The 144,179-nt window shown below is 42.9% G+C and overlaps 1 pseudogene; it reads right to left on the reverse strand.

Annotated features, from left to right (window-relative positions):
- Positions 1-116,338: 116,338 nt before the first annotated feature.
- On the reverse strand, positions 116,339-116,458 carry LOC145396126 (5S ribosomal RNA; annotated as a pseudogene).
- Between the last annotated feature and the right edge of the window lie 27,721 nt (positions 116,459-144,179).

Consider the following 144,179-nt stretch of genomic DNA (forward strand, 5'->3'; position numbering starts at 1 on the left):
TTTGTTTTTCCTTGGAGAGAATAATTTGCGGGCTCCTGGCCTGTAGTTTCCTCTTTCTTGCATAAAAAAAAAAAAAAAATCATAACCATTGGCAGAGGTAGGTGCTCGCTGAGTGCTTTATTGTTCATACTGATACCTGTCGCCGTTGCAATGCCTATCATGTGAAGTGCTATATTTTCTGAAATACTTTTTTTTACTTGTCTGAAGGAGCATAAATACTGATAAGACTCACATGCATCGTTTCCCATATTAGTCTGTACTTTTGTGAAAGGCAGTTAAAGAACAAAATCGGGCAAGGTTTGCCCAGTATATTTTCAATGCTTACTTTTTAGCTTTCTGCGTGAGTTACCTACAATTATACGGTTCACGTCAGTTGGTTTTGTCAAGATACTTGTGCCTTAATGACAGGACAGTAGCCAATCAACCCCCCCCCCCAATAAAAAAACATACAAGATTTGCCCAACATATTCCGACGTACTATTTTGTGTTATCTGTGTATCGTTGACTGTTATGCCAAGATTTCGCATCTAAAGCTTTCTATGTCTGGCCGAAGCTGTTGTATTTTCGCTCCATAATAACATTTCCATGCGTGAGTATATTTCCTTCAGTCTATCGAGATATTTTGCCCTTCTGTGACGACTTCATTATCGCAGTCAGTAAAAGAACAAAAATCGAATAAAGCAGAAGACAAAGGCGAGGCACCCGGAGAGAGCGGAAAGAGACTCGGGGGAGAGTCGAAGTGAATTAGATCAATTAGAGTGAGGGGAGAGCAGAGTAAAACGGGAAACACGGGATGATGGCCACTATAAAGAAACTGTTGAGGAGAAATTTTTGGAGTACCGTGTTGGAAGAAGAGAGTTTGGGAGAAAGGAAATGTTTTCTTTTTTCACAAGCGTATTTTTAAAATGCTGACTCTGTGCTTAAAGTATCGAAAAGATGATAGACTATTTACCTGTATCAGTTAAAGTACTGTACAGTACTGAAAAGAGATATTAACCCACGGACTTTGATGAATTACTTATTTTTGCTCCTACCATGCTATTGTATATTCAGGTCAGGAAAGACTTTTTCAAGTGGATAGTACGATTCACCATACACTTCTAAGGTGTTATGCTAAGGTTAGTGAAATCGCCTTGTAGAGGCAAGACTAAGAAAAATGAAGGTCATGGGCTGAAGAAGTTAATATTATTATCAGATAGTTTATTTAAACCTCTTAAAAGGTTAAGCAGATTAATAAACAGGAAACCTGTTAGAGAATTACAAGTGGAAATGTTGGAGACCTGTGTAGGTCTACTGTATTACTGTCCTCTTGAACAACAGTAGTGGTAGTGAGGGCATAACTTCTGCCTGAGTGTAGCAGAGAGGGGAGCCGGGCTGGCCTGCCCCGCCCCGCTCGTAACACAGACTCACAGGCCACGTCACAACCCTAAATTTTCCGTCTGATGGCGCTTCGTGCCGGACGGACTTTACGGGGAGTGCCAGGTCGGTAAAAAGTGGTAATGGTGTTAGGTCTGGTTGACTGTCCACGCGTTGCCTCCACTGGGGTGAGCGACAGGCCACCTAAACGAGTTCACGCTCTCTGGCTAACTGAATGTGGGGAACAGACTGTCTCCTGACTGTCTGACTGGATGTGCCTGACTGAATGTGCTGGTCAGATAGTCTGATTTAATGTGTTGGTCTGACTCCAAGTGCCTGACTGTTTAACTGTCTGACGATTTGAGTTGGATTAACAGTGTGTCTGTGTGTATTTTCTGCCATCTTTGACTGTCTGAATATACGTGCATGCTCTGCCTTCACTGCCTGACTATCTGATTGGATGTTCACTCTTTGACTACCTGTGTTGCCCTCCCTGCCTGACTGACTGGATGTTTTGGCTCCATTGCCTGACTGTATGACTGTCTGGCTGAATGTGCCGGACTAGATGTTTCGTCTTCACATGTTGACTGTCTTAATGAATGGATGCATTGACTGACCGTAGGGATATGCCTCACTACCTGACAATCGGATTTAATGTTTTGGCCCCACTTGTTGACTGTCCGACATGATGAGTTGGCCTGACTGTCTGATGGAAAGCGCATCAGTTTTCACTTGACCGTCTGACTATATGTCCTGGACTGACTGCCTGACTGGACTGCCTGCCTGACAGTGAGTTGACTGTGTGACTGAATGTGGTAGACTGAGTGTCTGACTGGATATGCTACCTAATTGTATTAAGATGATCTGACTGTTGGTGTTGTTGGTTGAAGGCTTTACGCACCTGTTGTATTAGATTAGTTAGGATTGCAATCATTATCGTAGACGTAAAATGAGCTAAACGTATCAAGGTCATGATATTGTTTTCTCTGTGAAGTTGGGCAAATTACGAAGACTCAATTTGCCGTAATCTTTTCTATTTCATAACAAGATGCACTTAATACTCTCCTCGAAACTTATGTAGAATCTTTTTTTCAGTACTGGTAATGCTGACGATTGTCGAACAAGTATCAAGCCGAGCGCAACCTAACAACCTAATCATGACTGCAACAACCACACAACCGTAAATTTAATAATTCCTTCTTCCCATAGGTAATTTAGTAACGAAACGCCTTAGGTAGCGTAATAAGACAGAGGGAAAAATCGCCGATCAGTCTTCAAGTACATAAACAAAAACACGGTGAGGAGCCCTCAATTATGACATGTAAAACGTTATATTTCTAGTCAAATTTACTTCTGTTGGCATGACACTAGGTGTCTTCACTGCTGGCGTTACTTACCCCAGTTCAGATATATATATATATATATATATATATATACAAAGAGAGAGAGAGAGAGAGAGAGAGAGAGAGAGAGAGAGAGAGAGAGAGAGAGAGGAATAGAAGCAGACACAGATAGGTAAGCAGGTAGACAAAGACAGACAGACAGCAGACAGACAGACAAAGAAACACACAGATAGGCTGACAGGCAGAAAGCTAATTACGTACTCCCATGAAGATTTTTTTTTTTTAACGTTTTCCCCGATCGGTGTCTCAATTTTGCCTTGCTGGAACAGAGTATCCTCATTGCTCCGTATGAAATCCACCGCAGAGTTATGTTAGGAGAGGTGATACCCTATATTTATTCTTCCTCATTCTGACCAGGCAAAAAGGATCGCTTGCTGTAAAAAGAGTAGTGCATGTGAAGGTCGAGGTGTTGTAATAATATGTATTTGTATTTGTCATCAACCAACAAGGCATGACCAGATTCATTTTTATGAGGTGTGCTACCTACACCCTCTTTAAATGTCCGCCCCAAACTCATCGAGATGCAAATATGGTAACCAACAAACAAGCTGCTGTGGCTAGTGGCAGAACATTGCGTGATAAGTACCAAAGATTCTGAGGTTGGTGTGGAAGCTGGTAGGATACAAGGACTGTCCCTCTTGATGGAAGTAAATGTCTATAGAAATGTCAGGAGGACCTTCCGTCAAGATCCCCCCCTCCCTTAAATTATGCTGATACAAACAATAAGCATATAGGATACGAGAACCCACACTGGCAGACGAAAAGATGTATTAATAGACAGTTTCGGCGACAGCTGTCGCCAAAACTGTTTAGAAATACATCTATTTCGTCTGCCAGTGTGGGTTTTCGTATCCTATTTCATGGTCACGATAGTGTGACTATTCAGCCGTAATAGACATATAGATAAATTACACGTGCCTAATGTATATTACCCTCGGTATACCAGCAAGGTTACAGAGCGAGTCCAGCCGGCATAGAGAGTGGACGTATTGCTCGTCGCTCCGTGATTTAAATCTTAACTGTCATTCTGCTGCCAACCCTGGACTCCCTCTCCATATTTCTATGTCCCAGCACAGTGTATTGATCTGCTATTTCATCCATACAGTGTGCTCTCCCTACCCCTCCTTCCCTATCCTATCCATTTCGCCCAGAGTCCCTGCTGGAGGTAGCGAGGCGAACCCTGCGGGTAGAACCACAAGGGGGGTACTTAAGCAGTGCTGCCAAGCCGAACCAGTAAGGATGGCAACCAATCGACAGGGCCTTGGTAGACCTTCATGAACTACCATTCACTAGGGTTAGGCATTAGGCACCTCACAGCCTGACTTGAGGATCATAGGCGCCGTTCCGACTGGTCTAGCACGGCTGCGAGTATAGGTAGGGAATAGTAAACAAGCCCAGACTGTTGTATCATAGCTGCACTTCCTGCCACCCACATCAACACTTCCACTTACATAAGGAAAATTCAACCAGATGATGGAAATACACGAGATTGGATCATAAGTGACAACGGGAAAAGAAAAAGAAATTGTAAACGACAGTCTCTCGACACTCAATATGATGAAATTCAAACCGACTCCCGCCGCACTCACAAACCCCGCTATAGTGAATCCTCCCAGAGTGTTTGTTCACAGAATGCTGATAGCCAAAACATTAATTACTTTGCATCACAACTTCACCACTTCGAGGAACTGGAAAATGTGGAACTTCAGGGAAGTATCAAACAAAGAAGTACCACATCGTAATACGACAACCATTACACTCACCAACGATGGAGCAAGCACCTCCAGTGCCAAGCCCTGTCTCCTCCCTCCCCCAGCTTCGCCACCTGTCAGCTCCAGCCAGTTACTACCAAAATTCATCGCTGCCTATACAGCTAGTTTCAACTCTACTTTTGAGCTGATAGAGGCCTTGAAAAAGGAACACCCAAGGTGGGACTTCACCTCTGCTCCAGCGCATGAGGCTGGGCATTATGTTATCAAGCCCTCGGACGAGGCTACAGCACAGCAGCTACCATACATCAAAATAAAGGGAATAAATGTGCATCTAGTAAAGGTCGATCCATACAACAAAAATCACAACCTGGTAGTGCAAAACTTCCCCAAGAGCCTTGACACAGCAGTTCTATACAATGCCAGGGAAGTATGTGAGGCCAAACGACTTCTCCGAGGATTTGGAAAGCATTAAACTCCATCCAAGTCTGTGCTCATCAAATGGAATGGAACACACCCACCAGACAAAATTACGATACCAGAACACGAGACTTGGATGCTGAGAACATACATACCAACCAACCCCAGATGCCGAAGGTGCCAGCAGTGGGGTCATAACAAGACTCAGTGCACCAACAATGCCAAGTGTACGGTATGCAGCGGTGTACATGAAACAGAGGTTTGTATTGCAAAGTTCAAGAAAACTTTAATGGTCACTGCTCCTCTGAACTGTCTGCTTGCATTCCTCCACCTCTACGACGGGTGCGTAGCACCCGTCTGGCAGCAAACTCTCATCCCTTTTCTGTCCAACTCTCTAATGCAAGAGTTAACCGTTACTCCCAGTCTTTCATTCATGCAACAGGTCAGCTCTGGAACTGTCTCCCTCTGTCTGTATTTCCTCCCGCCTATGATCTCCAGTCTTTCAAACGCAGTGTGTCCAGGCATCTCAAAATGATCGGATCTTGAATTTGGCTCTCTATTGTATTTTGTTTTTCTCTTGGAGGGAACTGTTACTGCGGGCTCATGGCCTTTGGTTCCTTCTTCCTCGCATAAAAAAAAAAAAAAAAAAAGTGCCTGAACTGTTCAGCAAATCATCATGCATGGAACCCAACTTGCCCCATAGCTTGACTGTTTAGAAAACGTGCACAAGACAAGGCCAGTAAACAGCCATTTTTCATATCAGCACCACACCGTCCCAAAGTTTGGTCTAAACCCCCAAACCTCGTTGCCCAAAAGAAGCCTTGAAGACAAACCATTCCAGCTTTACCAACTAATACAAGTTCAAGCAAAGGTACTCCTAGACACCAGGTAGGACTGACCCCCAACACTCTCATCGATATTATTGGAACAACAATTGTTGAGGTGGTTAAGAGATGGGGCCTTGCAAGGAACTCACTTGAGAAAGAGGTCAAGTTTGTAACTGATGTTGTGCACTCAGCATTGGAAAAGAAGAAGTCCCAGGAACACCCAACAGTTTCCCATGAAGAAAAGTCTGTGCAAACTTATACAAAAATGGTAGATGCCACAACACAAACTCAGACATCCTCAGCCAAGACAATATACATCACAACACAAACCCAGACATGTGCAACCATGACAGACACAACAACACAAACCCAGACATATGTAACCGAGACAGACACAATAGCACAAACCCAAAAACCACTTAGAAAATCCACAACTCATAAAACAAAACCCACAACACACAAAGCAAAATGCACAACAGCTAAGACCAATTGTACAGCACTCAAAACAAAATCCAAAACACCCAATGCCAAGTACACAACACTCAGAACAAAAGCCCATGCAACATCCATTGCACCCACAACAACCAATCTCCAAACATCTACATCACCCACAACAACATCCACAGCACTAACACCCAAAAGAACACCCACATCACCAAAAACAGCACCCTCATCACCAGAAATAACAATATCACATACAGAGAAACAATAAGCCATCAAGGCAAGCTCCAGGTCTGATATCTCCACCCTCCAAGAGGATGTTTTATTTCACCAGTCTCCACATGACAAAACCAGATCCACTCGCCACAAACAATGCACAGGTAACAAAGTGACCTCCCTTACAACATCTCCAGCAAGGAACACAGACATCTGTCACAAATTTCCATCCCCTAGCCTCGTCATCATTCAACAATCAGCTGGATATGATAGCTGTTCTGGCAGACATCCTGACACTGAAGAACTCGAAGACACCAACAGAGTACTTGACCTCTAATAACCATCAACTGAACCAGAATTGCACTTAATGTTCATCAGGCAATATGGCTAATGAAATAACTCATTCGTCAAGCACTTATCAGTCACTTCGCATCATGCATTGGAACTGTATGGGATTCCGCAGCAAAGAAGCCATTCTACAAGCCTATGTAAGACTGCAGGAACTGGATGTACTCCTCCTACAAGAGACTAACGTAACAGAGTCCCCACGTTTTCCAGGTTACGAAGTTTACGTCCTTCCACCAGCCCAGCGAAGTTGGGGATGCATGACCATTGTCAAAAGGAACCTGAACAGCCAGAAAATTGACAGTCCTATTCCCTGTGGGGATCAGATTGAGTTGCTTGGTGTACAGTTGTTCATTGGGAATAAAATACTGTCATTATACAACATATACAAACCTCACACATGAAGTCTCGACTTGGGTGAACTATTCACCGAAGCAGAAGAAGAGGACACAATCATAGCAGGGGATTTCAATGCTCATCATCCCATCCTTCTAGAGTCACCCCGCCCAGCCAATGCTACAGGGCGACACATTGCAGAAATCCTACCCCAGTACACAGGCGTCACTCTACTTAACAACACCAAAGAACCAACTCACACCCATGGTGGTCGCCTAGACCTAACATTTGCCTCCACAGCTTTGATCGATTATCTTACGTGGGATATCAACTCTGGTATCACTAGTGACCACTATCCAGTTACCAACACCCTTCAGACCCCAGTATTCCACCAAGTTGCTGCACAAGAGCCACACTGGAGATTCGACAAAGCCAACTGGACCTTGTTCAATGCCAAGATAGAGGAGTGGGAAGAATCCTATGAACCAACAGATGATGTCAATCAGCTGGAGAGTGACTTAACAAAAGCAATGCAAGACACAGCAAATGCATCCATACCAAAATACTACCCTGGGAAATCAGCAAGACAGGACTTGTGGTATTATACTGACAGAATTAAAGAATACAACCATCAGGCATGTATGGCACAGCGCAAATTCCGTCGAACTAGATCAGATCCTTGCTAATCTTCGAGCTGCAACCTCCCGCCAACAGGAAGTAGCTGCAGAAGTAAGGACAGAGAAATGGCTTGAATGATGTGCCACATTTATTGCACACACATCCCTGAGAGAGCTCTGGCAAAAACTCCGCACTGCCACTGGACATCGGCAAAGATGCAGGCTTCACCATAATCGTGTGCACGAAGCTCAACGTCTTGCTGTGCAGTTTGTGGGTAGAACATTCAGTTCCTCACTGCCTGCAAATATCACAGTTAAAATACAGGAAAAACAGTCAGAACGTCAGCAAAGGGTTGATCAGGCCTGTGCTCAAGCCACTGACAGAGACTACACACTTCAAGAACTCAAAGCAGCCATGAAAAAGATCAAGGATACAGAACCAGGCCATGACCATCTCACATACTCCTTGGTGGCACACATAGGGATGGCAGGTGAAGTGGCATTACTGCGAATTATCAATACATCGGGGCAACAAGGTCAACTACCAGACATATGGAAGAAGGCCGACATAATTCCCATCTCCAAATGCTCTGACCCAACATCTCACCATCCAATCTCCCTCCTCTCTGTGTTGTGCAAGACCTACGAACGTCAGGTACTCACTCGGCTAAGATACAAGCTGGGGACACCCCCATGAGAATCTTCACGGCTTCACCAAGTGTCAGAGCACACAGCATAGCATTGCTACCTTACTTTCCCACGTGCATGGTGACAATACTGCCATAGTTTTCCTGGACTTGGAGAAGGCTTTTGAGCTTGCCAACCCCCTCACCATACTCGATGGCCTAGCCAGGAAGAATATCCAAGGACAACTCCTGCGTTTGGAGGTTGATTACTTGCATGACCGGCAAGCCAGAGTCAAACTACAGGGCTATTACTCTGACTACCACTGCCTAGAGAATGGCATGCCCCAGAGGAATCCTTAGCTCAACATTATTCAACATCCTAATGACGATGCTACTGGATATCAAACTCCCCGAGGGCTGCACTCTAATATCCTATGCAGATGACCTTGCCCTCATTGTCTCTGGTGAGCATGGCTCCAGGATCCACACTACAAGAAAAACCTTAAATATTCTGCAGGATGCCTGTGATGATCTAGGCCTAAAGATTTCTACCCACAAAACTAAAGAAATGAGGTTTGGAAAACGTAACACCAAGCTGAATATGAAGATTTACGGTCATGACATTGAATGGGTAGCAAAGTTCCAGTACCTTGGAGTGTGGATTGATCAAAACCTTACGTTTGTACAAGAAGTCACTTATCTCAGGGATCGAGTGAATTCCCGTCTACGTCCCCTGTGAGCATTGGCTTTCCGAAACAATGGCTGCAACTACCGTGTGTTGAGGGCCTTTTACACACATGCCATCCGATCAGTTATTGATTATGCTGCCCTCACAATCATTGGACTCAGTAAGAACCAGCAAAATCGCCTTAAAGTTGCTCAAAATCAGTGTGCCCGCTTACTGTTGGGAGCTCCCAGATGGACACTGACTGACAATGCCCTAGTAGAGTGCCAGCTTACAACTCTGTATCTGAGGGCTCAGCGACTGTGTGCTAACTTTGTTGCAAAGATACTACAGTCACAAGAAGACAACAGATTCCGGCAGAAATTAGTCTCTTCACTTTAGCAAGGGCAAGAAATGCTTCCTCTAAACAAATGGTCAGGTAGAGCAGTGAAAGCTCTCTGGACATTCGACTTAGCAACAACACTATTACAGAAGGGACCTGATGGACCCAGCCCTCGATACACACCGCCACCACCATGGGCACCACCTCCTGCCACGTACAGCATCATGTCTGGCCCACATCGAAGTTTAAGAGAAGCAGCCCTTAGACAGAAGGCACTTCAACACATAGCAACTCTCCCAACAAACGATACCTCCATTTATTTCACTGATGGCTCAGTTGACGACAAATCTAAAAGAGCAGGAGCCGCTTTCATTGCTGATTCCTCCATCCCATTAAAATATCAATCAGGGGATGTTGCAGCTCACTTCAGGCAGAAGCTGTGGCCATTCAGCATGCACTAACTCACGCACTCACTACCCACCAAAAACATGTGATCATCAATACAGACTCACCCTCCCTCATCTATGCCCTCCAGCAGACACCCATAGAGACAACATCTCACTCATTACAGATATATTGGTACAGCTGATGCAGCTTCAAGAACAGGGAAGACAAATCATCATTAACTGGGTCTCTGGCCATGTGAATATATCAGGGAACGAAATTGTTGATAATGCAGCCAGAGCAGCCTGCACCCAACCTAATCCCGACTTTTGCATAAACTTACACCCCAGCGGAGCTAAACTGAAGGAGGACGCAAAACAGAAGGAGGGAAAACACTTACTTACCACACGCAAGACAGCTTCACAACACTCAGTTTCTGCCAAGTGGTACAAGACCGTCACTCAGTATGACCCACCAGCTCTCAACACCTCCACTACCAGGGCTGAAGAGCAACACTTATTTAGAATCCGACTGGGTTGGATGTGTAGATGGGAGTGATGTGAACACCCAGCGGAGCCATGTGTACACTGTAACACCCCAGCCACCAGCCTTTATTACCGGCTCCTTACCTGCCCCGCCACTGCCTTCCTTCGTAGGGGACCCAACACCACTGAAGAGGGCATCGCACGTCTAATTCAAGGCTGGACCACCTACATGAAGGAACAGGTGGCTCTCCACCCACCACCACGCTAACCTATGCATAACACCTACAACACTATGATATGCCAAAACACTAATAACAACATAATATTGTTATTGTAGTTGTACATTATAATGATGATGATTCTGTAGTGATGATAATGATTTTTTATTATTATTATTATTATTATTATTATTGTTGTTATTATTATTATTATTGTTGTTATTATTATTATTATTATTATTATTATTATTATTGTTATTATTATTATTATTATTATTATTATTATTATTATTATCATCATCATCATCATCATCATCATCATCATCATCATCATTTAATATTACTGCTTGTTGTAATTACCATTATTATTATTATTATTATTATTATGATGATGATGATGATGATGATGATGATGATGATGATGATGATGATTATTATTGTTCTTATTGCTGCTACAGCTACTACTACTACTTCTACTGCTGCTGCTGCTGCTACTACTACGACTATTATTATTATTATTATTATTATTATTATTATTATTATTATTACTATTATTATTATTATTATTTCGTTATTATTTTATTAGCTGAATATCATATGAAACATTCACAAACAATTAATACCAATTGTATAATTAGCTTAGTTAGCTAGTGAGGCTTTACGCCCACTGAACACATGTGCAAATAACATATTTGTCAATTATAATCTGTACTTGCCATGTACAGCACTATACTGCAACACCATCATTGGGTCCAGCGGCCCCTTGTGGTGCCTGTAATTAATAAAGCTACAAACCTTAAAAAAAAAAAGAAAAAAAAAAGCAAGGTTACCTACAGCAGCTAGTTTTACCCTAAGCATATCGGCATAGTTACCTGGCCTATATAGATAAGGCGCTTAAGGGATTAACTCGTGGCATAGGACATACCCCATTCGAATGAACTCCAGAACCATGCGGCTTACCTCACATGTGCGAAAAATTTTCATAACGCAGTACGAAGTTTCTAGTACAGTAAAATCAGCATCACACTGTTATTATGGGATATTAGAAGGGAAAGGCGGGAGGAAACAGCTCCCCTGACAAGAGTGGAGAAATTGCAAGAGAGTGAGAAAATGACAGAGTATAAGAGCATAGCGGAAGAAAGATTGGGAAGGTATGAGTTAGAGCAGATGGAAGGGGTGGAAGATGTATGTAAGATATTCACGGAAGAGATAGGCGCTGCGTGTGAGGTAGTTTGTGGAGTGAGGAGGAGATGCAAGGGTGTGCAAGGGACAGCATAGTGGAATGATGAGGTGAAACGAGCTGTGGAACAAAAGAAGAAGGCATATAGTGAATGGTTAGCGAGTAGAGGTAGGGGAGAAGATGAATGAGAGAAGAGAAAGGTATATGTATGCAAGAGAAGGAAGGTGAAGAGACTGGTGAAGGAGAGTAAGAAGAAAGTGGATGAAGAGTTTGGGAGGAATCTGAGTGTGACATGGAGGGAGAGTAAGAAATTGTTTTGGATGGAGGTAAAGAAAGTAAGGCAGTGTGAAAGGGGAAATAGTAGGGGAGTGAAAGATAGGAATAATAGATTGCTGGTGGAGAAGAGAGAGAAACTGGGGAGATGGAAGGAGCACTTTGAGGATTTGTTGAATGTAGAAAGTGAGAGCAGTGCGTGTATAAGTGGTTGGGGAATGGCTGGGAGAAGAAGAGATGAGAGGAGGGAGGAAGAGATCAGTAGGGCGGAAGTAGTGGAAGCAATGAAGAAGATCAAGTTGGGAAAGGCCCCAGGAATTGACGGAGTGTGTGGTGAAATGCTGAGGTATGGGGGTGAGGTTGTTTTGTGGAGTGGATATGGAAGTTGTGTAGATTGGCTTGGGAAGAGGGAAGGGTTCCAGAGGACTGGAAATCAGGTATAATTGTTCCTTTATACAAAGGAAAAGGGGAGAAAGAAGTATGTGGTAACCATAGGGGTATTTGCCTTCTTAGTGTGACTGGTAAAATATATGGTAGAATATTCATTGATAGGGTTAGGAATATGACAGAGGAGCTAGCTGGAGAAGAACAAAGGGGATTTAGGAAGGGAAAAGGGTGTGTAGAACAGATATTTGTTCTAAGATGTTTAGTGGAGAAGTATCTAGAGAAGGGAAAGAAAGTGTATGCTGCCTTCATGGACTTGGAGAAAGCTTATGACAGAATAGATATGCAAGGTATGTGGAAGGTATTAAGAATATATGGAGTGGAGGGGAAATTGTTGAGTGCTGTGAAGAGTATGTACAAAGGAGCTAGGGCTACGGTGCGAGTGGATGGTGAGCTGAATGAGTTCTTTGATCTCAATGTAGGACTGAAACAGGGTTGTGTGATGTCTCCATGGCTGTTTAATATATACATGGATGGGGTTGTAAAGGAGGTGCAAGGTAGGGCAGTGGATGGGTGGGTGGCTCTAATGAATGACGGTGAGATTTGGAAGATTCCGGTGTTGCTGTTTGCTGATGATACAGTATTGTTGAGTGAAGATGAATGGGAGTTACAAGGTTTGGTGAATGAATTTGGGACAGTGTGTAGGAAGAGGAAGCTGAAAGTTAATGTAAACAAAAGTAAAGTTATGGTGTTTGAGAGGAATGAAGTCACAGAATGTACAGTGAGGTTGGATGGTGAGGATATGGAGAATGTGAGTGCATTTAAGTACATGGGTAGTGTGATGAGCAAGGACGGAACTTTGGGGGATGAAGTGCATGAAAGGGTACAGCAGGGAAGGAAGGTTGTTGGTACACTGAAAGCAGTGATGAGAAGTAGGGAGGTGAGTATGGAAGTTAAGAAGTCACTGCATGATAGGATTGTGATCCCTACCCTGACGTATGGAAGCGAGGCGTGGACCTTGCAAGAGGGGAACAAGTCAAGAGTGAGAGCAGTGGAAATGAGTTACTTGAGAGGAGCATGTGGAGTGTCATGAAGGGACAGGTTGACGAATGAAGAAGTGAAGGAACGTTGTGGGGTGGATGTGGATGTGGTTGAGAAGATTAGGAAAAATACACTGAGGTGGTTTGGGCATGTGGAGAGGATGGAGAATGAACGACTGACCAAGAGGGTGCACGTAGGTGAGGTGGAGGGAAGGAGAGGGAGGAGTAGACCGAGGATGAGGTGAAGGGATGGAGTTGAGAGGTATATGAGGGAGGGGGGAGTGAGTTGGGGGGAGGGTAGTCAAATGGTGGGTGACAGAGCGACTTGGAGGCGTTTTGTCTGCGGCCACCCCTTGTGGGATTAGGGCGTCGGGCTATAGATAGATTCTCTGTCATCTCTCATACCCACCCCCTAAGTTGAATGAACTTTGTAACGGTAGTTACTATGACCAAGTTCATGCACTTCCTAATATATTTACCACTAATAGGGGTACCGGCGTTGCCGGGCCCAAAAGGCGAACACTTTAATCCTATTTGTTCTAGTTTAGTCTTTCACTCTAATCCAGAAAGACCATATATACCTCTTATGCTTTTGAAGAAAGATTATAAGAGGTCCAGGAACTTTCTATTTCATCTTTCGCAGACTAACGCACATTATTTGTGCCAACTTGTTTACTATTACCGGTGACCTCAAATGTCCTCGGAGGTCAGACTCACATAGCCTATGTCCGAACCTGAGGTCATGTGAGTCTCCATGCCAAAAACTGGGCTGCAGGGACACCCTGCGTTGCCCAGGCCAATAAGATGAACACTCTACCGGTGATTTCAAATGACCCAGATCTGAATTTTGACCCACCTAAAACTATCCTTGAGTCACCCTGATTCAGAATATATATGGGCCTGGGGGTCTCTGGCCCTTGGTTTGGGCGTCATTGAAGGACAAACAAACGAATAAACAAACAAGGCGGCTCTTTTATAAATATACATGGCTTTAACACTCTATGAAAACTCAAACCTGTCTCGAAATCGGCTTTTGATGATAAAATCGATTGCAAGGCTGACAGTTTCTATGCAAGACAGGGAATGATGAAATTAATGATCGAAGTTAGTACGACATACTCATGTTATGGCTTAATGGACTAACGGAACCCAAGCTCTGAAAAGAGTGAGTCCCGCTCATATGGTTGCTGGTTTCCCACTAACCCGAAAACTTTTGACTGCAGTAACTCCGTAACTACGTTAAGTTTGGCAAAAAAAAAAAAATCATGGGTAGGTAATATATTTCCAAGATGACACTGTACATTTGAAGTCATTTTGCACTGGTTGCTAAATTGGCATAGTGCCGCACCACAAAGGCTGTTTTCCAATTCCCCTACAGCAGTCAGTGAGCTAAACATGAAGTTTGGCGAGAATTAGGAATAAGATTCATTAACCTGTTTCTAGACTATTGCATAGGAAACAATATTTAGGCCTCACGAAAGGGTGACTAAGAGCTTAATTTGAAGCTATGGCAAAAGTAGATAGCGACTTTTCTCCAATTGTTTCATATCATAATGTATGTCCACCTAGGATTAAAATTAAAGACTGTATCTCTGACGATCTGTAATATTTCGTTGTTATTGTAGGTATGTGTAACTGATATAATGGAGGGTATATTGATTATTATACTATGCATCAGCTACAAAATATAGCTGCAGAGCATCAACGAATGTCTTTCAAGACTGTATAACCAGTAAATCATGTTTCGGTGCTATCTAAGATCACTGTTAACTTTGGGTTAATGATTTCATAGCTCTGATGTCTTTGTCTTAGTTACCGCTCTGTCGACCTGACAAGTATAGTATAGTCCTTTCTTACTCATTCCCGCATACACTCGCTGGCCAGTCATATGGGTCCGACTGTTATTCTTTACCTTTGATGATGGTAATTGTTTGCACAGAGACTTTTAAAAAATGTATCTTTACCCACGTGACAGGTGTTTGTACAAAGAGGATTGATACTGTTTGCTATTATGGAAAAGCAAATATTTCTGAATGTTCAACTTTTAGTTGAATCACCAGAAACAGTAAGCATACATACAAAGAAGTTAGCAGATAGTATTTCAATGTTTTTTTTTTTTTTTTTATGCGAGGAAGAAGGAACCAAAGGCCATGGCCCGCAGTAACAGTTCCTTCCAAGAGAAAAACAAAATACAATAGAGAGCCAAATTTAAGATCCGATCATTTTGAGATGCCTGGACACACTGCGTTTGAAAGACTGGAGATCATAGGCAGCAGGAAATACAGACAGAGGGAGACAGTTCCAGAGCTGACCTGTTGCATAAATGAAAGACTGGGAGTAACGGTTAACTCTTGCATTAGAGAGTTGGACAGAAAAGGGATGAGAGTTTGCTGCCAGACGGGTGCTACGCGCCCGTCGTAGAGGTGGAGGAATGCATGCAGACAGTTCAGAGGAGCAGTGACCATTAAAGTAGCGATAGAAAAGAGATAAAGATGCAACAGTGCGGCGAAGAGACAGAGGTTGAAGGGAGTCAGTAAGAGGAGGAGAGTTAATGAGACGAAAAGCCTTTGACTCCACCCTATTGAGAAGAGCTGTATGTGGGGAGCCTCCCCACACATGAGAGTTGTACTCCACACAGGGGCGGATAAAACCTCTGTATAGAGTCAACAATTGTGCAGGGGTAAAGAAAGAGCGGAGTCGGCTTAGCACACCCAAATATACAGACAAAAATATATTAACAACAACAGATTTATAAGTAGAGGATGAAAAGTGCACTTACTTTCTCGCTTTTTCTATTTCTGTTTCAGAAATAGAAAAAGCGAGAAAGTAAGAGCACTTTTCATCCTCTACTTATAAATCTGTTGTTGTTAATATATTTTTGTCTGTATATTTCCACTTTATTTGTATATTTAGTTCTTCCCCAACGTGTACATTGGTCTCCACGCTATGCTGGAGACCGAAATGTATGTACTGTACTCCTTCTTCTTACCTTCAAAAACTTTTAGTACGGTGCCATTCCTTCATTTCTTCGCAAGTTCACTTCAAACATGGTACAACAGATCACAGGGCAAATACCCCTAAACACTATTCTATGTTCTTCTTTTACATCAAAGCCTTTTAAATGGTTACATGAGGTCGCAGGCCAGACCAACACATATTTACTGAAATGTGGCAACATAAATTCATTGTTTTTACCAAACTGCTACAAGGTGCTGGGAAAAGTGATTTCTTTCAGTGCCGGAGGGTTTTTGTGGAGAACATCTTGTATTGCATTGAGAATGTTGACAATTTTTAGTTTTAACATATATCTGTTAAATGCCGTCATATTTTTAATCCTTTGCGTGACCATTTCCACATAATTGTGTAACCTCTTTATATATATATATATATATATATATATATATATATATATATATATATATATATATATATAAACTTTATCTCTCTATCTATTTATCTATCTATCTATCTGTCGATATGTATATCAATCTATCTATTTATCTATCTATATATCTATCTATATTCTAACACTTCATTTAATTTACGGTACCTTTTAGTTATACCCTATTCAATCTCCTCTGGGATGAGAAGAGCCTTAAGTATTTGAAAGCTGATACCTGTTCGGTTATCTAAATGCATTCGTTAGTAACGCTATATTTTAAATAGTCTTTATTATAAGCATTACAATAACCGATTTTGGTAAGATTACTCACATAACATACATAAATGATCATTTGCATAGATTAGTTTATGACCGAGGCGTTGCAATGTCTATTAGATGGTCTAGATACGTGTGAAATTTTCAGTTATGCCAAATCATCATAATGTCGCAGCAATGACGTGTAAATTTCCATAATTTGCCTTAAGGGAAGGAATCAACGATTTCGTAGAACTTAATCTAGAAGTGTTGATTTAGCTGAACTGAAACTTTCACATGGATCTAGGCTATCTGATAGACTTTGTAGGGCCTCATTTTTTAATTAATCTATGAAATTCTCTCTCTCTCTCTCTCTCTGTAAATAGTATATATATATATATATATATATATATATATATATATATATATATATATATATATATATATATATATATATATATATATATATATATATATATATATATATATATATATATTGTGGTAGGTGGGGACGCTCACCATCCACTCACTTGATGTAGTGCTGTTCTCGGGTGTCTCCCCTTTCCTCTCCTCCATCCTTCTTTCCTTCCATCCTCTTCTGCCTTTCATTCCTTCATTCTTTCCTCGTCCTTCTGCCTACGGGTGACTTTACACCCTCTTTTGTCTTTCTTCCTTCATGCTTTCCTCTTCCTTCTGCCTGTGGGTGACTACACTGAGTGACAAGCCAAATGGTTTCCTCTACACCAGGAAACCATCTACTACGCTGGGTGGTAGCCATATAACCAAATCTGGGGGCCTGGTGGTTTAATGGGTAATTATGGTGCTCCAGTCGGATTGAGCCGGTGAAGGTTTATATCCAAGGGATTGGTTGGGGTTTATTGCTCAAGTAATGCCACTCAGGGATGAGTGATGCTGGTCACTCATCTTAAATGTCAGGACCAACTTGTCTAGCCCCGGTCTCCTACGCTCCTCATGGGGCAATGTAGGAATGGATGATTATATATATATATATATATATACTTGTACCATCTTTTAATAAAAATAAACGGCTACTGTAACCTTTATAATAAAAATGTAAAATACATCGTTAATTATGAATCCACTCGGACAAGTATTCAGCTGCCACCTTTTAAACCCTAAGGCTCTTCTATTCCCAGAGGAGATCGATTAGGCTGCAGTGGTGACACGAAACATTACTGATACTTTGGGAAAGTTCTATGATCATCCTGGAGCTATTTCCCTATCAGTATCTGTAACCATCATCACATTATAATATATTGTAACCAATCTTTATCGAATGTGACTGATTGTGGCTGTCATGTAACACATGTTTTCCTAATTTTTGTCCTACATTAAAATAATTTATTTAATTCAGTGTTAGCTACTGGATTAGTGGCTCAGCATTTATGCTCTTTTAATTACCGTCCTAATTTGCACCTCTAAAATGACCATTAGGCATGTTGTATTTATTTTCGATTAAATTTTTCTTCTTGTCCAAAACCTCCTATTAATGAAATTCCCTCACTATCCCTATGGACTTCACTGAAGCACTGCCATCTCTGCCGATATCTTCCGATGTATTACCCTACTGCAAGTGTCTTCTTCACTATGTCACTTAAGTGCTTACGGCACTTATGCAAATGCATCTCAGTCACAAGAATATTAACTCAAAGACAATTTTCTTCTCATTCTGGAAAGTAATTCCATATATATATATATATATATATATATATATATATATATATATATATATATATATATATATATATGATGAGCCTCTGTATATATATATATATATATATATATATATGATGAGCCTCTGTTGTACAGTGGTAAAGTGTGTGTTTTAATACACTGAAGAACGAGGGTTAGCGCCCTACCAGGGTAATAAACTTTGGGAGCGTTCTTCTGGCCACGTACTGCATTTGCGGACACAAAGAGTGCTGTGCTTGAACCAGTGTCGCATACTATAAAATATGCTTGCACCCAGTCGGCTTGCACGGGCCGATTACACTTGGTTCACAGACTACACACACATCCAAAGCCACTCCAACACTACAATTACATTTACAAGCGCTTCTCACCCTACATACAATCTCTACTAGGCAGCCTAAGCCACTTGGTAGAGGTACATTGGCTGTATCGTCCCCACTTCGGTCGGGATAGGCCGGTCTTGCAGTGAACACACAAACGGCTGATGAGATGAGAGATTTTATATATATATATATATATATATATATATATATATATATATATATATATATATATATATATATATGTATTTCCTTCCAGGCATTTCAAAAGTATCTTCGCTCCAATTAAAAATGAATGAGAGGAAGATTTTGTGAAATGAATACCCTTGATCACAATATTTAGAAGACTTGTATGTGGTGAGCCCGCATCACATCATATCTGTACACTACACATGGGCAAATTAAGTCCCTCAACAATGTCGGTACAACTGCATGACTAAGGAAAGAATAAAGTCTTCTGAGTACACTCAGCCTCCATGAATTTAATATTCCTGGAAAATTCTACCTGTCTATCTTTTGCCAGACGCCTCATCCGTAAGGGCTGGCCACAAACAAATGTCGACCTGTTCCCCGCCATTTCACTGCCTTGCTCCCAGGTCACACACACCCTCTCTCATATACCTCTCCACTCCAACTTTCCATCTCATCCTTTGCCTCCCCCTTCTCCTTCGCCCTTCCACCTCTCTCATATACCTCTCCACTCCAACTTTCCATCTCATCCTTTGCCTCCCCCTTCTCCTTCGCCCTTCCACCTCAGTCACATACACTCTCCTCGTCAGTCTCTCGCTCTCCATCCTCTCCAAATGGCCAAACCACCTCAGTGTATTTATCCTAACGCTTTCTACCACATCCACATTCACATCACAATGCTCCTTCACTTCCTCATGTGTCAGCCTGTCTTTCCATGTGACTCCACATGCTCCTTTCAGATACAGTATCTCATTTCCACTGCTCTCACTCTTGACTTGAGTCTCTCCAACAAGGTCCAAGCTTCACTTCCATACGTTAGAGTTGGTATCACAATACTGTCATGCAGTAAATTTTTCACTTCCATGCTCACTCCCTGTTCCTTATCATTGCCTTCAAAGAACCAGCATCTTTTCTTCCTTGTTGTACCCATTCAAGCATTTCACCCTTTAAACTTCCATCCTTACTCAAGTACTTAAATGCACTTACATTTTGCATTTCCTCCTCACCCAGCCTCACTGTACATTCAGTGACTTCATTTCTCTCGAAGACCATAAATTTACTCTTCTCTACATTCGCCTTTAGATTCCGTTTCTTACACACTCTCCCAAACTCGTTCAACAAGCCTTGCATCTTCCCTTTGTCTTCACTTAACAACACAGTATCATCTGCAAACAACAGTAAAGGGAGTTTCCAGACACTGCCCTCTTTCATTCGGGTCACTCCAACATCCACTGCCCTACTTTGTATCTCGTTTATAACCCCATCCATATACAGATTGAATGACTATAGGGACATGACAGATCCCTGTTTCAATACAACCTTCAAATAAAAAAAAAAAATCACTCAGTTCACTGTCCCCACGCACTGCAGCCGTAGCACCTTCATACATAATCTTTGTGGCATTCAGCAGCTTCCCAATAACTCCATTTATTCTCAAAGTAATACTTTCCACATTCCTTATCTATCCACCCCTGTCATGTGTTTTCTCCAAATCCATGAAGGCCGCATCCAACTTCTTTCCCTTCTCTAGAAACTTTTCCAATAATGACCTAGGAATGAATATCTGGGCTACACAACCTCTTCCCTTGCTAGAACCTCCCTCTTCTTCCCAACTAATTCCTCTGTTATTTCCCTAACTCCTTCAGTAAGTATCCTACCATATACTTTTCCTATTACACCAAGACAAATGCCCCTATGATTGGCACACACTTCTTTTTCCCATTTTCCTTTGCACAGGGGAATCATTATACCCTGACTTCCAATCCTCTGGGACTCTACTTTCCTCCCAGGATAATCTGCACATCTTCCGCATCCATTCTGCTACTATCTCTCCCCCATGCCTCAGCATTTCATCGCACACTCCACTAATTCCTGAGGGTTTCCATATTTTGACTTTCTTCATTACTTCTACAACTTCCATCCTACTGATTTCTTCCTCCCATCTCACATCCCTCCTTCTCCCAGTGATTCCCCAGCACGTATACTGCATTTCTTCCATTCTAAATGTTCAACAATTCCTTAAAAAGTTCTCTCCATCTACTCATTATTGTCCATTCTCCACTAGCAATCTACCAGTTTTATCTTCCACCCCTCGACTAACGTCTTCATCACCCTGTCTTAATCACTTTACTCTTTCCAGAACATTTTCATACATTCCTTTCACTTTACATTCAAATGCCTTCCAAATTCCTCATCCACTCTCTGCTTACTCCCACATATTAATCTTTTCAGCTCTCTCTTCCCCTCTACATATACCTCTCTCTTCCGTCTCTCAGCTTCATCAACGTCCCTGTTTCGCACCCACTCACTATGTGCTTTCTACTTTTGTGCCATAACTTGTCTCACCTCTTCATTCCACAATGCTGTTCCGTTCACCCCCTTTCATTTTCTCTCCACCCCACACATCACCTCAAATGCTGCACGGTTTTCTTCTGTGAATACCTTGCACACACCTTCCACATCCCCCATCTGCTCCAAATAATATTTTCCTAATCGCTCCTCCACGTCTCTCTTATATTCTGCCTTTTTTCCATCCTCTTGCTCCACTGCATGGGGTCATCTTGACCTTGAAGCATGGTTGGTGGTGCCACCTACTTTGGGGGTGTGCCTACCTTTGCAGGATTCGACATTTGTCGGCCTCGTGGATCAAACACCCCTTATATCAATGGTGGAGGAGGCCTGCTGGTGATGTTAGTCCCTGCCCATTTGTCATCTAGGGCAGGACTGTTGCCTGCCTACGTGTTTGCCATGCATGGCGTCCCATAATGCTGAGAGATGGGAGTCCTGGGGGTTGGGTGATGCTGCATGATGCACCCTGCAGCTAGCAATACATCTATTTGGACCCTTAATCTGGCTAGACTGGCGGCTTGGTTGGGCCCGACCAGGTCAATTGGCTGGTCATGCATTGGCTAGGGTCAAGTGGGGCTGGGGGGCCTGGTGGCTCCTATCATCCTGGAGTCACCCTTGCCCAGGTCCCCCAGTGGTTACCCACGGATACTCCCCTGCTACCCCTGAGGTCGCCTGTGCATATGGCCTCCCCTTGTTGGGCTCCATGGTGCGTGGGGGGTTGGGGGAATGAAGTTTTAAAGTTTATTATTATGGATATTATTTTGCCCAAACCTGCCTCTCTCCAAGACCTCAGCAATAGCGTGATTTCTCGGCCTTCACTGGTAGCTACTTTGGAGCCCTTCCAGGTTCCACTTGGCTCCTTGGAGGATTCGGCCTCCCATGTCTTGCCTTCCCGGTCTGGTGGCTCTTGTAACAGGTGTCACAGGCGAGAGTCAAGGAGTGTACCCAGCCCTCAGAGCCCCCATGTTAGAGATTCGGATATTTTGATTGCTCCTTCTCCAGCACATTTTGTCGAGTACTTAGTCTTTCGTGGTCCTGTTGGGGTAGACCTCAGAAAGTGTGATATTTTTCAAACACATGGAGAACTGGTCACTCCTTGTGGTGCAGTCCCTGAAGTGGTTCTACAGGCTGATGGCAGTTTGTTGGTAGAGGTGTCTGACCCTTCTCAGAGTGCGACTGTTCTATCTTTATCCATGCTTTCTGGTCATCAGTTACATTCTTCCCCCATGATTCATTGAATCATTATCATGGTGTTGTCTATGCCAAGGAACTAATGATTTATGATAAGGCACGCTTTGTTGAAGAGTTGTCTGCCCAGAATCTAATCAAGATTGAGAGGATTAAGAAGCTAAATGGTGACCTTGTAACAACATCCTTGATTGTGACTTTTGATTTTTGAGGCTCTCTGCTGTTCTTCATTCTGCATGGTACCAATACAGAGTTAGGCCCTATGTCCCTATGCCTTGTAGATGTTTTCACTTTCAGAGTTTGGGTCATATTGGCTGAACTTGTAGGTGCCTTGCCCTGGGCCTTCCAGCAATATGCACGTCATGTGGTTTAGATGTTCATGAGCAAGTGGAATGCCCTGGTCCTGTATCTTGTGTCAATTGTGGTGGTGAGCACGCTGCATCTTCTAAATCTTGTGACCATTACAAAATGGAACATGAAATTTTGTCTTTCAGAGCAACAGAGAGGTTGAGATTTACCAAAGCTAAGGACCGTGTCATGTCTGTGTATGTCCACCTTAGTGTGTCCTTTGCTTCTATTCGTTCTAGGTCAAAGCCTGCTGTGCACCATCGTGGAGCCCCTGCTTCTCATTCTGACCTTCCTCCTCGTCCCTTGTCTGATAACGGACGACCTACTACTCCTCCTCCTCATATTCCCCCGGAAACTCTGGTACCTTTGCAGTCTGCATCTCGTCCAGCTGCTGCTCCTGTACCAGTTGCTACTTCTGTACTGGCTGCAGCTCCTGTACCATCTGCTGCTCTGCTACTGGTCTTCAGTCTTCCCTACAGTGTGCCTCTACAGTTTCTAGTGTGTCCTTAAGTTCTGGTGTCAAGATGAAGGCTGCGTCTGACAACCTCAAATGGGTGAGGAATGAGGAGTCTCTGGGTGAATCCCCTCCTTCTAAGGTTCAAACTTCTGTCCCACATGAGGATTCTGAGAGGGCTCTCCACTCGGCAACCCCGGCCGTGGTGGCATCTAAGTTGGTGGGTGTTCGTGATTGTCATTCTATGATTCCAGTCCCTGCTTCTTGCTCAGGTGTGGAGGGGTCTGGGTCTGTAGGTTCTCAAACGGCTCAGTTGCCTGCTCTCTCTGATCAGTCACCTGGCAGATGACCCTTGGTTTATTCGGTTGGAGAGCGTGGGGGTGCAGACGGAGCTAGTGGGTTTTCCAGGAAAGACTCTGTGCCTTGGGCTCATTCTAGTGATGGGCAGGATGGGTCTTGGGGTAAGGGTCCTTTCAAACATGGAAACTTTAAATCTTCATTGTCTTCTCGACTGGTAAGGCAGAGCTCCATGTCTAGGAAGAAGTGCTTTCACACCCTTCCCAGTAAGGTTGCTACATAGAAGGTGTTTCTCCTTTCCTATTATTTAATACTAATCAGTATGGCACAAGTCAAGAGTGAGAGCAGTGGAAATGAGTTATTTAAGAGGAGCCTGTGGAGTCACATGGAGAGACAGGCTGACGAATGAGGATATAAAGAAGCATTGTGGTGTGGATGTGGATGTGATAGGAAGCGTTATGAGGAACACACTGAGGTGGTTTGGCCATGTGGAGAGGATGGAGGGTGAAAGACTGACGAAGAGAGTATATGTGAGTGAGGTGGAGGGGGGAAGAGGGAGGGGGAGGCCGAGGATGAGATGGAGGGATGGGGTGGAGAGGTATGTGAGAGAAGGGGGTTGTGAGCTGGGAGCAGGGCAGTGAAATGGCGGGGGACAGGGTGACTTGGAGGCGATTTGTTTGTGGCCACCCCAAACGGGATTGAGGCGTCTGGCAATAGATAGATAGATAGACAGTATGGCTCAATCAGTACCAATTTGTCTTCAATGGAATTGTAGAGGTGCCATGGCAAATTGAGAGGAATTGCAGTTATTACTCTCTGCTCTGAGCCCACTCTGTGTCTGTCTTCAGGAGACAGTGGTGGGGGAAAAACAGTTCCCTTCTATCATTGGGTATGAACTCTTCCATGCATCTCCTCCTGGTGGTCACAGCGGTGGATGTGCAATTTTCTGCCATTCTGATGTCCCCTTTATTTCCTTTGTGATACAGTCTCCCCTTCAAGTTCTATCGGCACAGATGCACATTAGGCGATGCTAGACCATCTGTTGTCTGTACCTTCCACCTTCTGTTCCTGTTATGTGTGCTGATCTGGAAACCCTTATCAATCAACTTTCACTCCCCTTTTCTAATCCTTGGTGACCTTAATGGCTGCCATCCTCTGTGGGGTGACTCACTTTCAAATCCCCGGGGTGATCTTCTCTCCTCTCTGGTTTAGGATTTAGAATTGGTTGTCCTAAACGATGGGAGGCTGACTCATTTTCATATTTAGACTGGCACATATTTTGTCACTGACCTTATGATCTCCTCCTCTGACTCTGCCCTTGATTTTTCTTGGGAGGTTTTGGATGATCTGCATGGTAGTGACCATTATCCTGTGTTGGTCTAGTCTACTCGCTCTGTTCCTGCAGCCCATATGCCACGCTGGTGTTTGGATAGGGCTGATTGATCACTCTTTGAGGAACTATATGTATTTGCCTACAGGGTTACCGATTTTTATCATGTCGATGATGCCGAACGTTATTTTACTAAGACCATTTTCTCAGCAGGGGTTCATTCCATCCCATGGACTTCTGGTGTTTTTTCCCAGCTACCTGTGCCATGGTGGAATGATGACTGCTCTATAGCAAAAGGAACTTACAAAGTGGCTGTCCGTTGGTATTTTGCCAACTGTGATGTTTTTCTAAAAATCCAGTTTCGCAAAGCACATGCTCACTATAGATGGGTCATGAAGAATGTTCGCCGTAACTCGTGGAGGTCATATGTTTCTACAGTTATGTCCTCTACTCCAATGACTATGGTGTGGAAAAGGGTATGCAAGATTTCTGGCAGGTTCTTGCCCTCCTCCCCACTGGTGTTGTGACTTCGCAGAGATCTTGTGTCTGCACCAGATGTAGTAGCCTCTGCTTTTGCAAATCAGTTTTGTGCTGTCTCAAAAAAGGATCCTTCTAAGCCGTGTGCTAGCTTTCATAGGAATCAGGAGAGGATGGGTCTTGACTTTCGCTTTCGTTGCAGAGAGCTGTATAATTTAGACTCCAGCCTCCGTGAGCTGCGTGCTGCCCTCTCAGAGTGTGGTGACACTGCTCCTGGGCCTGATGACATTCCATCCGCTCTGCTCCGTCATTTGCTGACTGAGTCATTTCAGTTTTTATTGGACCTTTTTAACAGGGTTTGGAGTGAGGGCTCTGTTCCCAAGAGTTGGAAGTTGGGTATTCTCCTCTCCATTCCCAAGCCTGGTAAGGACCACTCCCATGTCACCAACTATTGCCCTATTACTTCAACATCATGCATCTGCAAGCTCTTCGAAAAGATGGTCAATCTCAGGCTCATGTGGTTTCTAGAGAAGAGTTGCTTTCTCTCTCCTTCGCAGAGTGGCTTCTGTAAATTATGGTGTACTTCGGACAACCTTATCAGGCTCAAGGCGTCGATCTGAGAAGCTTTTGCCTCTAAGCAACAGCTTGTGGCTGTGTTCTTTGACCTTGAGAAGGCTTATGACACTGCCTGGTGCCATGGCATCCTCCAACAACTTCATGCTTTTGGTTTACGTGGTCGCCTGCGTGTGTTGTTTTGAGACTTCTTGACTGATCGTGTGTTTCGAGTCCGTGTTGGTTCTACCCTCTCTGCGCCACTGTGCCAGGAGCAAGGTGTCCCACAGGGGAGTGTCTTAAGTGTTTCCCTGTTTGCAGTGGCCATCAGTGGTATCGTTGACGCTGTGCCTGCTGCAGTATCCTCATCCCTTTATGTGGATGACTTAGCTATATGGTTTTCTGGCTCCTGCATGTCTGCTATTGAGCAGCATATGCAACTTGCCTTAGACAAGATTTCTGCCTGGGCCACTTCCAACAGTTTTCAGTTTTCCTTTTCTAAGACTGTGGCTATGCACTCTTGTAGGGTGAGAGGGGCACACCCCAGCCCTGATCTCCAGCTCTGTGGCAGGAGATTCCATTGTATGAGACGAAATTCTTGGGCCTGACATTTGACCGCCGTTTGACTTGGGTTTGACACTTGACAAATCTTGAACCATTATGTATGAAGGCTCTCAGTCTATTGAGGGTTCTGTCCCATAACTCTTGGGGTGCTGATCGGAGGACACTCTTGCCTCTGTTTCATGTTTTTGTAACATCCAAGCTGTCATATGGCTGCGAGGTCTACTCCTCTTCCACAGAGTCCAGACTAAAAACTCTAGATACTATCTGTCATGCTGGTCTTCACCTTACAACTGGGGCTTTTCGTTCATCTCCGATTCCCAGCTTGTTGGTGGAAGCTGGTGTGTCTCCCTTAGATCTACTGTAACAGTCTGTTGCAGCATGGTGCTGGCTCCGGAATTGTTATCCAGACGCACTTGTCTGTGAGTGTGTGATGCAACAGGCTTGTTTTTTGTATTATAATAGACACCCTCGCATGCCTCGTCCGTTTGGCTATATGGTTCAGGATATCATGGAGGAGTTTTGTTTGTTAGCAGTAACTGTGAGTCCTGTTTGGATCCCGAGGGTTGCACCATGGATGTTACCCAAGGTAACTTTCTGCTGGTCTTTTGCAGGCTCAAAGGATTCTGTCACTCTCCAGTCTCTTTTACAGTTATTTTTAGAACATTCTTCTAGTCATGGTGATTCTGTGCCTCTGTATATTGATGGCTCTAAATCCACCTCTGGTGTTGGTTTTGGAGTGGTATTTTCCTATTTTAGCCGTGGAGGTAGTCTTCCTTTGGCTGCCTCAGTTTTTACTGCAGAGTTGTCAGCTATTGTTTTAGCTCTGAAGTTGGTGTTGGTTCACCATGACAATTATTTTACTAATTTTAATGACTCTTAAGGGACACTTTTGGCCCTGGACTCTTAACTCTTCCCATCCTATAGTTTTAGCTATTTTGGAGTGGCTGTTCCTCATTCGTCATCAGGGGAAGAGAGTGAATATCTGCTTGGTTCCCGCACATGTTGGTGTGGTGGGTAATGAGAGAGAGATACTTTTGCTAAAGCTGCGGCTTCTCAACAGCCTCCAACCGATTATCCACATCATGCTTCTGATATAACACCTTACCTGCGGTCCAGAATTCGTACGTGTTGGCAGAGACACTGGGATGGTGTTGCTTATAATAAACTAAAAGAAATCTTTCAGATAGTGGTTGTGTCAAGGGTTCTCCCCTCCATGTCTTGGCGATTGGAGGTGGCTCTTGCTAGGCTTCGCATTGGGCACTCTCGGCTTACACATGGGTTCCTCATGAGTGGTGAGACTCAACCGTACTGTGATGATTGTCTTGTTTCCCTTACTGTGTCACTTGCTGGTCTAGTGTCCGAGTTTGGGGGACCTGCATCAGAGATTCCTCCATAGGCATAGAGGGGCACATGGTGCCTACTGTCTCTCCCCAATGGTTGCTGGAGCCTCTAGTGATTTTACTGATGTTTTTAGTTTTCTTCAGGAGGCGGGCCTCCTTCCTCTTTTATAAGTAATTGATATTTTATTAACTATTCTTTTATTATTTTCCGTGTTTTATTGCTAATAACAGTTATTAACTTTATTTTGAATACGCACTTTTTATTTGCTGCGTCCTTTAGCTTGTCCGGCAGCATATGACCCTGGCAGTTGCCCCACCAGATTTTAATACAATCAATCAATCAGTCTATTCTCTTGCAACCTTTCGACCCTCCTTGTATGAACTACTTCCTCCTGTTCTTCTCTTCTGTTCCTCTATTTCATTTGATCCTTGACTTTCACCACCATCATGTGGTGGTCATAAAGACCACTCCCTCAACCTCTATATCCTCTTGCATCCATTACACACCTCCTCATTCTGTCATCGACATACAGATAATCATTCATTGCCTTCCGTTCATTCAGTTCACCACCCACACTTCTCATCACTCACCACGTATTATTTTGGATAATTTTGTGGTTAAAATGGGTATTGGCTATCACCAACCTCCTCCCTGCTCAAATGTCCACTAGAGCACTGCCATTCTCATCCACTTCTGCAGGCACACTCCACTCACCAGCTACTCCATCCGCCTTCACATTCCCTACTTTTCCATTCATATTAAAAAAAAAAAAAAAAAATGCACTCACTCATTCGTTCCATACTTGTCCATGCATGCTTCCACATTTGTCCAGAACTCTTCTTTCACTCTGCTTGCACGATCTGTTGGCGCATACACACACACACACACACACGCACACACAATCGTCCACATTTGTAATCCAATTTTTTATCTCACCCACACAATCCTTGAGCCAACTGATCCATTCTCTCTCATATTTTCCTTCCATTTATTGCACACAATACACACTCCTTCTTTTGACCCTTCATTCTCACCCACTCCCGCGCATAGACCCCAGCCATACTTCCATTCTCTCACACTCTCATCTATCCATTTAGTCTTGGTTATTCCACACACATCCACTCTGCACCTTCAAGCACCTGGACAATCTCTCTCTCTTTCACCTCATCTGTCACGTGTTCTTTGTTTAGTCCTTAGTCGTCACTTGTTGGTCCGTCCTGGCCCGAGGCTTCTTGTTCGTATTTGTAATTAGTTGTTTCTGGGAAGGGGCACTAACCCTCTGCCAACCCACTTGTTGTCACGTAGGGAACACGTGTTGGTTGGTTATAATGTTACTACCCAGCCCTGACAATGATTTCCTGGTATACAGGAAATCATTTGGCTTGCCACTCATTGTAGAGCTACCCTAAAATAGGGTACTGCTACAGTAAGTGGGTGGATGATGGGCACCCCCACTTACCTGGAGAATTGCTGGAATATTTCTGACAACATCACAAGAAAAGACACAGAACATTTAGAGATATTGCTAGACTGAGCTTTGAGTTGCTGAGGATAAGAGAACCGTCTTGTACAAGATTGTGGTGAGGAGCATAACAGCTAATTTACGTTTTTAAGGAATTAAAACTATTGATTATCATATTATCCCTACTAAGAAACATCAGGAAAAACCTAAGGTAAATACGCCATGGCTTCATCATCCTTGGTGTGATAAAACCTCAGAGATGCACGTGACATAAGGTTTAACCCTCCGCGTGCCAGCTATTTTTAGTCCTATGGGTCACCCCAGTGCTGGCCATTTTTCGACCTTTTTTTGTGTGTTTTTTGCTAAACTGATCGATTTTTATGTGGAAACAACGAATTTCGCCATTAAATTGCTCACCGAGGGTCGCAAATCGGTTTTACTGAGTCCTGCGTACTCGTGTACAGGTATAACCTCTCTCATGCTCACCACGTAAGTGAGAGAAATCCGTTTTCTATGTAAGATATACTCAGGTATTTATGGTGGGAAGGTATAGCAATGTGCAGTACCCTTTTCTGATCACTTATTACTTCAGCATCTATTACAATTTGCATGTCTTTCTCATTGTGAATGCATTATCTTACACTTACTTGAAGATAGATACAGTTACCTCCACTTCTAACGAATACAACGGGAGGTGTGTTTGGTGAAATGTGGCACCACTGTGTTTGTTTACATCGTAGTAATAGTAAGTGAATGGGCAGATCCGGCAGAGCTTCCCCTCCGCTACAGTATCTAGTACCCACAGAAACAATGTTCTATCAAGTCATATTCTGTCTGCAAATCCAAGTGTTTGTCACGTATGTATAGTGGAAGGTAGAGAGAAAAACAAATAGTAATGCCATTGGATCCCATTGCTTCTGTGAGGAGATGACTGTGAGGCGAGGTGGAAAGGAGGGGAGGGGAGACAGGTGGTGGGAGCGCATGTATCGAAACTTTGTTGTGTTTCGTTTTGAAACATGGTGTGATTATACTGATGTTCTGAGGTGATCTGTAACTCCGTATGCAATAACGTGTATTGGATGAATGTAGGAGTCTTAGTGTTCCTCATACAATGTGGTGAACAACTGTAGTTAAGCATAAATGTTAGAAGGTGTGATGTCCGGTGCCTCGAAACGTGGTTCACCTGAGTCTAGTGAGTGTGCGACTCAACTGCTGTAACATTTTTGTGGCTGAACCAGGGTGGCCATAAATGATTCATGATTAAGCATGCGACACAACAGTCATGCCATGTTGTGCATCATCCAGTCTGTTTTATTGTGAGGAAAAAGTCATTATATTCTCAAACCATGGTATTAATAGATGTCCTGTTGCATAAGATTATAGCTAGTTTGAGTGTTGGACAGCTATTGGCTTGAACGAAAATGTTGTGCAGTCATCAAACTGTACTGATGGATCACGGGGAGGTAATGAGATATTGTATTTGCATAATGAATGCATATCTTGTACTACTATAATTGAAATAACGGTGTTACGTGTGCCCAGTCCACAAATGATGTCGTTTTCTTCGAGGTGTTATTTCATTAGTTTGGATAGTTGTGACACAACATCCACAAACATTCATCATCGTTTATTATGTTCTCTTTAAAACATTCATACATTAGTTTTCCTACAAGTATTACACATTCAGGCCCTCCTTAGCTCCAGACGCATTATACTATTTAATCGTGTGTCTACACTCACACATTGTTCATCCAAAGGGAGCAATATTCCCATACCAACACCAAACATCACACATGTTGGTGATGACCCTATTCCCACCGGCCCACCTCCTCACTCGCTTCTACGTCTCAGCAGTCCACTTCCACACACACCTTGCCACCAAGCAGGGTGGTCAAGTCCTCCCACCTTCTTTATTCCTGCAACATTTCCTTCCTCTCCTAACACCCCGTCCAACTGACCAACCTATCCTCAAGTATACCCGCTTACCCACCAAGCATTCTAATCTATTTCTAACTGCCTTGGGAATTTCGTTTTCAATGTTCAGCTTCATGGGACATGGTATCACAGATATCCGTACTATCAAAATTTACTGTCGAACTTGAGGTTATTATGAATCTCGTATGATGGCTCTAAACAACTAAACCATAACGACGTTTCGCTTCCAATCTACAGTCACCACCACCAGTGTCAGGTATAAATTAGACGTCATGATATTTTAAGTCCTGCTTCCCATTTTCCTACGAGTGATATACTAGGTGTGTCCATTGTCTGTCATGAAAGGGATTGTATCGGGCCAGTATTCACTGTTACAAAGGCATTTCGTTTGTGTGGTTTTGCTAGGAAAATTGCGTGATCTAGCCATGCAACTGGCCATTCCAAATCAATGTTAACACTGTAGACGACGTCTGCAACGATTGCGAGTGATAAATGGATATATAACGAACTACAACACTGGGCAACATTATGTATGGGTGTCCGTTGTCTGCCATTATAACACAAGGTTTTAGTATGTGGCCACGGCTACACAAAATACATCGGTGGCGTGGTGGTGCTGGGAGAGTGTAAAGTAGCGTATAGTCTACGTGTGTGTGCAGGGAGTCTGGTAATACACTTCACCGACTTATTTACATTCATGCCAAGATAGCAGCCAAAGTCGCGGTTTGTGTGACTATACTGACTGACCATTGAGCACTTTCACCTCCCAGCAGTCTGAACGAGGTCCTGTTTTCAACCAATAGAAACATTAAGTAGTGTAGTGAAGAGTGCAGTTTTATATGTAAAGTAAGGAGTGTTTTATGCACCGTGTCATCATACAACCCTATACAGTAAAACACAGCAAAGGATAAGCTGGACATACGGTAGGATAAAGGTTGAGTGCTGCTGGAGCGTCCAAGTAAAAGTAAGCAACATTGGTGCACCAGCACCTGGATGGTAAAACCCAACCACCGCGCTTAGGAAAAATACCCCCTGGTTCTGAAGCTACCCCAGGTCGAGCAGTAGATTTACACAAGGTCATTGATAAGGCTGCAATCTCGTTGTAGTGATGCGATATGATAGGGAAGTCAGTATCAGGTCTCGTTACCCATTATACGAGGAAAGGCCAGAATTTTGTGTGTATGTGTGTGTGTGTGTGTGTGTGTGTGTGTGTGTGTGTGTGAGAGAGAGAGAGAGAGAGAGAGAGAGAGAGAGAGAGACTAACACACAGACAGACAGACAGACTGGTGCATTCATTGTCATTACAAGTTGCTACAGTACGACATAATAGACCCAGGGAAGGACAGGGTGGTCCTTCTCTCCCTGGGTGTCAGTGACGGTAACCTCATATCACCCACCCGTGACAGTGTAAAACCAGCGTCACACTAAGCAGAAAACGGCTAACATGTTCGCCGTTTTTGCGAGCCGAATGACCAAGAGTCAATGGGATCCAGCTTGGTAGGAAGTTTGTTGCTGTGATAAGGACTCAAATGAGCTAAATATCATTTTTCAACATGTTTTTAACTATGAATGAAATATTTAAATAGAACAGGAGGTAAGTTAAATGAAAGCGGCTCGCAAAAGTGGCTAACATGTTACCCACTTTGCCAGTTTGACTCCACCTTAAGCATAACAAGCCTCCTTGTTTACAGGCTATTTGAAAGAGAGAGAGAGAGAGAGAGAGAGAGATATTCTCTGTCTCTGTCTCTCTGTCTCTGTCTGCCTGTCTGTCTGTCTGTCTGTCTGTCTCTCTCTCTCTCTCTCTCTCTCTCTCACACACACACACACACACACACACACACACACACACACACACAAAATTCTGACCCTTCCTCGTATAATGGGTAACGAGACTTGATAGTGACATCCTTATCATATTGCATCATTACAACGGGACTGCATCCTTATCAATGACCTTATGTTAAACTACTGCTCGACCTGGGGTAGCTTCAGAACCATGGGGTATTTTTCCTAAGCGCGGTGGTTGGGTTTTACCATCCAGGTGCTGGTGCACCAATGTTGCTTACTTTTACTTGGACGCTCCAGCAGCACTCAACCTTTATCCTACCGTATGTCCAGCTTATCCTTTTCTGTGTTATACCGTATAGGGTTGTATGATGACGCGGTGCATAAAACACTCCTTACTTTACATATAAAACTGCACTGTTCACTACACTACTTAATGTTTCTATTGGTTGAAAACAGGACCTCGTTCAGACTGCTGGGAGGTGAAAGAGTGTTCAATGGTCAGTCAGTATAGTCACACAAACCGCGACTTTGGCTGCTATCTTGGCATGAATGTAAATAAGTCGGTGAAGTGTATTACCAGACTCCCTGCACACACACGTAGACTCTACGCAATTTTACACTCTCTCAGCAGCACCACTCCACCAATACATTTTGTGTAACCGTGGCCACATACTAAAACCTTGTGTTATAACTGTAGACAACGGACAGACATACATGGTAAAGGAAATATCGCTCCCTGTGGGTGAACAGTTTGTGAGTGTAGACACATGATTAAGAAGTATAATGAGTATGGAGATAAGGAGGGCCTGAATTTGTAATTCTTGAATGAAAACTAATGTATGAATGTTTTAAAAGAGGGTATAATATACGATGATGAATGTTTGTGGATGTTGTGTCACAACTATCCAAACTAATGAAATAACACCTCGAAGAAAACATCATTTGTGGACTGGACACACGTAACACCGTTATTTCAATTATAGTAGTACAAGATATGCATTCATTATGCAAATACAATATCTCATTACCTCCCCGTGATCCATCAGTACAGTTTGATGACTGCACAACATTTTCGTTCAAGCCAATAGCTGTCCAACACTCAAACTAGCTATAATCTTATGCAACAGGACATCTATTAATACCATGGTTTGAGAATATAATGACTTTTTCCTCACAATAAAACAGACTGGATGATGTACAACATGGCATGACTGTTGTGTCGCATACTTAACAGGAGAACAAGCTGTTCCCTGGTTAATGCACAGGCACAGTGTAGATATTAGACGCAGAGGTCCAGAGCCTTCCCTTCTGTTTCCAAGGCAGACAGCAGTCAGTCAGACCCCAGCTCCTTCTCTCCACTGTGAGACCATGCTTCTGTTCAGCTGATCTACCCCTTTCAACATTAACCCCTGATACATTAAAAAGATCCCGACAGGTGCCATTTAACTAAAAGGGCCCTCAGTGACCCATGGCCCATCACAGGCCGGAAGTGAGAGTAATGACTGTTAACTCGGGACTCTGTGCATATGTTCCTAGTCTATATACTGTCTAATGGTAATTGTTCCAATGCACTGAAACATCCTTATTACTCTACATTTACAACTAAAATAGGTAAGCTGGAGGATCTCTATGCTGCAAGATCCTCAACTTCCCTCGCCAGTATGTACAATGTACAGCTCCGTTCAGAAATTCGTACTACACCCAATGTGGAAGGCGCTAGTCTCGGCCCCTCCTTCCCAGACGACAGGTTACAGTTTCGAACCTCCCACGAGCAACCAGAGTTTAGCTAGTATCAAAGCAGTGTCATTCGCTCACCGACTGTTAAATGAAATGAGAATTTTATTTTCATACTCGCAGGTATCAGTCAGTCTTACTGCTGATTAAATGATGAAATTATGTTTATATTCGCGTGCCTTAAAAAATATAATACAGTACTAATAGCAGAAATGCACATAACAAAATATAAGAAGTTCGGCTATGAATCAGTGTGATTAGGCGAGCTAGTGAGTTATCACATATCTTAATCCCTAGACACGGGCATTATTTCAGCTAACCATCTTAGCTCAGTATCTGTGACCTGTTCTACCGCTTCAAAGAAAATCCAAGCAGCTAAAAATAATTTGTATGCAGTCAAGATATTCAAACATTTAAGAAATATCAGAACAGTTAAAACTCATATTCATACTCAAAACCAGATGAAGACTATTGGTGAAGTCTAAGGAATAATGAAAATCATATGTTTTATGATGAAGTAGCTTACATGATGTTTCCCCTACATAACTACTAACCGTCGGTCTCTCTCTCTCTCTCTCTCTCTCTCTCTCTCCACACACACACACACCAATGTTCATCTGAATTCTCTGCTTGCATCTCTCCCCCATTATGACTGAAACGAGGCACCAGCCTTGCCTCATCCTCCCACCCACTCTGCAATGCAACTGTTAACTAGTAATCTGTCTTTCTTGTATACGACTTTATTTTTTGGAATGTCTCAGCATGTCTTCTTCCAATGCACAGTGCCCCATTATTTCAAACACAGTGTGTCCAGGCATCTCAATGGAATGGATATTTGTGTGTTTACGTTTCTTTGGAAGGAACTGACAGAGTTTTGATTTATGGCGGTCACATACAAATCAGTCCTAGTCATTCTAAGAACGAGACTTCAGTTCTCATCTCTCGATGTATAGCTGTTGTTGTTGTTGTGTAACTCTGGTCTGTCTGGCCAAGCAGAGCCATGAACCACAGTCAAGCAATCGCCTCTGCAGGGCTGACCCGTGCAGTGATGGGGTGAAACCAGGATATCTGGCCTTAAGCTGCATTTAGTCTCGCTACGCCACTAGCTTTATAGGCAGTAGTTTGTTTAGTACAACAGTTGCCTTTGTAACAATATTTTCATATAAAATTTATTTAAACACAAATATTCATACTCGTAATGTTATTCCAAACTAGATTTTCGGCATTGATTTTTATTAGTGCCATATTTACTAATAGCGAATACTTTCATACACTGAGGTGGTTTGGCCATGTGGAGAGGATGGAGGGTGAAAGACTGACGAAGAGAGTGTATGTGAGTGAGGTGGAAGGGGGCAGAGGGAGGAGGAGGCCGAGGATGAGATGAGGGGATGGGATGGAGAGGTATATGAGAGAGGGGGGTGTGAGTTGGGAGCAGGGCAGTGAAATGGCGAGGGACAGGGTGACGTGGAGGCGATTTGTTTGTGGCCACCCCGAAATGGATTGAGGCGTCTGGAAATAGATAGATAGAATAGAATACGTGCATGTTAGAAAGGACGGGAGCCCCTCGAAGAACCACCCAGGCTGAAGATTCTGTTATTGTCGCGGCAGCAGAGCCAACTCCCCTTACGAACGCAGTGCCCATACGGGACAGTCTTCAGTTAGATGTGTCTGCGCTGACCATCAGGCAAAGGCTGCATGACGCTGGTATACACCATAGAATTCCAGCAATGAAGAAACGCCTGACACAACAACACAGAGAGGGGAGGTTAGCCTTTGTTCAACGCTACTTCCAGGAGAACCTAGACTTTTGGTCGCGAGTCATGTCCACGGATGAGAAGCGTTTCTCCTCCACCTCGCGTGGTAGGGTTCACTGTTGGAGGAGAAACAACACCAGGTATATGATATTGCCATTTTTATTACTGATAAAATTCCGTACCCTTATTGCCCCCCTCCAGGCTCTGTCTTCGTTGCAGTCATCTGTTTTCTATCTGTTACAGTGATTAACCGATATTCAGACTTTTAAGTAAGGAATAGGTCAATACTGAAGCTGCCTTCCGCAGTCTGCATACCCCTCCATCCTTGATTTCCAGTCTTTTAAAGGGAATATGACCAGGCATCTAAAATAATCAGGATCCCTTATTTTTGGTTTTATTCTGTTCATATTGTCCTGGAAAAAGATATGATTCCTTCTACTCTTTGCCTCTGTTTTCTTTGTATAAAGACAGTGCCAAGAAAAAAATGTGATCAGTACTAAATAGTATAAGGTTAGGGAGCCATGTCATCACCTAGTATTGTCTCATGGCTGCAGTAATTAAAAAAAAAAAGTAAATATATATTTAACATGCAGATACGAGAGGGTCAACATTTGTGATGAGGTACGATCGGGTCACGTTACCTGTAACATCTGGGGATACCTGATCCTACATGGCCTGGGTGACTTGTCCAGCAATGAGGGGCGTTATACTACTGACCAGTATGTCCATATCCTGGAGGAACGTTTCCTGCCATCTTTACGTGCAAAGGGTTTCCCGTTCCAAGATGGACCTATAATGTCCATGCATGACCGGTGCCCCATCCACACCGCACGTGTAGTACGGCAGTGGTTTCAGAGACAAGACATACTTCACCTCTCAGACTGGCCCGCCAAAGGGGCCGGTCTAAATGTAACAAACATGTTTGGGCTGACATGATTAATACCTGGCAGCCAGGAGACGAGAGGACAAGAAATGATCTCCTCGACCATGTAAACGCCCAGCAGGAACTTTGCCGGCGCAAACACGACTTCATCCGTGGCCTTGTAAGCTCCATGCCTGATAGGTTGCAAGCAGTGATTGAGAAAGAGGGAGGCTGGACCCGATATTGATTTGAAAAGTTAGGCAACAGTTATCATTATATTAAGGATATGTATGCATATTATATAGATAGATATATTGATAGATAGATAGATAGACACTATAGATAGATAGATATAATAGACACAATAGATAGATATAATAGTTACAATAGACAGATATATTATAGATAGATAGATATAATAAAGATATAGATATTGATATGATATAGATAATTAGATATGGTATAGAGACAGATATAGAAATAATATAGATAGATATAGATATAATACAGATTATACTCGTGTGTGTGTGTATATATATATATATATATATATATATATATATATATATATATATATATATTGTTACGGAACAGAGAAAGATATGTACACTTTAAGTGAGAATACTAAGAGTCACTACTGTCCCGTAAAGTTCCAGGTTCAAAACAAAAGAGTTAGGTAAAATTACAAGTTAAAGTTTAATGCTCAAACTAACAACAAAACATTCAGGACTCATAAGGATAATGTAATGGCAAAAAAACAGGTTAAATATATGGATAACTGCAATAGCCTCTATTAACACGAAATTAGCAAGAGTAAAGTTATCTAAGTCAGCGCTGATAAAATGAAAATACACCGGGCACTTCTCAGTTAATGCAAGATAAATTATTACAGATACAAACTATTATTAACAATTGACTGACGTAAAGAACTTTTACATAAATTACAAAAACTTCGCTAGGCCTACAAATTAAACTTATGCTACACAGTACAAGAACAAAATGCAACAACACTCATACTCAAATTACACAGCTGCTAGATGGTTGGAGACTTCCTGAGAAACTCACAATAATAATAACTGTACAGGGGAGGACAGAGATGCGAGCAAAATGAGTAGTAGATCTAAGTGGCAATGATGCAGAGACTGGGCTCATTATATAGGGGCCAGCAGAGCTTGATACAACTTGTAAGAAGGACGCGCAAATGAAGCCATGGGGACAAAGAGCTGAAAATCCCGCACTGAACAACAGAAAGGACGACTTACTCTACTATAACGGTAGAAGGGGGGGACTGAGGCAGAACACGCTCGTGATCAAACAGGCAGCACACTGTACGTTAGAGTTACACAAAGGATGATGAAATCATATGCTATGTAACACCTCCCCACAAAGAAAAAAGAAATTTACAAAGGAAATTTCTTATTACTCTAAAACAATCTGTCTAAAGTCTAGATAAGCAATCTGCAATAACATTTTCTTTCCCCTTGACATGTTGTATGTCTAATGAATACTCCTGAAGAAGTAGACTCCATCTTGTCAATCTCTGATTTTTATCTTTAAACTTACTAAGGAATTTCAGTGGGTTATGATCGGCATAAATGACTATGGGGTCAAAACCAGAACACAAATAAAATGAAAAATGCTGTAAACCCAAAATCAAGGCCAAAAGCTCTTTCTCAATAGTTGAGAAGTTCTTTTGAGGTGGAGTGAACTTCTTACTGTAATAAGGTACAGGGTGTTCAATACCCTGATCATCCTCTTGCAGCAAAACAGCCCCAGCTCCTGTTTCACTTGCGTCAACAGCCATCTTAAAAGGCTTAGCAAAATTTGGAGTAGCGAGCACTGGCTGACTTAATAGGATAGCTTTAAGTTTGCTGAAAGAGGATTCACAGTTATCGGTCCAGACAAATTTAACTCCCTTTTTCAGTAGGTCTGTAAGTGGTGATACAAGAATAGAAAGTTAAGAACAAATCTCCTGTAATAACCTACCATTCCCAAAAATCTTTGTAGCTCTTTCCTACTTTTAGGTCTGGGAAGATCACTTATAACCTGAACCTTAGCTCCTGGTGGTGCAACATGTCCATCACCAATTACGTACCCAAGGTACTGAACTTTAGCTTGACCAAACTCACACTTTGATAAATTAGCTACAAGATTAGCATGAACCAAACGCTCAAGTAATTTACTGACATGGCATAGGTGATCTTTCCAGTTGTCACTGAAGATTAATACATCATCAATATAAACAACACACCCTGCCAAACCCTCTGTTACAACATTCATGAACTTCTGAAATGTGGCTGGTGCATTCTTCATGCCATATGGCATTACAGAACCTGCAAAAGTCTTTCCTAGTGTTACAAAACATGAGATCTCCCTAGCACGTTCAGTCATAGGTACTTGCCAGTATCCCTTTAACGAATCAAACTTACTTATGTACCTAGCCTTTCCGATCTTGTCTATGCAATCTTCCACGCGAGGGAGAGGGTAAGTGTCTGTTTTGGTTATCTGATTAACACATCTGTAGTCAATGCAAAGCCGCTGTGACCCACCTGGCTTAGGGACTAGAGTGACAGGAGAACTCCACTCGCTCTGACAGGGCTCAATCATCTTGTGGTCCAACAGGTAGCCAAGCTCCTTCTGGATGAGAGGAACTTTCACCGGGTTCACACGGCAAGGAGGCAATTTAATTGGCTTTGCGTCTCCAACATCGACATCATGCATCAACACAGTGGTTCTTCCTGGAGTGGCACGGAACACTTGTGGGTACTCCTGCAGTAATGCCGAAAACTCCTGCCTTTCCTTGGGAGGTAGATGAGAAAGCTTAGTCTGGAGATCATTCATGATATCAGGATTCTTCCCCAAACTATCACTCAGGCACATACTGCATGGGAGAGCTTCACTTGCAGACTCGGGTGGAACAGCTACAGTGCAGACTGGATTATTTTCGTCCCGCCTGTGATATAACTTTAGCATGTTGATGTGACATAGTTGCTTGTTCTTTCTACGATCTGGTGTGGCGATGACATAGTTGACATCACTGAGTTTCTTCTCCACGAAATAAGGACCACTAAACTTGGCTTGAAGAGGTTGCCCATGAACTGGTAGCAGAATCAAAACCTGATCTCCTGGCTGAAAGTGGCGTAACCTGGACTTCTTATCATACCAAGTCTTCATCTTCTCCTGAGCAGCTCCTAAATTCTCTCTCGCCAGTTGTAAAGCAGTGGACAGCCGTTCTTTGAACTTCATCACATACTCCAGCAGGTTGACGTCATCTTCCTCCGACAGCCAGCATTCCCTGAGTAACTTAAGGGGTCCTCCCACTTCATGGCCAAACAGCAGTTCAAAAGGTGAGAAGCCCAGTGATTCACTTGGAGACCCTCCCGCGGCAAACACAACGAATGGAAGACCTTTATCCCAGTCTTTCCGATGTTCCAAACAGTATTTCCTGAGCATCGATTTGAGTGCTTGATGACATCTCTCCAACGCTCCCTGGGTCTGGGGATGGCAAGCTGAAGACGCGATCTGGGTGATGCCCAACTCTTTCAGAGACTGCTTGAAAACATTCGATATGAAATCACTTCCCCGGTCTGACTGTACCTCCTTGGGCAGACCAAACTCTGTGAAGAACCCCAGCATTTCCTTAACCACGCTCTTTGCTGAGATACTTCCAAGTGGAATGGCTTCAGGACAACGAGTAGCCACATCAATCAGGGTCAACACATAAGAAAATCCTGAAGAAGTCTTAGGAAGAGGGCCCACAATATCCACCAACACACGGGTGAAAGGCGCCTCAAAAGGAGGAATGGGAACTAGAGGTGCAACCTTTTTGGTTTGATTACACTTCCCCACATCTTGACAGGTGTGAGAAGACTTACAATACCAGGAAACATCCCTGAAGATACCTGGCCAGTAGAAGTGTTTCAAAATGCGTGCCACAGTCTTCCTCACTCCAAGGCGTCCTGCCAAACTGGAATCATGAGCCACTCTAATGATATCCTGCCTACAAACACGAGGGATGACAACTTGATGTACAACCTCCCATTTACAGTCGGCTGATGCTGTTGGGGGTCTCCACTTCCCCATAAGTACTCCTGACTTTATATAATAACAAGTAGAAGCACCAGCTGACTCTTCCTCACTGCAGGCAGAGTTAGCTAGACCTTTCAACTCAGGGTCAGCAACCTGCAACTCAACCAACTCTTGACGAGACAAATTATCAACACTACGGGGTACTGCCTCATCTGGTGAGTGGTCCAAATTAACAAGAAAAGTGTCAGCTAGGATAACATCATCATCATCATTATTCTCTAAATCACCAGTAACTTTAGACATAGCCCTAGTGACAGCACATGCAAGAAACACATTAGGGACATCACAATCCTGGGACGCAGCCACTGGCTCACTAGACAACTGAGGAGCTGGACACACTTGACTTCCACCAATATCATTTCCAAGTAAGAAAGTTACACCTGACATTGGGAGTGTCTCAACCAACCCAACCATAACGGAACCATTAACAAAACCAGACTCTAAATTCACTCTGCACAGAGGGACAGAGAAGTTATTATTCCCTACACCTTGTAAGATTACAGTTTCATCAGAGGAATTAACATTAGAACCTAGAACACTGGTCAGCATAAGGGATTGGCAAGCACCTGTATCACGATATATTTGAACTGATTTCCTGTCATTACTGTCCAGAGGACTGACAAAACCATCAGACAGGAAATTAGCACATGAACTCTTGAGAGTGTCACCCACGTTACTGCTCATAAGAGGAGCTCCATCATGAGAATTTAAGTTACCCCTCAAAGCAGGTTCAGTTAACTCAGTTAAAGAATTCTGGGAACTCTCCAGAGTGGACACTAGACCAATTGACTGAATATTTAACCCCTTAACCGCGGGTATTGTTTTGGTCTGACTGTCCTCTCCCGCGGGGGTTTCAGCCAAATGTAAACAAACCTTTAAACCTTAATAACTCTGCACAGAATAAAGCTAGAGAAAAAAATAAGGTTCCATTAGAAAGTACAAACCTTAAGCTTTCCATTGATGTAGGTTTCATGACTTCGTTGACTTTCACAGGACGGGGAGAGCCGTTAGAAGTGAGGGGTGTGAAATAACTATTTTACGCCCCACACACCAGTACCAAATGCCAACCACTCTCTCATAATAGTAATATAAACATATATGAACACTGTACATACGATAAACACCCACTCTGTGTTCACTGAGGTAGGTAAAAGGCACTTCCCTGCGGCTGCACCCGCTCTTCACTGCGGCTCGCCTCACTTCACTGCGGCGGCACCCGCTCACTGACGTTTCCTGCGATCTTTTCATTCTTTCTAATTTCTAATATTATTTTACATATAATATGGGCAATGTACATTATATTTACAATGATCTTATTACTATATTGCGTCACTGGCGCATCACAGAATTAATAAGTGCTGCAGAATTCCACAAGTGTCGCAGATTCTCTTATTACAATATCACTTATTATACTGGCCAATATTTCCTTTATTTTCTAGGCAAAATATCCCTTATTACTACATTATCCATTATACAATTATTGGCAAAGCACGTCACTGTCGCATCACTATATATCACTGTCACTTTCAGTATTTACTCAGAGAGTGGTACTCGGCAAAGCACGGAGGTACACATAGAGCGACTTGGCATTCAAGGCACTGGTGTGTGCTCATTTTTCTCGTCGTAGGCCTTCGTGTGGTGGTTGAACATACTCTGCAGCGGCCCTGTGACAACCTGCCGCCTGCTTTAGGAGGCAATTTCACAAGCTGGTGCCGGCTCATGTAATTGCGGCACTCAAGACGGTCAGGTTGTGTGTCAGAGTGTCGCCTCGGGATCAATGCCGTCACCTGACCAAATCATTCAAGTAGCTGCTGCACGACAGTCTTGGAAAACTGTCTCAGTGATGGTTGCCTTATGCCCCCGACTTGTGTCTTGTAAAGAATGAAGGCATTGAGCATGCACATATCGAGCATGTGCAGGCAAGCCTTCCTGTACCATCGGGTTGTTTCTCCTGAGACAGTCTATTTCGTCAATCATCATATCAGACTTATCAACGAGTCTCATATTTACATTATAATCAATGACGGCATCAGGCTTCATGATTGGCTCTCCCGTCCTGTAGCTGACCTTCCCAGTTCTCTTCATTTCCCCCTTGTGGATGGTGCTGATCATATTGACGACCTTCTTGTCATGCCACCTGATCGCAAGAAGCTTGTCTGACTTCTTCAGGTGAACATCTCCCCTGGATGATGATGATGCTTCGGGGAAACTAGGCCACTCTTTCCTATAGCTCCGTACAGTGCCAACAGTGCCAATGCCGTGTTCAGCAAGGTATTTGGAGAGTTTCGGTGCTGTGTAATAATTGTCTGTGTACAGCACATGATTACCACCAAAACACCTCTCCATCAGCACTTTTACAACGGAGCCAGAGAAGCCAAGGGGGTCTTTCCTGTTCACATCCATTGTGCTAGCCGAGTAAATGACAAAATCCATTATATACCCCGTCTCACAGTCACACAGCACAAAGAACTTTATCCCAAAGCGGTGGCGTTTGCTGGGGATGTACTGCCTGAATTTGAGACGTCCTCTGAACAATACCAGGGACTCGTCTATGACGACTTTCTGCATAGGCCTGAAAAATCGCATAAATCGATCCCTAATCTTGTTGAGGACATCCTCACTTTCCACAAAGGGTCAGTTTGGGACGGGTTGTCATTGTCAGCGAAGTGCAGGTATCCAAGCAGCTGTTGGAACCGATCCCGTGACATATACTTCCCGAATATGGGGATAGTAGTTATGTCATCCACGAGCCAGTACTCCTCCAACTCATGTCTCTTTATATGGGGCATCAAAAACATGAGTGCAAAAAACATACAGCTCTCTGATCCAGACAGGCAACCACGACACTTGCTTTGGTGAGCCAATAGGTCCCAGCCCTTCTGCTGCACACTGAGTTGCATACCTATTGGTCTCATCGCTGACATGCTGCACAATTTCATCATCAAGGAAGGCCAGGAAGTAATCAACAAACTCATCACCTGCGTTGCATGGGAAGGCAGACTGTATTCCAGCATTTGTCATATCAAACAGTGGATTGTGTGGCTGGAAATCTCCACCGTCAGTCCAAACAAATGCATCAACTTGCCCTGTGCGTGGTTCAGTGGCAGGGGCAGGTTGCATTCCACTCGTTTCCCCGTGAGAAGGAGCTGATGTAGAGGCAATGGGTGAGGCAGGAGGTGAGGCAGGAGGCAAGCGGGAGGTGGGTGAGGCAGGAGGCAACGGGGAGGGGGGTGAGTGCGGGGGGGGGGCGGGGGGGGTGGCGCGGGTGAGGGAACTGAGCGGGGGCAGGCGGGGGGGTTTCTGACCTGGTGCGTGGTGAAACTTGACCCTTTCTACCCCGCTTATCACCTCGCTTATCGCCTCGCTTATCGCCCAGCTTTGCCCTCCAACTGCCACGCATCCCCTTTGTTCTAGGCCTGCCTGCACGGCCTGCACGGCCTGCCTTCCCTCGCTTTGCAGGCTTTGGTAATTCGTACTCCTCAGATGATGTAGACTGAGGAGAGGGCACGACAGATGATGATGATGATGATGTGAGGGCAATTGGGCTAGGGGAACGGGAAATTGATGGGAAATCGTACTAGGGCCTGGTGTGGGAGACGTGAGCCTGCGCTTCACTCCCTTCCCACGTGCAATACCAGATTTGCCCATAGGAGCCTTTCCTTTCCCAGAGTAAGTTGGGGGTGGTGGGGGGAAATCAACACGATCACTTTCATCACTGTCACTATCAATGGAAAATGGTTCACCACCAATCACTGCCAAATCATCACTGCTTGCTGTGAGTGTGTCACTTTCACTGCCACAATCAAGAGTAGTACTTACAGTTTTGTCCAGCTCAGTTCTAATTTCAGGAGTGCTTAACCCCTTCTGCCTCGCCGTCGGCAGTTCCTTTACCGGTGTAGAGGTAGAGGGAACACTAGCACTAAACATTGTAGAGGAGGAAGCGAGCGACGATGAGTCTGGACGGAGCGCCATTATCACGCACAGAGCTGGACAGATACTGACTGACGCGGGTCAGGGCAGGGGTGGGGGTGGGCCCCTCGGGGTTGGAGGAGGGAGGTGTGGGATGGCTGGCGTGAAAGAACTCGACAGCTACTCTTGCGTGAGAATATTTGCACGCCGGGAAAACGCGCGGTGTTCAAAATATTCACGATCATTCCAGAATGCCACCCGCGGTTTGGTCCAGTTTTGTCGCCGTCATTCTGGAATGACACCCGCGGTTAAGGGGTTAAAGACTCCTTTTTGTTCACATCACGCTGTCTCCTGAAACATCTCTCCGTAGTATGACCAAGCTTACTACAATAAGTACATTTACTTTTCTGAAATCTAGAGGTGAAGCTGGTATTTACTTCATGAGAAACATCATCTTTATTCTCTTTCCTGTTACCTGTACTCTGAGTAGAGGCAATGTACTTACTCTCAGCTTTCCCTTTTTCTCTAGAATATCTCTTGTGAGTGAGAACATATTCATCAGCTAAAACTGCAGCATCAGACAAATTATCTATTCTTTTCTCATCAAGATATAGGCTTACATCTTTATAAATACACCTCTTGAAATCCTCCAGCAAAATCATCTGCTTAAATTTACCAAAATCAGAATCCACATTCTTAGAATTTAACCACTGCTCTAACAGATCTTCTTTGATTTTTGCATACTCAACATGGGATTGCTTATCTTGCTTGTGCGTTGTCCTAAATTTTACTCTATAAGCTTCAGGAACAAGCTCATAGGCCTTAAGAATCAAGCTCTTAACTACATCATAATTATCAGATTGATCATGAGGCATAGATGCATAAGTTACTTGAGCTTTACCGGTGAGAACAGTTTGGAGGAGTACTGGCCAATACTTTTAGCCAATTAAAACCTGTAGCTACCTTCTCAAACAACTGAAAATACTTTGTTAAATCAGATTCATTAAAAGGAGGGACAAGTTTAACATTTTTAGCCACATCAAAATCATCAGAGCTAGATGATCCAGTTCCACCTTGTTTCATGCGATACTTATGGTCTGCCTGAATCCTGGCAAGTTCAATTTGTGCCTGAGCCTGTACCTGTGCCTGTTGAATACGAGCATTTGCCTCATTAACACGAGCCTCCTGCAGGGCTAGCTGTAACATAGCTAATTCAATCTGCGTTTGCTCATTTGGAGGAGTTACATTAAACAAGCTTTCATTAATCATATCAACAATTTGATCTTTAGAATGATGAGAGCGAACAGCAATTCCCAATTGTTGAGCAACAAGCTTAAGTTCATTCTTCGTTCTGTTTTCTACATCACACACTGTTTGCACATTTGACAAAAAATCTTTGGCTTCATCAAGTGTAGTAATAGTAGACATCACGAATAAATCACAATCACAAAATATCGAACAATATCCTTATGATAATATCCTGAATATCCTGATATGAGGTCGCCAAATTTATGTTACGGAACAGAGAAAGATAATGTACACTTTAAGTGAGAATACTAAGAGTCACTACTGTCCCGTAAAGTTCCAGGTTCAAAACAAAAGAGTTAGGTAAAATTACAAGTTAAAGTTTAATGCTCAAACTAACAACAAAACATTCAGGACTCATAAGGATAATGTAATGGCAAAAAAACAGGTTAAATATATGGATAACTGCAATAGCCTCTATTAACACGAAATTAGCAAGAGTAAAGTTATCTAAGTCAGCGCTGATAAAATGAAAATACACCGGGCACTGCTCAGTTAATGCAAGATAAATTATTACAGATACAAACTATTATTAACAATTGACTGACGTAAAGAACCTTTACATAAATTACAAAAACTTCACTAGGCCTACAAATTAAACTTATGCTACACAGTACAAGAACAAAATGCAACAACACTCATACTCAAATTACACAGCTGCTAGATGGTTGGAGACTTCCTGAGAAACTCACAATAGTAATAACTGTACAGGGGAGGACAGAGATGCGAGCAAAATGAGTAGTAGATCTAAGTGGCAATGATGCAGAGACTGGGCTCATTATATAGGGGCCAGCAGAGCTTGATACAACTTGTAAGAAGGACGTGCAAATGAAGCCATGGGGACAAAGAGCTGAAAATCCCACGCTGAACAACAGAAAGGACGACTTACTCTACTATAACGGTAGAAGGGGGGGACTGAGGCAGAACACGCTCGTGATCAAACAGGCAGCACACTGTACGTTAGAATTACACAAAGGATGATGAAATCATAGGCTATGTAACAATATATATATATATATATATATATATATATATATATATTGTTGACTATAAAATAGAAGTAAAAATAAAATTGTCTATTTTTTGTCTGATAACGTTTGTATAATTATGCTTGTATATTATCCACCTCTTATTAGATGCAAGATTATATAAAAAATAATAATAAATAATTTGGTTTTACGCCAGGTATCCCCGAAGGGCTAATGCGTTGCCCCTGGGTAGAGGACTTCTGAACTAGAGCGTGTAGCATTTTATGACCGGATGCCCTTCCTGATGTCTACCAATGACCCTTGGGTAGATTCGATCCTCCGACCGTTCGGTCAGAGCGGAGCGCTCTAACCCACTGAGCCACGGCTGCAAGATTACTCACACGTAATAAATATAATGTGTTCCTTGGCCTTCCCATACAAACAGGACGGATGAAGTAAATTATTGCAATGTCTTTTCCTCCACAATTATGCGATTTGTTAATGCGTCGGTGGTGGTGGACGGTGGTTGCGGCGGCGGCGGTGATGGTGGATTGTGAGTGTTGGTGGGTGGCGGCGGTGGTGGTGGGTGGTGGCGGCGGCGGCGTTGATGGTGGTGGGTGGTTGTGGTGGGTGACAAGTGGCGGAGACTGTGGTGGTTGTGGCTGTTGATGTTATTGTTGTTGTTCTTATGAGTTTGTGTGTGTGTGTGTGTGTGTGTGTGTGTGCGTGTGTTTGTGTGTGTGTTTGTGTGTGCGTGTGTTTGTGTGTGTGTTTGTTTGTGCGTGTATGTGTGTGCTTGTGTGCGTGTGTGTGTTTGTGTGTGCGTCTGTGAGTTTGTGTGTGCATGTGTGTGTTCTGTGTGTGTGTGTGTGTGTGTGTGTGTTTCATTGGGAGAATAGTCAGCTCACAAATCACTTATTGATTCATATCAGAGTTCTTCATTTCCCTCTATTTGTGTATTGTAACTTATTACTTGTATACATATTTTCATCACAGCCGCATAATGTCCACGTATTTCCTTCATTAATATGTAATAATACTTGCCAATATCTGTATAAGTATCCGTTTCATCTTAATTTTCGCATTCGTCGTGTGACTGAAACTGTTCCGGTATTTGCTGCTCTGTCTGTGGTGGCGAGCGGTTCGGGGTATTAACATGTCGTCCAGAAAGAGCTGACCGAGGCTTGTGCCTTCCACTTTGGGTGTAGTACGAACTTCTGAACGGAGCTCTACATATGTACCCAGGTCTGGGATGCCTGTTACACGGAACCTAACTGTACAGCACTTCCTGGAGTTAATCGTCAGCAAGCAGGCGAGACTTGAGGTCTGCGCCTACGTTGTCACTACTCTTGATGTACCTCACAGCAAGGTAAAATTGCTGTAAATACAATGCCCACTGCGACAATCTTGCATTGGTCATCTTAGTTGTGCTGAAACTGGTGAGTGGCATATGATAGGTTTCCATAATGAATGGTGTTCCATGTAGATAATATGAGTATTCTTAATGCCGTCTACCACAGCCAAGAGTTCCTTCTCAACAGTACTGTAATTCCTCTCAGTGGATATTATCTTATGGCTGTGATATGCCATTGGGAAAATTCTGCCTTCAGATTCTTGCATTAGCATGGCACCTACTCCATCCTGTGAAGCATCAGTGTGCAGTATGAAAGGTTTAGTGGAATCTGGCAACTGCAAGATAGGTTCTTTACACAGAATATTCTTGAGGGTGGCAAAAGAGTTCTCTTGCACTTTTCCTCATTCAGTGGTTTCTGGAGTATGTTCCGAAGTGTCTCGTACAACAGCTGGGCAATGAGAGTGAAGTTGGGGATGAAACTCCTGTAATACCCTGCCAACCCGAGGAATGCCCTAACTTGCTTCTTGGTCATAGGTCTTGGGGCTTCCCTAACTGTCCCGATCTTATTGCCCTAACACCTGCAGCAATTATTACTAACAATGTACCCTAGGAACTTCACCTCACTATGTGGAACATTACACTTGCTAGGCATCACAGTCATGTTGGAACACACGAGAATGCTGAAGACAATTTCCAAGAGTCTGAGGTGCTCCTCTAATGTGGCAGAATGAACAAGAACATCGTCAAAAAACATTTCTACTTACACGATACCGTGGAGCACTTGTCTTGTTGCTCAGCTGAATACTGCTTGGGAGTTGGTAAGTCCAAATGCTTGGAATTTATACTGATACAACACTCTGGGAGTGGCAACGTCAGTGAACTGATGACACTCGGGATGAAGGGGTATCTGGAGGAATCCCTTTGCCAAGACAAACTCAGTGAATTATTGCGACCCTGCCAGCTTAGAAAAAATGGAAATGTGGTCACTCATTTGCTCAGCATCTACATTGATGATTGCATTTAGCCTGTAGTCACCGCAAATCCTGTTCCTGCCATCCTTCTTGCAGACAATTAGCACTGGACTACAGTAAGGATATGAAGACTTTGTAAAAATGCCTGCAGTCTCCATGTCAACAATTTTCTTCTATACTGCATCCAGTAGTTACATGGGAATCGGATATGGCTTAGCCTTTATGGGTGCCGTGCCGGTCAGCTCAGTCTTGTGACATTCAACCATTGCAGGTTAAAGTCAGTCAGAAAAGACATCAGCATAACGACCACTGTATGGTATTCTGGTCCCATCTTCTTGATGGGACTGAACTGTTAAGGGTTCATCATCCTGGTCATCACTTGGAATCACCACAGCTGCTGCAGTTTCTTCAGGAGGTTGGTCACCATCATCAACCACTTGTACACCAGTCTCCTTGGGGTTTGACTCATGACGGACCTTCAGCATGTTGATGTGGAACCTTTTATGAAGATTTCCCATCTCAGTTATGTAGCTGAGGTCTGAAACAAGCCCTGCTACATCATATGGACCCTTCTACTGTGCCAACAAGTTGTTCTGGGCAGTGGAGAGTAATACTAAGCATTTGTCACCTGGACTGAACTTCTGAAGCTTTGCTTTCTTATCACAATAAGCTTCCTGAACTTCAAGCGCCTTGATCAGTTCTACCTTAGCTAACTCGCACATCAACTGGTGACTATCAGCTAGATCAAGGATGAATCTGTAGATGGTCTTGGCTTCAGAATCGGGTTCTTCGTCGTCCCATAACTCACGAAGGACTTGAAATGGCCCATGAACCGACCTTCTGTACACCAGTTCCAAAGGTGAGAACTTCAAGGAATGCTGTGTGGCTTCTCAGTAAGAAAAAAGAAGAGGGGCAATGAACCGCTGTGGCCATGCACTTTAACATCTTCTTGAGATTCTCATTAAACCACACACACACAACCTGTTACACATGAGATGGTAGGGCACAGTTCTCTAGCCTCGGATAGACAAAACCTGTATAGCTAATTTATCACTGCAGAAGTGAATTGTGAACCCCTGTCACTTAAGTCTTTCTTGGGAATACCTACACAGCAAAACACCTCCACCAATGCCTCAAAAACAGTGATGGCCTCTATATTCTTAGGGGCCACAGCTTCTGGCCACTGTGTGCTGAAATCATTGATAGTGAGGATATATTTTGATCCTAGCCCTAGGAGTGATTGGCCCAACAATGTCAACTGCTACACTCTTAAATGATTCAGAGATTGTAGGCATAGGTTTTAGTGGTGCAGGATGGACACCCCCTGGTCAATGGTATGTTGACACAAGTAGCATGAATGCACAAGCCTATTTATTTACTGTCCAATTCCTGGCAAAAAAAAAAAAAAAAAAGACAGGGTGGATATAGTCAAAGGTCTTCTTTTGGCCCATGTGACCTTCCAGCACTTAACAATGACCCAATTTGAACACTGCTTAGTGATACTTTGCGGGAATGATAACCTGCACTTGAACCTTCCCCTTGGATGTTTGGGACTTATGGTACAGCCATCCTTTTTTTTTCCAAGGAGCCTGGCTTGACCTCCCTGTGAATGTTCAGTCACGTTATCTTCCAGTTTTTTCTGTACTATTTCAAGTGAAAGGTTGGACTGATGTTCTTGGACAACATCTTGACTGTGAATCAGATCTTGCAGCATTGCAGTGGTCAACAGGGTGACACAGGTTGGATCCTTGGCCATGGCTCGTGTTACTACAGCAGCCGAAGTCCGAATAGTGGCATCTATGGTGCAACTATTCTTAACACCTGGTATGTTACCTACTATTAGGTCAAACAAAGGTTCAGGCAAGACAACTGCAACTGTCAAGCTAGTGTAGAATAGAGATGTTACTGATACTTGAACATGTGCCTCAGGAAACAATCTCACTGATTCATCAAATCCTAACATGGATCTGTCTACCTGTGCACTCCTTAGGGTGAACTAGACTCTGTCTGATGGAGCAAGCTGAGGAACCATTGTCTCTCCAGACATTTCCTCCCCTCGCGCTCGTTGATGCAAAACGAGTCAAATTGCTTTCAGTCTGAAGAGCAATTGATGATGCACTATGATGCACTTTCCCTATAAATCATCATCAAATTTTTTCTGTGGCTGAAGGTGCATACAATTTTGATGAGTCATAGGTTAGGGTGGCCAGGTCTGAGGGAAATATATGGCAACACTTTCAAGCCTGTGACAAGGACAAGCAGCCTATTATTAGCTCAATGTCTTCTTGGCAGTCAGGCAACAAGGGTGTGTTAATGCACGGCCAGCCATTTTATTCCTCATTTTCTGCGTGTATTATAGTGATAGTGTGTCATAAAATGCAGTGTGTCAGTGAAGAAGGTGTATAAGTTTTTTTTTTATATATATTTTCAGAGAAATCCAAATTTCATATCTATAACCACTCGTGACTGTTCCTTTCAATACTGAAACTAACCACAATGGCAGGGAAAGGGTTTTCTGAGGAGGAGTGCCTGAAATATTTATTCAGTGAAACTGAAAGTGAGCAGGACACAGACCTTTGTCTGTGGAAAGAGTGACTTTGAGAGTGACTGTATCCCCACAATCATCCTATACTCTCACTGCACTTTAAGCTGACCACATTTCACCACCCATCCAAAATACATCTGTCTCATCTTCCCCTACCAAATTATCGAAGTCATCATCCCCTTCAGACTTCATTCCCCCTGAATTTCTGCCATCATCATCATCAGCAGCTGCGCCACAACCAATTCCACCTCAACCATCTCCACCACAACCATCTCCACCACAGCCATCCCCACCACTACCATCTCCACCACAACCATCTTCACCACTACCATCTCCTCCACTACCATCTCCACCACTACCATCAACACAACCATCATCAGCACAATCATCATCACCATCTCCTCCCTACCACAAAGACGATGGCAGCATGGGCCTCGGTGAGGTAGCGGTGGGCGGCCAAGAGGTAGTCGTCTGGCTCAGGGTCGTGTACACGACACGTACACAGCCAAGCATTTCCCCAGGTGAAAACCATCAGGACGGTACCTGGAGTTCTGGGTCATTTACAGCCAATGCAGGCCCCTTCACTGAAACTCCAGGTTTGCAAGTGCCAGCACCAGCAACTCCATTCCAATATTTTCAACCATTTTTTACCACAGAGTTGCTGATCTACCTGACGGTGGAGACAAAAAAACATGCAAAATTCCATGGGACTGCACTGGATGTTTGGTACCTCTGCAATGGAGAGGAGATGGCCAGGTTTCTTTGGTTATACTTTCTTATGGGGATTTGTGACCTGCCAACCATAAGACACTATTGGCGGTCCACAGAGGTTCATGATTACGACTATATTTTGGTGGACGATGAGTGGAAAGTGCTTCAGGAACATCCTGAAACACTCTCATGCCTGCTTTCAATAGTCTCACCACACCCGAGGACAATCAAGACTGGCTAATGAGGATTTGCATAGTGATGCAGTATCTCCTTCAGAGGTTCAGGGAGGTACTGTATACATCCTGTGTGAACATCTGAGCCTGGATGAGGGATCTCTGGGTTAGAAGGGGCAGCTCTCCTTCCGTGTATATGACCCAGTGAAACCCCAAAAGTGTGCCATAAAACTTTACGTCTTGGCCAGGGCAAAGAGTGGCTACATTTGAAACTTAGAAATATACCTGGGGGAAAGAAATCTCTTGAAAACACAGTGTGGGGCCTCGTTGAACCTTTGAAGGACAAAGGATACAAGTTGTATATGGACAACTATTTCAACTCTGTATCACTGTGTGAATGCCTCTTCAGCGAGAAAGTGTATGTGTGTGGCATACTATGGCTTGCAGAAGGAGCACCAACGGAGCTGCAGGACATCAGCAGTGCTAAACACCTTGCAGATGATGGAGTGGAAGCTAGGCACAAGGGCAATGTGATGTTGCTGCTGTGGAAAGACAAGCATATCATAAGTGTGGTGTCCACTTTGCACAGCGACACCATCGTCCCTAAGCAGGTACATGGGAAGGTCAAGGGTCCAGATGGCAAATTCCACCACATCACCAAGACCGTGACCGTGAACAAGCCAGTCGTGGTGGAGGAGTATAATCGGCACATGGGCAGCGTGGATCATTTCGATCAGATGATCCAGTACTACCCCACCCATAGGAGAACGGTCAAGCAGACAAAGAAAATGTCCTTTTATTTCATTCACATGGCCCTCTTCAGTGCCTACAGCCTGTACAAAAAGACCCTGAATTCCAAGAGCACATATGCCACAAGCTCTTGGCATTCCGGGGGGAGGAATGGCCTGCATTGGGTGTTGTCCTCCACCATGCACCTGACTTTCCCTCACGATGACCAGGAGCAATAGCTGCGGCAACCACTCCATCAACTTCAGCCTCCGCTCTACCTGCAACCATTGCTCCACCTCTTGCAGTTGCTGGTCCAGCAAGAGTAACTCGGCCAATTACTGCTGCGACTGCTCCACCTCCTGCAGTAGCTGGCCTGTCAGGAGTTACATGGCCAGCTTCTGCCACTGCACCTCCAGCAGGAGCATGTAGACAAGGAAATAGGGGAACACCGCCATCCAAGCTCCGTTGATATGTCGATCATAGGACACGCTTGACTCTACTCAGCAACACAGCCTGGAAAAAATCCCCGGAAGGAAGAGGCTATGGTGTTTGCTGTGCTATTTGCACAAGAGGAGGAAGGACACCAGCTATATACGAGTATGTCCTGTTTGTGGTGTACCTCTGTGCAGAGGACTATGCTTTCATTAGTACCATACTGATGAAAGCATACAGCAGTAAATTACACCACACACACACACACACACACACACACACACACACACACACACCACAAATAATCACACACATAGGCTGTGATCGTACCTTTCCTCCTCTTTGCAACACCATCTCTACGTTCCGGAAGCATTACAACACTGCTAGAGGATTTGATTAACCAGCTTATTTGTGTAGTTTTTATACAATGTATTTATACGGTGTAAATGTGTGTGTTTACTATATATTCTCATAAGGTAAATGTAGTGCATTTCATTGTTTTTCTTTCAGGCATTTTACTCGGAAAGTATAGGTTGCATCGAAAATCCGAAGACAGCATGAGCAAGCTGATGATTTTTTATGCATACTTCTCTAAAGCAAAATAGCTTTTTTGTGCAAATTATTTTGGGAAAAGTTTGGAAACACAAATATACTCAGCTTACAGGCACGAAAGCCTTACAGGCACGAGCTTCTGTGCTGTTACACTTCCAACCAGTCCTAACTTTTCAAAATTTATATTCTCAATAACAATAAGAGTTACAACAATTTCCGTTATATCATGGGCTTCCTTAACCTTTGGGCTACAAAACTGTAAATATTTTACATATATGTTTGTTACAGTCTCAATTATAACATACGAAATTATAAACAAATCAGACATTTTTAGGTGATTTTTTTGTAGTTTGTTTTCGATTTACTCGAAAAATATTGGGCACATCAAAATGCCTTGTGGTCCTTAGAAAGCCCATTAAATTCTGCATATATGTACCACCGGGAAAAATTTTGTGCAGTCATGCTGGGAAGTTATTAGAAGCTAGTTTTCACCTACATAAGGTTTCTTCTCATTTCATTCCTGTTCATTTATTCGTTGTGTGTGTGTGTGTGTGTGTGTGTGTGTGTGTGTGTGTGTGTGTTTTGCTTTTCTTTTATTATAGACATCAGCGAAGATGATGGGCTACTATCTATAACAATATAAGCATTTTCAGGACAAATTTGGCCTTAGATTTTTTTTTTCCTTTCCACGCGAACGGAGGCAGCCTAAGCGAGGTTTTGGTTTTGTGCCCGGCTCGGAAACTTACTGGAAACATATGGTGCGTGAGTGTTACAGATACTCCTCCCACAAACCCTGGCTGAGCAAAGAAGGCACTGTTACCTGTGGAAGGGCCTGTGAAGGCAGCGGCTAGCCGTTGATAAAGCTAATAATGCTGCTGGACAAATGAAGCAACAAACGTGGCGTCCTGAGAACTAGGCACCTGGAAGGTCGCACTCACAATCCGAGGAGCTGGAGTGTTGTCCAGCTGTAGAGGAGGGCCCACTGTTTGAGGGGAAGCAGTTAATTGTGGAGGGGGACCTTTACTGGTAAGGATGGCACCATTGCACGATTGTTGGGGAATGAAGGCAGCATTTGCCATCTGCCGCTAAAACACTGGGGCTGGGGTTAAAGATGATTGCCCTGATTGTTGATAGCATGGCTTATTTCTGCAGTTACTTTTGTAATGCTGTTGGTTTGGGAACTGCTGCTGGTTAGGGTACTTGTACTTTTTCCAGTCAAGTTGCTGAGTATTCCGCTCTTGGGCATTTTTCTGTGGTTTATTTGAGCCTTGACCATTATTCTGAAAACGACCTTGATGCTGGGATTAGCTTCCCAGTCTTGGCAGTATTTTTTGTTCTTCCACGGCTGTTGTTGCTTCTGAGTCTGATATCCGCAGGCAGCAAATTTCTTCACTATTTAGTTAGCATCCTTTATATGACAGATTTTTAACTGACAATGAGCTCAGTGGGCCATGACTTTTCTAATGGTATGCAGCATAATGTCAGTTATCCCCTAACGAGTGCAAAAAGTCTTGTCTTTCTGCATTCACTCATTAATAAGCAAAGAGATGGCAAACAACTGGACATCAGTCTTCTTTTCTTGAAGACACGCTATCAGGAACTGACTCATGGTTTCGTCTAAAGCGAGACCAAGCACTTTGATGAGTGCGGCCTCCATCATGTCGTAAGTGAGATTGCCACAACGAATCCCGTGCAAAATATCGAGTGCTGGGCCCTGAAACAGGCTAAGGAAATGGAGCTGCTTAGCTGCCTCATCCAGCGGGTACAACTGCACCAGATCCTCAAAATGGGCTGTGAATGGCTCTATACGCTCACCTTCCATGTATGAAGGAAGCTTGAAGGATGTGGTTCTTAAAACTGATGCTGGGGGGAGCATTTGTGAAGCTAGGGTCAGCAGCATCAGTTGTGTTCGAAGCCAATGAGCTGTTTGAGTTTCAGTACCTAAAGCTCGTGCTTCTCACATGCCTTGCTTTCAACACGTTCATGCTCACACTCTTCATATTCTTATTTGCGTTGTTCACTTTCGTGCTCGTACGGAGCTTTTCACTCCTCTCGGGCCACATATTGACGTTGATGCTCGTAATTGTACCTCGAGAGCATAAAATCTTTAGTTTCCATGGGGTCAGAAATCTCCATATTTCTGTCATCCTGTATGTAGAGATTAGCAGCCTTGGTGCAAACTCAAACTGAGACGGTGAGTAACGAAAAATATTGAAAAGGAATCGTGGAGCTGCAACTCAAGAAAAAGTACTGAAAAAGGATCAATGTACGTGCTGTTCTGCAGCCGAATGTGAATAATTCACAATGAAAAATATAGGCACAGGTTGGTGGCAACCAGTTTTATGTAGTAAAACTAATAAACAAGGAAGAAAGACAAATCTATAAACCAGAAAGCACTCATAAGGCGCATACCTTCCCCAATGCCATTACCATTAAAAAGGATCTGGTTCCGGATCCACTTTAGTATTTAATCAGTTGTTTCTTGGTCCATTGGCCCACCTTATATTCGCGTGCCTTAAAAAATATAATACAGTACTAATAGCAGAAATGCACATAACAAAATATAAGAAGTTCGGCTATGAATCAGTGTGATTAGGCGAGCTAGTGAGTTATCACATGTCTTAATCCCTAGACACGGGCATTATTTCAGCTAACCATCTTAGCTCAGTATCTGTGACCTGTTCTACCGCTTCAAAGAAAATCCAAGCAGCTAAAAATAATTTGTATGCAGTCAAGATATTCAAACATTTAAGAAATATCAGAACAGTTAAAACTCATATTCATACTCAAAACCAGATGAAGACTATTGGTGAAGTCTAAGGAATAATGAAAATCATATGTTTTATGATGAAGTAGCTTACATGATGTTTCCCCTACATAACTACATAACCGTCGGTCTCTCTCTCTCTCTCTCTCTCTCTCTCTCTCTCTCTCTCCACACACACACACACCAATGTTCAGTCACGCGTACTAATTTCTGCTCAGGGGTTACCCCTTCCTTCCCCCCTCTACCCTGGACAGAGGGAAGGGGGGAATCGCGAACAAGTCTACCCCGCCTTCTGCCCCCAACTCCCCCACCCTCCACCTCCAGCTGCCAGTTACTGATTAGACGCAAATTTTCTCATGTCCTGTAAACATGACTAAACTGTCGTCGCACACGCTTTCAACGGCCAAGATTTGGACTATATTTTTAGAATAAATTATTACCGTATTGAACTGCATTCTCAAATTGAAAATATTCACCATCATTGTAATCCAGTGTCGTCCGCTGCACAATTCTGGGTTCCAGTGCTTTCCTTTTCACTTCCCCCAGCTCTCTCTCTCTCTCTCTCTCTCTCTCTCTCTCTCTCTGAATTTACTTTTCCCACTCACTCTTTCTTTTTAAATTTTTATAACTTTCTTTTTGCTTCTCTCCCCCTTCTCTCTCGTTCTTTGTCTTAAGTCTTCCCCGCCTCTCCCCCCTCCCCTCCCCCCACCTTAGGCCTGATCAGCAGTCAGTTATACCGTCACCGCTCCTTCGTATATCGTGTGCAGGCAATATTTATCACACACACTTAGGTCAGATGTATGGAATGCTATCTCTTATATATATATATATATATATATATATATATATATATATATATATACCGTCACCGCTCCGTATATCGTGTGCAGGCAACATTTATCACACACACTTAGGTCAGATATATGGAAAGCTAATTCTTATATATATATATATATATATATATATTATATATATATATATATATATATATATATATATTTTTTAATGTGTCCGACTCTGGGCATAGGCTTCACAGCCTGCTATCAAGGCCCATCAGTCCTCCTACATACCATACACCTCTACATGTCACCACTTCGGCGCTATCACCCACCGCCCATATTGAATACATGCTAGGGCTGTCTCATACAGGACTGGTGTATTGGTATTACCGGGGGTATTTTTACGACATGTCGGCGGGTATTTTGGTAGATCAGTAAAGCCTGATTTAATGAAATTCAAATCCTTAAACTGTTCCCTGCCCCAGCCGGGATTCGAACCTGAGTCCGTAAGGACTGCAGGCCACCTCTCTACCGATTGAGCCACCGCCTCCCCTATATATATATATATATATATATATATATATATATATATATATATATATATATATATATATATATATATATATATATTTATATATATATATACTTGTATTTCTCATTATGTGCCAAGTTCAAATAGAGAACACCAGACCAATATTCGTAATTTTTATTACAGTGACCGTTCCACTTCACATAGCTGGGTAGCTGGGCTTACAAACTGCACACACACACACACACACACACACACACACACACACACACACACACACACCGCTCGCTGGTGCAGTGGTAACGTTCTCGCTTGCCAACTGGTGGACGGGAGTTCGCGCCTCGCTCAGCTTGCGAAAAGTTTCACTGACGAAGTGGGTGGTTACTGTCCCCCTTGAGCAAGGGGACGGGTGTGTGCGTGTGTGAAGGTCACAGCCTTGCCTTTAGATCGGACTATATGAGCTCTCAGCTCCCTTCCGGGAGGGTAAAAAGCTGACGATCACGACCATCAAGTGATCCTGACCGACCCGGTGAATTACACATACACACGACTTAAATTTTGCACTGACAGCGTGGCGACTACAAATATAGTCATTCTAACAACTGGATCTGCTGGCTCCAAACCATCCATGTCCCAGTCAAACTCCTCATTCAATAACCGGTTATTGAATGAGGAGTTTGACTGGGATCACTTGATGGTCGTGATCGTCAGCTTTTTACCCTCCTGGAAGGGAGCTGAGAGCTCATATAGTCCGATCTAAAGGCAAGTCTGTGACCTTCACACACGCACACACCCGTCCCCTTGCTCAAGGGGGACAGTAACCACCCACTTCGTCAGTGAAACTTTTCGCAAGCTGAGCGAGGCTCGAACTCCCGTTTACCAGATGGCAAGCGAGAACGTTACCACTGCACCAGCGGTGTGTGTGTGTGTGTGTGTGTGTGTGTGTGTGTGTGTGTGTGTGTGTGTGTGTGCAGTTTATAAGCCCAGCTACCCAGCTATGTGAAGTGGAACGGTCACTCTAATAAAAATTACGAATATTGGTCTGGTGTTCTCTATTTGAACTTGGCACATAATGAGAAATCTATCTATCTATCTACTATTGCCAGACGCCTCAATCCCGTTTGGGGTGGCCACAAACAAATCGCCTCCAAGTCGCCCTGTCCCCCGCCATTTCACTCCCCTGCTCCCAACTCACACCCCCCTCTCTCATATACCTCTCCACCCTATCTCTCCATCTCATCCTCGGCCTCCCCCTCCCTCTCTCCCCTTCCACCTCACTCACATACACTCTCTTCGTCAGTCTTTCACCCTCCATCCTCTCCACATGGCCAAACCACCTTAGTGTGTTCCTCTTAACGCTTCCTATCACATCCACATCAACACCACAACGCTCCTTTATATATATATATATATATATATATATATATATATATATATATATATATATATATATATATAGAATTAGCTTTCCATACATCTGACCTAAGTGTGTGTGATAAATGTTGCCTGCACACGATATACGGAGCGGAGACGGTATAAATAAATATATATATATATATATATATATATATATATATATATATATATATATATATATATATATATATATAAGAGATAGCATTCCATACATCTGACCTAAGTGTGTGTGATAAATATTGCCTGCACACGATATACGAAGGAGCGGTGACGGTATAACTGACTGCTGATCAGGCCTAAGGTGGGGGGAGGGGAGGGGGGAGAGGCGGGGAAGACTTAAGACAAAGAACGAGAGAGAAGGGGGAGAGAAGCAAAAAGAAAGTTATAAAAATTTAAAAAGAAAGAGTGAGTGGGAAAAGTAAATTCAGAGAGAGAGAGAGAGAGAGAGAGAGAGAGCTGGGGGAAGTGAAAAGGAAAGCACTGGAACCCAGAATTGTGCAGCGGACGACACTGGATTACAATGATGGTGAATATTTTCAATTTGAGAATGCAGTTCAATACGGTAATAATTTATTCTAAAAATATAGTCCAAATCTTGGCCGTTGAAAGCGTGTGCGACGACAGTTTAGTCATGTTTACAGGACATGAGAAAATTTGCGTCTAATCAGTAACTGGCAGCTGGAGGTGGAGGGTGGGGGAGTTGGGGGCAGAAGGCGGGGTAGACTTGTTCGCGATTCCCCCCTTCCCTCTGTCCAGGGTAGAGGGGGGAAGGAAGGGGTAACCCCTGAGCAGAAATTAGTACGCGTGACTGTTCATCTGAATTCTCTGCTTGCATCTCTCCCCCATTATGACTGAAACGAGGCACCAGCCTTGCCTCATCCTCCCACCCACTCTGCAATGCAACTGTTAACTAGTAATCTGTCTTTCTTGTATACGACTTTATTTTTTGGAATGTCTCAGCATGTCTTCTTCCAATGCACAGTGCCCCATTATTTCAAACACAGTGTGTCCAGGCATCTCAATGGAATGGATATTTGTGTGTTTACGTTTCTTTGGAAGGAACTGACAGAGTTTTGATTTATGGCGGTCACATACAAATCAGTCCTAGTCATTCTAAGAACGAGACTTCAGTTCTCATCTCTCGATGTATAGCTGTTGTTGTTGTTGTGTAACTCTGGTCTGTCTGGCCAAGCAGAGCCATGAACCACAGTCAAGCAATCGCCTCTGCAGGGCTGACCCGTGCAATGATGGGGTGAAACCAGGATATCTGGCCTTAAGCTGCATTTAGTCTCGCTACGCCACTTGCTTTATAGGCAGTAGTTTGTTTAGTACAACAGTTGCCTTTGTAACAATATTTTCATATAAAATTTATTTAAACACAAATATTCATACTCGTAATGTTATTCCAAACTAGATTTTCGGCATTGATTTTTATTAGCGCCATATTTACTAATAGCGAATACTTTCATACACTGAGGTGGTTTGGCCATGTGGAGAGGATGGAGGGTGAAAGACTGACGAAGAGAGTGTATGTGAGTGAGGTGGAAGGGGGCAGAGGGAGGAGGAGGCCGAGGATGAGATGAGGGGATGGGGTGGAGAGGTATATGAGAGAGGGGGGTGTGAGTTGGGAGCAGGGCAGTGAAATGGCGAGGGACAGGTTGACGTGGAGGCGATTTGTTTGCGGCCACCCCGAAATGGATTGAGGCGTCTGGCAATAGATAGATAGAATAGAATACGTGCATGTTAGAAAGGACGGGAGCCCCTCGAAGAACCACCCAGATTGAAGATTCTGTTATTGTCGCGGCAGCAGAGCCAACTCCCCTTACGAACGCAGTGCCCATACGGGACAGTCTTCAGTTAGATGTGTCTGCGCTGACCATCAGGCGAAGGCTGCATGACGCTGGTATACACCATAGAATTCCAGCAATGAAGAAACGCCTGACACAACAACACAGAGAGGGGAGGTTAGCCTTTGTTCAACGCTACTTCCAGGAGAACCTAGACTTTTGGTCGCGAGTCATGTCCACGGATGAGAAGCGTTTCTCCTCCACCTCACGTGGTAGGGTTCACTGTTGGAGGAGAAACAACACCAGGTATATGATATTGCCATATTTATTACTGATAAAATTCCGTACCCTTATTGCCCCCCTCCAGGCTCTGTCTTCGTTGCAGTCATCTGTTTTCTATCTGTTACAGTGATTAACCGATATTCAGACTTTTACGTAAGGAATAGGTCAATACTGAAGCTGCCTTCCGCAGTCTGCATACCCCTCCATCCTTGATTTCCAGTCTTTTAAAGGGAATATGACCAGGCATCTAAAATAATCAGGATCCCTTATTTTTGGTTTTATTCTGTTCATATTGTCCTGGAAAAAGATATGATTCCTTCTACTCTTTGCCTCTGTTTTCTTTGTATAAAGACAGTGCCAAGAAAAAAATGTGATCAGTACTAAATAGTATAAGGTTAGGGGGCCATGTCATCACCTAGTATTGTCTCATGGCTGCAGTAATTAAAAAAAAAAGTAAATATATATTTAACATGCAGATACGAGAGGGTCAACATTTGTGATGAGGCACGATCGGGTCACGTTACCTGTAACATCTGGGGATACCTGATCCTACATGGCCTGGGTGACTTGTCCAGCAATGAGGGGCGTTATACTGCTGACCAGTATGTCCATATCCTGGAGGAACGTTTCCTGCCATCTTTACGTGCAAAGGGTTTCCCGTTCCAAGATGGACCTGTAATGTCCATGCATGACCGGTGCCCCATCCACACCGCACGTGTAGTACGGCAGTGGTTTCAGAGACAAGACATACTTCACCTCTCAGACTGGCCCGCCAAAGGGGCCGGTCTAAATGTAACAAACATGTTTGGGCTGACATGATTAATACCTGGCAGCCAGGAGACGAGAGGACAAGAAATGATCTCCTCGACCACGTAAACGCCCAGCAGGAACTTTGCCGGCGCAAACACGACTTCATCCGTGGCCTTGTAAGCTCCATGCCTGATAGGTTGCAAGCAGTGATTGAGAAAGAGGGAGGCTGGACCCGATATTGATTTGAAAAGTTAGGCAACAGTTATCATTATATTAAGGATATGTATGCATATTATATAGATAGATATATTGATAGATAGATAGATAGATACTGTATATAGATAGATAGATAGATAGATTTAATAGACACAATATATAGATATAATAGTTACAATAGACAGATATATTATAGATAGATAGATATAATGAAGATATAGATATTGATATGATACAGATAATTATATATGGTATAGAGACAGATATAGAAATAATATAGATAGATATAGATATAATACAGATTATACTCGTGTGTGTGTGTGTATATATATATATATATATATATATATATATATATATATATATATTGTTACGGAACAGAGAAAGATAATGTACACTTTAAGTGAGAATACTAAGAGTCACTACTGTCCCGTAAAGTTCCAGGTTCAAAACAAAAGAGTTAGGTAAAATTACAAGTTAAAGTTTAATGCTCAAACTAACAACAAAACATTCAGGACTCATAAGGATAATGTAATGGCAAAAAAGCAGGTTAAATATATGGATAACTGCAATAGCCTCTATTAACAAAAAATTAGCAAGAGTAAATTTATCTAAGTCAGCGCTGATAAAATGAAAATACACCGGGCACTGCTCAGTTAATGCAAGATAAATTATTACAGATACAAACTATTATTAACAATTGACTGACGTAAAGAACCTTTACATAAATTACAAAAACTTCACTAGGCCTACAAATTAAACTTATGCTACACAGTACAAGAACAAAATGCAACAACACTCATACTCAAATTACACAGCTGCTAGATGGTTGGAGACTTCCTGAGAAACTCACAATAATAATAACTGTACAGGGGAGGACAGAGATGCGAGCAAAATGAGTAGTAGATCTAAGTGGCAATGATGCAGAGACTGGGCTCATTATATAGGGGCCAACAGAGCTTGATACAACTTGTAAGAAGGACGCGCAAATGAAGCCATGGGGACAAAGAGCTGAAAATCCCGCACTGAACAACAGAAAGGACGACTTACTCTACTATAACGGTAGAAGGGGGGAACTGAGGCAGAACACGCTCGTGATCAAACAGGCAGCACACTGTACGTTAGAATTACACAAAGGATGATGAAATCATATGCTATATAACACCTCCCCACAAAGAAAAAAGAAATTTACAAAGGAAATTTCTTATTACTCTAAAACAATCTGTCTAAAGTCTAGATAAGCAATCTGCAATAACATTTTCTTTCCCCTTGACATGTTGTATGTCTAATGAATACTCCTGAAGAAGTAGACTCCATCTTGTCAATCTCTGATTTTTATCTTTAAACTTACTAAGGAATTTCAGTGGGTTATGATCGGTATAAATGACTATGGGGTCAAAACCAGAACACAAATAAAATGAAAAATGCTGTAAACCCAAAATCAAGGCCAAAAGCTCTTTCTCAATAGTTGAGTAGTTCTTTTGAGGTGGAGTGAACTTCTTACTGTAATAAGATACAGGGTGTTCCATACCCTGATCATCCTCTTGCAGCAAAACAGCCCCAGCTCCTCTTTCACTTGCATCAACAGCCATCTTAATAGGCTTAGCAAAATTTGGAGTAGCGAGCACTGGCTGACTTAATAGGATAGCTTTAAGTTTGCTGAAAGAGGATTCACAGTTATCGGTCCAGACAAATTTAACTCCCTTTTTCAGTAGGTCTGTAAGTGGTGATACAAGAATAGAAAGTTAAGAACAAATCTCCTGTAATAACCTGCCATTCCCAAAAATCTTTGTAGCTCTTTCCTACTTTTAGGTCTGGGAAGATCACTTATAACCTGAACCTTAGCTCCTGGTGGTGCAACATGTCCATCACCAATTACGTACCCAAGGTACTGAACTTTAGCTTGACCAAACTCACACTTTGATAAATTAGCTACAAGATTAGCATGAACCAAACGCTCAAGAAATTTACTGACATGGCATAGGTGATCTTTCCAGTTGTCACTGAAGATTAATACATCATCAATATAAACAACACACCCTGCCAAACCCTCTGTTACAACATTCATGAACTTCTGAAATGTGGCTGGTGCATTCTTCATGCCATATGGCATTACAGAACCTGCAAAAGTCTTTCCTAGTGTTACAAAACATGAGATCTCCCTAGCACGTTCAGTCATAGGTACTTGCCAGTATCCCTTTAACAAATCAAACTTACTTATGTACCTAGCCTTTCCGATCTTGTCTATGCAATCTTCCACGCGAGGGAGAGGGTAAGTGTCTGTTTTGGTTATCTAATTAACACATCTGTAGTCAATGCAAAGCCGCTGTGACCCACCTGGCTTAGGGACTAGAGTGACAGGAGAACTCCACTCGCTCTGACAGGGCTCAATCATCTTGTGGTCCAACAGGTAGCCAAGCTCCTTCTGGATGAGAGGAACTTTCACCGGGTTCACACGGCAAGGAGGCAATTTAATTGGCTTTGCGTCTCCAACATCGACATCATGCATCAACACAGTGGTTCTTCCTGGAGTGGCACGGAACACTTGTGGGTACTCCTGCAGTAATGCCGAAAACTCCTGCCTTTCCTTGGGAGGTAGATGAGAAAGCTTAGTCTGGAGATCATTCATGATATCAGGATTCTTCCCCAAACTATCACTCAGGCACATACTGCATGGGAGAGCTTCACTTGCAGACTCGGGTGGAACAGCTACAGTGCAGACTGGATTATTTTCGTCCCGCCTGTGATATAACTTTAGCATGTTGATGTGACATAGTTGCTTGTTCTTTCTACGATCTGGTGTGGCGATGACATAGTTGACATCACTGAGTTTCTTCTCCACGAAATAAGGACCACTAAACTTGGCTTGAAGAGGTTGCCCATGAACTGGTAGCAGAATCAAAACCTGATCTCCTGGCTGAAAGTGGCGTAACCTGGACTTCTTATCATACCAAGTCTTCATCTTCTCCTGAGCAGCTCCTAAATTCTCTCTCGCCAGTTGTAAAGCAGTGGACAGCCGTTCTTTGAACTTCATCACATACTCCAGCAGGTTGACGTCATCTTCCTCCGACAGCCAGCATTCCCTGAGTAACTTAAGGGGTCCTCCCACTTCATGGCCAAACAGCAGTTCAAAAGATGAGAAGCCCAGTGATTCACTTGGAGACCCTCCCGCGGCAAACACAACGAATGGAAGACCTTTATCCCAGTCTTTCCGATGTTCCAAACAGTATTTCCTAAGCATCGATTTGAGTGCTTGATGACATCTCTCCAACGCTCCCTGGGTCTGGGGATGGCAAGCTGAAGACGCGATCTGGGTGATGCCCAACTCTTTCAGAGACTGCTTGAAAACATTCGATATGAAATCACTTCCCCGGTCTGACTGTACCTCCTTGGGCAGACCAAACTCTGTGAAGAACCCCAGCATTTCCTTAACCACGCTCTTTGCTGAGATACTTCCAAGTGGAATGGCTTCAGGACAACGAGTAGCCACATCAATCAGGGTCAACACATAAGAAAATCCTGAAGAAGTCTTAGGAAGAGGGCCCACAATATCCACCAACACACGGGTGAAAGGCGCCTCAAAAGGAGGAATGGGAACTAGAGGTGCAACCTTTTTGGTTTGATTACACTTCCCCACAACTTGACAGGTGTGACAAGACTTACAATACCAGGAAACATCCCTGAAGATACCTGGCCAGTAGAAGTGTTTCAAAATGCGTGCCACAGTCTTCCTCACTCCAAGGCGTCCTGCCAAACTGGAATCATGAGCCACTCTAATGATATCCTGCCTACAAACACGAGGGATGACAACTTGATGTACAACCTCCCATTTACAGTCGGCTGATGCTGTTGGGGATCTCCACTTCCCCATAAGTACTCCTGACTTTACATAATAACAAGTAGAAGCACCAGCTGACTCTTCCTCACTGCAGGCAGAGTTAGCTAGACCTTTCAACTCAGGGTCAGCAACCTGCAACTCAACCAACTCTTGACGAGACAAATTATCAACACTACGGGGTACTGCCTCATCTGGTGAGTGGTCCAAATTAACAAGAAAAGTGTCAGCTAGGATAACATCATCATCATCATTATTCTCTAAATCACCAGTAACTTTAGACATAGCCCTAGTGACAGCACATGCAAGAAACACATTAGGGACATCACAATCCTGGGACGCAGCCACTGGCTCACTAGACAACTGAGGAGCTGGACACACTTGACTTCCACCAATATCATTTCCAAGTAAGAAAGTTACACCTGACATTGGGAGTGTCTCAACCAACCCAACCATAACGGAACCATTAACAAAACCAGACTCTAAATTCACTCTGCACAGAGGGACAGAGAAGTTATTATTCCCTACACCTTGTAAGATTACAGTTTCATCAGAGGAATTAACATTAGAACCTAGAGCACTGGTCAGCATAAGGGATTGGCAAGCACCTGTATCACGATATATTTGAACTGATTTCCTGTCATTACTGTCCAGAGGACTGACAAAACCATCAGACAGGAAATTAGCACATGAACTCTTGAGAGTGTCACCCACGTTACTGCTCATAAGAGGAGCTCCATCATGAGAATTTAAGTTACCCCTCAAAGCAGGTTCAGTTAACTCAGTTAAAGAATTCTGGGAACTCTCCAGAGTGGACACTAGACCAATTGACTGAATATTTAACCCCTTAACCGCGGGTATTGTTTTGGTCTGACTGTCCTCTCCCGCGGGGGTTTCAGCCAAATGTAAACAAACCTTTAAACCTTAATAACTCTGCACAGAATAAAGCTAGAGAAAAAAATAAGGTTCCATTAGAAAGTACAAACCTTCAGCTTTCCATTGATGTAGGTTTCATGACTTTGTTGACTTTCACAGGACGGGGAGAGCCGTTAGAAGTGAGGGGTGTGAAATAAGTATTTTACGCCCCACACACCAGTACCAAATGCCAACCACTCTCTCATAATAGTAATATAAACATATATGAACACTGTACATACGATAAACACCCACTCTGTGTTCACTGAGGTAGGTAAAAGGCACTTCCCTGCGGCTGCACCCGCTCTTCACTGCGGCTCGCCTCACTTCACTGCGGCGGCACCCGCTCACTGACGTTTCCTGCGATCTTTTCATTCTTTCTAATTTCTAATATTATTTTACATATAATATGGGCAATGTACATTATATTTACAATGATCTTATTACTATATTGCGTCACTGGCGCATCACAGAATTAATAAGTGCTGCAGAATTCCACAAGTGTCGCAGATTCTCTTATTACAATATCACTTATTATACTGGCCAATATTTCCTTTATTTTCTAGGCAAAATATCCCTTATTACTACATTATCCATTATACAATTATTGGCAAAGCACGTCACTGTCGCATCACTATATATCACTGTCACTTTCAGTATTTACTCAGAGAGTGGTACTCGGCAAAGCACGGAGGTACACATAGAGCGACTTGGCATTCAAGGCACTGGTGTGTGCTCATTTTTCTCGTCGTAGGCCTTCGTGTGGTGGTTGAACATACTCTGCAGCGGCCCTGTGACAACCTGCCGCCTGCTTTAGGAGGCAATTTCACAAGCTGGTGCCGGCTCATGTAATTGCGGCACTCAAGACGGTCAGGTTGTGTGTCAGAGTGTCGCCTCGGGATCAATGCCGTCACCTGACCAAATCATTCAAGTAGCTGCTGCACGACAGTCTTGGAAAACTGTCTCAGTGATGGTTGCCTTATGCCCCCGACTTGTGTCTTGTAAAGAATGAAGGCATTGAGCATGCACATATCGAGCATGTGCAGGCAAGCCTTCCTGTACCATCGGGTGTTTCTCCTGAGACAGTCTATTTCGTCAATCATCATATCAGACTTATCAACGAGTCTCATATTTACATTATAATCAATGACGGCATCAGGCTTCATGATTGGCTCTCCCGTCCTGTAGCTGACCTTCCCAGTTCTCTTCATTTCCCCCTTGTGGATGGTGCTGATCATATTGACGACCTTCTTGTCATGCCACCTGATCGCAAGAAGCTTGTCTGACTTCTTCAGGTGAACATCTCCCCTGGATGATGATGATGCTTCGGGGAAACTAGGCCACTCTTTCCTATAGCTCCGTACAGTGCCAACAGTGCCAATGCCGTGTTCAGCAAGGTATTTGGAGAGTTTCGGTGCTGTGTAATAATTGTCTGTGTACAGCACATGATTACCACCAAAACACCTCTCCATCAGCACTTTTACAACGGAGCCAGAGAAGCCAAGGGGGTCTTTCCTGTTCACATCCATTGTGCTAGCCGAGTAAATGACAAAATCCATTATATACCCCGTCTCACAGTCACACAGCACAAAGAACTTTATCCCAAAGCGGTGGCGTTTGCTGGGGATGTACTGCCTGAATTTGAGACGTCCTCTGAACAATACCAGGGACTCGTCTATGACGACTTTCTGCATAGGCCTGAAAAATCGCATAAATCGATCCCTAATCTTGTTGAGGAAATCCCTCACTTTCCACAAAGGGTCAGTTTGGGACGGGTTGTCATTGTCAGCGAAGTGCAGGTATCCAAGCAGCTGTTGGAACCGATCCCGTGACATATACTTCCCGAATATGGGGATAGTAGTTATGTCATCCACGAGCCAGTACTCCTCCAACTCATGTCTCTTTATATGGGGCATCAAAAACATGAGTGCAAAAAACATACAGCTCTCTGATCCAGACAGGCAACCACGACACTTGCTTTGGTGAGCCAATAGGTCCCAGCCCTTCTGCTGCACACTGAGTTGCATACCTATTGGTCTCATCGCTGACATGCTGCACAATTTCATCATCAAGGAAGGCCAGGAAGTAATCAACAAACTCATCACCTGCGTTGCATGGGAAGGCAGACTGTATTCCAGCATTTGTCATATCAAACAGTGGATTGTGTGGCTGGAAATCTCCACCGTCAGTCCAAACAAATGCATCAACTTGCCCTGTGCGTGGTTCAGTGGCAGGGGCAGGTTGCATTCCACTCGTTTTCCCGTGAGAAGGAGCTGATGTAGAGGCAATGGATGAGGCAGGAGGTGAGGCAGGAGGCAAGCGGGAGGTGGGTGAGGCAGGAGGCAACGGGGAGGGGGGTGAGTGCGGGGGCGGTGAGTGGGGGTGGCGCGGGTGAGGGAACTGAGCGGGGGCAGGCGGGGGCTTCTGACCTGGTGCGTGGTGAAACTTGACCCTTTCTACCCCGCTTATCACCTCGCTTATCGCCTCGCTTATCGCCCAGCTTTGCCCTCCAACTGCCACGCATCCCCTTTGTTCTAGGCCTGCCTGCACGGCCTGCACGGCCTGCCTTCCCTCGCTTTGCAGGCTTTGGTAATTCGTACTCCTCAGATGATGTAGACTGAGGAGAGGGCACGACAGATGATGATGATGATGATGTGAGGGCAATTGGGCTAGGGGAACGGGAAATTGATGGGAAATCGTACTAGGGCCTGGTGTGGGAGACGTGAGCCTGCGCTTCACTCCCTTCCCACGTGCAATACCAGATTTGCCCATAGGAGCCTTTCCTTTCCCAGAGTAAGTTGGGGGTGGTGGGGGGAAATCAACACGATCACTTTCATCACTGTCACTATCAATGGAAAATGGTTCACCACCAATCACTGCCAAATCATCACTGCTTGCTGTGAGTGTGTCACTTTCACTGCCACAATCAAGAGTAGTACTTACAGTTTTGTCCAGCTCAGTTCTAATTTCAGGAGTGCTTAACCCCTTCTGCCTCGCCGTCGGCAGTTCCTTTACCGGTGTAGAGGTAGAGGGAACACTAGCACTAAACATTGTAGAGGAGGAAGCGAGCGACGATGAGTCTGGACGGAGCGCCATTATCACGCACAGAGCTGGACAGATACTGACTGACGCGGGTCAGGGCAGGGGTGGGGGTGGGCCCCTCGGGGTTGGAGGAGGGAGGTGTGGGATGGCTGGCGTGAAAGAACTCGACAGCTACTCTTGCGTGAGAATATTTGCACGCCGGGAAAACGCGCGGTGTTCAAAATATTCACGATCATTCCAGAATGCCACCCGCGGTTTGGTCCAGTTTTGTCGCCGTCATTCTGGAATGACACCCGCGGTTAAGGGGTTAAAGACTCCTTTTTGTTCACATCACGCTGTCTCCTGAAACATCTCTCCGTAGTATGACCAAGCTTACTACAATAAGTACATTTACTTTTCTGAAATCTAGAGGTGAAGCTGGTATTTACTTCATGAGAAACATCATCTTTATTCTCTTTCCTGTTACCTGTACTCTGAGTAGAGGCAATGTACTTACTCTCAGCTTTCCCTTTTTCTCTAGAATATCTCTTGTGAGTGAGAACATATTCATCAGCTAAAACTGCAGCATCAGACAAATTATCTATTCTTTTCTCATCAAGATATAGGCTTACATCTTTATAAATACACCTCTTGAAATCCTCCAGCAAAATCATCTGCTTAAATTTACCAAAATCAGAATCCACATTCTTAGAATTTAACCACTGCTCTAACAGATCTTCTTTGATTTTTGCATACTCAACATGGGATTGCTTATCTTGCTTGTGCGTTGTCCTAAATTTTACTCTATAAGCTTCAGGAACAAGCTCATAGGCCTTAAGAATCAAGCTCTTAACTACATCATAATTATCAGATTGATCATGAGGCATAGATGCATAAGTTACTTGAGCTTTACCGGTGAGAACAGTTTGGAGGAGTACTGGCCAATACTTTTTTAGCCAATTAAAACCTGTAGCTACCTTCTCAAACAACTGAAAATACTTTGTTAAATCAGATTCATTAAAAGGAGGGACAAGTTTAACATTTTTAGCCACATCAAAATCATCAGAGCTAGATGATCCAGTTCCACCTTGTTTCATGCGATACTTATGGTCTGCCTGAATCCTGGCAAGTTCAATTTGTGCCTGAGCCTGTACCTGTGCCTGTTGAATACGAGCATTTGCCTCATTAACACGAGCCTCCTGCAGGGCTAGCTGTAACATAGCTAATTCAATCTGCGTTTGCTCATTTGGAGGAGTTACATTAAACAAGCTTTCATTAATCATATCAACAATTTGATCTTTAGAATGATGAGAGCAAACAGCAATTCCCAATTGTTGAGCAACAAGCTTAAGTTCATTCTTCGTTCTGTTTTCTACATCACACACTGTTTGCACATTTGACAAAAAATCTTTGGCTTCATCAAGTGTAGTAATAGTAGACATCACGAATAAATCACAATCACAAAATATCGAACAATATCCTTATGATAATATCCTGAATATCCTGATATGAGGTCGCCAAATTTATGTTACGGAACAGAGAAAGATAATGTACACTTTAAGTGAGAATACTAAGAGTCACTACTGTCCCGTAAAGTTCCAGGTTCAAAACAAAAGAGTTAGGTAAAATTACAAGTTAAAGTTTAATGCTCAAACTAACAACAAAACATTCAGGACTCATAAGGATAATGTAATGGCAAAAAAACAGGTTAAATATATGGATAACTGCAATAGCCTCTATTAACACGAAATTAGCAAGAGTAAAGTTATCTAAGTCAGCGCTGATAAAATGAAAATACACCGGGCACTGCTCAGTTAATGCAAGATAAATTATTACAGATACAAACTATTATTAACAATTGACTGACGTAAAGAACCTTTACATAAATTACAAAAACTTCACTAGGCCTACAAATTAAACTTATGCTACACAGTACAAGAACAAAATGCAACAACATTCATACTCAAATTACACAGCTGCTAGATGGTTGGAGACTTCCTGAGAAACTCACAATAGTAATAACTGTACAGGGGAGGACAGAGATGCGAGCAAAATGAGTAGTAGATCTAAGTGGCAATGATGCAGAGACTGGGCTCATTATATAGGGGCCAGCAGAGCTTGATACAACTTGTAAGAAGGACGTGCAAATGAAGCCATGGGGACAAAGAGCTGAAAATCCCGCGCTGAACAACAGAAAGGACGACTTACTCTACTATAACGGTAGAAGGGGGGGACTGAGGCAGAACACGCTCGTGATCAAACAGGCAGCACACTGTACGTTAGAATTACACAAAGGATGATGAAATCATAGGCTATGTAACAATATATATATATATATATATATATATATATATATATATATATATATATATATATATATATATTGTTGACTATAAAATAGAAGTAAAAATAAAATTGTCTATTTTTTGTCTGATAACTTTTGTATAATTATGCTTGTATATTATCCACCTCTTATTAGATGCAAGATTATATAAAAAATAATAATAAATAATTTGGTTTTAAGCCAGGTATCCCCGAAGGGCTAATGCGTTGCCCCTGGGTAGAGGACTTCTGAACTAGAGCGTGTAGCATTTTATGACCGGATGCCCTTCCTGATGTCTACCAATGACCCTTGGGTAGATTCGATCCTCCGACCGTTCGGTCAGAGCGGAGCGCTCTAACCCACTGAGCCACGGCTGCAAGATTACTCACACGTAATAAATATAATGTGTTCCTTGGCCTTCCCATACAAACAGGACGGATGAAGTAAATTATTGCAATGTCTTTTCCTCCACAATTATGCGATTTGTTAATGCGTCGGTGGTGGTGGACGGTGGTTGCGGCGGCGGCGGTGATGGTGGATTGTGAGTGTTGGTGGGTGGCGGCGGTGGTGGTGGGTGGTGGCGGCGGCGGCGTTGATGGTGGTGGGTGGTTGTGGTGGGTGACAAGTGGCGGAGACTGTGGTGGTTGTGGCTGTTGATGTTATTGTTGTTGTTCTTATGAGTTTGTGTGTGTGTGTGTGTGTGTGTGTGTGTGCGTGTGTTTGTGTGTGTGTTTGTGTGTGCGTGTGTTTGTGTGTGTGTTTGTTTGTGCGTGTATGTGTGTGCTTGTGTGCGTGTGTGTGTTTGTGTGTGCGTCTGTGAGTTTGTGTGTGCATGTGTGTGTTCTGTGTGTGTGTGTGTGTGTGTGTGTGTGTGTGTGTGTGTGTGTTTCATTGGGAGAATAGTCAGCTCACAAATCACTTATTGATTCATATCAGAGTTCTTCATTTCCCTCTATTTGTGTATTGTAACTTATTACTTGTATACATATTTTCATCACAGCCGCATAATGTCCACGTATTTCCTTCATTAATATGTAATAATACTTGCCAATATCTGTATAAGTATCCGTTTCATCTTAATTTTCGCATTCGTCGTGTGACTGAAACTGTTCCGGTATTTGCTGCTCTGTCTGTGGTGGCGAGCGGTTCGGGGTATTAACATGTCGTCCAGAAAGAGCTGACCGAGGCTTGTGCCTTCCACTTTGGGTGTAGTACGAACTTCTGAACGGAGCTCTACATATGTACCCAGGTCTGGGATGCCTGTTACACGGAACCTAACTGTACAGCACTTCCTGGAGTTAATCGTCAGCAAGCAGGCGAGACTTGAGGTCTGCGCCTACGTTGTCACTACTCTTGATGTACCTCACAGCAAGGTAAAATTGCTGTAAATACAATGCCCACTGCGACAATCTTGCATTGGTCATCTTAGTTGTGCTGAGACTGGTGAGTGGCATATGATAGGTTTCCATAATGAATGGTGTTCCATGTAGATAATATGAGTATTCTTAATGCCGTCTACCACAGCCAAGAGTTCCTTCTCAACAGTACTGTAATTCCTCTCAGTGGATATTATCTTATGGCTGTGATATGCCATTGGGAAAATTCTGCCTTCAGATTCTTGCATTAGCATGGCACCTACTCCATCCTGTGAAGCATCAGTGTGCAGTATGAAAGGTTTAGTGGAATCTGGCAACTGCAAGATAGGTTCTTTACACAGAATATTCTTGAGGGTGGCAAAAGAGTTCTCTTGCACTTTTCCTCATTCAGTGGTTTCTGGAGTATGTTCCGAAGTGTCTCGTACAACAGCTGGGCAATGAGAGTGAAGTTGGGGATGAAACTCCTGTAATACCCTGCCAACCCGAGGAATGCCCTAACTTGCTTCTTGGTCATAGGTCTTGGGGCTTCCCTAACTGTCCCGATCTTATTGCCCTAACACCTGCAGCAATTATTACTAACAATGTACCCTAGGAACTTCACCTCACTATGTGGAACATTACACTTGCTAGGCATCACAGTCATGTTGAAACACACGAGAATGCTGAAGACAATTTCCAAGAGTCTGAGGTGCTCCTCTAATGTGGCAGAATGAACAAGAACATCGTCAAAAAACATTTCTACTTACACGATACCGTGGAGCACTTGTCTTGTTGCTCAGCTGAATACTGCTTGGGAGTTGGTAAGTCCAAATGCTTGGAATTTATACTGATACAACACTCTGGGAGTGGCAACGTCAGTGAACTGATGACACTCGGGATGAAGGGGTATCTGGAGGAATCCCTTTGCCAAGACAAACTCAGTGAATTATTGCGACCCTGCCAGCTTAGAAAAATGGAAATGTGGTCACTCATTTGCTCAGCATCTACATTGATGATTGCATTTAGCCTGTAGTCACCGCAAATCCTGTTCCTGCCATCCTTCTTGCAGACAATTAGCACTGGACTACAGTAAGGATATGAAGACTTTGTAAAAATGCCTGCAGTCTCCATGTCAACAATTTTCTTCTATACTGCATCCAGTAGTTACATGGGAATCGGATATGGCTTAGCCTTTATGGGTGCCGTGCCGGTCAGCTCAGTCTTGTGACATTCAACCATTGCAGGTTAAAGTCAGTCAGAAAAGACATCAGCATAACGACCACTGTATGGTATTCTGGTCCCATCTTCTTGATGGGACTGAACTGTTAAGGGTTCATCATCCTGGTCATCACTTGGAATCACCACAGCTGCTGCAGTTTCTTCAGGAGGTTGGTCACCATCATCAACCACTTGTACACCAGTCTCCTTGGGGTTTGACTCATGACGGACCTTCAGCATGTTGATGTGGAACCTTTTATGAAGATTTCCCATCTCAGTTATGTAGCTGAGGTCTGAAACAAGCCCTGCTACATCATATGGACCCTTCTACTGTGCCAACAAGTTGTTCTGGGCAGTGGAGAGTAATACTAAGCATTTGTCACCTGGACTGAACTTCTGAAGCTTTGCTTTCTTATCACAATAAGCTTCCTGAACTTCAAGCGCCTTGATCAGTTCTACCTTAGCTAACTCGCACATCAACTGGTGACTATCAGCTAGATCAAGGATGAATCTGTAGATGGTCTTGGCTTCAGAATCGGGTTCTTCGTCGTCCCATAACTCACGAAGGACTTGAAATGGCCCATGAACCGACCTTCTGTACACCAGTTCCAAAGGTGAGAACTTCAAGGAATGCTGTGTGGCTTCTCAGTAAGAAAAAGAAGAGGGGCAATGAACCGCTGTGGCCATGCACTTTAACATCTTCTTGAGATTCTCATTAAACCACACACACACAACCTGTTACACATGAGATGGTAGGGCACAGTTCTCTAGCCTCGGATAGACAAAACCTGTATAGCTAATTTATCACTGCAGAAGTGAATTGTGAACCCCTGTCACTTAAGTCTTTCTTGGGAATACCTACACAGCAAAACACCTCCACCAATGCCTCAAAAACAGTGATGGCCTCTATATTCTTAGGGACCACAGCTTCTGGCCACTGTGTGCTGAAATCATTGATAGTGAGGATATATTTTGATCCTAGCCCTAGGAGTGATTGGCCCAACAATGTCAACTGCTACACTCTTAAATGATTCAGAGATTGTAGGCATAGGTTTTAGTGGTGCAGGATGGACACCCCCTGGTCAATGGTATGTTGACACAAGTAGCATGAATGCACAAGCCTATTTATTTACTGTCCAATTCCTGGCAAAAAAAAAAAAAAAAAGACAGGGTGGATATAGTCAAAGGTCTTCTTTTGGCCCATGTGACCTTCCAGCACTTAACAATGACCCAATTTGAACACTGCTTAGTGATACTTTGCGGGAATGATAACCTGCACTTGAACCTTCCCCTTGGATGTTTGGGACTTATGGTACAGCCATCCTTTTTTTTTCCAAGGAGCCTGGCTTGACCTCCCTGTGAATGTTCAGTCACGTTATCTTCCAGTTTTTTCTGTACTATTTCAAGTGAAAGGTTGGACTGATGTTCTTGGACAACATCTTGACTGTGAATCAGATCTTGCAGCATTGCAGTGGTCAACAGGGTGACACAGGTTGGATCCTTGGCCATGGCTCGTGTTACTACAGCAGCCGAAGTCCGAATAGTGGCATCTATGGTGCAACTATTCTTAACACCTGGTATGTTACCTACTATTAGGTCAAACAAAGGTTCAGGCAAGACAACTGCAACTGTCAAGCTAGTGTAGAATAGAGATGTTACTGATACTTGAACATGTGCCTCAGGAAACAATCTCACTGATTCATCAAATCCTAACATGGATCTGTCTACCTGTGCACTCCTTAGGGTGAACTAGACTCTGTCTGATGGAGCAAGCTGAGGAACCATTGTCTCTCCAGACATTTCCTCCCCTCGCGCTCGTTGATGCAAAACGAGTCAAATTGCTTTCAGTCTGAAGAGCAATTGATGATGCACTATGATGCACTTTCCCTATAAATCATCATCAAATTTTTTCTGTGGCTGAAGGTGCATACAATTTTGATGAGTCATAGGTTAGGGTGGCCAGGTCTGAGGGAAATATATGGCAACACTTTCAAGCCTGTGACAAGGACAAGCAGCCTATTATTAGCTCAATGTCTTCTTGGCAGTCAGGCAACAAGGGTGTGTTAATGCACGGCCAGCCATTTTATTCCTCATTTTCTGCGTGTATTATAGTGATAGTGTGTCATAAACTGCAGTGTGTCAGTGAAGAAGGTGTATAAGTTTTTTTTTTATATATATTTTCAGAGAAATCCAAATTTCATATCTATAACCACTCGTGACTGTTCCTTTCAATACTGAAACTAACCACAATGGCAGGGAAAGGGTTTTCTGAGGAGGAGTGCCTGAAATATTTATTCAGTGAAACTGAAAGTGAGCAGGACACAGACCTTTGTCTGTGGAAAGAGTGACTTTGAGAGTGACTGTATCCCCACAATCATCCTATACTCTCACTGCACTTTAAGCTGACCACATTTCACCACCCATCCAAAATACATCTGTCTCATCTTCCCCTACCAAATTATCGAAGTCATCATCCCCTTCAGACTTCATTCCCCCTGAATTTCTGCCATCATCATCATCAGCAGCTGCGCCACAACCAATTCCACCTCAACCATCTCCACCACAACCATCTCCACCACAGCCATCCCCACCACTACCATCTCCACCACAACCATCTTCACCACTACCATCTCCTCCACTACCATCTCCACCACTACCATCAACACAACCATCATCAGCACAATCATCATCACCATCTCCTCCCTACCACAAAGACGATGGCAGCATGGGCCTCGGTGAGGTAGCGGTGGGCGGCCAAGAGGTAGTCGTCTGGCTCAGGGTCGTGTACACGACACGTACACAGCCAAGCATTTCCCCAGGTGAAAACCATCAGGACGGTACCTGGAGTTCTGGGTCATTTACAGCCAATGCAGGCCCCTTCACTGAAACTCCAGGTTTGCAAGTGCCAGCACCAGCAACTCCATTCCAATATTTTCAACCATTTTTTACCACAGAGTTGCTGATCTACCTGACGGTGGAGACAAAAAAACATGCAAAATTCCATGGGACTGCACTGGATGTTTGGTACCTCTGCAATGGAGAGGAGATGGCCAGGTTTCTTTGGTTATACTTTCTTATGGGGATTTGTGACCTGCCAACCATAAGACACTATTGGCGGTCCACAGAGGTTCATGATTACGACTATATTTTGGTGGACGATGAGTGGAAAGTGCTTCAGGAACATCCTGAAACACTCTCATGCCTGCTTTCAATAGTCTCACCACACCCGAGGACAATCAAGACTGGCTAATGAGGATTTGCATAGTGATGCAGTATCTCCTTCAGAGGTTCAGGGAGGTACTGTATACATCCTGTGTGAACATCTGAGCCTGGATGAGGGATCTCTGGGTTAGAAGGGGCAGCTCTCCTTCCGTGTATATGACCCAGTGAAACCCCAAAAGTGTGCCATAAAACTTTACGTCTTGGCCAGGGCAAAGAGTGGCTACATTTGAAACTTAGAAATATACCTGGGGGAAAGAAATCTCTTGAAAACACAGTGTGGGGCCTCGTTGAACCTTTGAAGGACAAAGGATACAAGTTGTATATGGACAATTATTTCAACTCTGTATCACTGTGTGAATGCCTCTTCAGCGAGAAAGTGTATGTGTGTGGCATACTATGGCTTGCAGAAGGAGCACCAACGGAGCTGCAGGACATCTGCAGTGCTAAACACCTTGCAGATGATGGAGTGGAAGCTAGGCACAAGGGCAATGTGATGTTGCTGCTGTGGAAAGACAAGCATATCATAAGTGTGGTGTCCACTTTGCACAGCGACACCATCGTCCCTAAGCAGGTACATGGGAAGGTCAAGGGTCCAGATGGCAAATTCCACCACATCACCAAGACCGTGACCGTGAACAAGCCAGTCGTGGTGGAGGAGTATAATCGGCACATGGGCAGCGTGGATCATTTCGATCAGATGATCCAGTACTACCCCACCCATAGGAGAACGGTCAAGCAGACAAAGAAAATGTCCTTTTATTTCATTCACATGGCCCTCTTCAGTGCCTACAGCCTGTACAAAGACCCTGAATTCCAAGAGCACATATGCCACAAGCTCTTGGCATTCCGGGGGGAGGAATGGCCTGCATTGGGTGTTGTCCTCCACCATGCACCTGACTTTCCCTCACGATGACCAGGAGCAATAGCTGCGGCAACCACTCCATCAACTTCAGCCTCCGCTCTACCTGCAACCATTGCTCCACCTCTTGCAGTTGCTGGTCCAGCAAGAGTAACTCGGCCAATTACTGCTGCGACTGCTCCACCTCCTGCAGTAGCTGGCCTGTCAGGAGTTACATGGCCAGCTTCTGCCACTGCACCTCCAGCAGGAGCATGTAGACAAGGAAATAGGGGAACACCGCCATCCAAGCTCCGTTGATATGTCGATCATAGGACACGCTTGACTCTACTCAGCAACACAGCCTGGAAAAAATCCCCGGAAGGAAGAGGCTATGGTGTTTGCTGTGCTATTTGCACAAGAGGAGGAAGGACACCAGCTATATACGAGTATGTCCTGTTTGTGGTGTACCTCTGTGCAGAGGACTATGCTTTCATTAGTACCATACTGATGAAAGCATACAGCAGTAAATTACACCACACACACACACACACACACACACACACACACACACACACACCACAAATAATCACACACATAGGCTGTGATCGTACCTTTCCTCCTCTTTGCAACACCATCTCTACGTTCCGGAAGCATTACAACACTGCTAGAGGATTTGATTAACCAGCTTATTTGTGTAGTTTTTATACAATGTATTTATACGGTGTAAATGTGTGTGTTTACTATATATTCTCATAAGGTAAATGTAGTGCATTTCATTGTTTTTCTTTCAGGCATTTTACTCGGAAAGTATAGGTTGCATCGAAAATCCGAAGACAGCATGAGCAAGCTGATGATTTTTTATGCATACTTCTGTAAAGCAAAATAGCTTTTTTGTGTAAATTATTTTGGGAAAAGTTTGGAAACACAAATATACTCAGCTTACAGGCACGAAAGCCTTACAGGCACGAGCTTCTGTGCTGTTACACTTCCAACCAGTCCTAACTTTTCAAAATTTATATTCTCAATAACAATAAGAGTTACAACAATTTCCGTTATATCATGGGCTTCCTTAACCTTTGGGCTACAAAACTGTAAATATTTTACATATATGTTTGTTACAGTCTCAATTATAACATACGAAATTATAAACAAATCAGACATTTTTAGGTGATTTTTTTGTAGTTTGTTTTCGATTTACTCGAAAAATATTGGGCACATCAAAATGCCTTGTGGTCCTTAGAAAGCCCATTAAATTCTGCATATATGTACCACCGGGAAAAATTTTGTGCAGTCATGCTGGGAAGTTATTAGAAGCTAGTTTTCACCTACATAAGGTTTCTTCTCATTTCATTCCTGTTCATTTATTCGTTGTGTGTGTGTGTGTGTGTGTGTGTGTGTGTGTGTGTGTGTGTGTGTGTTTTGCTTTTCTTTTATTATAGACATCAGCGAAGATGATGGGCTACTATCTATAACAATATAAGCATTTTCAGGACAAATTTGGCCTTAGATTTTTTTTTTCCTTTCCACGCGAACGGAGGCAGCCTAAGCGAGGTTTTGGTTTTGTGCCCGGCTCGGAAACTTACTGGAAACATATGGTGCGTGAGTGTTACAGATACTCCTCCCACAAACCCTGGCTGAGCAAAGAAGGCACTGTTACCTGTGGAAGGGCCTGTGAAGGCAGCGGCTAGCCGTTGATAAAGCTAATAATGCTGCTGGACAAATGAAGCAACAAACGTGGCGTCCTGAGAACTAGGCACCTGGAAGGTCGCACTCACAATCCGAGGAGCTGGAGTGTTGTCCAGCTGTAGAGGAGGGCCCACTGTTTGAGGGGAAGCAGTTAATTGTGGAGGGGGACCTTTACTGGTAAGGATGGCACCATTGCACGATTGTTGGGGAATGAAGGCAGCATTTGCCATCTGCCGCTAAAACACTGGGGCTGGGGTTAAAGATGATTGCCCTGATTGTTGATAGCATGGCTTATTTCTGCAGTTACTTTTGTAATGCTGTTGGTTTGGGAACTGCTGCTGGTTAGGGTACTTGTACTTTTTCCAGTCAAGTTGCTGAGTATTCCGCTCTTGGGCATTTTTCTGTGGTTTATTTGAGCCTTGACCATTATTCTGAAAACGACCTTGATGCTGGGATTAGCTTCCCAGTCTTGGCAGTATTTTTTGTTCTTCCACGGCTGTTGTTGCTTCTGAGTCTGATATCCGCAGGCAGCAAATTTCTTCACTATTTAGTTAGCATCCTTTATATGACAGATTTTTAACTGACAATGAGCTCAGTGGGCCATGACTTTTCTAATGGTATGCAGCATAATGTCAGTTATCCCCTAACGAGTGCAAAAAGTCTTGTCTTTCTGCATTCACTCGTTAATAAGCAAAGAGATGGCAAACAACTGGACATCAGTCTTCTTTTCTTGAAGACACGCTATCAGGAACTGACTCATGGTTTCGTCTAAAGCGAGACCAAGCACTTTGATGAGTGCGGCCTCCATCATGTCGTAAGTGAGATTGCCACAACGAATCCCGTGCAAAATATCGAGTGCTGGGCCCTGAAACAGGCTAAGGAAATGGAGCTGCTTAGCTGCCTCATCCAGCGGGTACAACTGCACCAGATCCTCAAAATGGGCTGTGAATGGCTCTATACGCTCACCTTCCATGTATGAAGGAAGCTTGAAGGATGTGGTTCTTAAAACTGATGCTGGGGGGAGCATTTGTGAAGCTAGGGTCAGCAGCATCAGTTGTGTTCGAAGCCAATGAGCTGTTTGAGTTTCAGTACCTAAAGCTCGTGCTTCTCACATGCCTTGCTTTCAACACGTTCATGCTCACACTCTTCATATTCTTATTTGCGTTGTTCACTTTCGTGCTCGTACGGAGCTTTTCACTCCTCTCGGGCCACATATTGACGTTGATGCTCGTAATTGTACCTCGAGAGCATAAAATCTTTAGTTTCCATGGGGTCAGAAATCTCCATATTTCTGTCATCCTGTATGTAGAGATTAGCAGCCTTGGTGCAAACTCAAACTGAGACGGTGAGTAACGAAAAATATTGAAAAGGAATCGTGGAGCTGCAACTCAAGAAAAAGTACTGAAAAAGGATCAATGTACGTGCTGTTCTGCAGCCGAATGTGAATAATTCACAATGAAAAATATAGGCACAGGTTGGTGGCAACCAGTTTTATGTAGTAAAACTAATAAACAAGGAAGAAAGACAAATCTATAAACCAGAAAGCACTCATAAGGCGCATACCTTCCCCAATGCCATTACCATTAAAAAGGATCTGGTTCCGGATCCACTTTAGTATTTAATCAGTTGTTTCTTGATCCATTGGCCCACCTTATATTCGCGTGCCTTAAAAAATATAATACAGTACTAATAGCAGAAATGCACATAACAAAATATAAGAAGTTCGGCTATGAATCAGTGTGATTAGGCGAGCTAGTGAGTTATCACATGTCTTAATCCCTAGACACGGGCATTATTTCAGCTAACCATCTTAGCTCAGTATCTGTGACCTGTTCTACCGCTTCAAAGAAAATCCAAGCAGCTAAAAATAATTTGTATGCAGTCAAGATATTCAAACATTTAAGAAATATCAGAACAGTTAAAACTCATATTCATACTCAAAACCAGATGAAGACTATTGGTGAAGTCTAAGGAATAATGAAAATCATATGTTTTATGATGAAGTAGCTTACATGATGTTTCCCCTACATAACTACATAACCGTCGGTCTCTCTCTCTCTCTCTCTCTCTCTCTCTCTCTCTCTCTCTCTCCACACACACACACACCAATGTTCAGTCACGCGTACTAATTTCTGCTCAGGGGTTACCCCTTCCTTCCCCCCTCTACCCTGGACAGAGGGAAGGGGGGAATCGCGAACAAGTCTACCCCGCCTTCTGCCCCCAACTCCCCCACCCTCCACCTCCAGCTGCCAGTTACTGATTAGACGCAAATTTTCTCATGTCCTGTAAACATGACTAAACTGTCGTCGCACACGCTTTCAACGGCCAAGATTTGGACTATATTTTTAGAATAAATTATTACCGTATTGAACTGCATTCTCAAATTGAAAATATTCACCATCATTGTAATCCAGTGTCGTCCGCTGCACAATTCTGGGTTCCAGTGCTTTCCTTTTCACTTCCCCCAGCTCTCTCTCTCTCTCTCTCTCTGAATTTACTTTTCCCACTCACTCTTTCTTTTTAAATTTATATAACTTTCTTTTTGCTTCTCTCCCCCTTCTCTCTCGTTCTTTGTCTTAAGTCTTCCCCGCCTCTCCCCCCTCCCCTCCCCCCACCTTAGGCCTGATCAGCAGTCAGTTATACCGTCACCGCTCCTTCGTATATCGTGTGCAGGCAATATTTATCACACACACTTAGGTCAGATGTATGGAATGCTATCTCTTATATATATATATATATATATATATATATATATATATATATATATATATATATATACTGTCACCGCTCCTTCGTATATCGTGTGCAGGCAACATTTATCACACACACTTAGGTCAGATGTATGGAAAGCTAATTTATATATATATATATATATATATATATATATATATATATATATATATATATATATATATATATATATATTTTTTAATGTGTCCGAGTCTGGGCATAGGCTTCACAGCCTGCTATCAAGGCCCATCAGTCCTCCTACATACCATACACCTCTACATGTCACCACTTCGGCACTATCACCCACCGCCCATATTGAATACATGCTAGGGCTGTCTCATACAGGACTGGTGTATTGGTATTAGCGGGGGTATTTTTACGACATGTCGGCGGGTATTCTGGTAGATCAGTAAAGCCTGATTTAATGAAATTCAAATCCTTAAACTGTTCCCTGCCGCAGCCGGGATTCGAACCTGGGTCCGTAAGGACTGCAGGCCACCTCTCTACCGATTCAGCCACCGCCTCCCCCTATATATATATATATATATATATATATATATATATATATATATATATATATATATATATATATATATATATATATATATACTTGTATTTCTCATTATGTGCCAAGTTCAAATAGAGAACACCAGACCAATATTCGTAATTTTTATTACAGTGACCGTTCCACTTCACATAGCTGGGTAGCTGGGCTTACAAACTGCACACACACACACACACACACACACACACACACACACACCGCTCGCTGGTGCAGTGGTAACGTTCTCGCTTGCCAACTGGTGGACGGGAGTTCGCGCCTCGCTCAGCTTGCGAAAAGTTTCACTGACGAAGTGGGTGGTTACTGTCCCCCTTGAGCAAGGGGACGGGTGTGTGCGTGTGTGAAGGTCACAGCCTTGCCTTTAGATCGGACTATATGAGCTCTCAGCTCCCTTCCGGGAGGGTAAAAAGCTGACGATCACGACCATCAAGTGATCCTGACCGACCCGGTGAATTACACATACACACGACTTAAATTTTGCACTGACAGCGTGGCGACTACAAATATAGTCATTCTAACAACTGGATCTGCTGGCTCCAAACCATCCATGTCCCAGTCAAACTCCTCATTCAATAACCGGTTATTGAATGAGGAGTTTGACTGGGATCACTTGATGGTCGTGATCGTCAGCTTTTTACCCTCCTGGAAGGGAGCTGAGAGCTCATATAGTCCGATCTAAAGGCAAGGCTGTGACCTTCACACACGCACACACCCGTCCCCTTGCTCAAGGGGGACAGTAACCACCCACTTCGTCAGTGAAACTTTTCGCAAGCTGAGCGAGGCTCGAACTCCCATTTACCAGATGGCAAGCGAGAACGTTACCACTGCACCAGCGGTGTGTGTGTGTGTGTGTGTGTGTGTGTGTGTGTGTGTGTGTGTGTGTGCAGTTTATAAGCCCAGCTACCCAGCTATGTGAAGTGGAACGGTCACTCTAATAAAAATTACGAATATTGGTCTGGTGTTCTCTATTTGAACTTGGCACATAATGAGAAATCTATCTATCTATCTACTATTGCCAGACGCCTCAATCCCGTTTGGGGTGGCCACAAACAAATTGCCTCCAAGTCGCCCTGTCCCCCGCCATTTCACTCCCCTGCTCCCAACTCACACCCCCCTCTCTCATATACCTCTCCACCCTATCTCTCCATCTCATCCTCGGCCTCCCCCTCCCTCTCTCCCCTTCCACCTCACTCACATACACTCTCTTCGTCAGTCTTTCACCCTCCATCCTCTCCACATGGCCAAACCAACTTAGTGTGTTCCTCTTAACGCTTCCTATCACATCCACATCAACACCACAACGCTCCTTTATATATATATATATATATATATATATATATATATATATATATATATATATATATATATATATATATATATATATATATATATATATATATATATATATATATATATATATATAAGAAATAGCTTTCCATACATCTGACCTAAGTGTGTGTGATAAATGTTGCCTGCACACGATATACGGAGCGGTGACGGTATATATATATATATATATATATATATATATATAAGAGATAGCATTCCATACATCTGACCTAAGTGTGTGTGATAAATATTGCCTGCACACGATATACGAAGGAGCGGTGACGGTATAACTGACTGCTGATCAGGCCTAAGGTGGGGGAGGAGGGGGGGAGAGGCGGGGAAGACTTAAGACAAAGAACGAGAGAGAAGGGGGAGAGAAGCAAAAAGAAAGTTATAAAAATTTAAAAAGAAAGAGTGAGTGGGAAAAGTAAATTCAGAGAGAGAGAGAGAGAGACAGCTGGGGGAAGTGAAAAGGTAAGCACTGGAACCCAGAATTGTGCAGCGGACGACACAGCATTACAAAAACGGTGAATATTTTCAATTTCAGAATGCAGTTCAACACGGTAATAATTTATTCTAAAAATATAGTCTAAATCTTGGCCGTTGAAAGCGTGTGCGACGACAGTTTAGTCATGTTTACAGGACATGAGAAAATTTGCGTCTAATCAGTAACTGACAGCTGGAGCTGGAGGGTGGGGGAATTGGGGGCAGAAGGCGGGGTAGACTTGTTCGCGATTCCCACCTTACCTCTGTCCAGGGTAGTGGGGGGAAGGAAGGGGTAACCCCTGAGCAGAAATTAGTACGCGTGACTGTTCATCTGAATTCTCTGCTTGCATCTCTCCCCCATTATGACTGAAACGAGGCACCAGCCTTGCCTCATCCTCCCACCCACTCTGCAATGCAACTGTTAACTAGTAATCTGTCTTTCTTGTATACGACTTTATTTTTGGAATGTCTCAGCATGTCTTCTTCCAATGCACAGTGCCCCATTATTTCAAACACAGTGTGTCCAGGCATCTCAATGGAATGGATATTTGTGTGTTTACGTTTCTTTGGAAGGAACTGACAGAGTTTTGATTTATGGCGGTCACATACAAATCAGTCCTAGTCATTCTAAGAACGAGACTTCAGTTCTCATCTCTCGATGTATAGCTGTTGTTGTTGTTGTGTAACTCTGGTCTGTCTGGCCAAGCAGAGCCATGAACCACAGTCAAGCAATCGCCTCTGCAGGGCTGACCCGTGCAGTGATGGGGTGAAACCAGGATATCTGGCCTTAAGCTGCATTTAGTCTCGCTACGCCACTTGCTTTATAGGCAGTAGTTTGTTTAGTACAACAGTTGCCTTTGTAACAATATTTTCATATAAAATTTATTTAAACACAAATATTCATACTCGTAATGTTATTCCAAACTAGATTTTCGGCATTGATTTTTATTAGCGCCATATTTACTAATAGCGAATACTTTCATACACTGAGGTGGTTTGGCCATGTGGAGAGGATGGAGGGTGAAAGACTGACGAAGAGAGTGTATGTGAGTGAGGTGGAAGGGGACAGAGGGAGGAGGAGGCCGAGGATGAGATGAGGGGATGGGGTGGAGAGGTATATGAGAGAGGGGGGTGTGAGTTGGGAGCAGGGCAGTGAAATGGCGAGGGACAGGTTGACGTGGAGGCGATTTGTTTGCGGCCACCCCGAAATGGATTGAGGCGTCTGGCAATAGATAGATAGAATAGAATACGTGCATGTTAGAAAGGACGGGAGCCCCTCGAAGAACCACCCAGATTGAAGATTCTGTTATTGTCGCGGCAGCAGAGCCAACTCCCCTTACGAACGCAGTGCCCATACGGGACAGTCTTCAGTTAGATGTGTCTGCGCTGACCATCAGGCGAAGGCTGCATGACGCTGGTATACACCATAGAATTCCAGCAATGAAGAAACGCCTGACACAACAACACAGAGAGGGGAGGTTAGCCTTTGTTCAACGCTACTTCCAGGAGAACCTAGACTTTTGGTCGCAAGTCATGTCCACGGATGAGAAGCGTTTCTCCTCCACCTCACGTGGTAGGGTTCACTGTTGGAGGAGAAACAACACCAGGTATATGATATTGCCATATTTATTACTGATAAAATTCCGTACCCTTATTGCCCCCCTCCAGGCTCTGTCTTCGTTGCAGTCATCTGTTTTCTATCTGTTACAGTGATTAACCGATATTCAGACTTTTACGTAAGGAATAGGTCAATACTGAAGCTGCCTTCCGCAGTCTGCATACCCCTCCATCCTTGATTTCCAGTCTTTTAAAGGGAATATGACCAGGCATCTAAAATAATCAGGATCCCTTATTTTTGGTTTTATTCTGTTCATATTGTCCTGGAAAAAGATATGATTCCTTCTACTCTTTGCCTCTGTTTTCTTTGTATAAAGACAGTGCCAAGAAAAAAATGTGATCAGTACTAAATAGTATAAGGTTAGGGGCCATGTCATCACCTAGTATTGTCTCATGGCTGCAGTAATTAAAAAAAAAAGTAAATATATATTTAACATGCAGATACGAGAGGGTCAACATTTGTGATGAGGCACGATCGGGTCACGTTACCTGTAACATCTGGGGATACCTGATCCTACATGGCCTGGGTGACTTGTCCAGCAATGAGGGGCGTTATACTGCTGACCAGTATGTCCATATCCTGGAGGAACGTTTCCTGCCATCTTTACGTGCAAAGGGTTTCCCGTTCCAAGATGGACCTGTAATGTCCATGCATGACCGGTGCCCCATCCACACCGCACGTGTAGTACGGCAGTGGTTTCAGAGACAAGACATACTTCACCTCTCAGACTGGCCCGCCAAAGGGGCCGGTCTAAATGTAACAAACATGTTTGGGCTGACATGATTAATACCTGGCAGCCAGGAGACGAGAGGACAAGAAATGATCTCCTCGACCACGTAAACGCCCAGCAGGAACTTTGCCGGCGCAAACACGACTTCATCCGTGGCCTTGTAAGCTCCATGCCTGATAGGTTGCAAGCAGTGATTGAGAAAGAGGGAGGCTGGACCCGATATTGATTTGAAAAGTTAGGCAACAGTTATCATTATATTAAGGATATGTATGCATATTATATAGATAGATATATTGATAGATAGATAGATAGATACTGTATATAGATAGATAGATAGATAGATTTAATAGACACAATATATAGATATAATAGTTACAATAGACAGATATATTATAGATAGATAGATATAATGAAGATATAGATATTGATATGATACAGATAATTATATATGGTATAGAGACAGATATAGAAATAATATAGATAGATATAGATATAATACAGATTATACTCGTGTGTGTGTGTGTATATATATATATATATATATATATATATATATATATATATATATATATATATATATATATTGTTACGGAACAGAGAAAGATAATGTACACTTTAAGTGAGAATACTAAGAGTCACTACTGTCCCGTAAAGTTCCAGGTTCAAAACAAAAGAGTTAGGTAAAATTACAAGTTAAAGTTTAATGCTCAAACTAACAACAAAACATTCAGGACTCATAAGGATAATGTAATGGCAAAAAAGCAGGTTAAATATATGGATAACTGCAATAGCCTCTATTAACAAGAAATTAGCAAGAGTAAATTTATCTAAGTCAGCGCTGATAAAATGAAAATACACCGGGCACTGCTCAGTTAATGCAAGATAAATTATTACAGATACAAACTATTATTAACAATTGACTGACGTAAAGAACCTTTACATAAATTACAAAAACTTCACTAGGCCTACAAATTAAACTTATGCTACACAGTACAAGAACAAAATGCAACAACACTCATACTCAAATTACACAGCTGCTAGATGGTTGGAGACTTCCTGAGAAACTCACAATAATAATAACTGTACAGGGGAGGACAGAGATGCGAGCAAAATGAGTAGTAGATCTAAGTGGCAATGATGCAGAGACTGGGCTCATTATATAGGGGCCAACAGAGCTTGATACAACTTGTAAGAAGGACGCGCAAATGAAGCCATGGGGACAAAGAGCTGAAAATCCCGCACTGAACAACAGAAAGGACGACTTACTCTACTATAACGGTAGAAGGGGGGGACTGAGGCAGAACACGCTCGTGATCAAACAGGCAGCACACTGTACGTTAGAATTACACAAAGGATGATGAAATCATATGCTATATAACACCTCCCCACAAAGAAAAAAGAAATTTACAAAGGAAATTTCTTATTACTCTAAAACAATCTGTCTAAAGTCTAGATAAGCAATCTGCAATAACATTTTCTTTCCCCTTGACATGTTGTATGTCTAATGAATACTCCTGAAGAAGTAGACTCCATCTTGTCAATCTCTGATTTTTATCTTTAAACTTACTAAGGAATTTCAGTGGGTTATGATCGGTATAAATGACTATGGGGTCAAAACCAGAACACAAATAAAATGAAAAATGCTGTAAACCCAAAATCAAGGCCAAAAGCTCTTTCTCAATAGTTGAGTAGTTCTTTTGAGGTGGAGTGAACTTCTTACTGTAATAAGATACAGGGTGTTCCATACCCTGATCATCCTCTTGCAGCAAAACAGCCCCAGCTCCTCTTTCACTTGCATCAACAGCCATCTTAATAGGCTTAGCAAAATTTGGAGTAGCGAGCACTGGCTGACTTAATAGGATAGCTTTAAGTTTGCTGAAAGAGGATTCACAGTTATCGGTCCAGACAAATTTAACTCCCTTTTTCAGTAGGTCTGTAAGTGGTGATACAAGAATAGAAAGTTAAGAACAAATCTCCTGTAATAACCTGCCATTCCCAAAAATCTTTGTAGCTCTTTCCTACTTTTAGGTCTGGGAAGATCACTTATAACCTGAACCTTAGCTCCTGGTGGTGCAACATGTCCATCACCAATTACGTACCCAAGGTACTGAACTTTAGTTTGACCAAACTCACACTTTGATAAATTAGCTACAAGATTAGCATGAACCAAACGCTCAAGAAATTTACTGACATGGCATAGGTGATCTTTCCAGTTGTCACTGAAGATTAATACATCATCAATATAAACAACACACCCTGCCAAACCCTCTGTTACAACATTCATGAACTTCTGAAATGTGGCTGGTGCATTCTTCATGCCATATGGCATTACAGAACCTGCAAAAGTCTTTCCTAGTGTTACAAAACATGAGATCTCCCTAGCACGTTCAGTCATAGGTACTTGCCAGTATCCCTTTAACAAATCAAACTTACTTATGTACCTAGCCTTTCCGATCTTGTCTATGCAATCTTCCACGCGAGGGAGAGGGTAAGTGTCTGTTTTGGTTATCTGATTAACACATCTGTAGTCAATGCAAAGCCGCTGTGACCCACCTGGCTTAGGGACTAGAGTGACAGGAGAACTCCACTCGCTCTGACAGGGCTCAATCATCTTGTGGTCCAACAGGTAGCCAAGCTCCTTCTGGATGAGAGGAACTTTCACCGGGTTCACACGGCAAGGAGGCAATTTAATTGGCTTTGCGTCTCCAACATCGACATCATGCATCAACACAGTGGTTCTTCCTGGAGTGGCACGGAACACTTGTGGGTACTCCTGCAGTAATGCCGAAAACTCCTGCCTTTCCTTGGGAGGTAGATGAGAAAGCTTAGTCTGGAGGTCATTCATGATATCAGGATTCTTCCCCAAACTATCACTCAGGCACATACTGCATGGGAGAGCTTCACTTGCAGACTCGGGTGGAACAGCTACAGTGCAGACTGGATTATTTTCGTCCCGCCTGTGATATAACTTTAGCATGTTGATGTGACATAGTTGCTTGTTCTTTCTACGATCTGGTGTGGCGATGACATAGTTGACATCACTGAGTTTCTTCTCCACGAAATAAGGACCACTAAACTTGGCTTGAAGAGGTTGCCCATGAACTGGTAGCAGAATCAAAACCTGATCTCCTGGCTGAAAGTGGCGTAACCTGGACTTCTTATCATACCAAGTCTTCATCTTCTCCTGAGCAGCTCCTAAATTCTCTCTCGCCAGTTGTTAAGCAGTGGACAGCCGTTCTTTGAACTTCATCACATACTCCAGCAGGTTGACGTCATCTTCCTCCGACAGCCAGCATTCCCTGAGTAACTTAAGGGGTCCTCCCACTTCATGGCCAAACAGCAGTTCAAAAGGTGAGAAGCCCAGTGATTCACTTGGAGACCCTCCCGCGGCAAACACAACGAATGGAAGACCTTTATCCCAGTCTTTCCGATGTTCCAAACAGTATTTCCTGAGCATCGATTTGAGTGCTTGATGACATCTCTCCAACGCTCCCTGGGTCTGGGGATGGCAAGCTGAAGACGCGATCTGGGTGATGCCCAACTCTTTCAGAGACTGCTTGAAAACATTCGATATGAAATCACTTCCCGGTCTGACTGTACCTCCTTGGGCAGACCAAACTCTGTGAAGAACCCCAGCATTTCCCTTAACCACGCTCTTTGCTGAGATACTTCCAAGTGGAATGGCTTCAGGACAACGAGTAGCCACATCAATCAGGGTCAACACATAAGAAAATCCTGAAGAAGTCTTAGGAAGAGGGCCCACAATATCCACCAACACACGGGTGAAAGGCGCCTCAAAAGGAGGAATGGGAACTAGAGGTGCAACCTTTTTGGTTTGATTACACTTCCCCACAACTTGACAGGTGTGACAAGACTTACAATACCAGGAAACATCCCTGAAGATACCTGGCCAGTAGAAGTGTTTCAAAATGCGTGCCACAGTCTTCCTCACTCCAAGGCGTCCTGCCAAACTGGAATCATGAGCCACTCTAATGATATCCTGCCTACAAACACGAGGGATGACAACTTGATGTACAACCTCCCATTTACAGTCGGCTGATGCTGTTGGGGGTCTCCACTTCCCCATAAGTACTCCTGACTTTACATAATAACAAGTAGAAGCACCAGCTGACTCTTCCTCACTGCAGGCAGAGTTAGCTAGACCTTTCAACTCAGGGTCAGCAACCTGCAACTCAACCAACTCTTGACGAGACAAATTATCAACACTACGGGGTACTGCCTCATCTGGTGAGTGGTCCAAATTAACAAGAAAAGTGTCAGCTAGGATAACATCATCATCATCATTATTCTCTAAATCACCAGTAACTTTAGACATAGCCCTAGTGACAGCACATGCAAGAAACACATTAGGGACATCACAATCCTGGGACGCAGCCACTGGCTCACTAGACAACTGAGGAGCTGGACACACTTGACTTCCACCAATATCATTTCCAAGTAAGAAAGTTACACCTGACATTGGGAGTGTCTCAACCAACCCAACCATAACGGAACCATTAACAAAACCAGACTCTAAATTCACTCTGCACAGAGGGACAGAGAAGTTATTATTCCCTACACCTTGTAAGATTACAGTTTCATCAGAGGAATTAACATTAGAACCTAGAACACTGGTCAGCATAAGGGATTGGCAAGCACCTGTATCACGATATATTTGAACTGATTTCCTGTCATTACTGTCCAGAGGACTGACAAAACCATCAGACAGGAAATTAGCACATGAACTCTTGAGAGTGTCACCCACGTTACTGCTCATAAGAGGAGCTCCATCATGAGAATTTAAGTTACCCCTCAAAGCAGGTTCAGTTAACTCAGTTAAAGAATTCTGGGAACTCTCCAGAGTGGACACTAGACCAATTGACTGAATATTTAACCCCTTAACCGCGGGTATTGTTTTGGTCTGACTGTCCTCTCCCGCGGGGGTTTCAGCCAAATGTAAACAAACCTTTAAACCTTAATAACTCTGCACAGAATAAAGCTAGAGAAAAAAATAAGGTTCCATTAGAAAGTACAAACCTTCAGCTTTCCATTGATGTAGGTTTCATGACTTCGTTGACTTTCACAGGACGGGGAGAGCCGTTAGAAGTGAGGGGTGTGAAATAACTATTTTACGCCCCACACACCAGTACCAAATGCCAACCACTCTCTCATAATAGTAATATAAACATATATGAACACTGTACATACGATAAACACCCACTCTGTGTTCACTGAGGTAGGTAAAAGGCACTTCCCTGCGGCTGCACCCGCTCTTCACTGCGGCTCGCCTCACTTCACTGCGGCGGCACCCGCTCACTGACGTTTCCTGCGATCTTTTCATTCTTTCTAATTTCTAATATTATTTTACATATAATATGGGCAATGTACATTATATTTACAATGATCTTATTACTATATTGCGTCACTGGCGCATCACAGAATTAATAAGTGCTGCAGAATTCCACAAGTGTCGCAGATTCTCTTATTACAATATCACTTATTATACTGGCCAATATTTCCTTTATTTTCTAGGCAAAATATCCCTTATTACTACATTATCCATTATACAATTATTGGCAAAGCACGTCACTGTCGCATCACTATATATCACTGTCACTTTCAGTATTTACTCAGAGAGTGGTACTCGGCAAAGCACGGAGGTACACATAGAGCGACTTGGCATTCAAGGCACTGGTGTGTGCTCATTTTTCTCGTCGTAGGCCTTCGTGTGGTGGTTGAACATACTCTGCAGCGGCCCTGTGACAACCTGCCGCCTGCTTTAGGAGGCAATTTCACAAGCTGGTGCCGGCTCATGTAATTGCGGCACTCAAGACGGTCAGGTTGTGTGTCAGAGTGTCGCCTCGGGATCAATGCCGTCACCTGACCAAATCGTTCAAGTAGCTGCTGCACGACAGTCTTGGAAAACTGTCTCAGTGATGGTTGCCTTATGCCCCCGACTTGTGTCTTGTAAAGAATGAAGGCATTGAGCATGCACATATCGAGCATGTGCAGGCAAGCCTTCCTGTACCATCGGGTGTTTCTCCTGAGACAGTCTATTTCGTCAATCATCATATCAGACTTATCAACGAGTCTCATATTTACATTATAATCAATGACGGCATCAGGCTTCATGATTGGCTCTCCCGTCCTGTAGCTGACCTTCCCAGTTCTCTTCATTTCCCCCTTGTGGATGGTGCTGATCATATTGACGACCTTCTTGTCATGCCACCTGATCGCAAGAAGCTTGTCTGACTTCTTCAGGTGAACATCTCCCCTGGATGATGATGATGCTTCGGGGAAACTAGGCCACTCTTTCCTATAGCTCCGTACAGTGCCAACAGTGCCAATGCCGTGTTCAGCAAGGTATTTGGAGAGTTTCGGTGCTGTGTAATAATTGTCTGTGTACAGCACATGATTACCACCAAAACACCTCTCCATCAGCACTTTTACAACGGAGCCAGAGAAGCCAAGGGGGTCTTTCCTGTTCACATCCATTGTGCTAGCCGAGTAAATGACAAAATCCATTATATACCCCGTCTCACAGTCACACAGCACAAAGAACTTTATCCCAAAGTGGTGGCGTTTGCTGGGGATGTACTGCCTGAATTTGAGACGTCCTCTGAACAATACCAGGGACTCGTCTATGACGACTTTCTGCATAGGCCTGAAAAATCGCATAAATCGATCCCTAATCTTGTTGAGGAAATCCCTCACTTTCCACAAAGGGTCAGTTTGGGACGGGTTGTCATTGTCAGCGAAGTGCAGGTATCCAAGCAGCTGTTGGAACCGATCCCGTGACATATACTTCCCGAATATGGGGATAGTAGTTATGTCATCCACGAGCCAGTACTCCTCCAACTCATGTCTCTTTATATGGGGCATCAAAAACATGAGTGCAAAAAAAACATACAGCTCTCTGATCCAGACAGGCAACCACGACACTTGCTTTGGTGAGCCAATAGGTCCCAGCCCTTCTGCTGCACACTGAGTTGCATACCTATTGGTCTCATCGCTGACATGCTGCACAATTTCATCATCAAGGAAGGCCAGGAAGTAATCAACAAACTCATCACCTGCGTTGCATGGGAAGGCAGACTGTATTCCAGCATTTGTCATATCAAACAGTGGATTGTGTGGCTGGAAATCTCCACCGTCAGTCCAAACAAATGCATCAACTTGCCCTGTGCGTGGTTCAGTGGCAGGGGCAGGTTGCATTCCACTCGTTTCCCCGTGAGAAGGAGCTGATGTAGAGGCAATGGGTGAGGCAGGAGGTGAGGCAGGAGGCAAGCGGGAGGTGGGTGAGGCAGGAGGCAACGGGGAGGGGGGTGAGTGCGGGGGCGGTGAGTGGGGGTGGCGCGGGTGAGGGAACTGAGCGGGGGCAGGCGGGGGATTCTGACCTGGTGCGTGGTGAAACTTGACCCTTTCTACCCCGCTTATCACCTCGCTTATCGCCTCGCTTATCGCCCAGCTTTGCCCTCCAACTGCCACGCATCCCCTTTGTTCTAGGCCTGCCTGCACGGCCTGCACGGCCTGCCTTCCCTCGCTTTGCAGGCTTTGGTAATTCGTACTCCTCAGATGATGTAGACTGAGGAGAGGGCACGACAGATGATGATGATGATGATGTGAGGGCAATTGGGCTAGGGGAACGGGAAATTGATGGGAAATCGTACTAGGGCCTGGTGTGGGAGACGTGAGCCTGCGCTTCACTCCCTTCCCACGTGCAATACCAGATTTGCCCATAGGAGCCTTTCCTTTCCCAGAGTAAGTTGGGGGTGGTGGGGAAATCAACACGATCACTTTCATCACTGTCACTATCAATGGAAAATGGTTCACCACCAATCACTGCCAAATCATCACTGCTTGCTGTGAGTGTGTCACTTTCACTGCCACAATCAAGAGTAGTACTTACAGTTTTGTCCAGCTCAGCTCTAATTTCAGGAGTGCTTAACCCCTTCTGCCTCGCCGTCGGCAGTTCCTTTACCGGTGTAGAGGTAGAGGGAACACTAGCACTAAACATTGTAGAGGAGGAAGCGAGCGACGATGAGTCTGGACGGAGCGCCATTATCACGCACAGAGCTGGACAGATACTGACTGACGCGGGTCAGGGCAGGGGTGGGGGTGGGCCCCTCGGGGTTGGAGGAGGGAGGTGTGGGATGGCTGGCGTGAAAGAACTCGACAGCTACTCTTGCGTGAGAATATTTGCGCGCCGGGAAAACGCGCGGTGTTCAAAATATTCACGATCATTCCAGAATGCCACCTGCGGTTTGGTCCAGTTTTGTCGCCGTCATTCTGGAATGACACCCGCGGTTAAGGGGTTAAAGACTCCTTTTTGTTCACATCACGCTGTCTCCTGAAACATCTCTCCGTAGTATGACCAAGCTTACTACAATAAGTACATTTACTTTTCTGAAATCTAGAGGTGAAGCTGGTATTTACTTCATGAGAAACATCATCTTTATTCTCTTTCCTGTTACCTGTACTCTGAGTAGAGGCAATGTACTTACTCTCAGCTTTCCCTTTTTCTCTAGAATATCTCTTGTGAGTGAGAACATATTCATCAGCTAAAACTGCAGCATCAGACAAATTATCTATTCTTTTCTCATCAAGATATAGGCTTACATCTTTATAAATACACCTCTTGAAATCCTCCAGCAAAATCATCTGCTTAAATTTACCAAAATCAGAATCCACATTCTTAGAATTTAACCACTGCTCTAACAGATCTTCTTTGATTTTTGCATACTCAACATGGGATTGCTTATCTTGCTTGTGCGTTGTCCTAAATTTTACTCTATAAGCTTCAGGAACAAGCTCATAGGCCTTAAGAATCAAGCTCTTAACTACATCATAATTATCAGATTGATCATGAGGCATAGATGCATAAGTTACTTGAGCTTTACCGGTGAGAACAGTTTGGAGGAGTACTGGCCAATACTTTTTTAGCCAATTAAAACCTGTAGCTACCTTCTCAAACAACTGAAAATACTTTGTTAAATCAGATTCATTAAAAGGAGGGACAAGTTTAACATTTTTAGCCACATCAAAATCATCAGAGCTAGATGATCCAGTTCCACCTTGTTTCATGCGATACTTATGGTCTGCCTGAATCCTGGCAAGTTCAATTTGTGCCTGAGCCTGTACCTGTGCCTGTTGAATACGAGCATTTGCCTCATTAACACGAGCCTCCTGCAGGGCTAGCTGTAACATAGCTAATTCAATCTGCGTTTGCTCATTTGGAGGAGTTACATTAAACAATCTATCTATCTATCTATCTATAGCCCGACGCCCTAATCCCGCAAAGGGTGGCCGCAGACAAAACGCCTCCAAGTCACTCTGTCACCCACCATTTGACTCCCCTCCCCCCAACTCACCCCCCCCTCCCTCACATACCTCTCAACTCCATCCCTCCACCTCATCCTCGGTCTACCCCTCCCTCTCCCTCCCTCCACCTCACCTACATACACCCTCTTAGTCAGTCTTTCATTCTCCATCCTCTCCACATGTCCAAACCACCTCAGTGTATTTCTCCTAATCTTTTCAACCACATCCACATCTACCCCACAACGTTCCTTCACTTCTTCATTCGTCAACCTGTCCCTCCATGTCACTCCACATGCTCCTCTCAAGTAACTCATTTCCACTGCTCTCACTCTTGACTTGTTCCCCTCTTGCAAGGTCCACGCCTCGCTTCCATACGTCAGGGTAGGGATCACAATACCATCATGCAGTGACTTCTTAACTTCCATACTCACCTCCCTATTTCTCATCACTGCTTTCAGTGTGCCAACAGCCTTCCTTCCCTGCTGTACCCTTTCACGTACTTCATCCCCCAAAGTTCCATCCTTACTCATCACACTACCCAAGTACTTGAATGCACTCACATTCTCCATATCCTCACCATCCAACCTCACTGCACACTCTGTGACTTCATTCCTCTCAAACACCATAACTTTACTTTTGTTTACATTAACTTTCAGCTTCCTCCTCCTACACACTGTCCCAAATTCATTCACCAAACCTTGCAACTCCCATTCATCTTCACTCAACAATACTGTATCATCAGCAAACAGCAACACCGGAAGCTTCCAAATCTCACCCTCATTCATTAGGGCCACCCCCACATCCACTGCCCTACCTTGTACCTCCTTTACGACCCCATCCATATATATATTAAACAGCCATGGAGACATTACACACCCCTGTTTCAGTCCCACATTGAGATCAAAGAACTCACTCAGCTCACCATCCACTCGCACCGTAGCCCTAGCTCCCTCGTACATACTCTTCACAGCACTCAACAATTTCCCCTCCACTCCATATATTCTTAATACCTTCCACATACCTTTCCTATCTATTCTGTCATAAGCTTTCTCCAAGTCCATGAAGGCAGCGTACACTTTCCTTCCCTTCTCTAGATACTTTTCCACTAAACATCTTAGAACAAATATCTGATCTACACACCCTTTTCCCTTCCTAAATCCCCCTTGTTCTTCTCCAACTAGCTCCTCTGTCATATGCCTAACCCTATCAATGAGTATTCTACCATATATTTTACCAGTCACACTAAGAAGGCAAATACCCCTATGGTTACCACATACTTCTCCCTCCCCTTTTCCTTTGTACAGAGGAACAATTATACCTGATTTCCAGTCCTCTGGAACCCTTCCCTCTTCCCAAGCCAATCTACACAACTTCCATATCCACTCCACAACAATCTCACCCCCATACCTAAGCATTTCACCACACACTCCATCAATTCCTGGGGCCTTTCCCAGCTTAATCTTCTTCATCGCTTCCACTACTTCTGACCTACTGATCTCTTCCTCCCTCCTCTCATCTCTTCTTCTCCCAGCCATTCCCCAACCACTTATACTCACACTGCTCTCACTCTCTACATTCAACAAATCCTCAAAGTGCTCCTTCCATCTCCTCAATTTCTCTCTCTTCTCCACCAACAATCTATTATTCCTATCTTTCACTCCCCTACTATTTCCCCTTTCACACTGCCTTACTTTCTTTACCTCCTTCCAAAACAATTTCTTACTCTCCCTCCATTTCACACTCAGATTCCTCCCAAACTCTTCATCCACTTTCTTCTTACTCTCCTTCACCAGTCTCTTAACCTCCCTTCTCCTGCTCACATATACCTCTCTCTTCTCTCTCTCATCTTCTCCCCTACCTCTACTCGCCAACCATTCACCATATGCCTTCTTCTTTTGTTCCACAGCTCGTTTCACCTCATCATTCCACCATGCTGTTCCTTGCACACCCTTGCATCTCCTCCTCACTCCACAAACCGCCTCACACGCTGCGCTTATCTCTTCCGTGAATATCTTACATACGTCTTCCACCCCTTCCATCTGCTCTAGCTCATACCTTCCCAGTCTTTCTTCCACTATGCTCTTATACTCTGTCCTCTTCTCACTATCTTGCAATTTCTCCACTCTTCTCACAGGAGCTGCTTCCTCCTGTCTTCGCCTTCGCCTCCTCAACCACTTTCTTTGCAGCTCTACCTTGGCCATCACTAAGTGATGGTCCGAGACTCCATTCCCCCACCCTCTCCACACCCTTGCATCCAACACTTGTCTTCTCATTCGCTCATCCACACACACGTAGTCTATCATTGCCTTTCGTTCAACAAGTTCACCATCCATCCTCCTCATTACTCTCCATGTATACCGGTGGATCATCTTATGACGAAAGTAGGTGTTGGCTATTGCCAACCCCTTACCAGCACAGATGTCCACCAAAGCACTACCATTCCCATCTACTTCCGCTGGCACACCCCACTGACCAACCACTCCATCCACTCGTACATTCCCGACTTTGCCATTCATGTCTCCAATCAACAGCACTCTCTCGCTCCTCTCAAACTTGTCCATACATGCTTCTACTCTCGCCCAAAACTCATCTTTCACTCTTGCCACTTGATCCTCTGTTGGAGCATACACACATACAATCGCCCATGCTTGTATACCTACTTTCATCCTCACCCATACAATCCTTGCACCCACTGTTCCATACTCTCTTATATTCTCCTTCCACTTCTTGCTGATCATCAGACATACTCCCTCTCTTGCCCTCTCATTCTCACTGACTCCCGCACATATACCTACACCGTATTCCCATTCTCTCATCCTTTCACCTTTGCATTTAGTTTCAGTCAATCCACATATATCCACTTTTGCATCCTCAAGCACCTGGACAATCTCTCTCTCTTTCACTTCATCATTCACTCCTCTCACATTCCACGTTCCTACTCTCAGAATGTCCTTTGTCCGTTCCTTAGTCGTCAACGTATGGTCCGTCCGGGTCCGAGGCGCTTTATTTGCTTTTTTAGTTAGTTCTTTTTACGGGGTGGGGCACTAACCCACCACCAACCCTTTTAGTCGCCTCATACGACAAGCAGGGATACTGGGGGAGTATTCTTGAAACCCCCCTACCCCCAGGGGGGGTAGAATGATGAGAGCGAACAGCAATTCCCAATTGTTGAGCAACAAGCTTAAGTTCATTCTTCGTTCTGTTTTCTACATCACACACTGTTTGCACATTTGACAAAAAATCTTTGGCTTCATCAAGTGTAGTAATAGCAGACATCACGAATAAATCACAATCACAAAATATCGAACAATATCCTTATGATAATATCCTGAATATCCTGATATGAGGTCGCCAAATTTATGTTACGGAACAGAGAAAGATAATGTACACTTTAAGTGAGAATACTAAGAGTCACTACTGTCCCGTAAAGTTCCAGGTTCAAAACAAAAGAGTTAGGTAAAATTACAAGTTAAAGTTTAATGCTCAAACTAACAACAAAACATTCAGGACTCATAAGGATAATGTAATGGCAAAAAAACAGGTTAAATATATGGATAACTGCAATAGCCTCTATTAACACGAAATTAGCAAAGAGTAAAGTTATCTAAGTCAGCGCTGATAAAATGAAAATACACCGGGCACTGCTCAGTTAATGCAAGATAAATTATTACAGATACAAACTATTATTAACAATTGACTGACGTAAAGAACCTTTACATAAATTACAAAAACTTCACTAGGCCTACAAATTAAACTTATGCTACACAGTACAAGAACAAAATGCAACAACACTCATACTCAAATTACACAGCTGCTAGATGGTTGGAGACTTCCTGAGAAACTCACAATAGTAATAACTGTACAGGGGAGGACAGAGATGCGAGCAAAATGAGTAGTAGATCTAAGTGGCAATGATGCAGAGACTGGGCTCATTATATAGGGGCCAGCAGAGCTTGATACAACTTGTAAGAAGGACGTGCAAATGAAGCCATGGGGACAAAGAGCTGAAAATCCCGCGCTGAACAACAGAAAGGACGACTTACTCTACTATAACGGTAGAAGGGGGGGACTGAGGCAGAACACGCTCGTGATCAAACAGGCAGCACACTGTACGTTAGAATTACACAAAGGATGATGAAATCATAGGCTATGTAACAATATATATATATATATATATATATATATATATATATATATATATATATATATATATATATTGTTGACTATAAAATAGAAGTAAAAATAAAATTGTCTATTTTTTGTCTGATAACTTTTGTATAATTATGCTTGTATATTATCCACCTCTTATTAGATGCAAGATTATATAAAAAATAATAATAAATAATTTGGTTTTACGCCAGGTATCCCCGAAGGGCTAATGCGTTGCCCCTGGGTAGAGGACTTCTGAACTAGAGCGTGTAGCATTTTATGACCGGATGCCCTTCCTGATGTCTACCAATGACCCTTGGGTAGATTCGATCCTCCGACCGTTCGGTCAGAGCGGAGCGCTCTAACCCACTGAGCCACGGCTGCAAGATTACTCACACGTAATAAATATAATGTGTTCCTTGGCCTTCCCATACAAACAGGACGGATGAAGTAAATTATTGCAATGTCTTTTCCTCCACAATTATGCGATTTGTTAATGCGTCGGTGGTGGTGGACGGTGGTTGCGGCGGCGGCGGTGATGGTGGATTGTGAGTGTTGGTGGGTGGCGGCGGTGGTGGTGGGTGGTGGCGGCGGCGGCGTTGATGGTGGTGGGTGGTTGTGGTGGGTGACAAGTGGCGGAGACTGTGGTGGTTGTGGCTGTTGATGTTATTGTTGTTGTTCTTATGAGTTTGTGTGTGTGTGTGTGTGTGTGTGTGTGTGTGCGTGTGTTTGTGTGTGTGTTTGTGTGTGCGTGTGTTTGTGTGTGTGTTTGTTTGTGCGTGTATGTGTGTGCTTGTGTGCGTGTGTGTGTTGGTGTGTGCGTCTGTGAGTTTGTGTGTGCATGTGTGTGTTCTGTGTGTGTGTGTGTGTGTGTGTGTGTGTGTGTGTGTGTTTCATTGGGAGAATAGTCAGCTCACAAATCACTTATTGATTCATATCAGAGTTCTTCATTTCCCTCTATTTGTGTATTGTAACTTATTACTTGTATACATATTTTCATCACAGCCGCATAATGTCCACGTATTTCCTTCATTAATATGTAATAATACTTGCCAATATCTGTATAAGTATCCGTTTCATCTTAATTTTCGCATTCGTCGTGTGACTGAAACTGTTCCGGTATTTGCTGCTCTGTCTGTGGTGGCGAGCGGTTCGGGGTATTAACATGTCGTCCAGAAAGAGCTGACCGAGGCTTGTGCCTTCCACTTTGGGTGTAGTACGAACTTCTGAACGGAGCTCTACATATGTACCCAGGTCTGGGATGCCTGTTACACGGAACCTAACTGTACAGCACTTCCTGGAGTTAATCGTCAGCAAGCAGGCGAGACTTGAGGTCTGCGCCTACGTTGTCACTACTCTTGATGTACCTCACAGCAAGGTAAAATTGCTGTAAATACAATGCCCACTGCGACAATCTTGCATTGGTCATCTTAGTTGTGCTGAGACTGGTGAGTGGCATATGATAGGTTTCCATAATGAATGGTGTTCCATGTAGATAATATGAGTATTCTTAATGCCGTCTACCACAGCCAAGAGTTCCTTCTCAACAGTACTGTAATTCCTCTCAGTGGATATTATCTTATGGCTGTGATATGCCATTGGGAAAATTCTGCCTTCAGATTCTTGCATTAGCATGGCACCTACTCCATCCTGTGAAGCATCAGTGTGCAGTATGAAAGGTTTAGTGGAATCTGGCAACTGCAAGATAGGTTCTTTACACAGAATATTCTTGAGGGTGGCAAAAGAGTTCTCTTGCACTTTTCCTCATTCAGTGGTTTCTGGAGTATGTTCCGAAGTGTCTCGTACAACAGCTGGGCAATGAGAGTGAAGTTGGGGATGAAACTCCTGTAATACCCTGCCAACCCGAGGAATGCCCTAACTTGCTTCTTGGTCATAGGTCTTGGGGCTTCCCTAACTGTCCCGATCTTATTGCCCTAACACCTGCAGCAATTATTACTAACAATGTACCCTAGGAACTTCACCTCACTATGTGGAACATTACACTTGCTAGGCATCACAGTCATGTTGAAACACACGAGAATGCTGAAGACAATTTCCAAGAGTCTGAGGTGCTCCTCTAATGTGGCAGAATGAACAAGAACATCGTCAAAAAACATTTCTACTTACACGATACCGTGGAGCACTTGTCTTGTTGCTCAGCTGAATACTGCTTGGGAGTTGGTAAGTCCAAATGCTTGGAATTTATACTGATACAACACTCTGGGAGTGGCAACGTCAGTGAACTGATGACACTCGGGATGAAGGGGTATCTGGAGGAATCCCTTTGCCAAGACAAACTCAGTGAATTATTGCGACCCTGCCAGCTTAGAAAAAATGGAAATGTGGTCACTCATTTGCTCAGCATCTACATTGATGATTGCATTTAGCCTGTAGTCACCGCAAATCCTGTTCCTGCCATCCTTCTTGCAGACAATTAGCACTGGACTACAGTAAGGATATGAAGACTTTGTAAAAATGCCTGCAGTCTCCATGTCAACAATTTTCTTCTATACTGCATCCAGTAGTTACATGGGAATCGGATATGGCTTAGCCTTTATGGGTGCCGTGCCGGTCAGCTCAGTCTTGTGACATTCAACCATTGCAGGTTAAAGTCAGTCAGAAAAGACATCAGCATAACGACCACTGTATGGTATTCTGGTCCCATCTTCTTGATGGGACTGAACTGTTAAGGGTTCATCATCCTGGTCATCACTTGGAATCACCACAGCTGCTGCAGTTTCTTCAGGAGGTTGGTCACCATCATCAATCACTTGTACACCAGTCTCCTTGGGGTTTGACTCATGACGGACCTTCAGCATGTTGATGTGGAACCTTTTATGAAGATTTCCCATCTCAGTTATGTAGCTGAGGTCTGAAACAAGCCCTGCTACATCATATGGACCCTTCTACTGTGCCAACAAGTTGTTCTGGGCAGTGGAGAGTAATACTAAGCATTTGTCACCTGGACTGAACTTCTGAAGCTTTGCTTTCTTATCACAATAAGCTTCCTGAACTTCAAGCGCCTTGATCAGTTCTACCTTAGCTAACTCGCACATCAACTGGTGACTATCAGCTAGATCAAGGATGAATCTGTAGATGGTCTTGGCTTCAGAATCGGGTTCTTCGTCGTCCCATAACTCACGAAGGACTTGAAATGGCCCATGAACCGACCTTCTGTACACCAGTTCCAAAGGTGAGAACTTCAAGGAATGCTGTGTGGCTTCTCAGTAAGAAAAAAGAAGAGGGGCAATGAACTGCTGTGGCCATGCACTTTAACATCTTCTTGAGATTCTCATTAAACCACACACACACAACCTGTTACACATGAGATGGTAGGGCACAGTTCTCTAGCCTCGGATAGACAAAACCTGTATAGCTAATTTATCACTGCAGAAGTGAATTGTGAACCCCTGTCACTTAAGTCTTTCTTGGGAATACCTACACAGCAAAACACCTCCACCAATGCCTCAAAAACAGTGATGGCCTCTATATTCTTAGGGGCCACAGCTTCTGGCCACTGTGTGCTGAAATCATTGATAGTGAGGATATATTTTGATCCTAGCCCTAGGAGTGATTGGCCCAACAATGTCAACTGCTACACTCTTAAATGATTCAGAGATTGTAGGCATAGGTTTTAGTGGTGCAGGATGGACACCCCCTGGTCAATGGTATGTTGACACAAGTAGCATGAATGCACAAGCCTATTTATTTACTGTCCAATTCCTGGCAAAAAAAAAAAAAAAAAGACAGGGTGGATATAGTCAAAGGTCTTCTTTTGGCCCATGTGACCTTCCAGCACTTAACAATGACCCAATTTGAACACTGCTTAGTGATACTTTGCGGGAATGATAACCTGCACTTGAACCTTCCCCTTGGATGTTTGGGACTTATGGTACAGCCATCCTTTTTTTTTCCAAGGAGCCTGGCTTGACCTCCCTGTGAATGTTCAGTCACGTTATCTTCCAGTTTTTTCTGTACTATTTCAAGTGAAAGGTTGGACTGATGTTCTTGGACAACATCTTGACTGTGAATCAGATCTTGCAGCATTGCAGTGGTCAACAGGGTGACACAGGTTGGATCCTTGGCCATGGCTCGTGTTACTACAGCAGCCGAAGTCCGAATAGTGGCATCTATGGTGCAACTATTCTTAACACCTGGTATGTTACCTACTATTAGGTCAAACAAAGGTTCAGGCAAGACAACTGCAACTGTCAAGCTAGTGTAGAATAGAGATGTTACTGATACTTGAACATGTGCCTCAGGAAACAATCTCACTGATTCATCAAATCCTAACATGGATCTGTCTACCTGTGCACTCCTTAGGGTGAACTAGACTCTGTCTGATGGAGCAAGCTGAGGAACCATTGTCTCTCCAGACATTTCCTCCCCTCGCGCTCGTTGATGCAAAACGAGTCAAATTGCTTTCAGTCTGAAGAGCAATTGATGATGCACTATGATGCACTTTCCCTATAAATCATCATCAAATTTTTTCTGTGGCTGAAGGTGCATACAATTTTGATGAGTCATAGGTTAGGGTGGCCAGGTCTGAGGGAAATATATGGCAACACTTTCAAGCCTGTGACAAGGACAAGCAGCCTATTATTAGCTCAATGTCTTCTTGGCAGTCAGGCAACAAGGGTGTGTTAATGCACGGCCAGCCATTTTATTCCTCATTTTCTGCGTGTATTATAGTGATAGTGTGTCATAAAATGCAGTGTGTCAGTGAAGAAGGTGTATAAGTTTTTTTTATATATATTTTCAGAGAAATCCAAATTTCATATCTATAACCACTCGTGACTGTTCCTTTCAATACTGAAACTAACCACAATGGCAGGGAAAGGGTTTTCTGAGGAGGAGTGCCTGAAATATTTATTCAGTGAAACTGAAAGTGAGCAGGACACAGACCTTTGTCTGTGGAAAGAGTGACTTTGAGAGTGACTGTATCCCCACAATCATCCTATACTCTCACTGCACTTTAAGCTGACCACATTTCACCACCCATCCAAAATACATCTGTCTCATCTTCCCCTACCAAATTATCGAAGTCATCATCCCCTTCAGACTTCATTCCCCCTGAATTTCTGCCATCATCATCATCAGCAGCTGCGCCACAACCAATTCCACCTCAACCATCTCCACCACAACCATCTCCACCACAGCCATCCCCACCACTACCATCTCCACCACAACCATCTTCACCACTACCATCTCCTCCACTACCATCTCCACCACTACCATCAACACAACCATCATCAGCACAATCATCATCACCATCTCCCTCCCTACCACAAAGACGATGGCAGCATGGGCCTCGGTGAGGTAGCGGTGGGCGGCCAAGAGGTAGTCGTCTGGCTCAGGGTCGTGTACACGACACGTACACAGCCAAGCATTTCCCCAGGTGAAAACCATCAGGACGGTACCTGGAGTTCTGGGTCATTTACAGCCAATGCAGGCCCCTTCACTGAAACTCCAGGTTTGCAAGTGCCAGCACCAGCAACTCCATTCCAATATTTTCAACCATTTTTTACCACAGAGTTGCTGATCTACCTGACGGTGGAGACAAAAAAACATGCAAAATTCCATGGGACTGCACTGGATGTTTGGTACCTCTGCAATGGAGAGGAGATGGCCAGGTTTCTTTGGTTATACTTTCTTATGGGGATTTGTGACCTGCCAACCATAAGACACTATTGGCGGTCCACAGAGGTTCATGATTACGACTATATTTTGGTGGACGATGAGTGGAAAGTGCTTCAGGAACATCCTGAAACACTCTCATGCCTGCTTTCAATAGTCTCACCACACCCGAGGACAATCAAGACTGGCTAATGAGGATTTGCATAGTGATGCAGTATCTCCTTCAGAGGTTCAGGGAGGTACTGTATACATCCTGTGTGAACATCTGAGCCTGGATGAGGGATCTCTGGGTTAGAAGGGGCAGCTCTCCTTCCGTGTATATGACCCAGTGAAACCCCAAAAGTGTGCCATAAAACTTTACGTCTTGGCCAGGGCAAAGAGTGGCTACATTTGAAACTTAGAAATATACCTGGGGGAAAGAAATCTCTTGAAAACACAGTGTGGGGCCTCGTTGAACCTTTGAAGGACAAAGGATACAAGTTGTATATGGACAATTATTTCAACTCTGTATCACTGTGTGAATGCCTCTTCAGCGAGAAAGTGTATGTGTGTGGCATACTATGGCTTGCAGAAGGAGCACCAACGGAGCTGCAGGACATCTGCAGTGCTAAACACCTTGCAGATGATGGAGTGGAAGCTAGGCACAAGGGCAATGTGATGTTGCTGCTGTGGAAAGACAAGCATATCATAAGTGTGGTGTCCACTTTGCACAGCGACACCATCGTCCCTAAGCAGGTACATGGGAAGGTCAAGGGTCCAGATGGCAAATTCCACCACATCACCAAGACCGTGACCGTGAACAAGCCAGTCGTGGTGGAGGAGTATAATCGGCACATGGGCAGCGTGGATCATTTCGATCAGATGATCCAGTACTACCCCACCCATAGGAGAACGGTCAAGCAGACAAAGAAAATGTCCTTTTATTTCATTCACATGGCCCTCTTCAGTGCCTACAGCCTGTACAAAAAGACCCTGAATTCCAAGAGCACATATGCCACAAGCTCTTGGCATTCCGGGGGGAGGAATGGCCTGCATTGGGTGTTGTCCTCCACCATGCACCTGACTTTCCCTCACGATGACCAGGAGCAATAGCTGCGGCAACCACTCCATCAACTTCAGCCTCCGCTCTACCTGCAACCATTGCTCCACCTCTTGCAGTTGCTGGTCCAGCAAGAGTAACTCGGCCAATTACTGCTGCGACTGCTCCACCTCCTGCAGTAGCTGGCCTGTCAGGAGTTACATGGCCAGCTTCTGCCACTGCACCTCCAGCAGGAGCATGTAGACAAGGAAATAGGGGAACACCGCCATCCAAGCTCCGTTGATATGTCGATCATAGGACACGCTTGACTCTACTCAGCAACACAGCCTGGAAAAAATCCCCGGAAGGAAGAGGCTATGGTGTTTGCTGTGCTATTTGCACAAGAGGAGGAAGGACACCAGCTATATACGAGTATGTCCTGTTTGTGGTGTACCTCTGTGCAGAGGACTATGCTTTCATTAGTACCATACTGATGAAAGCATACAGCAGTAAATTACACCACACACACACACACACACACACACACACACACACACACACACACACACACACCACAAATAATCACACACATAGGCTGTGATCGTACCTTTCCTCCTCTTTGCAACACCATCTCTACGTTCCGGAAGCATTACAACACTGCTAGAGGATTTGATTAACCAGCTTATTTGTGTAGTTTTTATACAATGTATTTATACGGTGTAAATGTGTGTGTTTACTATATATTCTCATAAGGTAAATGTAGTGCATTTCATTGTTTTTCTTTCAGGCATTTTACTCGGAAAGTATAGGTTGCATCGAAAATCCGAAGACAGCATGAGCAAGCTGATGATTTTTTATGCATACTTCTGTAAAGCAAAATAGCTTTTTTGTGTAAATTATTTTGGGAAAAGTTTGGAAACACAAATATACTCAGCTTACAGGCACGAAAGCCTTACAGGCACGAGCTTCTGTGCTGTTACACTTCCAACCAGTCCTAACTTTTCAAAATTTATATTCTCAATAACAATAAGAGTTACAACAATTTCCGTTATATCATGGGCTTCCTTAACCTTTGGGCTACAAAACTGTAAATATTTTACATATATGTTTGTTACAGTCTCAATTATAACATACGAAATTATAAACAAATCAGACATTTTTAGGTGGTTTTTTTGTAGTTTGTTTTCGATTTACTCGAAAAATATTGGGCACATCAAAATGCCTTGTGGTCCTTAGAAAGCCCATTAAATTCTGCATATATGTACCACCGGGAATAATTTTGTGCAGTGATGCTGGGAAGTTATTAGAAGCTAGTTTTCACCTACATAAGGTTTCTTCTCATTTCATTCCTGTTCATTTATTCGTTGTGTGTGTGTGTGTGTGTGTGTGTGTGTGTGTGTGTGTGTGTGTGTGTGTTTTGCTTTTCTTTTATTATAGACATCAGCGAAGATGATGGGCTACTATCTATAACAATATAAGCATTTTCAGGACAAATTTGGTCTGAGATTTTTTTTTTTCCTTTCCACGCGAACGGAGGCAGCCTAAGCAAGGTTTTGGTTTTGTGCCCGGCTCGGAAACTTACTGGAAACATATGGTGCGTGAGTGTTACAGATACTCCTCCCACAAACCCTGGCTGAGCAAAGAAGGCACTGTTACCTGTGGAAGGGCCTGTGAAGGCAGCGGCTAGCCGTTGATAAAGCTAATAATGCTGCTGGACAAATGAAGCAACAAACGTGGCGTCCTGAGAACTAGGCACCTGGAAGGTCGCACTCACAATCCGAGGAATTGGAGTGTTGTCCAGCTGTAAAGGAGGGCCCACTGTCTGAGGGGAAGCAGTTAATTGTGGAGAGGGACCTTTACTGGTAAGGATGGCACCATTGCACGATTGTTGGGGAATGAAGGCAGCATTTGCCATCTGCCGCTAAAACACTGGGGCTGGGGTTAAAGATGATTGCCCTGATTGTTGATAGCATGGCTTATTTCTGCAGTTACTTTTGTAATGCTGTTGGTTTGGGAACTGCTGCTGGTTAGGGTACTTGTACTTTTTCCAGTCAAGTTGCTGAGTATTCTGCTCTTGGGCATTTTTCTGTGGTTTATTTGGGCCTTGACCATTATTCTGAAAACGACCTTGATGCTGGGATTAGCTTCCCAGTCTTGGCAGTATTTTTTGTTCTTCCACGGCTGTTGTTGCTTCTGAGTCTGATATCCGCAGGCAGCAAATTTCTTCACTATTTAGTTAGCATCCTTTATATGACAGATTTTTAACTGACAATGAGCTCAGTGGGCCATGACTTTTCTAATGGTATGCAGCATAAGGTCAGTTATCCCCTAACGAGTGCAAAAAGTCTTGTCTTTCTGCATTCACTCGTTAATAAGCAAAGAGATGGCAAACAACTGGACATCAGTCTTCTTTTCTTGAAGACACGCTATCAGGAACTGACTCATGGTTTCGTCTAAAGCGAGACCATGCACTTTGATGAGTGCGGCCTCCATCATGTCGTAAGTGAGATTGCCACAACGAATCCCGTGCAAAATATCGAGTGCTGGGCCCTGAAACAGGCTAAGGAAATGGAGCTGCTTAGCTGCCTCATCCAGCGGGTACAACTGCACCAGATCCTCAAAATGGGCTGTGAATGGCTCTATACGCTCACCTTCCATGTATGAAGGAAGCTTGAAGGATGTGGTTCTTAAAACTGATGCTGGGGGGAGCATTTGTGAAGCTAGGGTCAGCAGCATCAGTTGTGTTCGAAGCCAATGAGCTGTTTGAGTTTCAGTACCTAAAGCTCGTGCTTCTCACATGCCTTGCTTTCAACACGTTCATGCTCACACTCTTCATATTCTTATTTGCGTTGTTCACTTTCGTGCTCGTACGGAGCTCTTCACTCCTCTCGGGGCACATATTGGCGTTGATGCTCGTAATTGTACCTCGAGAGCATAAAATCTTTAGTTTCCATGGGGTCAGAAATCTCCATATTTCTGTCATCCTGTATGTAGAGATTAGCAGCCTTGGTGCAAACTCAAACTGAGACGGTGAGTAACGAAAAATATTGAAAAGGAATCGTGGAGCTGCAACTCAAGAAAAAGTACTGAAAAAGGATCAATGTACGTGCTGTTCTGCAGCCGAATGTGAATAATTCACAATGAAAAATATAGGCACAGGTTGGTGGCAACCAGTTTTATGTAGTAAAACTAATAAACAAGGAAGAAAGACAAATCTATAAACCAGAAAGCACTCATAAGGCGCATACCTTCCCCAATGCCATTACCATTAAAAAGGATCTGGATCCGGATCCACTTTAGTATTTAATCAGTTGTTTCTTGGTCCATTGGCCCACCTTTCCACAAAATTTCATTGAGATTCATTTAGAATTTTTGGAGATACTGTGTCGGATACTCCAGATCTGGATCAGATCTGGCCCAAAATTTAATCATTTCTTCCTTGCCCCATGGCTCTCCCTTCAACAAAAATTAATCAAAACCCTTTCATAACTTTTTGAATATAGGATCCGGATCCGTCCCAAACTTAATCAGTTCTTTCTTGGTCGATGGTCCACCTTTCCACAAAATTTCATTGAAATTCTTTGAGAAGGTCCAGATCCGGGTCCAACCCAAAATTTAATCGTTTCCTCCTTGGCCCATGACCCACTCTTCCACAAAATTCATCACAATCCGGTCATAACTGTTTGAGTAATCCTGCTAACTGAGAAACAGATACACCAACCAATACAGGGTAAAACATAACCTCCTTGGCAAAGGTAAGTAGCTTGAAAACACACACACACACACACACACACACACACACACACACACACACACACACACACACACACACACACACACACACACTCACACACACACACAATGACTAATAAGTCAGGAATAATAACCTGCTAAACAGTAACCACCAGTAAACAGTGCCCATAAACACTAATGATAAGAGCTAATAGGTAGCTAGGAGTGAGTGAGTTTGTTATTATTTTATTAATAACTTACCTTTAAAGCTAAGAGTTAATATCCTGGAATGAGGTCTTCACTTACCATGGGGGGAAGGGAAGTCGCCACATGTCAAAAGGGAAATTTAAATAAGTTTTGACTTATAAAATTGAAGTATGAATGTTTATTTATTCTGACTGACGGGCACGGTGCCAATTCTCTGAAAGCGAGAAATTTTTAAACTTTCTTGCCAGCCATTTCTAAGCAAGAGATAATCACTGATGGATGCTGAATTAGTAATTCTGTCGACCTCTAAGAGAAGGAACCCTGCCCCCTGACAATTAATAAATTACCCTGGAACTTAGAAATACTTAACCAGGTTCTTGCTGTCACCAACCTTAGCTTGCACAACGGTTTTATTAAGAATTATTATGAAAGAACTGGCTTAATTCCCAGTCGTGATTAATATCAAGAAATGTTTGTGCAAACTGGGAGCAAAGACAATTTAGTGAGAGCAATATGGAAAAATGAAACAATTTTATATTTAATTGAGCTCAGACGAAAAGCTCTGATTTTATTAATTACAACATAATGCATTCTTATGTTACAAGAATCTTATATCAACTATATTCACTCACGCACCCAAACTATCACTATTAAATCTAGAAACAGAAAAAATAAAAAAAATAAAATGGCACTCAGTAAAGCGCATACCTCCGCCAAGGCCCAACATGCAGTTCCTTTTAATTCAGTCAAGTCTAATCCAGTATGGAAAAAGACTACCCCCTATAAAAGCATAATTAAGTCCGCTAGATCCAGAATTTTATGTGGGTCCGCGCCCAACTATACCCATTCGTAGATACCAACATCCTAAATATACCTGATTTTTTCATCAAGATCCATGCAATATTCACTGAAAATTTTACAACAATGTCTAAAAACGCCCTATCTCGCAATGTTAAAGTGAAAAAAAAAAAAAAATCCTGGATCCACACATTTATACCAATCCGCACCTGAATTTAATGTTTATTCTGGGCCAAGACCCATTCTTCTACTAAGGTTCGTGGAAATTCGTCCAGTAGTTTTTGTGTAATCTTGCTCACAGACCAACAGACAAACAAACAAACGGACAGGGGTGAAAACATAACCTCCTTGACGAAGGTAAATATTGGTAATTGGAGAGATATGGAGTTGCAGAGCTGTAAGAAAACTACTGCTATCTTGCACTGCACTGTCCTGAACTACCCTACGTCGAGAATGGAGTTGCAGAACTGCAAAGGAACTAGGCGATCCACTGCCTGAAGACACCACTAATTAGGGATGGTCTCTGCTGGTCACTGTTCTTTCACACTGCTTTAGCTACGTTCGTCTTTCTCTCAACTGCTAATCTCCAGCTAGCTACGGTAAGTGGAGAGGTGTGGCATCACAGAGCTGTAAGATGATCCGCAAATCGAGACACGAAATGTGGTCACAATCACTTCTCACACTGCTCTGCTGTATATCTGCCCTTGCTAGCTGTCCCTCCCTAACTGGCTATGTTCTCACAGATGCCCTGTGGCTATTGTAGGAAGGGGGAAGAGCCTCTCCTCAACGGTTACAGAGGTGGGTACATAATAACTTTTGCTTAGTGATACAGTAAAGTCATGAATATATCTTTTCCATGTGATGTCACGAGTCATGTGACTTTTGTTTACAACGCCCTATTGGACGACAAATTATCGGAAATCGAGAGAGAAAGAATTGTAGATGCCACAATGGTATTCCACTGCTTTTCCTTCGGCTGTAAGACAAGGCAGAAAAATGGAAGTGGTGCACACTTCTACCAGTTTCCAGCCAATGAGGAAAGGCGACATAAGTGGATGGATGCCGTGAAGAGAGAGAATTGGCAACCGAAGGCCTACACCCGGCTCTGTAGCAAGCATTTCACATCAGGTGAGCCGATGCTTCGTGAGCAGATATGGGCATATTTATCATTCTCTGCAGCTGCAGATGTCATGGGATATCCTAATTATGATACTGTCACAGAGTACAAGACCCACATGGCCATGTTTGTGCTTGGGAAGAGGGAGGGTCCATGTCACAGGCCTTGTTTTGGTATTAGTGGAGAGTTTCACCCAAACGAAATTGGGCATAATCTATGTTCTCCATAGCAGTGATGATCAGGAGTGTTAGATGCGTAAGTAAAACTGATTAAATTACAGAATTACAGATTAGGTCATACTAAAGGTTAGGTTAGGTAAGTTTAGGTAAAATTATGTTAGGTTAGGTTATAACTTTTTATTTTTCAATGTTTTTCAGTGTGATTCATTTGAAACTAATATATGTGTGATGGTGGATCACTTTACTGGCAGTGCAGTACAGAATGCTATTGAACACTTCAGTGTAAAACTATAATATACCACTGTGAGTCTGTATGCTAATCTATGTTTCAGTTACAAATAAAGCATAATTACTTGTAGTTTTTCATTCATTCATTGCCCGACGCCATGTATCCCAAACGGGGTGGCCAAGGGCTTCGAGTTAATCGTTTTTACAGGGAGGGGCACTAATCCTCCACCAACCCCACTTGACACGTAGGGAGAACGTTATGCCACCAGCATCTGGTGTTCCCAGGCAGTCACCCATCCAAGTACTAACCAGACCCAACGTTGCTTAACTTCGCTGATCGGACGGGAAGCGGTGTACTCAACGTGGTATGCCGATTACTTGTAGTGCTATGTATTATTATCAGTTTTATTGCTCCACTGAAAGTCAAACTGCCAATACGTGCACCAGTTACATATACATTTTTCACTGAATACAAAAACTTTAATCACAATTGAGAGGATAAATTCTGTACTTATATCAACAGCCCTTTATATTTTATCTTTTCCCAGGTAGGTACTATGACTTTCTTGTTAATGTAAAATGTAATATCATTAAAAATATATTGTTGAAGTCTTTAAGTTTTATGTTGTGGTATTTATCAGCATGAAATAAATGACGTTAATTTAAATTCGTTCCAGTGTTATATTTCTAAATGTTAATTTGACGGATTTGATATAAACTGTCAATTATGCATTTTATGTTAAACAATTTTAAACATAAATATAGGCTGTGTGTATGTATCTGGGCCCATAATTACTGAAAATTCCCCCAAAAATAAATTTTAGGCAAATTTCCAGAATTACACATTACTCACACTGAAGCTTAAAATTTTCATTTTTGAATGTTTTTAGTGTGATTAATTTGAATCTAATATTCATTTCTGTTGGAAATTATTATTATTTTTTTTACACCAAACCAAGCTAATCCAACCAACCTAACCTAACCTAACTTAACCCAACTCAACCTAGGACCTAACCTGAAGATTAAGAAGAGAGCATAACTGCAGTAGGCCAATAGGCCCATGCTAGGCAGCTCCCACAAAAGTGTGACTTATCTTCCCTGCCTAAAATAGCCCATGCAGGCCCATGCCAGGCAGCTTTCACAGGAGTGTGACCAAAAGAAACACAAATTTTATATGCAACCTCCATCTGTCATATGCTTATCTAGCCTATGCTTGAAACTTTCTAGAAAAGGGGCAGCAACTACGTCACTGGGTAACCTATCCCATTCATCAACTACTCGATTCACAGTCAGTATACAATCCCTACCCCCTTGGCCCCCTGTAAAAGATTTACTGACTACCAAGACAGTTTCCATGTACTGCATGTCAATTGCAGCTACCTATATTTCACATACACAGTGTGAATGTCAGTTTACCTTGAGGGATGCCCCGATGAACTTTGTTGGGGTGTTCACCAAACAGTGATAGAGGTCGCCATATCTGAGATATGGTTTCGGTCCCCAGTCCCTGAAACTGGTGAGTTTCTCACAAGATATGGTGTAAGGATCCAGCCCCAAACACTGTATTTTGTTCCTATACACTCTCAATCCATAATCTCTGACCCACCTCAGTGGCAGTGAGTTTTAAATTAGGGGTCTTTCAAGACGCCATGTGAAGAGTGGCAACGTACAAAAGAACGCACACTACACTGAGGAGAGGTTCGACCAGCCTTGATTAACTGGGTGGGTCAGTTTATAAATACCTGTTGCTCATTCGCAACTATATTGAAAGAGTATATATTCAAGAAGCACACATATGTAGCCAAAAATAAAAGAAAAAAGAAATGTATGGTAATATAATCCTAGTATTTCTGAATAAGGATTCTCATGAAATCGTGAGGACGAACGGATGACATACGGAAACGGAGTTGATCTCAAAACCAGAGGGTGCAGCCAGACGACAGTGTGCACTGATCTCTTCTTACGGTAAGTTTGATTTTCACACATCTTACTCGTCTAGACAAAGATGTCATTGTTATGGAATAATGTAGAGATATATCATGCACGAATGTCAATAATGAGAAATATATTACGAAAATAATAATCTTACATTTCTTCCAGCTGCTCGTACTCACCTGTCTGCCGCTTGCCTTCGTATTCCTGTCACCTATCTACCCAAGAATTTGTAAGTTTTATTATATAGCTCAATATTCCTGTTTGCTGGATTATAAACACGCTTACATACAGTAGTAAACCCACAACTTTATATATTTATATATTACCGACCATATGCATTAATTGTGTTGGTAACTGAATGTAACAGCAAATATGACCCGAGGTGGATGGAAAGCTGATGACAGGGAGTGCTGGAGCGCCCGTTTCATCAGCCCTCAGGACTAGTTCCTGACCATCCCCCTTTGCTGAACTTTTCAGTGTCTCAGTTACACAGAGAGTAGGCCAGCATGCTCTCCAGTACAAATTTCTTAACTATCTACACCAAACTACATGCACAGTACACAATACACTTCCTTTTCAAAATTCAACAAAAATGGCGTCTGTTCACCAAGCCTCGGAGTCCCCAGAGGGGGGGGGGACCACAAATGCCCCCACCATCCGCCCCTCTCCCGGTGACGACACTGTCTGACTCTTTTCTTCTTCATTTCTGCAACATTCGCTGCCTTTCCTCTAACTTTCGCTCTGTTGAGCACCACCTCTCCTCCTCTAAACCTCACCTTCTTTTTCTAACGGAGACTCAGCTGTCTGAGGCAACTGACAGCAAACCCTTTTCTGTATCCTCCTACTTTCTCTATACTCATTTCAAAGCCAAAGTGGCTGTTGTGTATATATATACTCAATGACTTATCTTGCTCTCGTGTTCCTGAACTCGATTCTTCTGAATTCTCTATACTCTGGTTTCGGCTTTCCTGTCATTCTCTGACTAAATATATCTGTGCTGTTTACTTATCCCCTAATTCTACTGACTATCAGAAATTTTTTGACTATCTTACTTCTACGATGGAACACATTCTATCAATTTCTCCTTTCTCTGAAATCTCCATGCTAGGAGATTTCAATGTTCACCACCACCTTCGGCTCTCCTCTCCTTTCACAGATCCACCTGGTGAACAAGCCTTCATCTTTTCTATCCATAATGACCTAGAGCAGCTTGTACAGCACCCTACCCGTATCCCTGACCGCCGTGGAGAGAGCTCCAACATACTTGACCCCTTCCTCACAACTAATCCTTCTGCTTACTCTGTTAATCTTTTCTCTCCGTTTGGCTCCTCCGATCACAACCTTATTACCTTAACCTGTCCTATCACTCCGGTACGGCCTGTGGACCCTCCAGGGAAACGTCGTCTGTGGCATTTTGGAGCCACGGACTGGGAGGCCCTCAGGCAGTACTTCTTTGATTTTCCCTGGAATGATTATTGCTTCCATGGCCGGGAGCCATCTGAGTGTGCCTTGCGCATTACGGAGGTTATTCTCTCGGGCATGGAAGCATACATTCCTTTCTCATATCCTTTGACTGACGCAAGAAAGCCTTGGTTTAATCACGCTTGTTCTAATGCTGTCCGCAACAAGGAGAGGGCCTACAAAAGGTACCGGAGCCAACCCACCCCTGAATCACTTCATCTTTACGTTTCTGCCCGGAATCGTGCTAAGTCTGTTCTTCGCTCTACTAAAAATAATTTCATCCATACTAAATGCTCTCAACTCTCCAACTCGAATTCTTCCCGCTCCATCTGGCACCTTGCCAAAAATCTTTCTAACAGCTTTACCTCATCATCCTTCCCTCCTCTTTTCTACTCTGATGGTTCTGTAGCTATTTCTTCTACTGATAAAGCAGATCTCTTCGCACAGACTTTCTCCTCCAATTCCACCTTAGACGATTCCGGTGCTGTTCCTCCATCACTTCCCCCCTCTGACTTCCTCATGGTGACATTAAAATTTCTTCAGTTGATGTATTTTCTGCCATCACTGGCCTCAGTACTAACAAGGCATATGGGCCTGATGGAGTCCCTCCTGTTGTCCTCAAGAACTGTGCTTCTGTGCTTACACCCTGACTAGGCAAACTCTTTCGCCTTTGTCTGTCAACTTGTACCTTTCCTTCTTACTGGAAGTTTGCTCTCATTCAGCCAGTCCCAAAGAAGGATGACCACTCCCAACCCTCCAACTATCGTTCAATTGCTTTAACGTCCTGTATTTCAAAAGTTTTCGAGTCAATTCTTAATAGAAAAATTTTAAGGCATCTTTCCTATCACAACCTTCTTTCCGATCATCAGTACGGGTTCCGTCAGGGACGCTCCACTGGCGATCTTCTCACCTACCTTTCAGACTCCTGGTCATCCTCCTTTCGGGACTTTGGCGAAAGCTTTGCCATTACACTTGACATCTCAAAGGCTTTCGATCGAGTCTGGCATAAATCTTTAATTTCCAAACTGCCCTCCTACGGTTTCTATCCTTCTATCTGTGCCTTCATCGCTAGCTTCGTTTCTTGTCGTTCTATAGCCGCTGTTGTAGACGGCCATCGTTCTTCTTCTAGATCTATCAACAGTGGTGTTCCTCAGGGCCTGTCCTATCACCAACTCTCTTCCTTTTATTCATCAATGATCTTCTAAGCTGTACATCTAACCCTACCCACTCATACGCTGATGACTCCACCCTTCACCTTTCCATTCAGTTCCCGCAATGCCCATCTCAACAGTTACTGCAACAAACAAGGGATGAGGCTATGGCACACCTAATGTCTGACTTGGCTCGTATCTCTGACTGGGGTAAAAATAATATGGTTGTTTTTAATGCATCTAAGACTCAGTTCTTACACCTATGAACCCGACAAAATCTTCCACAGGTATACCCACTAATGTTTAATAATATTCAGCTTAATCTTGCATCATCCTTGAACATGCTTGGGGTTTCATTTACTCGGGACTTATCTTGGAAAGATCATATTACATCTCTTGTAAAATCTGCTTCCAAGAGATTGGGTGTGCTAAGCCGACTCTGCTCTTTCTTTACCCCTGCACAATTGTTGACTCTACAGTATACAGGGGTTTTATCTGCCCCTGCGTGGAGTACAACTCTCATGTGTGGGGAGGCTCCCCACATACATCTCTTCTCAATAGGGTGGAGTCAAAGGCTTTTCGTCTCATTAACTCCCCTCCTCTTACTGACTCCCTTCAACCTCTGTCTCCTCGCCGCACTGTTGCATCTTTATCTCTTTTCTATCACTACTTTAATGGTCACTGCTCCTCTGAACTGTCTGCTTGCATTCCTCCACCTCTACGACGGGCACGTAGCAACCGTCTGGCAGCAAACTCTCATCCCTTTTCTGTCCAACTCTCTAATGCAAGAGTTAACCGTTACTCCCAGTCTTTCATTTATGCAACAGGTCAGCTCTGGATCTGTCTCCCTCTGTCTGTATTTCCTGCTGCCTATGATCTCCAGTCTTTCAAACGCAGTGTGTCCATGCATCTCAAAATGATCGGATCTTGAATTTGGCTCTCTATTGTATTATGTTTTTCTCTTGGAGGGAACTGTTTGCGGGCTCATGGCCTTTGGTTCCTTCTTCCTCGCATAAAAAAAAAAAAAAACTATTCCATATTTTAATTTCAGCATCTTCTTTGTGGTGTGCTGGTGCTTCACTTCTCACTGCCTCTTTACCTGCGTGGCCGTTGGTCACCCCCAAGGTTTGTATGGTTAACTTCTAACGAGTGAAGTTGAGCGTGATTTTTTTTTTTTTCACCTTTAGGTCTATAGTAATATGTCTCTGTCTGACAATACACTACATTTTGGGCTTTTGTGAACTGCTTTGATGTGGGATGTTCTCTTGGTTTAATACATTGATTATAAAGGCACGAGGAAAGCAAGATATTGATGTTATATATATATATATATATATATATATATATATATATATATATATATATATATATATATATATATATATATATATATATTACCATCCACTCACTCGATGTAGTGCTACTCATGGGTGTCCACCCTTTCTTCTCCATCCTTCTTTCCTTCCATTCTCTTCTGTCTTTGTTTCCTTCATTCTATCCTTGTCCTGCCTACGGGTGACTTTACAATCCCTCATCTGTCTTTCTTTCCTTCATTCTTTCCACTTCCTTCAGCCCGTAGATGACTTTACCCTGAGTGACAAGATAAATGGTTTCCTGTGCACCAGGAAACCATTTACTACGCTGGGTGGTAACCATACAACCAAATTTTGTTGCCTGGTGGTTTAGTGGGTAATTATTGCTCTCCAGTCGGATTGAGCTGGTGAAGGTTTATATCCAGGGGGTGGTTAGGCTTGATTACTCATGTAATGCCACTCAGGGATGAGCGAGGCTGGTCACTCTCATCTTAAATGTCGGGAACAACTCCCTAGCCCCGAGCTCCCACGCTCCTCATGGGGCGATGCGGGATTGGATGATGGATATATATATATATATATATATATATATATATATATATATATATATATATATATATATATGCGGGTAAGGGGATGGGTCTGTTATGATGTGGCAGGGGTAAACCAGTTCTGATGTCGGGCCCTGGCCCTGCTGTGGATGTCACTGATTGCATTGCGCAGTTGACCTTTGTGCAGTGTGGTGCGGTGAGGATCTGTCCGTTCTCCCTTTGGGGCTAAGATGCGAATGAATGTGTTTGAATGGATGAGTAAATGTCTCGGCTACCTCCCTTTCCTTGGGGGAAGCAGCCTAGGTATATAGATACATAGATAGATAGATATAGATAGATAGACAGATAGATAGATAGATAGAGATAAAGAGATAGATAGATATGGATATAGATATATATATAGATATAGAGATATAGATAGATAGATAGATATGTATATACTGTAAATACATAGAAATAGAGATAGATAGATAGATAGAGAGAGATAGATAAATAGATATAGATATAGATAAATAGAGAGATATAGATATTTATAGACAGACATAGATAGATAGATAGAGATAGATATTGATCGATATAGACATAGACATATATATATATATATATATATATATATATATATATATATATATATATATATATATCCATTGCCAGACGCCATGTATCCCAAACGGGGTGGTCAAGGGTTCAGAGTTAATTGTTTTACAGGGAGGGGGCACTATACTGTATATATATATATTAATAATTATATATAGATAGATAGATAGATAGGTAGATATATATATATATATATATATATATATATATATATATATATATATATATAGATAGATACATAGATATATATAGATAGATAGATATAAATAGATATATATATATAGATTAATATATGTAAAAATATATATATATATATATATATATATATATATATATAGATAGATAGATGGATAGATAGATGATAGATAGATATATTTGGATATAAGTATATGTATATATATATATATATATATATATATAGAGAGAGAGAGAGAGAGAGATAAATATATATATAGATATATAAATATATATATAAATATATATATATAAATATATATTATATATATATATAAATATATATATATATATATATATATATATATATATATATATATATATATATATAGATAGATAGATAGATAGATTGATATATCTCTCTCTGTCTGTCTTTCTCTCTCTCTAGATATAGATATAGATAGAGATATAAATATATATAATTATCTATCTATCTATATACCTAGGCTGCTTCCCCCAAGGGAAGGGAGGTAGCCGAGACAGGACGACACACTCCCCATTTACTCATCCATTCAAACACATTCATTCGCATCTTTGCCCCAAAGGGGAGAACGGACAGATCCTCACCGCACCACACCGCACAAGGGTCAACTGCGCAATGCATTCTGTGACATCCACAGCAGGGCCCGACAGCAGAAGTGGTTTACCCCTGCCACATCATAACAGACCCATCCCCTTACCCGCACCTGACCTGACTAGCTGATCAGACCAAAATGCGGGAGAACATCCCCTCAGGGCTGCGTCATCACTTATTCATTCACAATTTCTCTCCATTTATTTCTGTCACGCACAGCCACTCTTCCTTGCTCAACAGACATCCCTCTCGCATCCAATGCTCTCTTCACGCTGTCCATCCATCCTATTCGTGGTCTTCCTCTCAGCCTTACACCTCTCACATCAGATCTAGTTATCTTTTTCACCAATCACTCATTATCCATTCTCTCCATATGCCCAAACCATCGCAACACCCTCTGCTCAATCTACCAGCCATCCCCCGAACAACTCCAGTTCTCCTTCGCACTTCATCATTTCGCATCCGATCCATCCGCGTCACTCCACACACACTCCTCAGACACCTCATCTCCATTACATTCAAACTTTTCGTCTCTGCTACACCCATATTCCCTGTTTCAGCCCCATATAACGCAGTCGGTACCACAACACCTTCTGTGAAAAATGTTGAGTAGGTCTGTTAAACAAATCGGGGCCCTTTTTCTGGGCATCAAAATGTGAGAAATGTTTAATGTACCCAAGTCGGTATCCCTGCCGGGACACCGCTATGCAAGAATTTTCTCGGTACACAACTCGTAGGTCGTCACTCTTCCCTAAAGTTGTCTAAGTAATTCAAACAAGTCTCATAGAGTTAGGTGAAACGTAAATTAAATTTAACTCACCTACAATACTATCTTCTATCTTATCTCTTCGCTAATCCCCCCTTGAATTGGCCAATTCGTAAAGGTTACTTAGCTATATGAAGAGGGAGTGATCGTTAACCGATGACGATGAGACTGCCTGGTATAGTTGCTTGGGGAAGCAAGCGTCCTTATGGTGTGTATGTACAACTATGCTAACTCCACGAGAGCTAGGAGCAGAGTCTTAACTCCACGAGGTCTGGGAGCAGAGTGAGTGAACGCGGCAAACCCCAACCCTTCATCGAATTGTGGGTTGCCAACTCTTATTTAATTACAGTACTAAATACAGTTAAATTACATCATGATATGTACAGGGTAAATCTAACAAATTAATCTTAGTTCCACTTAAACTAAAGTTAGACCAAATATTCCCTTTAACTATGTAAATATCTTAATTCCACATCTGCCTTAACAGGGGAATCTTTCCCTGCTTGCCACGTCACCTATCGCGCAGACGCAGCTTAGGTCAGTGGAAAATACCACATAATTACATGTATTTACAATGCATAGTTGTCCACGGGGGTTAAATGCAGTAGCATTTAATTTATCAATAACAAGAATTATTAAAGAGAACGTCGTTTCTGGGTTATTAAAACCGCTTGAATAATTAACAACAGTCTCTACGTCCTCTGCCTTTAACCAGGGATAACTATGATAAATTTAGAGAGCGCAACTGCTCTGGGGGAAAATATTTCCCACAGTTTTGTGTGCGGCGGAAAATGATACGTTGTATCATGTAATATGACCCTTAGCCAAGAGTTCCCTCCATAATTCTCGAGAACCCTGTGCTGCGGCCCTACTAGGTCGCGCCTCTTGACCCGTTTGATCTTCACCATTCTCTGAATCCGGAGTGGCTGCTAACTCAAGGGGTTCCAGTTTATCAATAGTTTTTATACTGGTATGTCCCCTGCATTTTATTTTTACGAGTCTCAGCACCCCTTCAGAATCTGGGTGTGTGGAGATCACTTTAGCTAATGGCCACTTGGATCTTGGCTGTTCAGTCTTCACTAAGACCACATCTCCTATGTTAATAACTGATTTGTTGCTGGCAGCTTGAGCTCCATAAAACCTCTCGCGTAGGCTCAAAAGATATTCTTCGCTACAATGTCTATTCCATGTATCCAGCACCCTTTTCAGACGTTGATATCCCTCCCGAAGGTGTTGTCCTAAATCATTAATTTCTATGTTAGGATCATCAACTTCTTCCTGGATATCCACACAAGGCATCGGATGGAGCTTCCTGCCATGTAACATGTGAGCCGGTGTTAAGGCCTCTAGCGAGTCGCTAGTGTCATCTTGATAAGTCAGAGGTCTATTATTAATCCTGGCTTCAATTTCAGTTATTACTGTTCTTAAATCTTCTCTCGTGATCTTAGTTCTATGTAATGTTTTCCTCAGGCAGTTCTTGACAATACCAATCATTCTTTCGGTAAATCCATTTTGCCATGGAGCTCTTGGAGCTGTGAACTGCCAAATACAATTTCGGATTCCCAGCGCCGACTTAACCTTTGGGTCGTTCATTAGGTTCAACATAAAGGTGTTGCTCCAACGAAATTAGTTCCGTTGTCGCTTATCAACTTGCCAGGACAAGACCTTCTAGCAGCAAATCTGCGAAAGACATTGAGGAATGTCTCAAAGCTTAGGTCTTCCGCTAGCTCTAGATGGACTGCCCTTGTGTACGCACAAGTAAATAAACAAATGTAAACTTTATGGGGTGTTTCCTCACCCATAACAGTTATAGCCCCTGTGTAGTCCACTCCTGTTATATGGAAGGGCCGACTTATGTTCACCCTATCCTTCGGTAGGGCTGGTGGTCCTGGGTAGATATAAGGTCGCTGCTCATACCTCCTACAAATGATGCAGTTTTTGAGATATTTTTTAATAACCTGTCTACCATTAGGAATCCAGTACCTTTCCCGAATTTGGGCTAAGGTCTGCGGTACACCTCCATGGAGAGTGGAATCATGGGCTTCCATTATAATAAGTTGTACAAAGCACCCACTCTTAGGTAATAAAATGGGATGTTTGGTTTGGATGGGCAAGTCAGCCTTTACCAATCGGCCTCGACATCTTATCAGACCCTTTCCGTCTAAGAACAAGCCTAAATTCTTCATCAGCTTATTCCCTTTTCCAGTGTCTTGGCCTAAAAGTTTATATATTTCCCCGTAAGAATTTCTTTGTACTCTTTTCAGCCAGTATTCTAGGGGATCTAATTTCTGAAACCCCACCTTCTTATTCAAAAATTCAACAACCAATTTAGTAGTATTTAGAAGTTGTCTTATTGATGAGAATCGGCTGATGTCAATTACTTCTGGCTCAGGTACCACAGGATCCAAGTTCACTACACTAACCTCGGCAATACTGTACTGTTTCTGTTCAGGCCAATCCTTAGTGAGTAACCATTTAGGACCTTTAAACCACAAGTAATCTTTGATCAGTCTCCTTACGGTCGAACCTCTCGAGAGCAGATCAGCTGGATTCTGTTTGGAGGACACATGCATGAATTTAAATATGGAAGACAGCTCTTTAATAGTCTTCACTCTATTATGGATGAAAGGAATTTTACTGTCTTCCTTCCCTATCCAGTAAAGACAAATCTCACTGTCAGTCCATATGTAAATGTCCTCAAACTGAGTATCAATAGTAATGGTTATATACCTGGCCAATTTAGTTCCTACTTCTATGGAAGCCAATTCCATTTGAGGTAGGGTTCTTTCTTTAATTGGCGCAACTCTGGCTTTGGACATTATAATCTTACTATCCTCTCCTGTTGCGCAATAAGCTACTGCTCCATAGGCCCTTTGAGAAGCATCACAAAATATGTGTAAGTGCGACTTCTCATTATTGTTTATTTTCCTGGGAATACATATGCTTGATGTAGTTGCAAACGCCTTTCTAATCTGTTCCCATTGTTCCACATATGTCTCACCCAATTCAGTGTCCCAGTCTAACTTTTCTCGCCAAGTCTCCTGTACTAAACATTTGCCCCTAATAACTATAGGACTGACAAATCCTAATGGGTCAAATAGCTTGGAAACCTGGCTTAACAAGGACCTCTTGGTGAGAGTGACGTCAGAGAACTTAATTGGTTTCAAACTCATTACATCAGCTGTTGTATCCCCGTTAAGACCTAACACATTTTGAATTTTGGGAATGTCAGTATGTGGATAGTCCTCTTGTATTTTATTCCTCAAAAGCGGTGAATTTGTATTCCAGCTCTGTAACGGCAAATTTGCCTTCCCACATTCGGAATTGGCTACTTCATAAGCCTTCAAAGCTTCCGACTCTGTATCAGCAACACCTTGCAAATTATCCATATAAAAAGCCTGCCCTATTTCTGGACATTTGGCATTTTCAAAATGATGCTTTAAAGTGTTGCAAAGTAGGAAAGGACTAGCACAAGAGCCAAAGAGCACCGATCGGAAACAGTAAGTTTTCAATGGACTATCCTCATTTTGAGGATCATGAGGCCAGAGGAATTTTGTAAATTTCCTATCCTCATCTCTCAGTCCTATTCTGAGAAAAGCCTTACTAATGTCTGCTGTGTAAGCATAAGGTTTCTCTCTAAATCTTAGTAACACATTCCCTAACTTCTCTGTTAGTGTAGGTCCTGAGTATAGGCAATCGTTCAAGCTAGCTGATCCCTTGGACGCTTTACTACTACAGTTGAATACTATCCTTATAGGAGTAGTTACTGAATCCTTGCTTACAGCATGATGTGGTAAGTAGTGTCCTTCTTTGTGGTTAACAGGGTATTTTACCTCTTCTATAAATTTATTCTTCAATTGATCCTTTATAATATTATCATATAGGGACAGATGTTCTGGTTTATCTCTCAACTTTCTTAGAAGAGAATTTAACCGAGCTTTAGCTGCCTGGTAATTTATTGGTAACTCCGAGTGGTTTAGTTTCCATGGTAATCCTACCCAATACTGTGCATCCTTAAATTCCACAGACTGATTATACAGATCCAATGTTATTTTATCTTCAGGGGTTGGTTCCTCAGAGTGTATACCTATACTGTCTAGGTCCCACAGTTTGTGTACAGGTTCAATTTTTTCATCCAACAAGTCATTTATCTGAGTAGGTTCTAATTCCGCACCTATTCTAGCTACCATCAATGACTGTGTGGGGGTAACAAAGACCGAGTCTACTAGTTTGGCCTTTCCTTTAACTTGTTTTGGAAAAGGCAACTGACCCATAATAAGGTTACCTGCTGGACTCTTGAACAACTGTACCTTATTCCTTTTGAAAGTCCTATGTAGGAATCTTCCACAATATTCAGAACCAATTATCATTTTTATAGGACTCACAGTATCTGATTCCACATTCCGTTTAGCCAACTTTATCCCTGAGCTTTGCAAATGATCAGAGGTTTCCTTCAATCCCTTTATGTATATACTTGTCTCCATAGTATCAAGCACAGCTGCTGTTATACGGCATTTATATCTGCCTAATTGTATTACAGGTCTAACTAAATCAAAAGGCTGAGCCTTCCTAGTTGTTAAGAATCCTGTAATGACTAGATTTACCTTGCCGATAACTGGTAACTTTAATATCTCCACAATGTCTGCAGAAATGAAGGTTTTCTGAGCACCCGTATCAAACAGGGTACATACCAATTGGTTTCTATTCTCAACCAATACTTTCACATATGCTATTGGTACTGCAGCTGGCATTACTAATGGAGCATTCCCTTTTGCAATTGTCATATTGACGCTTGCAGGTTTAGGAACCTCAATTTTCATCCTAGGGCATAAAGCACTATGATGATGATCTTTTTTGCATTTAAAGCAAATATTTAATTTAGTCTTACAGTCCGCGGCAGCATGTTCGGAGTTCATACAGATTATACAATACCCCAGTTCCTGAAGCTTCCCTACTCTAGAAGCATAATCAGGGTAGTGTTGACAAAATACACTGGAATGTTGCTCACCACAAAAGACACAAACTTTCCTGTCTTTTACCACGGAAGGTTTTACTTCCTTAATATCCTCAGCAGGTCTATTCCTTATCTTTAATACTTTATCCTCGGCCTTTGTGGAGCTAAGGAAAGTACCTATCTCTTCTTTAGGCACATACTTAGTCTTCTCTGACTTAACTTTCCCAATCAGTTGGTTAATGGGTTTTTTCTTTACTTCAGTCTTTTGTTTAACCTCAGTAGTGTTTAATGTTCCTTGCAAATGTTTACAGAGTTGCATCAAGCCTTCCTCAATCTCTTCACAGGAGAAATTATCCTTCTGGTACCTACCATACAAAGCATCCTTGGTTTTCGGTGGTAGCTTTAAGGACACAATTCTTGAAAGCACCCAATCTGATGTCTTAATATCTTCGTAAGTACCTAAGGCCCTTAATTTACAACTTATCGCAATTCTAAATGTTTGCAAGGAATCAAAATCGTGCCTAGGCGTGGGTAATTCTATTAGAGCCTTTACTAAATGATTTATAATTTGTTCCCTGTCTTCGTAATTTTGTCTAAGGATGGTCAAAGCCACTTCGTAGTTATTTTCTTCTACTGGTAATTCTTTTATCAGTTGATATGGTGTTCCCTTGACCTGTCCTAACAAATACGTAAGTTTGGTGACTTTAGGGAGATCTGTTCTATCGTGTACCAAATATTTGAACTGATCCCAGAAGGATTTCCAGTTCTGCTCTCCATCAAATTCCGGAAGCGTTATTTGTGGTAACACAGCTCTATTCTGCTGTGCCACAACTTGTGTTTCCGCGGCAGTGTCAGCTAATTCTGACTCTAGTGTCTTTACTACAGTTAAGTATTCTTCTAATTTGTCTTCAAACTTCGTAGTTTCTGACTCTAAGAGTTCCTTATTCTCAGCCTTTACTATAGCCGCTTCTAAAGTTACGTAACTCTCTTCATACTTACTCCATCGATCTTTCAGAATATTTAGGAGACTATTTATTCTCTCCTTGGACAGAGGTATTTGGTCCAGCGACTGGTTACAATCATTTATGGCTCTAGTTACCCATCCTGCCTTACTACTAGAAGATCTTTGCAATAAAGAAACAGACATGTTGACGGAGTTCTAATTTAATAATTTAATTATGAATTCCAACCACAATTTTACCTCAACTTAGTAATGATTTGATTATCTTAAATTTTGAAGAGGGTAGGGATTAAGTCCTCATTGTGCAAATTATACCCTCTCCCAATTTCGTAATATTCATTACAGCTCAGCTAATTATTTAATTTAATTTTGAGGAGTGTAGGGATTAGGTCTATACTTTCAACCTATTCCCCAGGGTTATTAAACCTCTAAGGTTTTATTTCATCCCCACACTCAATTGCCAAAACACCCATATTCCCCGAGCTCAGAATTAATTACCTCAATACTCCATAGGCCCACCCATAGCTTGTACAGCATAGAACTCTCCTTTCTTATGTTCTACATAATTTATAAATTTCTGCAGAACCACTTCCCTACCATGATGGTTCCAATGTATACCATCAGATTTCAACATTGCTTGGAAGGGCTTGGCATTAAAATGTATGAAATCTCTTCCCTTCCTGGCCCGTTGCAACTTCCGGTTTACCGCTCTGCTAACTAATTTATATGTTCCATAACAAACTGGAGAGCCATATGGCAGGTTCCTTGGCTCGAGGAGGGTTATGGCTACTGAGGATTTACAAGAGCCCTCTATGGCTCCTACCACAGCTAAAATATTCTCCACTACTTCATTGCAACCGAACGTAGTAGTAGCTATGCCCATTAAAAGCAACTTTAAACACATTCAGCGCCTCGGCACACATCGGTTTTCCTCACTCGGTCGGGGCACCAAAAATATGAAAAATGTTGAGTAGTTCTGTTAAACAAATCGGGGCCCTTTTTCTGGGCATCAAAATGTGAGAAATGTTTAATGTATCCAAGTCGGTATCCCTGCCGGGACACCGCTATGCAAGAATTTTCTCGGTACACAACTCGTAGGTCGTCACTCTTCCCTAAAGTTGTCTAAGTAATTCAAACAAGTCTCATAGAGTTAGGTGAAACGTAAATTAAATTTAACTCACCTACAATACTATCTTCTATATTATCTCTTCGCTAATCCCCCCTTGAATTGGCCAATTCTTAAAGGTTACTTAGCTATATGAAGAGGGAGTGATCGTTAACCAATGACGATGAGACTGCCTGGTATAGTTGCTTGGGGAAGCAAGCGTCCTTATGGTGTGTATGTACAACTATGCTAACTCCACGAGAGCTAGGAGCATAGTCTTAACTCCACAAGGTCTGGGAGCAGAGTGAGTGAACGCGGCAAACCCCAACCCTTCATCGAATTGTGGGTTGCCAACTCTTATTTAATTACAGTACTAAATACAGTTAAATTACATCATGATATGTACAGGGTAAATCTAACAAATTAATCTTAGTTCCACTTAAACTAAAGTTAGACCAAATATTCCCTTTAACTATGTAAATATCTTAATTCCACATCTACCTTAACAGGGGAATCTTTCCCTGCTTGCCACGTCACCTATCGCGCAGACGCAGCTTAGGTCAGTGGAAAATACCACATAATTACATGTATTTACATTGCATAGTTGTCCACGGGGGTTAAATGCAGTAGCATTTAATATATCAATAACAAGAATTATTAAAGAGAACGTCGTTTCTGGGTTATTAAAACCGCTTGAATAATTAACAACAGTCTCTACGTCCTCTGCCTTTAACCAGGGGTAACTATGATAAATTTAGAGAGCGCAACTGCTCTGGGGGAAAATATTTCCCAGACCTTCATTCAGCATTCTGTTTACATCCATTCAAAGTGAACGACATTTAAACCCTTTTTTCATTCCTCCCAGCACCTTTCCTACTTCATTTATTCTAAACTTCACTTCTGCATCTATTCTTCCATCCACAGCAACATGTGACCCTAGATATTTAAAACAATCTACCTCCTCAAGCAACTCACCATTCAAAATTATATTCATCCCTCTACCATCTATCAACCTCTTACACTTCATCACTTTACTCTTATTCTCATTTACTTTCAGTTTCCTCCTTTCACACACCCTTCCAAACTGTCTCAATCTCTCCTCTGAATCAGTCACCAGTGCAGTATCGTCTGCAAACAGGAGCTGCTTCAAATTCCACTCTCCACCATCAACATTCACCAGACTCAGACCTCCACCTAAAACTCTTGCATTCACCTCCCTTACAACACCATCCATGTAAATATTAAACAACCATGACAACATCACACATCCCTGTCGCAGCCCCACTCTCACAGGAAACCAATCACTCACAGCATTTCCCACTCTTACACACGCTCCACTATTTACATAAAAACTTTTCACACCTTTTAGTAATCTACCATCAAGTCCATACAATCTTAAAACCGTCCACAAAGCCTCCCTATTAATTCTATCATACGCTTTCTCTAAATCCATAAATGCCCAAAACACATCTTTGCCTTTCGCTAAATACTTTTCACACACTTGTCTCACAGCAAACACCTGATCAACGCATCCCCTCCCTCTCCTAAAGCCACACTGCTCACCACCAATCACTCCCTCTGTACCCTCTCTAACTCTCATAATTAACACTCTACCATACACCTTAAATACAACACTCAACAGACTTATACCCCTAAAGCTAGTACATTCATACTTATCACCCTTGCCTTTATACAACGGGACCACACAAGCACTTGCCCAGTCAATTGGCACCATACCTTTCTCAAAGCACACATTCAACAATCTTACTAACCAATCAACAATAGTCACTCCACCACCCTTCAGGCATTCCACAGCACACCCATCCATACCTGCAGCTTTCCCTGTTTTCATCTCCTTTACTGCCTTCTCCACTTCCTCCTTCGTGATCAAAGAATCATTTAACTCTCCCAACACATTTATTCCTTGCACCCTTCCATCCGCCACAATCTCAGCCACCCTTTCCTCCTCTACATTTAACAATCTTTCAAAATACTCCGCCCATCTCTTCCTTACTGCATCCATTTCAATTAATATCCTTCCATCCTCTGATTTTACTCGTTCTTCCTTTCCAGACTCTCCCTTTCACACACTTTTCACCTCCTTCCAGAACATTTTCTTATTCTGTTGAAAATTCTCTGTCAGCCGCCTAACCCACCTCTCATCTGCTGCCACTTTAGCATCACGCATATATATATATATATATATATATATATATATATATATATATATATATATATATTGTTACGGAACAGAGAAAGATAACGTATACTTTAAGTGAGAATACTAAGAGTCACTACTGTCCCGTAAAGTTCCAGGTTCAAAACAAAAGAGTTAGGTAAAATTACAAGTTAAAGTTTAATGCTCAAACTAACAACAAAACATTCAGGACTCATAAGGATAATGTAATGGCAAATAAACAGGTTAAATATATGGTTAACTGCAATAGCCTCTATTAACACGAAATTAGCAAGAGTAAATTTATCTAAGTCAGCCCTGATAAAATGAGATACCAGATAATACTCAGTGAATGCCAGATAAATTATTACAGATACAAACTATTATCAAAAATGACTGACAAAGAACCCTACATAAATTACAAACTTCACTAGGCCTACAAATTAAACTTATGCTATACAGTACAAGAACAAAATGCAACAACGGTTATACTCAAATTACACACAGCTGCTAGATGTTTGGAGATTTCTTGAGCACTCACAATAATAATATCTGTACAGGGGAGGACAGAGATGTGAACAAAATGAGGAGCAGATCTAAGTGGCCATGATGCAGAGACTGAGCTCATTATATAGGGGCCAGCAGAGCTTGATACAACTTGTAATAAGGACGCGCAAATGAAGCGATGGGGACAAACGGTCGACAATCCCGCACTGAATAACAGAAAGGACGACTTACTCTACTATAACGGTAGAAGGGGGGGACTGAGGCAGAACACGCTCGTGATCAAACATGCAGCAACTGTGCGTCAAAATTACACAAAGGATGATGAAATCATAGGCTATGTAACACCTCCCCAGAAAGAAAAAAGAAATTTACAAAGGAAATTTCTTATTACTCTAAAACAATCTGTCTAAAGTCTAGATAAGCAATCTGCAATAACATTTTCTTTCCCCTTGACATGTTGTATGTCTAATGAATACTCCTGAAGAAGTAGACTCCATCTTGTCAATCTCTGATTTTTATCTTTAAACTTACTAAGGAATTTCGGTGGGTTGTGATCGGTATAAATGACTATGGGGTCAAAGCCAGAACACAAATAAAATGAAAACTGCTGTAAACCCAAAATCAAGGCCAAAAGCTCTTTCTCAATAGTGGAGTAGTTCTTTTGAGGTGGAGTGAACTTCTTACTGTAATAAGATACAGGATGTTCAATACCCTGATCATCCTCTTGCAGCAAAACAGCCCCAGCTCCTCTTTCACTTGCATCAACAGCCATCTTAAAAGGCTTAGCAAAATTTGGAGTAGCGAGCACTGGCTGACTTAATAGAATAGCTTTAAGTTTGTTGAAAGAGGATTCACAGTTATCGGTCCAGACAAATTCAACTCCCTTTTTCAGTAGGTCTGTAAGTGGTGATACAAGAATAGAAAAGTTAAGAACAAATGTCCTGTAATAACCTACCATTCCCAAAAATCTTTGTAGCTCCTTCCCACTCTTAGGTCTGGGAAGATCACTTATAACCTGAACCTTAGCTCCTGGTGGGGCAACATGTCCATCACCAATTACATACCCAAGGTACTGAACTTTAGCTTGACCAAACTTACACTTTGATAAATTAGCTACAAGATTAGCCTGAACCAAATGCTCAAGAAATTTACTGACATGGCATAGGTGATCTTTCCAGTTGTCACTGAAGATTAATACATCATCAATATAAACAACACACCCTGCCAAACCCTCTGTTACAACATTCATGAGCTTCTGAAATGTGGCTGGTGCATTCTTCATACCATACGGCATTACAGAACATGCAAAAGCCTTTCCTAGTGTTACAAAACATGAGATCTCCCTAGCACGTTCAGTCATAGGTACTTGCCAGTATCCCCCCAACAAATCAAACTTACTTATGTACCTAGCCTTTCCGATCTTGTCTATGCAATCCTCCACACGAGGGAGAGGGTAAGTGTCTGTCCCAGTTATCTGATTAACACGTCTGTAGTCGATGCAAAGCCGCTGTGACCCACCTGGCTCAGGGACCAGAGTGACAGGAGAACTCCACTCGCTCTGACAGGGCTCAATCATCTTGTGGTCCAACAGGTAGCCAAGCTCCTTCTGGATGAGAGGAACTTTCACTGGGTTCACACGGTAAGGAGGCAATTTAATTGGCTTTGCGTCTCCAACACCGACATCATGCATCAACACGGTGGTTCTTCCTGGAGTGGCACGGAACACTTGCGGGCACCCCTGCAGTAATGCCGAAAACTCCTGCCCTTCCTTGGGTGGTAGATGAGAAAGCTTAGTCTGGAGATCATTCATGATATCAGGATTCTTCCCCAAACTATCACTCAGGCTCATACTGCATGGGAGAGCTTCACTTGCAGACTCGGGTGGAACAGCTACAGTGCAGACTGGATTATTTTCGTCCCGCCTGTGATATAACTTTAGCATGTTGATGTGACATAGTTGCTTGCTCTTTCTACGATCTGGTGTGGCGATGACATAGTTGACATCACTGAGTTTCTTCTCCACGAAATAAGGACCACTAAACTTGTCTTGAAGAGGTTGCCCATGAACTGGTAGCAGAATCAAAACCTGATCTCCTGGCTGAAAGTGGCGTAACCTGGACTTCTTATCATACCAAGTCTTCATCTTCTGAGCAGCTCCTAAATTCTCTCTCGCCAGCTGTAAGGCAGTGGACAGCCGTTCTTTGAACTTCATCACATACTCCAGCAGGTTGACGTCATATTCCTCCAACAGCCAGCATTCCTTGAGTAACTTAAGGGGTCCTCTTACTTCATGGCCAAACAGTAGTTCAAAAGGTGAGAAGCCCAGTGATTCATTTGGAGATTCTCTTGCGGCAAACACAACGAATGGAAGACCTTTATCCCAGTCTTTCTGATGTTCCAAACAGTATTTCTTGAGCATCGATTTGAGTGTCTGATGATATCTCTCCAACGCTCCTTGGGTCTGGGGATGGTAAGCTGAAGACGTGATCTGGGTGATGCCCAACTCTTTCAGAGACTGCTTGAAAACGTTTGACATGAAATTACTTCCCCGGTCGGACTGTACCTCCTTGGGCAGACCAAACTTTGTGAAGAACCCTAACATTTCCTTAACCACGTTCTTTGCTGACATGTTTCTAAGTGGAATGGCTTCAGGATAACGAGTAGCCATATCAATCATGGTCAACACATAAGAAAATCCTGAAGAAGTCTTAGGAAGAGGGCCCACAATATCCACCAACACACGGGTGAAAGGCGCCTCAAAAGGGGGAATGGGAACTAGAGGTGCAATCTTTTCGGTCTGATTACACTTCCCCACAACTTGACAGGTGTGACAAGACTTACAATACCAGGAAACATCTCTGAAGATACCTGGCCAGTAGAAGTGTGTCAAAATGCGTGCCACAGTCTTCCTCACTCCAAGGTGTCCTGCCAAACTGGAATCATGCGCCACTCTAATGATATCCTGCCTACAAACACGAGGGATGACAACTTGATGTACAACCTCCCATTCACAGTCGGCTGATGCTGTTGGGGGTCTCCACTTCCTCATAAGTACTCCTGACTTTACATAATAACAAGTAGAAGCACCGGCTGACTCTTCTTCACTGTAAGCAGAGTTAGCTAGACCTTTCAACTCAGGGTCAGCAACCTGCAACTCAACCAACTCTTGACGAGACAAATTATCAACACTACGGGGTACTGCCTCATTTGGTGAGTGGTCCAAATTAGCAAGAAAAGTGTCAGCTAGGATAACATCATCATCATCATTATCCTCTAAATCGCCAGTAACTTTAGACTTAGCCCTAGTGACAGCACATGCAGGGAACACATCAGGGACATCACAATCCTGGGCCGCAGCCACTGGCTCACTAGACAAATGAGGAGCTGGACACACTTGACTTCCACCAATATCATTTCCAAGTAAGAAAGTTACACCTGACATTGGGAGTGTCTCAACCAACCCAACCATAACGGAACCATTAACAAAACCAGACTCTAAATTCACTCTGCACAGAGGGACAGACAAGTAATTATTCCCTACACCTTGTAAGATTACAGTTTCATCAGAGGAATTAACATTAGAGCCTAGAACACTGGTCAGCATAAGGGATTTGCAAGCACCTGTATCACGATATATTTGAACTGATTTCCTGTCATTACTGTCCAGAGGACTGACAAAACCATCAGACTGGAAATTAGCACATGAACTCTTGAGAGTGTCACCCACGTTACTGCTCAAAAGAGGAGCTCCATCATGAGAATTTAAGTTACCCCTTAAAGCAGGTTCAGTTAACTCAGTTAAAGAATTCTGGGAACTCTCAAGAGTGGACACTAGACCAATTGACTGAATATTTAAAGACTCCTTTTTGTTCACATCACGCTGTCTCCTGAAACATCTCTCCGTAGTATGACCAAGCTTACTACAATAAGTACATTTACTTTTCTGAAATCTAGAGGTGAAGCTGGTATTTACTTCCTGAGAAACATCATCTTTATTCTCTTTCCTGTTACCTGTACTCTGAGTAGAGGCAACGTACTTACTCTCAGCTTTCCCTTTTTCTTTAGAATATCTCTTGTGAGTGAGAACATATTCATCAGCTAAAACTGCAGCATCAGACAAATTATCTATCCTTCTCTCATCAAGATATAGACTTACATCTTTATAAATACACCTCTTGAAGTCCTCCAACAAAATCATCTGCTTAAATTTACCAAAATCAGAATCCACATTCTTAGAATTTAACCACTGCTCTAACAGATCTTGTTTGATTTTTGCATACTCAACATGGGATTGCTTATCTTGCTTATAAGTTGTCCTAAATTTTACTCTATAGGCTTCAGGAACAAGCTCATAGGCCTTAAGAATCAAGCTCTTAACTACATCATAATTATCAGATTGATCCTGAGGCAAAGATGCATAAGTTACTTGAGCTTTACCGGTGAGAACAGTTTGAAGGAGTACTGGCCAATACTCCTAAGGCCAATTAAAACCTGTAGCAACCCTCTCAAACAACTGAAAATACTTTGTTAAATCAAATTCATTAAAAGGAGGGACAAGTTTAACATTTTTAGCCACATCAAAATCATCAGAGCTAGATGATCCAGTTCCACCTTGTTTCATGCGATACTCATGGTCTGCCTGAATCCTGGCAAGTTCAACTTGTGCCTGAGCCTGTATCTGTGCCTCCTGAATCCGAACCTGAGATTCCGCCTCCTTAGCCTGAGACTCAGCCTCCTTAGCACGTGCTTGAAATTCAGCTTCTTTCACACGAGCCTCCTGCAGGGCTAGCTGTAACTTAGCTAATTCAATCTGCGTTTGCTCATTTGGAGGAGTTACATTAAACAAGCTTTCATTAATCATGTCAACAATCTGATCTTTAGAATGATGAGAGCGAACAGCAATTCCCAATTGTTGAGCAACAAGCTTAAGTTCATTCTTTGTTCTGTTTTCTATATCACACACTGTTTGCACATTTGACAAAAAATCTTTGGCTTCATCAAGTGTAGTAATAGTAGACATCATGAATAAGTAACAGTCACAAAATATTGAGCAATATCCTTATGATAATATCCTGAATATCCTGGCGAGGTCGCCAAATTTATGTTACGGAACAGAGAAAGATAACGTATACTTTAAGTGAGAATACTAAGAGTCACTACTGTCCCGTAAAGTTCCAGGTTCAAAACAAAAGAGTTAGGTAAAATTTCAAGTTAAAGTTTAATGCTCAAACTAACAACAAAACATTCAGGACTCATAAGGATAATGTAATGGCAAATAAACAGGTTAAATATATGGTTAACTGCAATAGCCTCTATTAACACGAAATTAGCAAGAGTAAATTTATCTAAGTCAGCCCTGATAAAATGAGATACCAGATAATACTCAGTGAATGCCAGATAAATTATTACAGATACAAACTATTATCAAAAATGACTGACAAAGAACCCTACATAAATTACAAACTTCACTAGGCCTACAAATTAAACTTATGCTATACAGTACAAGAACAAAATGCAACAACGGTTATACTCAAATTACACACAGCTGCTAGATGTTTGGAGATTTCTTGAGCACTCACAATAATAATATCTGTACAGGGGAGGACAGAGATGTGAACAAAATGAGGAGCAGATCTAAGTGGCCATGATGCAGAGACTGAGCTCATTATATAGGGGCCAGCAGAGCTTGATACAACTTGTAATAAGGACGCGCAAATGAAGCGATGGGGACAAACGGTCGACAATCCCGCACTGAATAACAGAAAGGACGACTTACTCTACTATAACGGTAGAAGGGGGACAGAGGCAGAACACGCTCGAGATCAAACATGCAGCAACTGTGCGTCAAAATTACACAAAGGATGATGAAAACATAGGCTATGTAACAATATATATATATATATATATATATATATATATATATATATATATATATAAATATATATATATATATATATATATATATATAAATATATATATAAATATATATACATATATATATATATATATATATATATATATATATATATATATATATATCTAAATATATATAAATGTAATTATATATATATAATTATATATATATATATATATATATATATATATATATATATATATATATATATCTACGTGTGTGTTTGTGTGTGTATTTATGTATGAGGAGGGACCCCCCCCAACTCCCTAAATAGATTTACAACACGGGAAAAAAGACATAGTTCCCTGTTGTACTGGTAACCACCACTTTCAGTCTGGTGGATTCTGCCACGTGGCAATTCACTGAGAGGGCCATGTCCGAATTTCTGCTTCTTATTCCTTGTTCGTGCACGTGACCTCTGCTATTTTCGTTGTCCAACTACTATAGCAGATTTGAATGAGCAAAGAATGTGTATAAAATTTTGTTTCTTACTCGAGAAAACTGCAGCTTAACAGAGACAATGCTTGAGCAAGCTTTCAAGGAACAGGTAAAAAAAAAAAAAAAAAAAACACGCAAGTTTATGAACGGTACGTTCGTTTAACCCGCCCCGTCCCGACCACTTTTTCACCATTGGTACACCCCAATCCCGACCATTTTTGGACCCAAATTTTTTTTGCTAAAACTTTCACTTTTGGTCAGAAACAATAGTCAATCACGAAGAAAGTGTTCACCGGGGTCCATAAGTTGCCTAAACAGGTATACCTTCGTCACACCTGGTACCGTGTTCTCTGTAGGTGGTCTGAGGCTCTCACATTTTCTGTGGTATTATAAGTCTGGGAAACTAATGAAAGTAAGTAGATATGTATTTATTACAAACATAAAAACATGTGATACAAGAGTAAATTGGATTTTATACAAAAATAGAGCTGAAATAAGCATTGTACCATCGTGCGAACCGAGCAAAATCGGCCAGACTGGTCACAATGAATTGCAAACATTCCTGAATCATGATACATATCATTTTTTCTACTTACATAATACATCTCCAATAACATTATACCATTTTACATTTTATTGCACTGTTTTTACGTATTCACAGGCCTTTTGATAACATTTAGCGTAATGTTAGCGCTTATTTACGTAGTGAGTGAACTAGCTGTGACTGTTGTTTCAACTCGTATTGTGTGTTTTCAACTTACATAATACTTTCCTAATAACATTATACACTTTACCACTTTTGAGAACTGTTTTGAGATAGTTTCAGGCCTTACGTAAATATTTAGCGTAATAATAGCGCATATTAACACTGACGGTGAAGTCGCTATGACTACTATTTCAACTTACAACCTATTTTTGTACTTATATAATAATTCTCCACTAACATTGCACATGTTTCCACTTGATATAATTGATATCACATAATTTGAGACCTTACTATTCTACTGAGCGTCATATTATCGCATATTTACACAGTGAGTGTTATCGCGATATCATTTGTTTCATCTTACACTAGTATTCAACTTATAAATTATTTTCCTACTAACATTACACCCTTTTCCACTTTATATCATTCCTATCACATACACACTGACCAGAATGTTCTACTGAGCGTAATATTTTCGCAGATTTACACAGTGGGTGTACTCGTGACATCAATTGTTACAGCTTACACTATTTTTCAACTTATACGTTACTTTCCTGCTAACATTACACCCGTTTCCACTTTATATTCTTGCTATCACATATTTACTGACCAGAGTGTTATACTGAGCGTCATATTTTCGCATTTTCGCAGATTTATACAGTGGGTGTAGTTTTGATATCACTTCTTTCAACTTACACTATTTCTCAACTTATACATTATTTTCCTGAAAACATTACACCCGTTTCAACTTTATATAAGATTTAGCACATACTGACTGGCCTTACCATTATACTGAGCGTCATATCGCCATCCCACACAGTTTCAGTAGTGTAGGAAGTTATGGTACTCTCTGAAACATGGCTGAAGGCACAACGCAACATTGCACTCTACACACTCATACCTTGTGTCTTTTCTCTGAGTGGCTGGTCTGACTGTCGAGTGCTTGCATACATGGCAGCGGCGCTGGGGTTTACAACGGTTTGGGTCGGAAGGGATTGTGCTAGGATAGTGGCGTCCTGCGAGGCGTAGGGGAGTCTGGGCAGCCATGGGGGTGCGGGTGCGGTGTGTGGGTCTGTCCTGGGCATCCCTGGCGATTATTTCACGTGCCAGCTCACTCACAAACCCCTCAAAGGTCTCTGATACTCCTGTTGTCATGGCGTGCAGGTAGTGTGCATTCAGGACCGTGATGTCGAGCAAGTGGAAAAAGAGCTTTTTGTACCACTTCATCGTGGTCCTGGCACAGTCAACACTGGAAATCATCGAGTCTGACTGATCCACTTGCCTCATGTTCAGATTATAGTCCAGTACAGACTCGGGTTTCCAGACGTTGCGCCTCCTCTCACTACGGTGATCAACGGAATCTGTGCGGTGCATCAGGGGGCTGTGTACAATTGATAGGAGGCAAACTTCCCTGTTGTAGTTCCACAGGGTGGCAAGGATGTTATTTGCCTGGAAGAAAACCACCTCGTTCTTGTCAAGTTTCCTCCCTATCTTGACCATATGGCGACGGTTTCTCTTGACTGTACCACAGACTCCGGTGTCGTGTTGGTGGAGGAACTAGCGAGAAGAGGGCTAGTGTACCAGTTGTCCAGGTACAACACATGACCACGATGAAGGTACTCTTCTATCATTGTCTTCACCACGGCCCCTGAGAGTCCTATACTACGATCTTCTGTTATATCTGTCTGTGTGCCCGTGTACAAGACTATGTCTTGCACATAACCAGTCTTACAGTCAGACATAACAAAGATCTTGAACCCGAAACGGTGTCTCTTGCTGGGTATGTACTGGCAAAAGGAAATATTGCCTCTCCACAACACAAGACTCTCGTCTATGACGAGGTCTCTGTAAGGATAAAATGAGGAGCGGAACATTTCCCGTAAATGATCAAATACCAGCCTAATTCTCCTCATTTTATCAGTGTTATTTGCATTAGCTGGATCTTCTGCATCAAAAAAGTGGAGGCGGCCAAGAATCTGCTGAAATCTATTATGACTCATCACCTTTCCAAAGAAAGGTGTGAGGATCATTGGGTCAGTTGTCCAGTATGCAGGAATTTGGTTTTTTCTTACCACACCCATCAAGAGAACCAGCGCAAAAAATAAGAACATCTCAGAAATTGTCACAGGATAATCATATTGCTGGGAATGCCTGCTCGTTGTTCCCAAACGTTCACTTTCACGGCGCTGTGTTCGTGAAAATATGTTTGACTGTTCCACTATGCGCCCCACAAACGCCTCCCCAAAGAACAAGTGGAAAAAATCCACCCTAGTGGAACCCGCATGCACACCTGGAGCCATGCAACCAGACCGCCACTCCTCAGTGAAAGGGTGAATGATGGGAGTAAAATTACTCCCATCTTCCCAGTTCCACGAGACACCACCGTCTCCAGCCACGTCCCCATCGTCGCCTTCGTCAGGGTGGGGAGGTGAGGGTGGTGGGGGAGGTTGGGGAGGTGGAGAGCGGCGCCTTTCATCACTCGCACTTCTCTTCCCTCTCCCTTTTCCTTTACCCTTTCCCTTCCCTTTCCTTCCTTTCCCCACATCCTGGGGCTGTGGGGAGGAAGTTTGGGAATATTGTGGGGCAAAAGACGTGCTGGGGAGTGGCTCCACCTCCTCTCCCCTAGACCTACGTGCACCACGTGCTCGTGCTGCCTCCCTCACACCACTTTCCCTTTCACCCCGCACTACCACCACACCACTTTCCCTTTCACCCTGCATTCCCACCACACCACTTTCCACTTCCCCAGACAAAAGA

The sequence above is a fragment of the Coenobita brevimanus genome, chromosome 34 (genome assembly GCF_032717465.1).
Source record: "Coenobita brevimanus isolate Jiangsu-jjx chromosome 34, ASM3271746v2, whole genome shotgun sequence".
Classification (NCBI taxonomy): domain Eukaryota; kingdom Metazoa; phylum Arthropoda; class Malacostraca; order Decapoda; family Coenobitidae; genus Coenobita; species Coenobita brevimanus.